Source organism: Dicentrarchus labrax, unplaced genomic scaffold (assembly GCF_905237075.1).
Source record: "Dicentrarchus labrax unplaced genomic scaffold, dlabrax2021, whole genome shotgun sequence".
Classification (NCBI taxonomy): domain Eukaryota; kingdom Metazoa; phylum Chordata; class Actinopteri; family Moronidae; genus Dicentrarchus; species Dicentrarchus labrax.
Genome location: NW_026136718.1, coordinates 13,793,141 through 13,937,319, shown reverse-complemented (window position 1 = coordinate 13,937,319; position 144,179 = coordinate 13,793,141). Strand labels below are relative to the sequence as shown.

At 40.2% G+C, this 144,179-nt stretch overlaps 5 protein-coding genes across 13 annotated transcripts; 4 read left to right on the top strand and 1 right to left on the bottom strand.

The window, feature by feature from the left end:
- Positions 1–33,009: 33,009 nt before the first annotated feature.
- fam43a (family with sequence similarity 43 member A) lies at positions 33,010–35,031 on the bottom strand. 2 transcript variants are annotated; one of them, XM_051377205.1, is made up of 2 exons: positions 34,958–35,031; positions 33,010–34,840 (listed from the first exon to the last, which is right to left on the bottom strand). In XM_051377205.1, the coding sequence occupies exon 2, from the start codon at positions 34,801–34,803 to the stop codon at positions 33,763–33,765; it is 1,041 nt and encodes a 346-aa protein (XP_051233165.1). In that variant the 5' UTR covers positions 34,804–34,840; positions 34,958–35,031; the 3' UTR covers positions 33,010–33,762. The 2 variants fall into 2 exon arrangements, with proteins under 2 accessions (XP_051233165.1, XP_051233166.1); XM_051377206.1 differs by having other exon boundaries at positions 33,010–34,837.
- Positions 35,032–36,284: 1,253 nt separating this feature from the next.
- On the top strand, positions 36,285–42,745 carry lsg1 (large 60S subunit nuclear export GTPase 1). The gene is made up of 14 exons (XM_051377312.1): positions 36,285–36,519; positions 37,061–37,187; positions 37,555–37,675; positions 37,767–37,853; positions 37,957–38,043; positions 38,155–38,215; positions 38,541–38,717; positions 38,926–39,273; positions 39,566–39,667; positions 39,776–39,919; positions 40,919–41,042; positions 41,378–41,457; positions 41,797–41,967; positions 42,095–42,745. Exons 1-14 carry the CDS (start codon positions 36,418–36,420, stop codon positions 42,272–42,274), a joined length of 1,911 nt encoding a protein of 636 aa, XP_051233272.1. The 5' UTR covers positions 36,285–36,417; the 3' UTR covers positions 42,275–42,745.
- A 1,156-nt stretch (positions 42,746–43,901) lies between these two features.
- On the top strand, positions 43,902–51,602 carry tmem44 (transmembrane protein 44). Of its 2 annotated transcripts, none has more exons than XM_051377670.1 (10): positions 43,902–44,173; positions 44,250–44,376; positions 44,450–44,534; positions 44,755–44,912; positions 45,303–45,389; positions 45,460–45,630; positions 46,094–46,255; positions 46,575–46,643; positions 46,750–46,887; positions 49,922–51,602. In XM_051377670.1, exons 1-10 carry the CDS (start codon positions 43,989–43,991, stop codon positions 50,111–50,113), a joined length of 1,374 nt encoding a protein of 457 aa, XP_051233630.1. In that variant the 5' UTR covers positions 43,902–43,988; the 3' UTR covers positions 50,114–51,602. The 2 variants fall into 2 exon arrangements, with proteins under 2 accessions (XP_051233630.1, XP_051233631.1); XM_051377671.1 differs by having other exon boundaries at positions 44,106–44,173; positions 44,263–44,376.
- A 1,685-nt stretch (positions 51,603–53,287) lies between these two features.
- On the top strand, positions 53,288–89,700 carry atp13a3 (ATPase 13A3). Of its 2 annotated transcripts, XM_051376581.1 has the most exons (34): positions 53,288–53,482; positions 63,364–63,444; positions 66,931–67,017; positions 67,114–67,287; positions 68,121–68,354; positions 69,019–69,089; positions 69,338–69,421; positions 69,650–69,719; positions 70,975–71,109; positions 71,859–71,931; positions 72,606–72,737; positions 72,870–73,052; positions 73,142–73,299; positions 73,940–74,128; positions 74,343–74,404; positions 74,955–75,105; positions 75,360–75,479; positions 75,821–75,838; positions 76,304–76,457; positions 77,163–77,283; positions 77,930–78,054; positions 78,675–78,835; positions 79,513–79,641; positions 79,796–79,875; positions 80,089–80,131; positions 80,239–80,348; positions 80,599–80,695; positions 80,790–80,862; positions 81,005–81,182; positions 81,347–81,525; positions 81,628–81,716; positions 81,937–82,017; positions 82,975–83,067; positions 84,389–89,700. In XM_051376581.1, the coding sequence occupies exons 3-34, from the start codon at positions 66,967–66,969 to the stop codon at positions 84,581–84,583; spliced, it is 3,813 nt and encodes a 1,270-aa protein (XP_051232541.1). In that variant the 5' UTR covers positions 53,288–53,482; positions 63,364–63,444; positions 66,931–66,966; the 3' UTR covers positions 84,584–89,700. The 2 variants fall into 2 exon arrangements, with proteins under 2 accessions (XP_051232541.1, XP_051232542.1); XM_051376582.1 differs by lacking the exon at positions 82,975–83,067.
- A 1,388-nt stretch (positions 89,701–91,088) lies between these two features.
- Positions 91,089–128,094, top strand: opa1 (OPA1 mitochondrial dynamin like GTPase). Of its 6 annotated transcripts, none has more exons than XM_051376598.1 (31): positions 91,089–91,282; positions 92,206–92,530; positions 92,853–92,949; positions 93,100–93,207; positions 94,813–94,866; positions 96,702–96,784; positions 98,574–98,732; positions 100,469–100,522; positions 100,723–100,827; positions 100,995–101,081; positions 101,340–101,453; positions 101,712–101,792; positions 101,896–101,970; positions 102,067–102,138; positions 102,477–102,576; positions 102,695–102,825; positions 103,207–103,279; positions 103,473–103,545; positions 103,631–103,746; positions 104,727–104,791; positions 104,929–105,005; positions 106,127–106,292; positions 106,589–106,741; positions 107,022–107,130; positions 108,440–108,519; positions 108,762–108,902; positions 109,164–109,280; positions 109,395–109,488; positions 110,694–110,804; positions 125,702–125,775; positions 125,946–128,094. In XM_051376598.1, the coding sequence occupies exons 1-30, from the start codon at positions 91,254–91,256 to the stop codon at positions 125,764–125,766; spliced, it is 3,114 nt and encodes a 1,037-aa protein (XP_051232558.1). In that variant the 5' UTR covers positions 91,089–91,253; the 3' UTR covers positions 125,767–125,775; positions 125,946–128,094. The 6 variants fall into 6 exon arrangements, with proteins under 6 accessions (XP_051232558.1, XP_051232559.1, XP_051232561.1 ...); XM_051376599.1 differs by having other exon boundaries at positions 91,090–91,282; positions 98,577–98,732; XM_051376601.1 differs by lacking the exon at positions 94,813–94,866 and having other exon boundaries at positions 91,090–91,282; positions 98,577–98,732.
- The last annotated feature ends 16,085 nt before the right edge of the window (positions 128,095–144,179 follow it).

Here is a 144,179-nt window from a genome sequence, read left to right as displayed (position 1 = left end):
ACACAGATGCATGTTGTGACCTTTCCTACTGTTCTGAAAATTAAAATAGAGCTTTGTTGCATCCTAGTGAACTGTAGCTGTTTGATTTGTGTGTTATGAAGGACTCACATCACAGGAGTATTCTATTTTTCATTAATTATCTTAAATTTGCTGTTGTTTTGTATGTCTCCTAAGCTGGTCTTGGATTTCATGCCTCACCTGCAGAAAACATTCATTTGATTCACTTCCTTTTGTATTTGTGTCCTTGTATCATACGGTCTGTACCTTTTATCTGTTTAGTATCTGTTTTTATCATTTAGCTTTTATATTGTATCACAATCTGCAAACTGTGAACTACAAGCACTGCAAAAAAGCATTCTGAATAGTTCAGGAGACTGGAGATGCAGAGTCTCCTCAGTATTTTGAAACTTTTATGTCTTTCAGCAAAGCAGAACCATTCAGTTGTTCATCTGGTCCTACAAATAAATATTTCATTAATACAGTGCCTTCTTCCTCCAAATTGCAGCTGTGCCACCTTTTTGTTCCTACATCCTGATCTGCTGGGGTTCCTCAGGTGAAATTTGAAGCAAGTTGATTTCAGCAGATTGCATCAGACACTGCCTGTGTGTGTGTGTGTGTGTGTGTGTGTGTGTGTGTGTGTGTGTGTGTGTGTGTGTGTGTGTGTGAGAGAGAGAGAGAGAGAGAGTTGATTTGTATGTACAGTGTGTTGTGTGGATGGCAGGTACATCCCCGGTGGGTCTTCCAGCTCCACCGCGAAGCTAACAGTGTAACATTATGAGACTGTCTGCTAAACAGACATGTTTGAGATTGAATTTGAAAGATCATATTTTAGTTAAATACCACACTGGATGTAAAAATATCTGCACCGCTTTGTCCTACTACACTTGCTTTGTTTGTATCCAAATGATGACAAATCCCATGCACTCCTCGCTCCTTTATTTCGTTTTTTCTGCAGCCAGAACATCCATGTCACATGTTACTATAAACAGAAAAAAAGTAGTCTATGTAGTATCACCAAATAGAGGCAAAGAGGCTACAAACTGTTTTTGTGTGTATGTGTGTATTTCCAGATATATTTATCACATATGCACATGTGTACTCTGTATTTGTGCATATTATGGATCTATTTATGTGTATAATTTTTTCTAAAGGTTTTGACACAAATAATTCATAAATAGAAATGAATGGGGGCATGCAGCAGCTGCTCAAGGACCAAAACATAGTGCTTGATTGTACTCATACATTTGCTGCTCTAACTATTTTATGTTATGTCAGTGGTACGAAAAGTTGGCTTTTAAAAAGCAAGTAATCATGAGCAGTGATTGTCACAAGGGTTCAAAATGTGGTAGTGTGGTAAAAAGACCACAAAGAGCACCACTTAAACTTCAGATAAAAGTACTGCTTTTATATTTGATTTCTATTTTAATTATATTTATTTAATTACAAATTATTATTATTATGTGTTGGTTATTTCAAACTTGAATATTGGAGAAATATTTTTCCAGCACTGGCACAAATTGCACAAAGATATCGATGTGCTTCATGCAACAGCACAGACAGTGAGTGGCTGTTCAGCTCTGCATCTCACAGAAGTGAAATAGACTGAGCTGCAACAAGGCAGTGATGCTTATTTTTGTAGATTTATTTTATTTCCCAGGCACAAAATGCTGAATAAATACCAAAAATACCAAATTGATATTTTAAACATCAGTATTAGTATTGGCCCAGAATTTCCCACTTTGTTCGTCCATAAATAATTGTATTGTGAGTTTATTTGAGCTGTTTCTGTAATCTGTTGCAACATTTATCTGTTTTACCATAAGTCACTGTATTTGGTACTAAAGGTGTACTAAAAAGCTCTGCTCCCAGCCCATTTTATTGCTCTATTTACATCTTTATGTAAACAACTTATTTATTTTTATTGTCACTTATCATCCTTAGCCTTGTACAACTTTTCCAAGTCAGTCTTCTCTCTTATAGCACAGGGTTAGACTAGTTTGTTCACACTAACATTAATGTATCTCTGTCTCTCTCTCTTATGTCTCTGTACTTGTTGTTTATTTATTAGTTATTTTTAGTTGTTTAGTTAGGTCAGTGCACCAGTACATGATGTTTAACCAAATACTTTTTAATCAATTCCAAAAATGTCATCTATTTCTACCCTTTGAGCACGTTGCAGTTGTGACTCACATCCCTTTTCATGATGTCCATCTCAGGGTTTATTCTTGGTGGTGTATATTTATGTCTTGTCATTCACACCCCGAGGAGAACAGCATTATTTTCCTGCTTTGAGAATCTTGTCTGCTCTCTCCACTCTACTGGGTGAGCCAGTCTTAGCACGGACTAGTACAGCAGCTGTTTAAAAGGTGTGAGATGATCAGTGTCACCGAGAAGATAAATACTGATCACCACCCCCCAATTAATGTTACACTTCTCCTACTTCTTTTACCGATGAAATAGGAACAAAAACAACAAGTGTGCTTGGATACACACTCACTGGCACCATAAGGCTATCAGGTTAAAATAGTGGCCTTGGTTTGTGCGTGTGGGTGTAAACGTATACCTGGCTGCGTATTTCTTTTGTTGTCTGGCAGTAAACAGTGTTAGGGGTGGTATGCTAGATTACTGTTGCTGAGGCTATAGGCAGCGCAGTATATAGGACACTGTATATCAGTAGAGAAATGTCTTCCTGGTAACATGGAGCTCAAACAAAAATGAAACCTCTCTCCGCCTCCTCCTGCTTCTTCCTACTGGGAGTGAATTTATGTGTGTGTGTGTTTATGTCGGTTGCAGTTTGTGTATTTTGTCCGTTCACTGTGTGTTACCTTCTCCTGTGTCTGTTCTAGGGTTCAGCATATCCAGTGAACCAAGCAGGTTAAATCTTTTTCTTTTTTTCATAACAACTTTTTTATCTAAACCTGGAGTTGTCTCCCTCCCTCAGGCAACACAACAGAAAAACGCCTGCTGACTGCTCATCAAGTCAGTGAAATAGGTTGGCTTCCGCGAGACATGGGTGATAAAACTTGCCTGGACAGACATTAACAAAGCCTTGTCACTGTAGCTGCCTGTTCCATCCTTACCTGGAATATGAGCTTTCCACTGAACGGCTCAGTGGACCGAGTTGCAGAGCAGTCATTAGTGTGAGTAACCATTATAATATGACCAACAGTGTACTCCAAATAAAATCAATTGTAATGTGTTTTCAAAGGCTCTTGGACCCTTGTTGAACACAGTGCTGCATACAGCTCCTCCTCTTCAGCATCAAACACTCACTCCCCTGCAGACTTGAAAGGTGTAGCTCGCTCCTTTGCAGAGGACAGCATCTATAGTCGGCTTGGTTTCAGTTACAATTGAACACTGACCCACTTTCATGTAGAAAAAAACGTCTTCTCAGACTCTTCCTGCACTATAATCCACTTTTCCAATGTCCATTCCTGTGCTTAGTATGTTCCAATCACTCATATTTTAGTGAAATGTTACTAAATACACAGTTTATGTCTCACACAACCTGCACGTTGACTAAATACAATCCCTTCATTTGAATTATTTTCTGAACTTATATCAGCCTCAATGCTAAATGGATAAAAGGAGGATATTTTGGTCACACAAGTTTAACAATAATAACCCATAATATTAAACTTGAGTTCAGGGTTGAGAGAGTTACTTTGAAAATTGTAATCTGATACAGTTACAAAAAAATGCAAATAAGGACAAGACAAAATAAATATCAATAATAAGACAACATAACAATGTAACCTTACAAAAGAAAATTGACATTTCTTGTGGCTTTTGTTGTTTTTAATTGATAGTGACAGCTGAAGAATGATAGAAAAGGGGGGAGAGAGAGGGGATGACACTCATCAAAGGTCCAGAGGTCAGAGTTCAACCCATGGTCAGTGCAGTAAGGCTTTTGTACATGTGGCTCCAGCTCTACTGGGTGAGCTACCCAGGTTCCCCTGCTCAGTGTATTTCTAAAGAAAAACAGAACTTGCACTGAACTGATGTTGTTCCCCTTTTCTGCTTCAAAGATGAAATAATGTTGCAATTCCACCCAGTGAAAGCATTTTTTCACTAGAGGCCATGATAATAAATAGGATTTTCTATCTGTAACTTAAATGGATTACAGTTATCTTTATTGGTATCCTGATTACATCACCCAGTTACATGTAATCTGTTACTCCCCAAGACTTAAGTTAGTTAGTTAAGTTAGATTAATAAAATTTGGAAAATTGCATGTTAATGTGCCAGATGAGTAAAAAGAGTAGTCACAGTGTTTTACAGCTGCAGTAATTATTTTAGTTGGATATTCTATTTAAAATCAGATTTTTAAAAAAGTAATGATAATAATAAAAACACATATTGATTTTACTTTATTACCATAAGACGTTATATGAAGACTTGATGAAAGCTAATAAGGAATTACTTTTTTTTTTCTTAAACGTTTTGTGTTTGTGCTTGTTACAAACACACACATCACACACTGATAGACACATGACAAATCAATCATTGACAAGTCTTTACTTCTGCAGAGTCTGACACTGTCTCCTTTTGTGCAATTCTAATTATATGGCTCATCTTCACCTGTACATGACACCAGTGCTTGTAAGGCTTGAGGATAAATTGTTGCAAGCCCCATTATATTTCTCCTCGCACAATTACTGCAAGAGTCCTTCAATAAAAGCCCAAGAGAAGAGAGACGCTGTGTTGTTTTCACCTGCTATTACATAACCATAGTTAACAGATGTAGCACTGAATGGACGCTGGCCAGGTAATGCCTTACTTTGATTGTGATTTCTGCTTCCCATTTGGACAAAAGAAGGATTTTCTTTCTAGGAAACCAAGATACGTTTTCACAGACTGTCTCAAAAAGCAAATAAAGTAAGGCTGTCATGTAATTTATGGTACATAACATAGATATTTCAATTATTTGACATCAAAGAAGTTCAGATGTATAATTATCCACAAACACATTTTATTTCAGGGCATAAGCTAGAAATCTAATTATATACTAATAAATATGCAAGCAGCAATTCAGAGAACCAAGCAAATCACGCCAGAGTGCAGTGCACAACAGCACAGAGGACTTCCCTTTGACCAAGTGAAGTGTGACTGGAGAAACCATTGTCGAAATACAGGTCACTTCCTGTTTGTGTCTTTGTTGCCAACTGCGTCGAGTTGTCACATTGTTTGTTATTCACTCACTGCTGAAAGAGATTCAACTGTTTAATTTGGTTTGTACACTGATTTAGAGAGCACAGTTTTAATGAAAGATTTTATATCTGTATACGAGAACCTGAACACTGAAGAATATTGAAAATATGTTTTAACTTGAAGTTCTCAGTGTAGAGTTTAACTGAAAAGTGTCACCCAAATTAAGGCAACTTATTAGACCCTACTGTGACGTCATTTTATTTGAAGGGGTTGTTGAAACCGTAATTAGTATAGGAAACCACCCTGATGGAGGCTAGACACTGGTGGAAGTGTTGAATGCTGAGATTGTGGCCAAGTGTGATTGGTTAACTTGAAAGAAGGAGAGTGAGTTACAGAGAATTGTGAATGAATGCGGAATAAAGGTCTTCCTGATTTAACTTGTGCTGACCTTCACAAGTATGACCATGGGTGTGTGTTCGCAGCCGTGTAGCATAGGGAACTGATACAACATATGATGAACAAAAAGATCTTTAGTGTGCAAATGGCTCCACTGCAGCTCATATAAAAAGTGTTGAGGAGGACAGATTAGATGAGTCCCATGATCCCTACAGACAGTCAGGAGTCAGTGTTTGTGTGTCTGTCAGAGGGAAGATAAGGGTCAGGATGATCCCAAAGAGTTCAGATCTGGTCCTTCAGGCACTGCTACACTCCCTTTATATACAGATTGTATACAGATACTGATTCTAGGTCATTTTAAAAGATCTTTATTCCATTACTATGAACAGTTTGATAGTAAAATATCTGCTATGACATTTCTAAGTTGTTGTTATTGTTGGAAAGTTTCAAGAGTAAGTGCTGTTCAAAACTTTTCCATAATCTGACAGTTTTCTGTGAAACTGCTCTCATCTGGCATCAGGAACATGATTGTGACATTTCTGGGTGCTACTGAAGTCAGAACCACCTGTTCTTACCAGTTTGGTGGTTACAGGAACTGCATGTTTCCTCTTCTTTGATGGGTTTCCCAAAAGTAGTGCCTGAATCATGGTATTTTTTTAAAAACTGAGAAAGGGCTCTGGCTGTGGACCAAAAACTTGATTATGACTGCTTCCAACAATAAAATTCCAAAGATTTTCATGCTGTTTGTGGTGAAAGCAATCATATTATGTGGCAGAGCGTTAAAAACATATTAATTTACCAACTATTTATTCATGTATAAACAAGCAACATAATAAGATCCCTATATGTGCTTAAAACTTTTACTGAAATGTATGTTGGAATCCAGGAATGTAAAGATATATCGCAAGACACTTGAATCGCAATACAAATATGTAAAGATGAACAATGAATTGTGATATCAATTGTGGTATCAAGGCACAAAAACATCAGTTTCCCTTCACAAAAGGAAACTGATGTTAAACAAAAATTGTGAGAAAATCATATTGTGAATTGTACGAGGGATCGAATCATGAGTTGAGTGTGTTGTTACATCCCTCTTGAAAGAAATCCTTATTATATTTTGTTCCAGGTTCCAAGATATTAATAAAAGATGAGCTGCGACTAATGTAAGAACACAAATCATTGAATATTCTAACAGAACAATATTTTTTAAATATAGGTTTCCAAGTATAAATATTTATTTCAGGGTTTACTGACATATTGTGTGCACCATGTACTGAAAATATTCAATGAGGGTGACTAAATCAGTTTACAGGAATCATGTGTCATGAAATGTCACCAGGGCTGATTCTGTAGAAAATGGGGCCAAACTTCCCACTGGACTTTTTTAACTTCAAAATGCAAAAAGGATTAGAGTCAGAGCAAAGGGTGGGACGCTGATGTAAGGGGACATGGGGTTACAAGAACAAGGGGTAAGTTGATGACGTCCTTAAGGCTTGACTACACCACGCTCTGCAGACAAACAGGCGAATGGTAATCTGTACTCTTTCTGTTATTTTGCTGCTTGTAAAGTGAATGTGTGAAACAAGTGGGATCATCGCAAGTGCGGTGAAAGAACAGATGTCGAAATTCTGTTCCCGTATTTGTCACCTGGGCCACACTGGGATTACAGTTCATCCTAGAATAAACACGTTCACACACGCAGCCCAGCAGACATTACACATCAATTTCATAAGAAGAGACCAGCTCATTATCACAAGACAGTGACTCATGGATTTACACAGAAATAAAAATAAAATAAAGTTTTCACTATCAGTTTGAGAAAATACTGGGACACACACAGTCACATGTCTTCTGCAAAGTATGTGTGACTCTATGTGTGACCCATTTTACTGAACTCATGCTCTCAAAATCTAGTGATGAGCTTGTTGTGAGGAATGTATTTACAGCTTCCACTGTCATTGTGCTGCCATCTGTGTGTTACTGTGCGACAAACATGCGGCACCCTGCAAGTCCGGCACAGAATCAAACTGGTCACACTGATTACAGACACGAAAGGTTTCCTTACACTCAGCAGAATGTTCTGGTAGCCAACAGGAGGTGAATACTAACACAGATTTATTCATTTGTGTCAGAAATTCTCATTTTTATAACCCTCACAGCAGCAAGCAGATCATAGTATTAGTATTATTCACTATGCAGACTGCCACATGAGAAGGAATTTGGTAATAAAGATCTCAGGCAGGTCTTTTCAACAAACCCCATGAAGAGACCAGAATCGATACTACTAACAATACCTGTGTGGCCAAAGCCTGATTGAACTAATTCCTCTGAGCCACAGACATCCATTGTTGTTCAAAAACTGTTTACAAGGTGTCGGTGAGCCACACTGTTGCACTGAGTGACATGTTCCTTCATTATGAATGTGGCCACTGTAGTTTATTTTGAGTCAGTCCAACATAAACTGTACTGCTGTGAATACTCGTGTACTAGCGCTCATGTTTGCATCATGTTTGCTAAAAGCTACATTGCTCTGAGGGGTTAATAGAGGCCCTGGGGCTATAGGGGCACTAAATCAGGTTAATCTGGCAATGCTAACATAAACAACAGGCTGTATAGGTGACTTTCTGTTCTGTATATACATGGTACTGTATGTAAATATATGTAAATATAGATATATGATCTATTAATATGTGCTTCTGGTTGCACTCTCAACTACACTCTTCCACGCTACAGGGGCCTAGATAGAATAAAGAAAAAAATATGTTATATAAGTTATAGGCTATATTTGTAATATTTTTATATCAATAAAGTTCTGTTTTGCTGTTTTATATAATGCAATAGTAATTTTATTTTATAGTCAGTTGAGAAAAGCTTTCAAATTGGCTAATCTCAGTGATGTACATCTTTTCCCGAGAAATTCTGGGTGCAAAGAATTGTTTAATGTTTTTCATTTATTTGGGTTAGACAGCAGAAGAACTGGTTAATTGGCATGCACAGGTGTAGACAGAAGATAGAGCTTCACATACAAAAACTAAAAAATTGTGACCATAAATTCAAATAAAAAGCTTTGTCAAGTCAGACATTCAGTGACACAGTGCAAAATGTAGATGGTCAGTTCCTAAAATATGTTTGTAAAATAGTGGCGTGGAATAAAGATGATCTCTTTCCCTGGTGGCTTTTTCAGTCTCACAGAAGACATCAACCATTCTGAATGCGCTCGGGTTCAAATCCGCTCACTGACTTCAGGGGCTTGATGCTTCTAACATCTCTAAAGGTTTAATCTAGGAGTGAAGTCAGGACCCCTGTGATTATCTTTCACTCTTAGTCCTCTACTTAAACCTGGCTGCTGCTAAAAATACCACACGTAAACACCATACACGCTACCAAGAGACACACCCCTCACTTACCACACGCACACATTTCCTTGGAATAAGAGTAGGTTCTGCTAAACATGTTAGTTACTGTGAAGGCCTACCACTAATGACAGCAGCAGAAAGATGTCTGAATGACACAGACATGATGTAATCTGCCAGGGGCAAGGGCAGATCAGGCTTTACAGTTCTGTTCCTCAGAGAAAATATGGGTGGAGACGGTGAGAAAGAAACAACACCTGCTGAAGTGTCCTTGTGACCCTGTGTGACTGTGACTGAGCATGTGAATGTTAAACAGAGCAGATTTACAAAAGACGTTTAGTCAAGGTAAGCACAGTTTCAAATGCAGTGGGAAAACACAGGCAATAAGAGGTTAAAGAGACCTCATCACAGCTTTAACTTTCCATGTAAGTGCAACAAAAAAGATGCTGAGTCTGCTGTACTGCCAACAGCATCACAATGTCCAACATCCGGCAAACATCAATGGCCCTTTGTGTTGAATTTGATCAAAAAGAGCAATCCTTTACTGTCCCAGTTTAAACAAACCTCTGGAGTTCACAACCAGGTTGTTGTCTTCAGAGGCCACGCTGATTTAAACACCTCTGGAGGGTTATTTTCCGGAGTCACTGAGGACACGAGCCAGAGCCAGGAGTAGATAGGAGTCAGGATCCTCTGCTTTCTTTCTTCTTGCTCTGGGCTGCATCCTGAGGCCAGGCGACGGCTGGAAATAGCCCAGACATGCAGGCCAAGTTGGAGCAGAGTGCCGTTGGTGTCGTCTCCTGTAAGGCTTCCTCAACTGTGCCGCTAATCAGCAGAGACAGAGGAGGATGCAGGACAGGAGCCAGACACAGATCAGGGCTCTGCTGGGTGGAGCAGGCGACAGGAGTGTGCATGCGTGGGAGTATGTTTGCCGATACCTGGGTGTGCGTGCATGTTTACCTGTATGCAAATGTGCACGAGTAACCTTGAACATCTGCGTACATGTAGACTGGAGACAAGGGAGTGGCACAATTCAACTTGGATTCTCTTATCTTCCACATACCTTAATCCATGGAGGAATAGTACATTTACATTCACTGTACTGCACTTAAGCACAGTTCTGAGGTACTTGTATGTGGGTTACTTTAACAATGTAATCAGATTCAATTACCTGTTAAATGGAGTCAGTAACCTAATCCAAGTATCACAATATTGAAGTAACGTAACTTGATTACTTTCCATTACTTTTGTTTTACCTCAACACCAGATCAATGTATTAAGACAACAGAACAATGTAACCTTAGTAAAAAAAAGTTTTTATTGAGCAAATTCAGGCAGTAGCCTGACTATTTCCACAGCTGGCAGGCAGAACTTGCACTATGATGTTGTTCCTCTTTTCTGCTTTGATGACAAAATAATGTTCAAATTTCCCCCAGTGAAAGCATTTTCACTAGAGGCCATGATAAGGAATCGGCAAATGTAATTTTAGCTTTGGTTTGACTGAGATCAGAGTGATGTTGAGAGACTTGTGTTGTAGTGTGTGCGAACTGTGAATGTGCATGGTTCTTTATTTGGAAAATGTATTTTAAAACTGTAACCTACTAAATGTAACTGTAATCTGATTGGGTTTTTTTCTGATATTGTAACAGTTACCTTTTTTCTGTATTACGTAACTCTGTTACAAGCTGAAGCCTGCATGTACTTCTAGTTCCCAACCTCTGTTTTTCTCTTGTGACTCATTGGAGGGGGCTCAAACTTTGAACCACTGCACTAAGATACCTGTATAACGTAGATTTACCTTGACCAGCTACAAATGTAAAATGCTGCTCACTACTGAAGCCCTGAGTGGCAAGTGAGAGACAAAAAATTCTGGTGATCTATTTTCTATGTCTGATCTAAATTGTTTTCTCTCCTGTGTTAATGACTTGAGAACAGGTAGAAAAAAGGGTTTATTTTCCTTTTCATTTGTGAAGCAGGCGGAACAAAAAAGTTTTTGGCAGGTGAAATGTTTTTTGTTGGAGTACTCATTTCGACCACAAGAGGCTGAAGTGCACCACTATCCCATAATCTAAATAGGACTAAAAGCATTCATGTTGTCTTCCAGGTGAGGTTTAATTTAGCTTTTACTTAGAACAGAGTATTTTCACATTGTTGTGTTGGTACTTTCACGCAAGTAACGGATCGGATTACTTCTTCCACCACTGCCCTAATCATTGCATTAATTATTTAGGTAAAGCCACCTTAAATTCCGTCCACCTTAAATCTAGACTGCACTCAAATTAAAAGTCATCACAGCAGGCTGCAGCCAGCATGAGCTGACTCTGTCCTATAGTTTTAATCCCTCGTTAATAGCAACCCACAAACATTACTAACACCTACACTATGTACTTTTCCTCTGATGCTCATTAATTGAAATAAGTGTTCAAATTAGACCATCTTGTTTCTCCACCCATACGTATATACAACAAACATTTCCATTAGCAAAGCAGTCAGGCTGATTAGCAGTGGAATAAAGATGCCAGAGAGGGAGTTTGTTTCACTTCAGTTTCACTTCTTCTTTTAACACCTGCAGCCGACACTCGTTAAATGAATCAAAAAGGCTTTAACACATATACAGCTCATTTATCTGCAGTCAATTACAGTGCTGAGCTCGAGAACCGAACTCTGCAGTCTGACCTCCTTTCTTTATTTTTTCAGAAATCTGAAGGCACTGAACATTCACTCTCTATCTTTTTAAAAGTGAAAGTATTTTGAGACAGTCCCTTTCAACAGATGACTGTGTTTTTACTTGTAGCTTTGCCCAAGGAGACATACTTATAAGATATATAAGATATAGATATATCAGGTTCCCAGTCTGTGACAGTTCAATCAGCACTTCCTCAAGACACCCGATGCTTTTGTTTTAGTTGACTGGTTTCTGATTTCAGGAGAGATTTGTTCACGATGATGAATTTCCGGCAAGTGGAACACAATTTGACACTTTCATGGTTTGCAGTTTCCAAACACATGTCTGCTTTTGAAGGCTTGTTGTAAAATCTAAGCATTCATAATGACATAAAATGAAGATTTGTTTTTCTTTTCACTTTTTCAAACTACATTTCTGCTACAGTCTGCTAATCTGACTGATGGAGACATTAAAGGTTCCCTGTGGTGTTTTTGACCTCTAGTAGCACTATTGAGCAGTTTTGGGTCCACGTTTTATTTGTCTCATGCAAGAGGACGTACATGGATGTGACACAATACACATTCCTGCCACTATGCTACTGATCCACAGGTGGCTGTAGAGTGCCAGCAAACGCAGAGAAGAAGAAGGAAGCTATTGTAGTGGATGTGAACAATGCAGGTTTATTTTATTCGATTTATTAGGAAGGAAATACACTTAACACATTGGTTAGCTGTCAAGCATACACACAATCTGTTTTGGTGAGTAACACTGAATATACACAAACTTTTGTTTGTTTACAATTCCACAAAGAATCTTTTAGATAATGAGTCTGTGAGGTCTGAGGGATCTTTTGGGCCCTTTTTGCTTCTCTACCTAGACTTTCGTCTAATTATCCAGTAGCTATTCTAAGAGTATCTGAGTCAGCTGTTATTGTCTTTATTACCTCCTATGCACAAGGCTTCCTCAACTTGTTTGTGTTAGTATATTTCATATCACAGACAACACTAAAGCTGATGGATTGTGGCATTTGAGCATTGTATTACTGATTAGCCCAAGCTTTTGGAGGGCACACTGCATTATCTGTTCATTTGTTTGTCTGCATGTCAGATTCAGTAACAGGACTGGAGCGTATTTCACCGCAGCACTCTTTGTAAATCACTGTGGATAAGACTGTCAGTTAAGTGATTAAAAGTAAACCAGGGAGGCCAGTGTTTGGAGCTCCTCCCCTACTGGCTCCTCTCCAGGATTCTCAGTTCTATTTTTGCATTTGTGTAAATATTTTCAGAGGTGTTCCTTGTAATAGTTCTGAAAATCAGTTAATTATCTCCCCAGAGCCATTGTCTTATCTTGTTGACTATACCAAGTCTGCGCAGCACAATGTGTGAGTGGAAGTTCACTTTTTAAATTTCCGAAGAGTGTGGCGCCACCTCCAGCTGACGCTGCAGTCCAGAGTGTGTGTGAGGTCAGCTGATCCTTTTGGAGAAAAGGGAGGTCAAGACGCACACACACACACACACACACACACACACACACACTCTCAGATACCAACAGACAGTCTGATGGTGCTTCTTTATCTACCCTGAGTGAGTGCAGCGAGTGTGTGAGACATGATGAATGAACTGAGACAGATTGATAAAGAAAGATAGAGGTGGTAGATGACTGGGCAGGGGAAGTTAAACACACACCCGCCCGCTGAAAACACACATAGTTGAAACCTCCGTCTTGCTTCCTGTTTACAGCGTTGAGATGACTATTTTTGTCCTCTGCAATGTATGAAGCGAGGCCTTCGACTTTAACAATAGAGCACGGTGTAAAGTTGAGAGAGCTGCCCTTTGGACTGGAAACACACTTAAGAGACAAACACAACAGTCATTTTTTATCCATTTCCTGTTTGTAAGCTAAAGGGGATCTTTGACCTCAAATCTGTCCCCTTTGTCCAATCGTTGCAATTAAATGTTCCATTCAGCAGATATAGTAATAAACTTTGCTATTATTGATTAATATTTACTTGGGTTTGAAGGAATAGTTGAACGTTTTGGGAAATATGCTTACCGGTATTAGCTTTTACTTTCAAGTGTGCGTTTGTGCAGGTATTGGCTAAGATTAAATGTTTTTTCTCTCTTTTCTCTTTTGTAACAGACGTTGAAAACAGAGGAAAGGAACATGTCTTCACTCTATATTTGGAGGCGGGTCAAAGGTGATGTGGGAGGTTAAAGAGGTCACCGAATCAAGGAAAACATTTCAGTGTAACGGTCTGTTCTGGCCCCACTGCCTTCCGTCATGACGCCTGTTCATCTATCACACTTCCTGTGTGTGTATGTTGGACAGTTTATGTGTGTGTGTGTGTGTGTGTGTGTGTGTGTGTGTGTGTGTGTGTGTGTGTGTCCATTTTTATCTAAACCTTTATGTGTTTGTGCAAACATTGCTCTGTCTCTGTGTCCCCTTCTGCATCTGTTTTTAATGTCCCTGCTTGTTACACACGCACATACAACTCAGCTTTACGAATGTGTCAGTTCAGACCCAGGAGACTGCGCTGTGCAAAAATTTCTGTTGCATAAAGACAAGAACTGAGCACAAACAACCAGGGATGAGGGACACTAATGCACACACACACACACACACACACACACACAGAGAGAGAGAGACACACACATTAAGTCACAGCTGTATCCTTAGACACCTGAGAAAGACAAGACAACAACAGTACACACCAGGCACACACACATATTGTACACCCACAGATGCTTTATATTCACACACAAAATAATTGCTTTATATATATATAATTTACATGATTCTATACACATATCATCCTTTAAACTACAGTTTATGTGATGCAACATTGGATTATTGTGTTTTCTTCTACATGGTCATTTCCAATATTGTATCATACATCACATATAAACGATATAACGTAGATTATATTATTAACATAGAATACCATCATAATACCATTCGTTGTTATTCTTCCTTGTTACACACTGATTCTAAATCTGAAACAAATCGGTGTCAGTGGGTCATGTCATTAAGTGCATTTGACAACTTCCATAAATGTGGAGGTGTGCAGGTTTGCACGTGTTCTGATTAGTTTCTTTTAATCACAGTAAAAGTTTTATACCCACATACTGTATGTTGTTATTTTTAACCTCAACAAAGAGCAAAATACTGACGTTACTGTAATTCAGCAGGGAGGCTGTCACCGATGAAATGACATCTCTGAGTGAAGCTACAGTAATTGTTTGAATTTTGGAAAGTCTGAGGGACTCTTTTTATCCAGATGTTATACAATATGGAATGGGCAGTGAAATCATGTTTATACAGCAAACTGAACCAGCATTGCCAAACTGGACAAAATCTGTTGTGTTTTACAGTTGTTCTGAATAAAAAACAGTATTTGTGTTGCAATCTTTTGAGTTAAATCATGTCACAGTCTGGCTTGGAGCCATGTGTGGTTAACATTTAACTGCCCAATGAAGACAAAAATTATTTTTAAAAAGGTGCAGAATTAGTCAGATATTTTTGTATATGTGAATGCTTACATTGAGGGTGAGAGTGTTAACTTTCAGGCCCATAAAGATTTGGGATCCGGGCTTCATTATCCTTCTCCCAACCACAAGAGCCAAGTGTTGGTGTCAAAGGGAGATTATGCATTTCTATATATTACCTACAGGATTACTATAGAATTATTATCGGATTACTACAACCATAAACTGTTACAGCTCTCTCAACCATAAATCCTAATCTTTCCAATCTCAAAGACACGTGAAAATATTGTTGCTTTTACATAATAATGTTACCAAATAAAGAAAAGTCAGTCTATAAACTTGTAGTCTACTTCACCCTACAACTGTCTGCAGTGTTAAATCACTTTTGTAAACATTGCAGCTGCCTCTTGGGGCGGCTGCTGCTCAGAACAGGTTTTCTATTGATTTTCGTGATTCAAATCCCCGTCTCCTTCTGTCCATATGTGTCCTTGAGCAAAACACTCAACTCCAAATTGTTCCCATGGTAGCTGATTGATTGACTGAATGTTGACTGCTCTTTTTTTAGCATGTATATATTATGCTCTTGTGGTTTACCAGTGAAAGTCATGAGTGTGTAGTGTGTACAGCAGTGACCAGAGATTGCGGATGAGTCAATGCATGTTCGTTACCCCGTGTCAAACACAAGGACAGAGAAAACACCAAGGGGATCACCCTCACGCCCACACAATCTTTATTAAGCTCTTCCAACCACAACCCCCACCCCCTTCTTTTCCCACACAGCAGTCAAAAAGGCAGAAGCTCAGCGACAGGCCGCTTTAGATATCCTGTGTTGGGTATCTATTTTTAACCACATGCTTGTGTATTGGTCCGAGTCAGCCTCGTGTGTTTCTTAGCTCTGAGCCCTGGCTTTTGCAACACAAATGCTGTAAACCCATGTTTCCCATCCAGTCGCAGAGATAAGAGAGTTTCTGTTATTCAGGCCGACAGGCAGCCTCTGCACATCGACAATGAACCCTGCCGGAGACACGCAGAACTCAGACCCATGCAAAACAAACACACACATTCTCACACACATTCTGTCTGTGTGTGCACGTGTACATCTTTGTCTCCCTCCTACGCGCGCACAAACATAAACAAATGACTACACTTAGCAATGTGCATACAATGCTTCGGTTGTTATTTTAGACCGAAACTGCTTATATAGAGTATTTTTAAATCTGACCATTCAGAAAAATGACCTTGATGGTGAATGTTATTACGGTCTGAAAGTTTCTAATTTTAACATTTGCACAACCTTCTTTAATGATAATAATTGTTGAATTTGTTCAGTTTAGGAATCCATAATATGCATATTAAACACACTACAAGGAGTGAAACAGTCTTAGTTTAATACTGATGCCACTATATGACCTACATACTCAACATCAGCAAGGAGATGCCACATGCCTGTAGCTTCACAGAAAAACACACAGAAACACACACTCATACTTGCACACACACTCATGCACTCTATCTCTTTGTCACTTCATTCTTCAGACCCAAAAAACGTTTAATAAAGGTGTGATAAGTGACACTAAACCAGCGACAGCAGCATTAAAAACATTCACTCTCAGGGGAGGACGCCCTTGTAGCTGAGCTGAATCTCATCTCACCAGGTTGTTGTTGCTGCTGCAGCTGTTTTTAACTATGTTAATGCATATGCAACACCTGACATAGGAAGGCTTTTCTGACCTACTTTCATCCTCTGTACTTTCTCATTTTATTCATCCCTGACTCTCCTACGTCTGCCTCTGTTGCTTCCAGGTTGGAAAGAGGGATAAAGGTGGAGACAATACAATGTGAGGAATTTGGCAAGCGACTACATCTGTGAATAACGATTCAGGACATTCCTTGAAAGCCTAATCAAAGTCATGCTGCGTTTGTGCTATTAGGTTGTGTTTCAGTAGGTTCAATTTCAAGCGAGTTGCCCTGACAGCTTGTGGTCCAATGTGCAAAACCGCTGCAGATGTCCTCATTTGCAGAAGTCAAAACATAAGAGCACCATTGTAGTGGAATTTCCGTGTTTTTTATCTATAGCACAATCTGTTTCTTTTATTTGATGCACCACAGCCCTTATCAGCTAAATGCCAGCGTTGCTAATGTAGCTTGTCATGCAGAATGTCTTCAAATGTCACTTTTAAATTGGCATGCTAGTGAATATTTCTTTTACAATTTGCTTTTTAATTATAATTATCAACTGTATCTTTGGAAAGGGCTTGAGAGAAAAAGGTAATAATTTCTTCCGATGAAATCCTCTTAGCTCTGCAATGTACAGATTATATAGGCAGAGGATTATACAAAACCCATTTCAATCATTAGTTTGATTTAAAGCCTCTTGTCCACCATCTACTGTACCTGGTGTGTCTGTAACAAAGCCAATGCATCTAACTGCAGCTTGCAAACACAACACGTTTGACAGCCTCACGTGTTCCATGCTCAGAGAGTCTCACTTTAACTGAAGGGACATTTCACTTTTCTCCTGTTCTGCTCCACGGAAAAGTCACAGGTCACATCACAGGCACAGAACAGCATTCAGTGCTGGTAGGGATGTATATCGAATGGGGATTTGTCAGAAGGGTTGGTTGCTGGGTGACTACTGTTATAGACATAATATGTAACATTTCCGTATTGAAATGTATATAAATGTTATATATTTAGTTGAGTTGTGTACTAACATGTTCTCAAATGTTTCCAACAACATTTAATCCTGGAGAAACATATCATTTTATTCAGGTAATGGTGCGTTTCATTGTTCGCCTGTTGATGTCATATCCCCTTCGCACATGCTTCAGCAATGTGGTCGTCTGCCGGAAGTCATTTTTAACTATATATATTAACCGTATGAAGGATTTGAGTCATCAGACATATGTATGTATGTAAATTATCAAAGAGACACAGATTTTTTAAAGTAAAAGTTCTTCATTCAGTGTTTTTACCAGTCTTAATCACCGGATCAGTTTGTTTTGGAGAGGGGGTGACCTCTGCGAATAATTCGGCTCCCGGTAGAAACCTCCTGAACGATGAACACTGAAGGAACCCTAACCGGCAGAAGCAGACTGCAATGATGACAATGGTGGTGAAGACGACAACTCCTATGATCCCAGGCTACTTCATAACATCATCAAACTTAATCTTTTGTTATTCTTTTGAGGCGAGAGACCCTCTAGCGACAGAAATTACACATTGTACGTTTATTCAAATTTGGCATGCTTTCAAACAGCTGCAAATAAATGCAATATACTCATAAACTGAAAACAAGGTCACAACATGCTGGTTTAACTAAAACAAGTGCAACTTTGATAAAGTAAAATGGACCACAACAAGTGCCAGTGATGACCAATCGCAGACAATGGTAGAGAAATGTAAAATTAACTTAATACCCCTGTATGTGGCTATGTTTATGATGGGATCACAGTGCGGTTTGTGGATTACCTGCAGTAAACGGTACACTGTTGCTAGAAAGACAACCTTCCGCAGTGTGTTTTAAAGGTCATTTTTCAATGTCCGGAGCACAACTAATGAAATTCCAGTCACCTGCATTGTATTGAGGTGGCAAACATATTTCAAAACATCAACAGATAAAACTGAATGTATTTGTATAGCTACATGCCACTGTGAGTGTAACAATATATGTTTTTGTAATCTGGTTTATCTGTAGCACCATAAAAAAAACGCTGTATACAGTGTTTGGTTGACAAAGCTAATCAGGTCAGTTCAAACCAAAGGCATCACAGACAAAGTGACACATTTCACACCAAGTTTATATTTTTCACATGTTTAAATCAAGCACATAACCCCCTAGCGCTGGCATCACACTTAGTTAGCTGCTGCACAATTCATATACACAGACTTCTACACAACCTTTGTTTCCTTCAACCTCTCACTGCTGTAGAAGGTGACGACGTGCAAGAAGTTAATGTAATGTATACTTATGTAAATTAAGAAACCTCATAGCTTCACAAATATATTACACTTCTTTCGCCTCCATATTTACTGTATAGCCCCCAGCAATATGTAGAAATATATTTTATGTGGCTTCAGTTTTTCATTGTCTCATGATTCACATTTATAACCCGTCAGTATTATTTTTATGAACCCCAGGAATAAATGATTTCTGTTGCTGGGCAACAGTGCAACATAATGACACTTTGTGTGTGTCACTTTCTTACAGTAGACTATGTTCAGATTCTTTAACTTATATTTTTCTGTGTATCAGCCTCTTTCACCGCCTCCAGTCACTAACTTGCTCTTTCTTCTCCCTCTCTTTTAACTTCTTCCTCCCTTTTTTTTCTTTCATCTCCCTTCACAGCTTCTCAAGCTATTGGAGGAATGCTCCAGTCTTCAGAGAGGGCAGATATGAGAGGCACTGCATTCCAGTCTGCTCTGCTGTGTCAAGGCGTACAGGTTGGAAACACGGGCGGGGGCACATGACTTTTGTGACAGATGGGAACAAGACCCGGAGGAATCCGCCCCTGCCCCCATAATTCCCGCAAACCCCAGCCTCACCTTGTCTCACTGGGGGATTTCAGTTTCTCATGCTCTCACTTTCTTATTCCCCCTTAATACCTGGTCCTAGCACAGTTTATCCATGTTGTGGTGTTCCGAGCATTTCCACTGCAGGGCATCTGAAGCCTTTATTATGTAGAGAGATGACAAGCGATGAGTGGGAGAAAGATGCAATATGTCCACAGACTCTAACCAGACATGTTGTGGTTCATGGTCACTGTCTAACTCTAAGCAGAAAATCTGTTTTATGTATTGCAGACAAAAATGATGTGCCTTAAGTTTGCTATAATTCTTTTAAATATTAGAGTTTTTACCCTAACCTTGACCAAGTGCTTCGTTGCTTAAACATCACCATAAAAACATGGAAACATTTGAAACACGTTCTCACAGGGTTTTTTTGTTGTTGTTGTTGTCAATATAAACTTATTCTTATTACACTGACCAAAAACATAATGTGGTGTTACATTTTCTTCTAAATGTATTTGCTACTGCACAACTGTAGCATATCTGCAATATGAACATTATTTTTTAGGGGGCAGGGTTGACACATCTCACAAACTGCCATGTTTTAAAGTGATTTAAAGTTGGGTTTTTGGGAACTTGTGCTTTTGAATTCCTAGGAAAAAAAACCCATCAACGAAAAAGCAGAGCTCTCTCACTTCAGGTTTGTTCTTGATTTTTTCAACAACTCATAAACACACACACACACACACACACACACACACACACACACACACACACACACACACACACACACACACACACACCCTTTCACCCTTTGGTTTGTGAAGTATGCATGCACACACACAAACACACACAAAGTACAATCCTATTTAGTCACAAGAATCCTGACTGGGAGCATTCCTGTCGCACAGAGTTAGTACGATTTGCTTATTAGAGCAAACAATGGTATCTGTCAATTTCATTTTCGTAAGCTGAAAGATTACAGAGCGATGTGCTTATCCTCTGTATCCAGTCCAGCGCACTGCAATTCCTCTGCTTTCCCACGTCTGATAGGCACCACGTTGTATGTGAGTTTAGCAAACTGATGAATCAGATGGATTCAAACCCTGCGGATCGTTCCCATGAAGCAGAGACAGACGTGTTTTATTGGCTGCTACATAAACTATTTCCCTACACATGCAACGGAAACGGTTGCATGAATATTATAATACCACAAGGTTAACGTAAAACCACAGAGGAGGGTTTTGTTATTGTTTAAAGGTGCTTTGGTTATTCACCTTTCTCTCTCAGCTGGCCCCTGATGTTAGCATGGTGCCATTATTCACATTAAAGAGCATATCCTCTCAGATATTATTGCTATAGTATTACAAAGGAGCCTCTGTTCAGACCTTCTGACTCCCATTTTAATAACCTGCTGTACCTGAAAGTCTGCATTGCTGTCATTCAGAACTATGTGCTGATTCAGTGTAATGAATCCAGTGACTGCGCCTGAGAAATGATTAATGACACAAAAATATGTAATGATATAAGCATTTGTAAGGTCTCAAGAATACACAAACATAGACACACATGCTTATAATTTCACAAAGTGCAAACAAACACAAAATTGAAATTCTGTTCATTTTACCACAACCCCTTAAAAAAACATACAACACACACGTACACATGCATCACACGCATGCAGGCCTGGGCTGCAAGGCTGGATTACTGTTGCTTTGTTTTTGTGAAAATCCTGTAGATGCACCTGCATTGTGTTTTCTCGCTTTTGTGTGTGTTCAAAAGTGCATGTGCATGAAAAGGATTTTGCCAGCTTGTTTCGTGTGTGTCAAATTCTTTGTGTGTGTGTGTGTGTGTGTTTCCAGGTGGAGGAAAGAGGGGGCAGTTTGCAGCAGAGGACGGGAGAATGAAGTGAAGGAAACGGGAAGGAAATGACGAAGGCTTGCTCTCTCAAAACTGCCACTCTCCCTTTGTCGTCCTGTATGGAAACTTGGACACACACACACACAGCCTGTTGTTGTTGTGACTGTGATGAAAACTTTGGTACACAGGATCTGAGACACAGGATGGAAAACACTGAACTTGGAGAATAGAGAGAGAAAGAGGACAGAAACATATAGGAAAGACAGAATGAGACAGGAAAGCAGAAAAATACAAACCTGACTTTACTGCCGAGGAAAATAGCAAGTTATATAACACAATCTTACTTTGCATTCACAGAGACACTTTCTAAGCAGAATCCTCATAACAGCTGATTACTTCAATAATTTTTCCTTTCATTCAGCCCTCGTTTTTGTCAAAGTCAGCGTCCCATTTTTCAAACGGCTGTCACCTCTTTTTGAAATTTAGCTCACGAAAGAGACATTTTTGAGTGGCAGCAGGTATATCATGCACAAATAAAATGATTATTCCACATTTGTCGGCTGAGCAGCGGCCAAAAAAAGCATTTATGCGCATTGATTTGAAAGCAAGGCAGTGTAGGAAGCCGGTTCTTCCACACAGACAACCTACAGGGCAGTGAGAACGGAGCGGCGACACAAACATGGCTGCTGCCGCCACAACACGACAGGCCCGGATCAAACAGGTCCCGGGAGATGTTTCCTTTTGTTTGTTTTAACCCGCCTGGAATGCCTGATCAGCAGCATTAGTGGCTAAAATGTAAATCACAGAGAAGCTACATTGATTAAAGAATATTTCTCTTCGACCTTAACTTTCAGGTGCTGCAGGGCCAATGTGATTCATCTGCAGACGCCGACATAAAAACAAGAAAGGACTGTCAAAGGAAGGTCAAAGGTCACTGCAAGAATGTCATTGGCATGTTTGTTATCACATATTTGTGTGCAGTGTATGTGTGAGCATACACAGACAACACACACACACACACACACACACACACACACACACACACACTTTTGATGTTCTGAGGAAATCTGGGTTTTTTTTGGAACAATTTCATCTATGAGCCCAACAATGTTGTTTTGATTTAGCTGGTCTGTTCTGTGAAGAAAATGCCTCCAGAATGAGTTTTCTTCACTCCGGTTACAGAGAAAAACAATGTCCCCCCTTGGGCTTGTGAGCATTTCATATTTGATACTGAGGTGTTTCAGTTTGTCTGCGTGTTTTAAGGGAAATGCATGTTTGTGTGTGTCTCTGTGTCCAATTCTGTTGTTGTTGTGTGGGCATACATTTTCTTGTCCATTATTTGCCTTTATGTGTCCTTGAGTCAGACAGTGTGTGTGTTTGTCTGTGTGTGTGTGTGTGTGTGTGTGTGTGTGTGTGTGTGTGTGTGTGTGTGTGTGTGTGTGTGTGTGTGTGTGTGTGTTTCAGGACATAATTATGCCTTTAATCCTCTGGGCGTGGCACAAATCAGACACAGTACACTACATTCTGTGGTGTAATAGCAGTACATGTTGTGCCACCTGGATATTTTGGCACTAAATAAGAACCCAAGACAGATCAACTAAAGCCTTTTTGAATGAGCTACAGAAACTGGCACACTATGTGATATTCCCTACGATAAATGCTGAGTTTGATTTCTAATACAGCAACATAAAATTAGTAATGTTTTATAAAGAGAAATCTGCTAGTTAATACAACACAAAGTCCACCCATTTCACCAAAACCTGCTGGTCTAAGCACACAGCATAAGGTAGCTCTCTCACATGAAAAATCCCCTGGTGAACAGGAAGTGATGTGTTTTATGTTCTTGGCAGCAGCAACAGGGGGATAAAATGAAGAAAAACTTTGTAGTTGGCATGACAAGCAATAGCAACCCAGTCTAAACTCAAACTTGAATAAAGAAGCATGCAATCTGCTGCAAAGAAAAACCATAAAATCTCTGTTTGGTGGCAATAAACACGAATCACAGATCACACTTGTATACTGCCACTTTAAGGTTCACATTCAGGTAAGCCAGGCGACGAGGTGGGCATAGCAACAGCCAAGGCCACTGTGCATTTCCTAGACGGTGTGTGGCTCATGAGACCTGGTGACATGCTAATTCCATGGAAACAGGGTTGTACGAGAGGGGGGGTGAGATTACAGTCTGGCTGTGGAAGTCCTGCAAGGTTGCTCTGTAGTTTCCTGGGGCTCATGGCCTGCGTCTTAAGAGGCTTTAAGAGGCTTGGAAGAGATGAACTACCATCTGGCTAAATCCCGAAGAGCAAGCCACACATGGTTGGTAGTATGTTGACACCACTGATGCGCTGTGACGCAGCACAGGGCTGCTGGTGACTGATTGTGAAGGGAATATGTCTGATATGCAAATGATTTATGTTTGTTTTTTGTCTTTAAAAAAGTAACATCCTGATTAATACTGAGTAAAGAAATTACAAGTCAGCCTCTTCACCTGTTGCTGTGCGGCCTCGGCTGCTTCCATTATTAGTTTGAGTAACATAATCTGAATTTCAAAATTGTGGTGTCAGAGTTCACTGCTCTGTATTGAGTATCACTGTGACACACAGTCTCTGAGACTGACCTGGACAAATTCAGCAGGCAATTGGCTGACATGGACATGGTACTGTTGTCAGCTAATTAAGTGCACCTGGACACTTACGCTATAAAAGCTGGCTCATGTGTTCACTCGCTCTTTCCCTTCCTACAGCTGGCATCCACCATGCGTCACTGTCTTTTGTCTTGTCTTGTGATTTGTGTTAACCTTAATTTAATAAATTACTCTTATTTTTAGTAAATCTCTTGCATGGACGGTCACATTCCTTGAGCCAGCTTGTGACAAATGGGGGCTCGTTCAGGATACAAACCTATTTGGTAGATTAGATTAAATGCAGCCTTAGTGTGACAAAGGTGGGATTGTTGTTTCTGATCAATTATGGTTTGTGAATGCTAAAATTAGTTTAGGTACTTTTTAGAAGAGTAGATTAAAGTGCCTTTAATATTTAGCATTAGGAATAAGATTTTGGGGGATGGGGCATCACAATCACTCAATGTGATTAAAGGGGGTTGCAAACTGAAACAGCTGAAAATGTTTCCATTCTCAACCGTGTCTCCTTGAAAGTTAATTTATGTAAAACTAATTTGAAAATTAGGCTTCTATCTTATCTGCGAAGTTGATACAAAATGTTGATACTGAATTTATCAATAAAATGTTTCCTAATCCCTAAAATATTCCATTTTGCAGAACAATATCTGCTTGTAGAAATTAAAACACTATCGGGGGAAATAGGGAAAGATCAGACTTGCACAAGACTGAGATTACAAACAAATAAAACAAATGTATAAATGTAATTTCACAGACAGAATTGCCCTTCTTCAGCAAAGCTTTTCTGTGCTGTTATGTTTTGTAAACTGGATTTTTAAAATAAAGCAAAATTTGTATGTATTAAGTATTGAGTATGAATAAATATTAAGCAGAATTGCCATGTTGCATCATCTGTTTCATGCACCTCAGCATTGATTTGGTTTTGGCTGTGGGTGTTTACATTTTCACACATCACTTGTGTCCAGAACAGTACAAACCAGCCGGGAAGGAACATACTGGCACACTGCCTTCACCCTACCAGTCTGCTGAGGTTTATCAAAAGTCTTCACAGGCCAATTTGTTTTGTCCTCCTAAAGCTGTTTGATCTGTTAAGCTATAAACATTGAAGCTCTTTTATGTTTAAAATATGTCTAGCTATGTAAAATGGCACCACACTGTCAATCATTGTCCTGTCAGTCCGTCATACAGGCAGTAACTCAATCAAGTTGACTCCTTCAGTGACTCCAGGAGATTCAGTTTAATTACTTGATATTTTTAGATCCCAAGCAGGGAAGTGACATTCAGTCTTTCACACCAGTAAAGTACAGTGTAAACACTGTCAGCTGAGATTCACGCACCTACAGCAAGTTTTTACACGTTCATTCCAGTGATTCTAAGGAGTGGTTCTTAGACAAAGCAACAACTGATAAACATTGCTGGGATTTCTGTGAACAAAAGATCCTGTTTTGTTTGCATTCCCCTTGCAGGGAAACACATGGTTTGGACTGACTGCTTGGAGCGGGGATTCTGACACTGAGTGTTACTTTGCTTTCCGCATCGTTGTTTCCTCTGATGTTCAGTTCTGAAACTATCAGGGAAAAGGCAATCATTTGGAAAGTGCCCGTGAGCAAAGCATGCAGCCCCCCGTAGGGATGCTCTGTGGCAAACAAAAGACGACTGCTGGTGAGCTGCTAAAATGACTTGGCAGAGCGCTGCTGAAAAAGAGCAAAATGTATCTCAGACTCTAAGTAACAAAGTTTTTAAAAATGTGGGTTTTCAGAGAAAAATATGCACAAAAAAGTCTTATACACAAGGAATGATGCACCTGCACAGTATAACACCTTAATTATTGTATCTTACGTGATGCCCAATTGAGGAATAAAGCAATAAATTTCGACAGCAGCGTGAAATGCAGCCTTCAAAATGACCATATAGTTGAATCAAAAAGAGTTACATAAACATTATATCCTTCATGAAGGGGGGATTTGTTGTCCTGAAGTGGTAAACTTTACTAATTTGGTATTCCAAGCAGAGAAAAAAGCCTACAAATTGTTTTAAAAATCATATTAATGCAAAGAAAAAGCCCAGTACAGGACATGTTTTTTATACTACCCGAGGAAGAGCTTGAAACACAATCCAGAGTAGCTGCCAGTCCAAGCTTTTAAGAATAAGCATCTTAAGTTCCCTTCACATTTCTATATTCATTGTCTCCATTCTTTTTTTGCATGTTACTTCTGTAATTAGTCAGCCTTTACCCGCTGTTTTTGGCAAAATATTACATGATCCGGTACTAAAACTAGAAACAAAGACAGATTTGACTTAACATGGACCACCACACAATATACACATAAAGTATGTTGTTTATGAGAAGTAGCAGCAGTAAAATAACATCATGTCGTCTATGTTTAAATGGGTGGAAAAACTGTATTTTCTGGTCTGCCAATAGGACACGTTTTTGTGGATGTCAGCTGCCATGCTGGCAAAATGCTATGAACTGTAGAATCACCCATCAACAGCAGCGACCCTGGTTCCTTCTCACAGCATCAGTCTGTCGATACCAGGCAGCAGCATGCTTGTACACAATGCCCTGCACAGAATTGATCTAAATACAGTGGTCAGAACAAATCTGTCAGTGACAAAGGTCTATCTGTTACAGGTCAAACGGCCAATGGAAAATTGAGATTTGACTAACCTAATCAATGCGCCTAACTTTCTCAGTAAATATGTCAATGTGTTCAAAAGGACCTGATGTATTAGGCAATGAGATTTAATATCAATCAATCTAAAAACATGTACACCCTCAGCACAAAGTGCAGCCTTCATAGTGACAATAAAATGTCATGGGTTAAGATAATGGCCCAGCAGATAAACTTAACTAAGGAATTTTATAGTACTGTAAACATTTACACACGTCAAGGTTTTTTCTCAGGTTGGGGATATATTTGTATTTTGCTCCTCAGATCTAGCACTGGTGTCCTAAGCTTTCCTGTCAGCAGATAAAAGAACGTACAAACACTGATTCACACAGAAACATGTGCATCCTATGGGAGAGGCATAAGACCTCAGGTGTTTGACATTGCATCTGTTTCCTGTCTGTATTTGAAACAGGAAAATTACACATGTGGATTTCACCACAGTTTCCTCACATTTGGACAGATCTGAAAAAGACAAACTAGAGAACAAAGGTGCTCAAAACCTACTCTGAACACTAAGAAAGAAATATCAGTGTTTTGGGGGCATGGATGTATCTCAAGTGTCCCCCAACACAAAATGTGTTGATGGGGTCTCGTTAAAAAGCCTCACAAATCTCATTTTGGATTCTGCATTGTGCTCAGAAAGCAGGGTCACCCCGTGATTTTCTCTCTGTCCTCTGTTATTATTCCATTTCCTCCCCATGAACGGAAAGACCGAAATAACCCTGCTGAAATCTATGGCTCTCCGGGGGCAAAGCTTTTGTGTCAGAACAAGTGGAAAACGAGCAGCAGTGGCTGAATGGGACACTGCAAGATCTAGAGTTTCATGGCCTCACGGGGCTCTGCCCATAGACACAGACACGGCTCATTACACGGGCAGACTATATGGAGACCAACCGAGAAGTGTCAGCATGTATGATTCACAGGGGAAATTGTAGGCTGGACTCTTGTCTGAAGCTGAATGATGGCTGAGTGCACAGTGATGAAATATTCTGTGAGTACTTGCAACTGTGTTGTGAACTCAGGTGGGAGAGGTTATGATCCTGGCTGAGGGAAACTAACACCATGCATCTGTTATTATTTTTGTGTTCTTCGTGGCTCTATTGATGACAATGTTGATTGATCCACCAGACTAAACTCTCATAACAACTATTTATTTCCCCCCACTAGCAGGTCAGTGTTTTAATTCATCCTGTGAAATATTTCAACATCTACCAAACACATTGGTAGAAAATTCAATGTCCCTAGTGAATAGACTCTGTTAACTGTTTTAACAACCATTGGATACGTTGCAAAGACATTCAGACGGCCATGTCTTTCTTTGGATAAATTCTAATAACTTTGCTGACATTGTGATTATTTTATAGCGACATCATTTTTATGACCTAACATCTTCAAAACAAATCGATTATAATTTGTTTTTGCTTTATTGCCTTCCAAACATCAAGAACAGTACATATCATGAATGACAGAGATTGGCGAAAAGGACAAAAGACTCGACCCTCTTTGAAGTTTCAGTTAGCTTTGAACTGAAAAATGTCCTTTAGAGAAACCAAGAGAGTACTTTTTCATTTTTACTTGAATAAAGTCTGTCTTTACTAAAGAGCTCCAGGAGACTTACCTCTTTGTAAAGTACCCAGCAATGAAGTTGCTTCATTTTTAGTGTCCATGGTGTTGAAAGGTACACCTGGTAGTTGTGCTAAGCGCTAAAGGGGGGCAATATTTATTATATTTGAAAATATAGTCACCTTACTTCAGTTTTACATTGGGTTTAGTGCTAACTAGCAAATGATAACACACTGAACCAACTTGGTTAACATGGTACACACAACCTGTTAAGCATCACCATTAGCATTGTCACTGTGAGCATGTTAGCATTTAGCACAGCCACAAAGTTCTTCTAGCATGGCTGTGAGTCTTGTTTTCCCTATGGATTTATTTTTTCAGGTTTATTTTGGATTACATAACCCAACTCGCCAGCCACCAGCACATAAAATCACTGACATCTATCTGAATGTTTTGCAGACACAGTCGCTTTTAATGGATGCACTTTCTCAATAATTTATTAAAGCATTTCTGTCTTTGCCCGTTGATGTATCTGTCCTCCACATCAGCTGGAGGCAGCACCTTAGAGGACGCACCACATGAAAGTTGAGCGTGAAAAAATGACCTGTACCTACACACATACACACACACACACACACACACACACACACATACATACACAACTCCTGGAGGACAGCTGTCAGATTCAAACTAATGAGAGTTGAGACTGGTGGCATTTTTCTCTCTTTCTGTCTCTCACTGTCTGTCAGTCTCTTTCTCACATTCACAGCGTCCTGGTAAAGTCATAGGTGGGCTCTGACACTGTCTGACACTGTCTGCCTGTGAAGGATCAAAATACAACGTCCTCTCAAAAAAGTTCATCACAACTTTGCCTTCAAGGTCTGCTGCACCTCTAATTCTATGTTGTGTGTAGAAATGATCCTCAGCAGCGGTTTCTGTATTGGAAGAGCTTGTTAATTACACACCTTCATGTTACAAATAGTAGTGTCGCATCCATCTCCTCCTCACCTGCCCCAAGTTGAGGTACTGTCTACGTAAAGCATCTAATTATGATTCGAGGGCATGCTGGGACATGCTAGAGTCTATTCCTAGACATTTGTTTATAGGTTTCCATAGCCAAGAGAAGGTCGCCAGCCCTCTGTGCTCTGATTCAACCCCTCTAACATCTTAGTGCTGTTGGTGTAATCAGATCCAGGCCCAGTAACTAACAGCTCTGGTGCTTTCCCTGTTATCCTCATGCATAATAGACGAACAGATTTTCTAGCCTGGTTCAAAGTGAAGCAGTGTGTCTGCCTGGCACCAGTGATGATCTGGTACAGCGATGGCCCACGGCGGCGTTCCACTAGCAGATAATTAGGAAACTCTTCTGCTTCAGTGTCAGACCAGGCAGCTACCGCCAGATTCATTTATTGTTAGTTTAAGGATGGCTAAGTGTACTTAAAATTGTGATTAGAGCAATTCTCTCGTGCATTATAGTGGGATTGATTTTGATGATTGCACTGCTGAGAGTGGCCAGTACCCAGAAAGTACTTAATGTGCATTGAACCCTGCGGTATGCTTATATGCAGCGGTAGAAAGCTCAAGTACTGTAAGTTTTAAGTTGCTTGAGTTACTTGTGCTTTACTTGAGAATTCTGATTTTTGTTACTTTTTATTTCTACTTCTCTACATTTTTTATTTCATTGCATTGCAGAGTTAAGGCGGAGCAGACTGAGGACATCAGAGAGAATAAACCATAAAAAAAAATTCTCCAGTTTCCCCAAAGTCAGTGACCTGACTTTGACCTCTGTGTGACTTAATGCTATAAAGTGTTATGCACTTGTAGCGACCCAGAGCCAGAAGTTACAGTGCAAGAACAGAGTGGGAATGACAGAGGTACCATTCAACTTGTTACAACTCAGTGTAGTATCAAAATTACTTTGAATATATTATTATTTTAAGGTAGAAAAGTTATATAATGTTGATTTAAGTAACATCTTGAATGCAGGACTGGTATTTGAAAAAGTTTATTTTGTGTGAGTCATATAGTATATTTGGTAAAAAGCAAGTTGTTGCTGTCACAGGATAGCTAACAGCAGTAGGGCTGTCCATCAATCAGTTAGTACTGCAACTATTGTGGTGATCAGTTCATCGTTTACGTCCTTTTCAAAGCAAAAATTTCAAACATTTCCTGGTTCCAACAGTAATCAAAATTTGGTGCTTTTCTTTGCCTTATGTGATCGTTAACAGAGGTTTTTTGGGTTTTAGACTCTTTTTTGGACAAAACAAGCAAATTGAAGACATCACCTTAGGCTTTGGAAAATTGTGATGAGCATCTCTTGCTATTTTCCATTATTTTATAGAACATTAATCAGCAGTTTATGCAATTACATAATGATCGTTTGCCACCGCCTTAAACAGCAGTTTTGTTGTTTTTATTATTTTTTTATTCACACTGTTATTATGAATCAGAACCTTTAAAGTCCTAAAACAAAAGATACATACAATCTATAAAATCAATAATTCAGGTTCAGCTCTCACTGAAAAATAAGAATTCTTCTTTCAATTCCTGGAAAATATGTTTACAGCATAAGAGAACCAACAACAACACACTTGGCTTCTGTGACTGATGTTCATGTTGAATGTGTAACCTTTTTCCTTTGACTCACAGATGCCAGACAGTAGGTAAAGCAAGCACCTGAGTATTTGTTCAAGGGAAAAGCGAAAGTGACGTGTGATTATAAAAGAGCTTCTTTTATTCTCTCTTATCAGCCAGGAACTCCACTTTCTCCCTTGGCAGCTTGAAAAGTTCCCTACAACCACTTGTTGACAGCAAACACTTTCAAATCTCTAATTGTGTGAGTGGACTTGCTGCACGTGTGGCCGATATCTAGGTAACCTTGGAAGATTGCGAGACCATGGCCGCTTTTGCAGAGGTGGGACACAAGAGAAGCCGTATGAGAATGTAGGTCAGGAAGAAAAAGTCCAACGATAAACGGCTCAGCAGCTGCAGAAAGCAGGAAGGAAGGACAAATGCCATGCTCATGCTCTGTCTTTATGTTTATGTGGTAAGAGCACTGGTTGTCCACTAATTACATTAAGCTTGGCACACGTTGATGATGTCATTCAGTGAGGGTGCAGCGGTAGACGGGGTATCGCACCACATGAGGAAGAAAAACTAACTGATGTGAGTGTCTGCGCTCTGTTGCCATTTCAACTCACACGCACGATTACCATTTGACAAGCCACAAACATAGCAACAACAGCCTGCATGGAGTGTGTGTGTGTGTGTGTGTGTGTGTGTGTGTGTGTGTGTGTGTGTGTGTGTGTGTGTGTGTGTGTGTGTGTGCCTCCTGAAAGCACATCAATTCATAATGAGCCGCTGTGAAGCTTTTTATAGGACTCACCAACTGCTGGCTGAAATACATTAACCCTCTGTCTCTGGACCTCATTCTAAATCCATGGTGGGAGTGTTTTTTGTTCTCAGTGAATACCTCAGCATGGCCAATGGGATTGTGTCAGCTGCTGAAACAGAGTCTGCCCAGATAACAATCCCCATATACACCTCCTCTGGGTATCAGCAGGTCTGTTTTCTACCTCCTGCATGTCATATTCAGCCCTGTTAGCGTGCAGCATCACCGGCGTTACGGTGAAAATACGCCCAGCTCAGGAGGAGCATCCCTGCATGCTGCGGCCTTTCGGGGTTCCGGCCTCGGGAGGCAGAGGCAAAAAGCTAATGGCTTATGTTACATTGTCAGTACATCAATATCTGCGCGTTGTGGTTGATAGTGTTACATCTGCTTCGGCCAAATGACGAGAACTGCGTCGCAATGTGCGTAGGCCTGTTGCTGTGTGTGTGACAAGGAAGTTACAGTGACAGTGGCAGAAGTGGTGTCACTGCTGCTAAGTTACATCCATCTCTGACTGCAGGTCACGTGCTGGCATGAGAGATGAGTCTGTGTTTTTGCCTATATTAGATATCATGTACTCACGTTTAATAAAAGGAAGTACTCTAATCTTCTATCATTGTCACTTCCGTTTATTAAAATTATTATAAACTTTCCCAAAGTCAAACTGACGCATGACACCACTGATGTAGCTGTTCTGATTTCAGTGTGTGAAAATGTGAATGAAATGTAGGTGCTGGATTCTATACATGTAGTATATATATATATATATATATATAGAAAGTTACACATTTACAGTACTTGCTTTGACCTTTAAGAGATTCTCTCTTATGTCTCACCAAAGGAGGGCAGACGTAATCGGAAATAAAAAACAGTCAGTATGGTGTTAAAAGACCTCTGGTGCTTTTTGCTGCCTTGTCATTAAAGGACCCATGTGATGCTCTAACTGCTTGTGGTGACGTCCTCCTGTGTGGCCTGGCTTCCCTGAGGCCAGTCAGAATGAATGGGCCTTCAGTACCTTAACTCAATAACTTCTACAGCCTGTGCTCCTTAAAGCAATCTGACCAAAAAGAAAAAGTGGGTACAGATCCAGCCAAGGCTATTGACTGAAATACGTTCATACAATAACACGGTGGTAACTTTATGATGGAGGTGAGAAATGTTGTGTCTTTCTCTTGTTTCCCGTCTCCATGTGACTTTTAGTCAGCAGGGCATATCTGACCTCAATTGGAGACCCTGAAGGTAAATCCCCACTCACATTTAAAAAAAAGCAGCAGAGGAAAACATGTCCTACTTGTTTCCAACACAAATCTACACATAAAGTTCAACAACTTTGTATGATTTTCTTTTTTATTGATAATTCTATGAGGTTCACATAACAAACCACATTTGTATTCTTTAAAAAATAACATATTTATACTTAAAACATCTTTACTTTACATCTTAATACATAAAAGGTGTTTTTTTCTTTTGCACAGCAAAGATATGACATTTATGTTTCAGACAACATACCAACAAACATTATGTACATGTAGTCAACATAATACTTGAATTAACTCTACAACAGTGCAAAATAAAATAAATGAACAGGCTGTTACAAAAGCGCCCTGACAGGAAAATTAAGGATTGCCTGTTTAGACCCACTGACCCATGTAGGAAAAACAAAAACAAACAAAAAACGTGCGGAATGTTTTTTTGGAGCTTGGTTTTTCAAGAGAGAAAAACTTAAGGTAAACAAGCTTGAGGCTACAACAAATCCTCTTAAATAAAAGAGACGGAATTAGTGCCGTGCGTCCGGGGGGGTTCCTCGGTCCAACCAGTCATCTCTCAGATGGACATGCATTTGTTTTCCCATAGTTTTTTTTGTGTGTCTTTTTTCACAATCTTAAAATATAATTCAGTAGCCTAATTGTGTGGTTATTGTCCCAAAACCTTAGAGGGATTTTTTTTTCTGGGTCATCTCATTTAGTCATGGAGGCACCGATTAGACAAAACTCTCCAACACAAGGTTGACGACAAAGGAAATGTTTCTTGTGGAGACAACAAAACAATGCGTCAGAGACGCCCAGAAATGCCTACATTTATTCAGGCAATTTCCTGCACCTTTACCTCTTCAAACCCATTAGTGAGCAGAGGGGGCTCCTGGTTGCTCTCTATGGAGGACTCACTGCCCGTGCTCTCTCCAGAGAGAAGTCTGGTAACTCTGAGATCAGCTTTCAGAGTCTGCACGTCGTTTCCTATGCTCATCTCTCCCAAGTCATTAATAATCTGAGTCAACTCCTGTTTGCCGTTGGTCACACAATCATCGTCCGTGTCCAGAATGTCCTCACACTCAAAGTGCATCGCCTTCTCCTCCTCCTCCTCCCCAACCAAGTCCTCTGTGATAGAGCCCAGCTTGGGCGCGCTCCGGCTGCGCTCCACCGGGGGTTTGTAGTAACACTGTCCGTTCAGCAGCTTCCTGAGGGGGACCAACGGGATGGTTTGTTCCCCTATGAGCTGCTGCTGCTGGTGCCTGGCATCGTCCCTCCGTTTTAGTCTTTTGAACTCAGCCAGGGCTGTGGCTGAGGTCTGGTACAGCAGCAGCGCCATGGCTTTTGCCTTCTCCGGCTTGGACACCAGCACTGCGTGGCAGCGCAGCATCACCGCCTTGTGCTTCATCTCGTGCCTGTATATCCAGGCGAAAATCTTGGGTAGTCTCGGGTCCGCGACGCAGTAGGTTATCCGGTGCAGCAAGTACAAGTGTCCCGGCCTCCTGGCCTTGTCGTCCACATGCACCATCCGGATGCCCTGCGAGCTGATGGTCAGCCTCATTTTGGTGCCGTTCTTGCCCATTTCGCTTTTGCCCCAGATCTTGCTCACCGCCACGTCCGTGCAGCCGTCCCCTTTGGACTGGATGGTGGTGGCATTCCCCAGGTAGAGCACCGTGTACGTGGGGTCCTCGCTGGTGATTTTCACCTTTTTCCTCTTTGACTTGAACATGCTGCCCACCCGGTTGAGTGCGCTCTCGGGGCAGGACTTGGCGAAGGAGGTGAGCGCAGAGTAGTTGAGACTCACTGCATAGCCCTTCTGCTTGGACTGCTTGTCTTCCTCAATCAGGTCGAACTTATTCTTCTTCCAAGGCAGCATTTTAAGGGCTGTTTGCAGTCAACAGCAACAAAGTCTACTGAGAGAGAAAGAAAAGAAATAAACTTTGTATTACTACTATGTCCTAGGAGTGTCTATTGGCCTGTCAGGTCATTTGTGAGCTACTCTATGAGAAGTGAACGCAAAGACATCGTACTTCATCTGTTCATCCTCTAAAGTGCTCTTGTCCATTGTAGTGTCCCCGGTCTTCTCTCGGTGTAGGGCTGAATACAGTCTACTGTGGAGAGGCGAGCTTCATGGATTATATAGTGGGAGAAACCATCTGAGTGCGACTGTAGGGGGGAAGGAGGACTGAACCAAGTGATACTAGACCTGTTGGTTCGTGTTGACTGTTTTCATTGATACAAAACAAAACTCTCACGGTTGCCTGCTGTTTCCAAATGGCTGTGGCATAGTTTTGTATACAGTCAATATTAATGATTTCAAAATAAATAAAGAAGTTGAAGGGAGAAACATTGGTTTGATAACTGAATGCAACAATTACACAATGACATGTAGTAGCATAAACCTATTAATATTATGTTAATAACTAACTGGGAATATCATAAATGTGTAAATGTAAATTTCTATGGGCTATTACTACATTGGAAATGTCAAATATACACATATAGATTACTATATCAAAAACTCTCTAGATCTTTATTGGACTGTTACAGTGATTTTACAAGAGATTAAAACATATGAAATATAGATTTAAAACAATAAATACAACTAAAACTAAATCACTACTGAGTGCAAAGTAACTAAGCTCCTATATATTTACACTATATACATTTTTTCCCCCTAATTTTAATGTCTTACGCATAATTAGATTAGTCTACCATGGATTTAAATGTGTTGACATTATCACTCACATCTTTTAATGCCAGACTTAAGATAAATACATTTCTCTTTAATATGTTCACTAAAAATCTAACTTTGAATTTGCAGATTGTTCTCTTCTTAGATGAATATTTCCTATGTCGGTCAGTTCATCAGTTTGGTGCTGCCTATGTGTCAGTGAGGCTGGAGATTCATTCTGGTAGTGCTGTTTCATGCTGCCATCTTTTGGTTCACATCAGAAGTGCGTTTGTCGGAGTTTGTATGTAATAATAGAAGAGGATTTACTTGTTTCTTTGCGCAATGCTAACTTTTATAATCTGAGAATTAAAACCTATTTTAAAAGTACATACATAAAGACTGTATTTATATTTATTTGGCTGTAAAACTAAATGAGGGTAGCCATGAGGAACGAACATTAGTAAAGTCCCATTTTCTTCAGGGCACCTTTGATAGCAGGACAGACAAGTGGACTGTACCACAGCTACATCACTACAGATACTTACAATAAAGGAGATATAATAAGGAGATTTTTAAGGGGATTAATTATTCAGAACTTATATGTGAATTCACACCTACTTAAATTAAACATCTCCAAGTAGTTGAGATAAATTCTTCTGGATATAAAAACTCTATTGGTTTGTCCCATTTCCGGTTTCTACGACAACAACCTAGTGCACATGGGGCACTGTAGCTGAGGCGGAGCTCGTTTTTACAACTCTTTAGCTCTAATATATTACTGTGTTTAGTATAAACTGACGACAAGAAGACGATAGTATGGGGAAGAAGAAGGCGGGTGGGGGCGGCGGAGGACTGGGCAGATCTCTGATAAAGGAGAGACTGCAGGCCGGCCGAGGAAACAAGAGGGGCGACTCATGGGTATGACACATAGCAACAACTAGCTTATATTAAACATGCTTTAACACATCGTAGAGGATAGTTGTCTTGCTGTTAATGGTGTATTATCAAATTCAAGTTAATGTGTGGCCCCGTTTGAACTGCCACTCAACTATTTCACTATGTGCAGGGTTTTGGCAGAGCTGTCACTTTTCTGAAAAGTGTCGTTTGTTAGCTTGCGCCAAACTCCCTTAAGAAAGTGTAATTTTTATCGCTGCTTTTCATATCAGTTAGGTGAAGTACATGAATGAATACCCATTTTAATGACTAGGTTCCCGTGGTAAATTCGGCATAGAGATGAAGTATATTGGAGCATTTGTTTTGCAACACAATCCAAAATGATTAGAATTGGTTCATAGCTACTGTACTTTTCCTATTACTTATGAGAGATATTTTGGCAGATCACAACAGAGTTTCCTCATGACAATAAGTGTGTTTTTTTCTGTAGCACTCACTGTAACCCTAGACTATTGTAGCCTGTTATTCATTCAGGCCTTGTTTGAACCTTTCCTTACATTTGCAGCTCCACACCAGTGAGCTGAATGATGGCTATGACTGGGGACGCCTGAACCTGCAGTCAGTGACAGAACAGAGTTCAATGGATGACTTTCTGGCCACTGCAGAATTAGCGGGAACAGAGTTTGTTGCGGGTAAGTAAAACCTCTCTTAACTTGTGTATGGTGCTTAAGTTTTATGTTCTGCTCGATGTTGTGGCCAAAGATCATCAATGTTTTTAACTTCCCAAGCACATTGAGGTGTATCCATATCCCAATATGTTTGACACGGCTGTCATATGTAAACATCATATCAAACTGATAGGGTAGTTATCTGTTGCTGCTGGGTTGTACCTGTTGTGTTGAATGCGACTCCACTGGGTTTCCACTCTGTAACTTAGAATTTCTGCAGCATCCTTGAGGTTGCTTGAATGTATCTCATCTTAAGTTATGTTGTGTTATGCAAACTTTGTCTTTTGATTCCATTGCTGTCTCTGACTGTTTTCTTTCTTTGTTTTCTTAGAGAAACTCAACATCAAGTTTGTGCCAGCGGAAGCTAGAGCAGGCTTGATAACAGCTGAGGAAAGAATCAGGCTGGCAAAGCTGCATGAAGAAAACAAGCATTTCCTCAGAATTCCTCGTCGGTAAGTAGACTAAATCTAGTTAATTTTATGAAATTGTTGTACTGATGTTTCGCCATTTTAATCTTTATCATATGTCTCTTTTAATTTTAAGCCCCCACTGGGATGAAAGCACGAGTCCAGAGGCACTTCAGCAAGCAGAGAAAGACAGCTTCTTACACTGGAGACGAGAGCTTGCAGAGTGTGTAATAAAAAAAAAGAGTCTAACAGCATTTGTAATATAAGGTTAAATCAGTTTAGGATTTTCAATATCAGCTATATAACAGCATGTGTTACCTCTAAAGGTTAGAAGAGGAGCAGAAGTTAATTCTCACTCCATTTGAGAGGAACCTGGAGTTCTGGAGACAGCTGTGGAGAGTGATTGAGCGGAGGTAAAAAAACTAAAGCTGTATACGGCTGTCAGCTCACGCCTGTCTTTGATGAGAAATGTGTTCTCTTCATGCAATACTTAAAGGCAAAACTGTTTTCGTTTTTTCTTGTAGTGATGTCGTCGTTCAGATTGTTGACGCCAGGAATCCTTTACTGTTCAGATGTCCTGACCTGGTAAGTACATTGGGCAAAGTTGCTTTAGTGGGAAAGGGATGCTGAAGGGTACAATCAGTACGATCCCTGCGTAAGGGTACACATACATATTGTAACAGGTTTTACAGTTTTGATTTCCTTTGTCCTGTTGTCTTTCATCTGTGAGTTTTTTCCTCAAAGATCTGTCTAACATTTGTACTTACTTGCTTTGTAGTTACATTCTAAACAAGTAAAATAATCAAATTAAATGAAAGAATTAAACTGCCAGCAGAAGTATTGTATAAAGGTGAGCTGAACATTGCACTTCTGTTTTATTCTGTATGATTTTTCTGTTGCGTGCTGCCAGGAGTCCTACGTAAAGGAAGTATCAGAGCATAAGGTGAACATGCTGCTGGTGAACAAGGCAGATCTGCTAACCAGGGAGCAGAGGCGAGCCTGGGCCAGACACTTCCAGAAAGACGGACTGAGGGCAGTTTTCTGGTCTGCCCTGGCTGAGAGCGACAGACTGGATGCAGAGGAAAAGGTGAGGATGATTGAGAAGCTGTTCTCTGAACCCGGCATTTATGTGTTAAAATCCTACACACTAGACCTTTTAATAAATGTATTTACATGGGGAAGTGAACGTTATCAGTTTCCAATTTCAGATTGTTTTGGAGAATCATGTGAAATGTCTCTTTAGACTTACTGTTGCCTTTAAACCCTGTACCAAAGTGAAACTTCATCTCTCACAGGGCATGGAAGTGGACGATGCGGAGTGTGTAGAGAGTGACCCAGAAGAAGAAGGACAGCCAGACAATGAAGACGTGACCCAAAAGGGGGCAGATGGAGAGGAGGAGGAGGCAGAAGAGGAGGATGAAGAGAGTGGCACAGAGGAAGAGCAGCGGGAAAAGATTACTGTAAAAGAAGAGGACTGGCACACCTGCTCAGAAGATGAGGGTGAAGGAGAGGAAGCCGGTTCATCCGGCGAATCCTCCTTCCACAACTCCAGCCGACTGCTGCATATGGATGAGCTGCTGGACGTGTTTAAAGCTGTTCACAACGGGCCCAGATGTAAAGAAGGACAGCTGACAGTTGGACTGGTGGGTAAAAAGTTTTACGCTAAATGATCTGCTGCAAAAGAGAGTTTCCTGATTTACTTGTTCATTTGCGCTTAGCATGTACTGTGTAGAGTAAGAATGCTGTAATCCATTGCAAGCTTCACCAGGAATGTTCTTTGCCTTGTTCCTTATGTGGAAAAGTTACTGTGTTTGCTATTTTCAAACGGAAAAATGTTAGAAAACTTAAGGGTCAAATGGGCTTTCCACAAGCACTATAAATTGTTTCGAGTAGTTGTTAAGCAATTAAATATTTCATTTTGTATGAATTCAACAGGTTGGTTATCCGAATGTGGGAAAGAGTTCCACGATCAACACTATTCTGAGGAACAAAAAGGTGTCCGTTTCAGCCACTCCTGGACACACTAAGCACTTTCAGGTACAGGAATACTCTTAAACCTTTCAGTGTGAATTCCAGTCATTTGTTCAATCAATAGAAAGCTTAAGGTGTAATTGTTCTGTTGCCTTTTCTTCACGTGTATCACAGACTCTGTTTGTGGAACCGGGCCTGTGCCTCTGTGACTGCCCCGGTCTGGTCATGCCCTCCTTTGTTTCTACCAAAGCTGAGATGATCTGCTCTGGGATCCTGCCCATTGACCAGATGAGAGATCACGTACCTGCAGTCTCCCTGATATCCTTTACATGCTTTTTGACACAGCTGATTGATGACCACTAAATCACACCAAATCCATCCTGTCTGGTGTGTGCATGTTACTCTGTGTGAGTCTCTCAGGGTGAGCGACTGAAACTGCTATTTTTCTCATCTATGTCGGTGAATTAAGGACTTATTTTGTGATTGTTGGAACAGTGGAAAGACTTTTCTATATACTATACAATGATATCCGATGTAAAATTACCTTTTTAGTCTATGGAGTCTGGTGGTAAGCGATTGTGATATTACTGCTGTTTCTGGTTAAGCAAAAGAAATATCTCTTTTGGGATCATTTCCATAATGTTGTCAGACACTTAGAATAACAATCTGAGCCTGTTAGCTGCAAAAACAAGCACTTTCAGTGGATGCACTTTGATATTGACGTTAGCTTACTTTGCAGCCATTGCAGTCCTTTTCAGGAATATTTTCACCTCTAACTCTGTGAATTAAGAGTTTATTTTGACCAAACCAGTGTTGGTGATAAAGACTAATGAAGACAGTTGCAGTGAGTTGTATTTCGTATCTGACCTGTTTTTTTTTCGTCTGAGATTCTGGTGCTCTAGTGCAACGTCCAGTGGCAAGTGAATTTCACATGTATAACCTTTTAAAAGGATATTTTTGATTTTGGTCAGTGCATTGCTCTGCTTCTCTGTCGAGCTCCTGTCTGTTACTCCAAACTGGGGGCACGCTGACCTCCATCTTCTGCAGGTAATACACTGACTACGGATAAGTACCTCATACAACCCCACTTCAAAAAACCCTAACTAAACTTAACCACCCAATCTTTTCTGTCACTATGACCTCAGTATCAATTGTGGGGTCATTTGTTTACAGTAATGAACTCAAATAACCCCCAAACATTTTACAATGATATGTTGATGTTTAAAATGTTAGTTGGAATCATGAAGCTCACAGTCCCTCCGATGTTAAGAATTTCGTGGATTCTACTCGTAGTTAGGTCCTTAACAGATTTGTCACATATGTCAGACGATCCCTCGGCATGTGTTAGAAGGCACATATGGCATCAACATCATCCGACCACGAGAAGACGACGACCCTGACAGGCACCCCACCTCTGAGGAGATGCTGATGGCTTATGGCTGTGAGACTACCTGACTTTTATAATGTTTCTTTTGAGATGTTTTGTTAGAGAATAACAAATGGGCCAAAAAACTACATACTGTACTCGCCACCATGCAACTCTGTATGGAGATTAGCTGTGGGAGTTATTCATCTAGCTGATCTTATATGAGTTAATGAAATGAAAGTAGGATTTGCCCCCTCCATGTTTGTTTTTCTATCAACTTAGTTTCTCTTGAATGTGTTATTTTTGTCTGTTTGTTTAACTACGTTTTTACTTTTTTTTTAAAGCATTATATAAACTCTAACTTTATAGCAGAGCTGTATAAAGTATATTATTGTTTCCCTCTATTTCAGACATGAGAGGCTTTATGACGACACATGGCCAACCTGATCAGTCCAGATCAGCCCGGTACATCCTGAAGGATTATGTCAACGTAAGTACCAGACCCAGAGTCAGAATTAAAAAAACTACAGTTCCTAGTACATTTTATTGTTGGTTTTGACAACTTATGTAGAGTAGGAAGGTAAGGTTGAAGGGGGGCTGAGACTGAGTCTCTTTAATGTCAACATGCAACACCTCTCTCTGACTAAATAAATAAACAAAATACCACAAGTATGGCACCTGCTTTATATTTACCTAGCATAGCTGCATAGCAGACTGGCTGTTATTGGAAATTTTGACTTTTTTTTTGGTAACATCCATACATTAACTTAAAATATTTGAATCCTGAGTAGAACATACTTTCACTTCTAACAATGTTGACTCCTTACAGGGCAAGCTTCTGTACTGCCATCCTCCGCCACATATTAATGCTGAAGACTTCCAGCCGCAGCACAACAAGTTCCTGAATAGAGACTCTGACTGCTGCGATCTCTCGGCAACAACAAACAAACAGAAAATCAGGAGAATTGAAAATGTGGTTGACAAGAACTTCTTCCATCAGGTATAATACATCTACTGTCTTCTTATTCGTAGGAAAATGCCTGCATAGTAGTTACCTGTTTAAATCCACAATATGAGTAATTGTTTATTGTGAAATAAATGAGTATTGATGGTGTCTCTATCTTCAGGAGAATGTGCGAGCGCTCACCAAAGGGGTTCAGTCCTACATGGGCTACAAACCAGGTAGTGGACCTGTCGGCCCTGGACAAGCTGGATCAGAGGCGGTGGTGGGAAAACCCTGGAAAAAACACGGGAACAGGAACAAGAAAGAGAAAGTACGCCGTCTTACCAAGCACCTGGATGCCTGAAGGATGATCTGAAATCAAAGCGCGTTTAATTACAGATCAGTTCAGCAGAAATGGAAACATACAGTTCACATGTGATTCCAAAGGAGTTGATGCTGAGCAGTATCTGTAGGTAGATTCAGGCCCCTTAATCCTGTGATTATGGAAAGGTCAGACTGTCTTGATACTAACAAATGAGGTGCAAAATCATTTCATGTGCTGCGCTGGTTAGAAGATCATATTGGTGCAATGCATTCCATCAACTGGATCACCAGTTGTACACCAGGTCTCACCACGGTGTTTGGAAATGGACTCGACATCCAGAAGGTGTGAATGTTATAAAGACATTGGAAAAAAACATATTACATTTGTATTTTAAAGCCGTTTCAATAGATTCATTCAAGTCTTTATTCACTAGATAAAAGACTGTATTTTCCATATACAGTTGTGGTTAATGTAACTAAGATGAATTATGAAATAAATTGAATGTTTTCATGTTGGTGTTTCACTTTTTCACTCCACAAGGTTACACAGCTACACAGTGCAGTGGGGGATTATATGTATGTTTATTTGCAAATGTTGTTGATGATGTTCAAATCACATCTTCATACAGTTAATTTATTTAAAGCTTAATTTGCTGCAGTTTAGGAGTTTAGCAATGTTCAATTTTTCTATCATTGAGTAAACTGACAACCCCTGCGTAAGTGAGATATTTTATGGATATTTCGTATTATATAAAAAGCTGTAGAATTAACCCAAATGGTCAACTCAGTAACTGCGAGAAGTTTGTGTAAAATTAGTCATTTGGATGAATTTTGAAATATTAACTGTTTAAGGAACTTTTTATACAATTCTTTGTATTATCAATTTTTTTTATCGTACAAACCTAATAGGCTTCTCTCTGTTTTTTTGACAGATTCAGTGTTTTCTTGTCCCTGGTGCTTGGACATTGTTCTGTTGGACAATTTACTGTACATTTAGTTTTCTTAACAAAAGTCAAACAAATGCTGAGATATAGACCTACTGTGTATATTTATGTTTTCGTACACGCCTTAAAACCAAGGCCTCATGACCAGCCATGAAGCTTTAGCGACCGATGGTGGGGGTTGCGACCCCCGGGTTGGGAACCACTGGAAAATGTCTAAAGACTACTTTTATTTTTTACTAATTTAAGACTAATGTGCCACAATAATGTAATGTTTTTTTTAAGTTACAATGTCTTAATGTTGGGGCTTTTCCCAGGAAATATTGATATTTGCCATTGTTTGTTATTAAATCAGCATATATTTATGCCACACCATGAATATTTCTCTAGATCCGCCGCTGCACCCATGCCTTAGGTGTAAAAAGTAAAAAGAAATTCCTTCATCAGGACCACCTCTGAGGGCCTCATCCTGGGAGGATGCAGCTCCTGGCAGGCGGTCGTGCTCCCGAACATTGGATGCAAATGTCTGTCAAAGCTCAACTTACACACTAGATCATAAAACAGATGCATTAGTTTGTAAATTGGCCCTCAAAAGTGAGACTTCTGTATCCAATTTCCCAAAACACAGTATTTGCCAAGGTGTATCACAGGTGAGCTCCTCCCTAAAATATGCAGGTCCTTCCTTTGCGCTTGTCCGCTTGACGCGCGAGTTTGCGTTTCGGCTGTGTGTGTGTGTGTGTGTGTGTGTGTGCAAGGCTTCTCAAGGCTTTTTTTTCTCTAGTATTACGAAATGTAAACGTATTCACGGATAATATGGAGGGACGTGCATTTATCCTGGACGGTCCAGCAAGAGGAAATCCCAACACTTTCCTGTCCAGTCTGGTTGAATTTTGCGTGGATTCGGTCTCTACCTGTTTCTCCCATGACGCAGACAAACTTTGCGTCCCCATCGGCCTCAGCTTTCTGTCCGCGCTGCTCTTACTGCTCTCATGCTTTCTGTAAGTTGGATTCAGCATTTGTTGTGGTAATGTATTAAAAAGTTGTCTGACACTAAACCGGCGTTAACTGTTCAAGGCTCCTGTGTCAGGGGTGCAAATGTCTGAGACAAAATCCGGGAGAAACAATCACCTTCCTCTACAGCCTCCTCGGTAACCTGTGCAGCACGGTTGGAGCCATTCTGTCCAGGCAGCTGCATATTCAGGTACGTTTGAATCATGGTGCTTTTTAATCTTTTTTTTTGCATGCATCAATAACTTCTGCTCCCTCCACTGTAGGTTTTAATAGGTGCTGTTGCTGCTGCTGTGGATGCTGTGCATTTTATTGCTTGCTTCCCTCTCCTGTGCTGGAACTCAAAGGCAGGTAAGATAAGAAAAATGCCTTATCTCAGTAATGCAAACCTTACCCCTATCCTCCTGAAGGTAAGCACGGGTGTGTTAGTATTCACACCCTGCTGGCCAAAACCTTTTAAGGCAAAACAGTAAGGAGACTTATCAGAGAGGCTGTACAGATAACCAAACAAATGAATAGGGCACATGTTACAACTGTTTCCAACTCTTGTGTGTGTGGTTTTTTTACTCAGAGAGGAGGCTGAGGATGATGAGGGCGCGGAGGAGGCAGCACCTTCTCGCAGTGTGTGTACTGATGGTGGTTGCAGGAGGTTTTCTGAAGTCCAGGGTCACTCACCGCCCAGCTGACGGGCAATTCAGTGGGAGGAGACTGCTGCACGTCACACTCCAAGTACGCACACACCACCACTGTGGCTAGTTGTAGTCCTGAAATGATATGACTTATTGTAGTTCAATAGACAAATACAATCATATTCCATGGGTAGTGATAGGTGGCATGTACTGAAGTAATCTGCCAGTGCAACTATTAAATTTGAGTATGTACATCTACACTTAACTCACACTGAACAGTATTGACCTGTGCTTAATATGTGTTCACTTACTTCTGCCTCGGTGCAAACGTGGTGCTCTGTAGTTTTAAATACTCACCACTTTATATGTTTAAATCAATATCTGCAGTGTTGATGGTTATTAATGCTTTCATTTGAGTCTATTCAGACTAAGTATCCTTACTTTGTATTGAATCTAACAGTATAACAACTTACAACTGTTATTCTAACAGGACAACACTGAAATCCTGGGTTACGTACTTGGCCTCCTTTCCTTTGTCATCGCCTGTACCTCCAGGTTTCCTGCACTCCGCAGAGCTGTAAGTGTTTTGGTGTCAGAATCTCCCAGTGTTAAATCCCAGTGAATGATATTTACTTTTTCCGTTTTAGTACAGAGGACAGATGTTGACCCGGGCCTACATGTTCTCTGGACTGCTGTGCTCACTGGCGGGTGCCCTCTATGCTGCTGCCATACTCCTCTATGACACTCAGCTTGGGTTTCTTTTGAAAGTCATGCCGTGGTTGCTGTCAACAATATGCTGTGTCACCCTGGACCTTCTTGTATCCTTATATAGCATAGCATGACTGCATCTAACTCACTCTGTCAGGCTCAGGGCTTTAAGTCCCCCTAATACAACAATAACACTCCTGCCAGAGCCCTTCACCAGGGCATTGGCCACAGAAGTGGAAATGTTCTCTGGTAGCTTTTATAGCACAGTATGGATTCAGTCTGTGAAAGCTGTTCCGTGATCTAAAGTCTCTGGTAGCTTTTTCCTTTTTTTTTAGATTTATAGAAGCAGCAACAGTGATAAACTGAACAGAAAGCGAAAAAGCAACAAAAAATAGAAACCCAAATGGCATCAATACAACATTCAAGAGAAGAACATCACAATACTACCCACATGTTTAATCTCTGGGAAATAATGTGCAGTTAGATTAGATTTAAATGATGTCTCAAATGCATGTGAATTGTACATATTTTCAACCATATATAACCTGTTAAGCTTTAATACAACATTTTCAGATTCTAGTCATTCATTGGTGCAGAAGAGGAACCAGACAGCAGCTTACCAGTTTTTCTGCAGACACAGAGAGCCTTTTAGGTGGCTCACGCATCCCCACTGAGGATAAGGGTATCATGGAAAGACAGAGAAAGCAGCAAGTTCATTCTTCAGCACAAACAAAAGTAATTTATGTTTTAGGTCATATTTGCTTTTTGCTATTCCATTGACAAGATTAACACTTACATTTCTTTGTGTTAAGTAAGAGATCTTGATCTTAATTAGACTGCCTCAGTAAATAAAATGCTAACTTTCTGATAACATCTGGCGGCATTGGAATTTTACTTACTGTCCTACTTTCTACACTCATTAATTTATGTTTCAGCTTAAATGTGTATAAAAGAAAAGACAGTATGCAGGCATTCCTCAGCAAGATTTGAGTCCTGTTCATAAAATTAATGCAAATACAATTTTTTGTTTGAATATTAAACCTTTATTTCAAAGACAAAAAAAGGCCAGAAGATGACTGAGATGGGCCGTTATATGGATGTCAGTGTTCAACCAGCAAGAAAAGTAAGTATGATATGTTTTGATAGTAGTATGATATATTTTCTTCACCTGAACCAGCAGTCATTCCTAATAAGTATAGGGTTTGGGTTTTTTTTCTGTTTTTTTCAAGATATGCCTTAAGGAGGTGTTGTCCAAGGAGGAGGTGAAGGACCGGCGTCTCAACAGGAATGTGCAAGTGACCAGAGTCGACAGATTCTGCTCCTCAGATACATCCCATGATTCTTCACTAGTCAGCTCCGATCTGGAGGTGGGTTGGACTACTGAAGTAAAACCAAATTTTAGCTATGTTGGTGACCAGTAGGATCAGTATGATATTTTCACATTGTCTTATTTGCATAAGCTAACCAGTCAGAGCAAATATCCAAAAGATATGAATCATTAATACATTCAATGCAAAATACTTACACTGATACTGTAGTCAGCAACTGCACCTTATTTGTTTATCAACAATCCCATTAAGCCCTCTGATTGAAAGTTTAGCCAGTAATAAGCTGGAAGTAATATTTCAGCTGGTTTTAAAATGTCCACTGTCAGATATACATGGATACGTGGATACTGAATCGTGATCTCTCAACAGTGATATCTAACAATAAAGCTATGAAGTGTACTTCTCATAGTGTGCCACTAGGTGGTGACAGCATTTTGACATAATGAGTGCATGGGTGCATGACTGCTGTAAAAGTGTGAATGAATGTTCGACCGCTGTTAGCCTGCGTTATATCACCTTGTGTGAACTGCAGTGATGACTTGAATCTGGTCAATTTATTGCCTTTTTATAGTGGTCTATGGAACAGATTTCCCCTGCACAACACAGCACAGAAGTTCATGGAGAGGTGAAAGTCTAGACTGATACTGACTGATGAATATTTGACTAACTGAATGGATTTGTTGCTTTGACTGTATGAATGTGTTTGAGTGTAGGATGCCCTGAGGTGCCCCGCCGTCTCACAGAGCTAGATTTGATTCTGTGCCTTTATGATAAAAATACACATCTGGCGAGTGTTGAGTTGAAATTGTTGTTTTGGATATACCGGCAGACTTTTGTCTCAATTGCATTGCAATTACTTGAATGAATAACCACCCTACTTAAAGGGTTGAAACAGCGCCGTTTGTTCTTCTGTCCATCTTTGAGCCAAACCTACCACAAGTATGTCTACTCAACTCAACTCCACTTTATTTATATAGCACCTTTCATACAAACATGCAGCCCAAAGTGCTATATACACTATATACCTCTGTATGTACAGCTGTCCCTGAGATTAAATGCGCTCAGAGGAACCAATAAGAAGAAGTAACACTCAGGACAGTGTTTGAACTGCTGCAAACCGAGGGTTGTGCTTTTCACATGTGACTCTGAGGGAAGTAAGTCAGACGGTTGTCAGAAGTTCTTGTAAGACGATTGCAGTCAGCATATTCTGGTAGGATTGATGAGTCAAACTCTATGGAGAGACCCGTGTGTGTGTGCATTGAAGTGTGAGAAGCATGAGTTTGTATTTTAAGTAAAGAGGAATGTGGCTCCAATCTGCAGCGTAGAACTGTGCCCACAATTAAATGTTGGCTACATAGCAAAAAGTAGTCTAGTTTTAGAGGACAATTCACTTTATAATAGCATAGTTTGAGTTGCTGCTTTGAGAGCGAAATTACAAGCTTTTTTTATTTTCAGTCCCTGGCACTCCCTCACTGTGCTGCTGCAGAACGCCAAGCTATGGAGGATGTCATTTAGTCAGAAACAAAGGCAAATGGAGTGCGCACAAACAATTGCAGCTTGATACTGTTCACCAAACAGGAAAAAGCAAATGACGTGAATGCCATTAGCACAGTTAGTGTGTTAGAGAACTCAAAGGGCTTTAACAAAGTATTATGTGTCCTGTGTGTACATATTATATGTGGTAAAGCATACAGCTTTATTTGACTTTGTGAACTCCTCCTCTTCAACTTAATCTTGTTTTAGCTCTCACTGGTTGGTGGAGCCTTGAACACTACAGGAGAATCCAAATATTTTGCTTCCAGTATATTTCCAAGTATTTTTGGGGCAGCTCAGATTAGTCTGTAAACTCCTAATAATAACAGCTGATCTTTGTTGCTCAGTAGCCTACTGAACAAATCTCTTGTCTATCGTATTTCTAACCAAAGACAACAGCAGTTAAATACATAAATAAATCCCTCCCTCTGTGGCACTTTTTCCACTTGCTAGTTAGAATTAACAGACGCTGTTTACTTGGTGATTTAATAGGAATATGATTTCCATATGATTTGACACTGTCACTTTGCACTTGGTTTTTACTTTTTCCACTACAATACACCCAGAGTTTACCCAGCTGTCAAATGTTTCAAAGCAAACTGAAGACAGAAAGTAAAAGATCAGTACTGGTGAACAGTTTTAGATATATTTACATTTCAGTTTTGTCCGCTTTACATGGCATCACCATAATCGCTGATCATGATAAAACCACAAAACATTTTGGAGTGTGCTGCTTGCATAAACTGAGCGGTGAGAGTTCACTGCAGTTCACTGCAGCTTGAATTGTCTATTGTGCTGTGTGTTTCTTGCACATTTCTGCTGAGAGACTGTTCTTCGCTGGGGTGAGACTGAGGTGGAGGTGAGGGGGGGCTGAGGGGTACAGTGAGGGGTGGAATTGTTTGAGATTTGCCTTGTGGCCCAATTGTTCTGCTGTAAAGGATCTTTGATTAAAGACCAGTACTGGGTTGGGTCTGTCTGCCTAGGAAGTAGTGCAAAATGGTTGACTTGTCTATAGGGGGCCAGTGTTACCCTCTGCTATTTTGGGAGATGTTTATGGTCTCTTGTGTGATGCCTGCTGGTCAGGACTTTATTCTGTGTGCGAGCAAGTCGAAACCTTTTGCATTGTTGGTATTTAGCTAATTCTCTTACACAACATGAGTCATAAAAAAGTATAACATTACAAATAATCAGTGCTTAATGGGCTAAAAGGATCAGAGCCTCAGAAAAAGTAATAAATATATCTGTCCTCCAGAAATTATTATGCAAGATGAAGAACTGCTAGAATATATATAGTTGAGGTGGTATGAACAAACTGCAACACCCTAAAACATACCCCTCTTGAGGTTTTAAAATCTTCTTTATAGAACAATGATTTTTAAATTGAATCTCCCAAGACACATAATAGAATAAGCAAATAGCTACAGGGACGATTAATTAGCTACTAAGGTGTGAGGACTCTTATGTAAGCATCCTATAATAAGATGTATTATAATCCATCGGCTTTAATTCTCCATTATATTGACCTGTCCATATTTTCCAGTGGGATTTTGAAGAGGCAACTGCCCAGTGGAGTGAAGCAATGGCAAAACAACAGCACCCTCTACTACAAGGGTGGCCAGCAAACCACACACCCTGTAAGATCTGCATCTGTGCCATGTCTAGACTCTCACAGAAAACTCCATCTGGTACAGAAGAGGGTGAGAGAGTCTTCTCTCCAAGCGTAGCAAAATGACAAATGCATTTTGCTCTCAGTTAATAATGTGATACACATCTGGTGCATTAATTTGAGGGGGGGTAATAAAAGAAAGTGTAAACACTGACCTGTCATCTGTGTTGTCTTACTGCACTGTAACTGCCTGTACTGCCTCGCTCTCATCACTTCAACTGTCCAGTGTTCATACAATGATGGTGAAAATGGTTGATAATGATGGATGTTTTATTCTAGTTGCATTGTGCAGGTTCTAACATTCAACTACAGCTACTGTCACAACTCCTGTCCTGACTGCATTCATCAAGGTTTACAGAAAAGACCTCCCCTAATAAAACAATATTGCGCCCCTGCTGCTTTGCAAGGTTATTGGGTCATATCCTGTATTTTGCAAGTCCACCCGGGTTATCAGGGCTGGACTGGGAAAAGGCCCGACAGAGCAGATAAGCACCAGACTAGACGACCAGGGCTCCTCTGTCCTCTCCATCATCCCTCCAACCTCTGTCCATCCGCCTGCTCCGTGGTTTAGACGATGATGCTGGAGCAACAGAGCTAGGGCATTTTTAACTGAAGGGACTTCCTAAGAACCCGATAACGGAACAATACAGAGATTAGAGCAAAGTTACAAAGCACATTTCCCTCCTCCCTGTTACATTTCCTCAAGTGACATGGCTGTCTGGGACAAATGACTGGGAAACAACTAATGAAGTGGAACAAAGCAATTGCTGATATCAGCAGTAGAAATTAATGTAACTTAACACCTTGTTTGGCCTGTAAACATGACACGATTGGACTGGGAGATAATTCAATAATATTGTTTATTTAATATTAGCAACAACATATTGAGATGATCTTATCTTATTGTTGTACAAATTTATGGCTTGATTTATAATTAAATTAATGATTTTGAGCAAACTGGTTGTTAAAGTTTTTGTTTAACATGTATGAAGAATTAGGTCTCATATATTGTATAACACTGGAAATGAATTGCTTTAACATCTGATTATTTTATGTGTAATTCTGCATATATTTGTCTTTTCACTAAATCTATTAATATTGTGATATATATATATATATATATATTATATACTGTATACTATTGGTATACAGTATACTGATAGTGTAAATACTTGTGGCATGTTTAATGTTTAAGTGTTTCTATATATTTATTTATATAACTGTTTTGTCTTTAATATGTTTTTGATTGAACTAATTAGCCCACAATGAAAAACCATTCAGTGCTTCCAGCTGCTTAAGCCAATCTAATGTTGCTGATGGATAGGAATGTATCCCATGTGTATAGCTTGCTAAAGAGGCCTGAAATCTGAGATGCTGAATAAGTTAAACCATTACAAACATAGTGGCAGTTTAACTGGAGCTCATATTGCAAAATATGTGTCTTCAACGTCACTGTTTATGTTTTTGTAAACCACCATGGAAACAGGTGAAAACAAAAGTTTCTATTTTTCATCTGTATTTCCTAAAAGATCCAATAAACTAAAGAAAAAACCGATGTGTTTGTACTCCATTAATGCCCTCTGGTGTCATGATGAATGCTGAGCTAGCATTGCTTCATCTCTGGGCCTCATCTCTGTCCCTTCTGAGACCGGGCCAAAGGAAAACAAACTGTGTGTCCCATATAAAAAGGTGGAATTCTGTTTGCAGAAGTGATGAAGAGCATGGATTAGCACATCTGAAGCAGCAGTGGGGAACGGGCCCTTTCTGTTTTTCTTGGCCCGCACGTCACTGATCCCTCCACTGCAGAGGACATGTAAGATGCTGGATGATTTGAGCCTAAAGGACATTTTGTTCACCTTGCATATTGGCCCAAAGGGGAGGAGGTAGAGGGGAAATTGTTCAGGAGTAACATAACCTCCTGAATAGTTGCAGTGAATAAGAAAGGAATAAATCAGAAACTGAAAACTGATTAATGAATACTTAGATGTTACTGAATAACTTTGAAAGATTATGTAAGAGTGAGTTGCTTGAGTACTTTGTAAAAGGGAGGCTCCCACTGGTTTGACACATAAAGATCAGCTTCCTTGTCACCGCTGATAACACTCAGAGAGGAAACAGTTGTATAATAAAACCTTTAAAGTATAAAGAAATAACCCTGCATTATGGGAAATGTAGGATCCTTGTTCGTGAAGCTTAACTCACACTATGGACTAATTGTTGGGATATTTTGTATAAGGTATCATTGGAGAGTTTTATGATCTAGCACTTAAGGGTGCACTTAGATGTTTGTAATTGTGTTTAATGACCATGGCTGGATTACCTTTTTGTGAGCCCCAGGGCAACATGTGAGCACAATATTAACTAAAATAATAAAAGGTCTTGAAATTAGGTTTTAGACTCAGGGTCCCTCTACAAGACAGTACCACATTTAAAGTTGATATTGTGCTTAAATTGTGTAAATTTGTAACATTTGTGATAAAGCTGCAATTAACCAAACTACCAAGAACTTCTACGTGTATGAAAGTCTGGGGCCCCAGAGATGTTAACTGCTTAGCCTATTTCATAATCCAGTCATGATAATGACCACTTTCCTAACCAGTACTTCCTTATAATGTGCTATTTTTGTCCTTGCGTCCTACTGAGCTATAACCAAGTATGGATCATTATTATGACCTCACCATCATGTGCCATTTTGTGGTCATTCAAAGCTGCGACACATGAGAGTGAGAGAGCCCTTTATGGCTGTATTAATAACAAGGCTGGCAGGGTTACTTTAAAAATGTAATCCAATACAATTACTACTTACCTGTCAGTATCCATGAATCACAATATTAAAGTAATGTTACTTGATCACTTTCCGTTACTTTTGCATGACCTCAACACCAAATATGTAAATAAAAACACAGAGAAAAGAAATGTCAATCTGAAGTATTGATGCAAGTGTACAAGACAACAGAACAATGTAACCTTTAAAGAGAGAGATCATCATACATGTGTACTTAACTGATTTAAAATTGCAATCCTGCTAAATAAACAATTTCTCTTACATTACAAATTTTTTTTGCATCCTGATTAACTCACTTACTTGTAATCCGTTACTCCCCAAGCCCCGGAATAGTAAAAATAACAATAATAATATTTACTTCACAGTGAGGGGGGGGGAGGGCGCTGTTCACCTTGCGTAGTCCTCCTGTGATGTCACTTCCTGCCATCAGACAGCCAGTTCAGGCCAGTTCACTACTGCTGTAGTACTCAGTCTGTCCCACTGAGCTGTCAACACACAGCAGACACACACTCTTGCCTGTCTGCTTGCGACAACATTTTTCTATTAAACTTAGTCCATTCTTCTCTTCAACGACGTTTTCCTTCAGATAACAGCTGCTCTCGTCTCACTATGACTCGAAGGTGATCTTCAGAGTGTCCAGGTGGTTCTGGGTGAGTGTGTTATTCTGAAATATGTTGCTCTTAACATCGCTGTCATCATCACCCATGTGTCAGTGGCTACCTAGCGCAGCGAAAGCTAACGGTGGCTAGCTGATGGGTGTGTGTGTGTGTGTGTGTGTGTGGCGGGGGGAAAACCGATGCTAGTGAAACATCGTTGCGCTTCAACCGGACCTGAAACCGAAAGCGTGATCACCGGTGAAAGACACATGGACGTTGCTATTAAGCTACTCATCAATTAGCTGGCTAACAATGAAGCTTTGCTAACGTTAGCCAGCTAGCCGTCATCCAGCGACGTCTTCCCGTATTCCCAAATGAAGCACTGCCTGAGGCTTGTAGCCATGATTCATGGTCAGCAATTTGGGGGGGGGGATTTAGAGCTTGCCAATGTAGGGATGTCGTTCATATAAGCTTGTGAACGATGTACCTAACCTAAACCAACGAAAACACCACCTCTATCACAATGTAGACCTTTCAGATTGAAGATCTGTGGTCCATAATTGGCTTAAGACTTACTTTTCTGTCGTTGGGGGTGGTTGCTACCAACCACTGGAGTTACTTTTCATTTAGTGTAGGTAGTCATTTCATTTCGGTAAAGAATACCATAGTTAAAGCTGTAACTGTGTTCAGGCAACACACTGTTAGCTTTTTCCCCTCATTCCTCTTAAAACACCTGTCACTGTGGTCTGCCTCACTGGAGGAAGAACTGAGGGTTTTGTTATTTCAGTGGGAATTCAAGTCAAGTTCAGGTTAATGAAGACACCAATAACTCTGAGTTTCATCATACACGCATTAAAAACAGCTGCCAGAACTTCAGTTGAATGAGAACATTTAGTTGACATACTTTACATAACAAATGTGTCATTCACATGTAAAGACTATGCCTTTTGTGTGATTGTTTTACAACATTAAATCACCTGGATGTTATTAGCTGCTTTGCTACTGTTCATTTAATTCATGAGCATGAATATAACCAGTGTATCCCCGAGAAGCGCATGTCCTTCTCAGACAAAATGTGTTTTCCCCCTGCGCCAATGCTTTTTATCTGCACGTAAGACACCAATACAACATAAATGAAATGTTACAAACAAATTTGAGTTTCTGAAATTGGACCATATACTGAGAAATTATCTTAAAACTGACATAGAAGTAGGGGAAATAAAGCTGGACCTGTTTACTGTGGAGTCAGGTGTGGCTGGCTAGTGTCATTCATTCTTACAATTATTTAAATCTTATAGGACCAGTGTGTATGATTCAGTGGCATCTAGCGGTGAAGTTGCAGATTGAAACTATTTGAATACAGCTCAGCTTTCCAAGTGTGTTGGAGAAACTACGTTGGCCACGACACTCGCAAAAGATGTGTTTGGTTTGTCGGATCTGTGCTACTGTAGAAACTTGGTAGTTCAACATGGCGGCCTCTGTTCTAATTCTTCTAATGTATTGGAAATCTTTTTTCAGGCTATTATACACAAAGGTGTTTGACTTTCAGTCTTTGTTATGTGCTGCGTGAATGTATGTAGAAGTCAAAACTAGTCATCAACAAGAGTAACAGTAATTGGTGAAACAAGGCCCAACGTAGCACCAGTAAACAGTATGAGAACGTTTTTCAATCAGGGAGTGACTGGCTTACCCCTGACTGAACGATCTAGTCACAGTAACCTGTACCTTGTGTTCCTGCTGCTACAGTAAACCTAATGCTCATAATATGAGGAAATTAATTAAGTTAATTGAGGATTAAGAAATATTAATTTGATTGAACCAAATCTTTTCTTTAAAACACAAACTAATTGATTGCACGATTCAGTATTAAGTAGAGCCTCCTTTTGTCTTGTGTACAAGTTTTTGCACATCTTCACTTCACTTTCTGTGTCAAATTGCAGCTGGGACATGAGTGAACAGTCATTTTCAAGTCCTCCACAATTTCTCAATTTAATTGAGGTCTGGACTCTGACTTTACCACTACACTTTATTTCAGAATCTCCCACGAGCCTTCTGGGAAATGAGATATCATGTGAGTTATTTTCAACTGTTCCTGTATCTTTGACTATCTACCCTAAAGCTGGGGCTGGTGAAGCACCAGGGTAGGAGCTGTTGTATGCACAATGTCTATGATCCAGTGGCTCCTTCCTGTCGCTCCATCAGAGGTGCCCTAGGCCTCTTTGTGGACTCCCTCACAAGTGGTCTTCTTACACACCGACACACAATGTTTGAGGGTCTTTGAATGTTAACTGAAGTACGATAAGGCCAATGTTAACAAAATGGAACGGCCAAATGGAATATTGCACAGTGCCTTTTTTGTATTCTTCTGTTAATTGGTACTTTACAATTACCTTTTAGAAGATGTGTTTGTAATATTGCTTTGTCTTCATGAGGTTTTGTTCTCCACTCAGGTCAAACTGAGTCAGGGTGCTGCTAATGTTTGTGTTGGGTCACTGGAAAAGCTCTGCTACACTGAGTTGAATGGAAACTTCATTAGTATCATTGGTAACACCTGTGTTTACCCTACTGTTTTGTGTCAGAATGGCTGCTGTGAAAAAGCTCTATTGACATACCAGGCACAGGTGTCTAAAATCACTCGTCAACCCTTAATTATACACGGATGTCCATTCAACTTTACACAACTTTTTAATTGTCATGGAAAAAGGAATGAATTCTATTGTGAATACTGGTGTATCGTATATGTTGGAGATTTAGATACATCTGTGTTCGTATTGCTTGTGTCTGCACGCTGTCAGCCTGGATGTCATTCATTTTGCCTTCTGGTTGCTATTTATTTACTGGTATTTGTGCCACATCATGGTTGGCATACCCGATCCACAGAAGGTTTCAGTGAACAAAGGATCAGAAAGGGATTGGGCTTTATTTAGCCATACCAGGTCAATTTCAAAATATCCTGAATGTTTTCAAGTTTATTTGTGTAGCACAAATACAGATCATACAGAGCAATATTCATTGTCTATTCACTTTCCTGTTTATACATTAACAGAGACACTGGGAGTCTTCTATGCTGCCACGGTGAGGCTTAGGAGATAATTAGTTTGTGTGGCTTGAATGAGAATTTGAACTTTGAGTTAAGAGGAGTGATATCTACATACACAGTGATCCGTTGTTGTTCTTACAGTCCATGTGAACAAAAGTGTCCCACTCACACCTGGCCTTCAACCACACAATGTAGGACTCAGAGGTGATATGCAGACTTTTCTATATTATTTTAACCCTCATGTTACAAAAGATCAGGATGAGCTGGAACCACTGCCTGAATACAATGCCCCAGTGATGCATTTTGTTATTTTCATGAGTATTACTGGTAAAATGAGTCATTTTCTTAACATAATTTAGCAACATTTGTGATAAATTCAAGACTTGTATGCACAGCAGTCAGAGAGATACCCTACTGGTTAGTCAACAAGTGCTCTCATTTCACAATTTGTGTAAGGAGACTATTTCAGCTTTCACTGACTGGTGTCTTTTTTGAAAGCTTCAGTTAAAACTAGAGTGAGTTGGAAACAGTTGAAAATTAAATCTATGACAATTTTGTTTTAATTATTTTAATTCATTTGTTTACTTTGTTGTCTGCCAAAGCTTCATATACCTATTTTGAAAGATGAGAGCGCATGATAAAACAGCAGCCTGAGAGAAATAGTGATTTGAATGTGTGCCTATTGGGATTATACGTAATTAGGCATGCAAATGAAAAACATATAGATTTGATTTGTAGAAAAAAGTCGGGATTGGTAATTGGCGTGACACACAAGTGTATGTCTTTTAAGCTTAACATGGTTAGTTTTTTTGTTTTTTTTGCTTGAAAAATGACTTAAATGATTAACAGAATAGTTGCTGATTATTTTTCTGTTAATCAGCTAATTGATTAATTGACTAATCATTGCAGCTCTACCACGTACTTTAAGTGGCTACTTCTTCTGTTGGTATTAAGTCAGCTAATAAGAGATTAGCCAGACTGTTTCAAGATCTGTGTCCGTCTGCTTTTTATTATGGTTACTTTGTCCACTAAGTCCGATAAGGCCTGTCCTGGGACCAGGTAGCAGTCTGTGTTTATGCTTTGCTTGCTTTATACTTGAATTAAGACAAATGTAGAAAGTTTGACTTGAAGCTTCTGGATGAGTTTAATTGTTTAAAAAGAACAACCTTTTCACAGTATCTGGCGTCATGTGAGCACCATAAAGAGTTTACCTTGCTTAGTCCATGTTACACATGTGTGCTCATCTGGATTCCCAGAGTTAAGGAATTGAACTTGCCCCTTTCACCTTTGAACTTAACTACTCTCTGTTAGAGAGCTTGAGGTCTTGTCCAAACTGGATTTGGAAGCAGTGTAGTCTCCATTTAAGAAGCGAGGCGCCAATGTTCCACAGACCTTTGAGCCAATGCCTCAGGACTTTTCACAGGTGAGCTTTAAGACAGCAGCCTGTGATGGAAGGCCTGCCAGTGTTGATTCAGAGTGGAGATGAGAAATATCCTGACATGGTAAAAGTCCTCTCAGCAGCCCAGCACTGTTTGGTGTGGGAGCCCCTGAGCAGCGTGATAGAGAAACAGATCTTTCTAGTGCCGATATAGCGGTTTGCCTCCAACAAGACCAGAACTAGGGGCCCGCATCAGTGGAAGTGAAATGAAACACTTCAAATGAAAATAGAAACAACTGTGAAATTTGACACCGTAGCGCAAACCTGAGAATGGAGTTGTGCAATTAGACGAATATATTGGGCATTGCAGATGGACTGAGGTCATTGCTGATTGAAATTCCCTAACTGATTTGAAATCGTAGTATAAGTCGGTACTATCTAGCGTCTCGCATACTAATTTTTTTATGATTTGATTTTAAGCCTTTACTGATAAGGCTTTGCACAGCCAGGTCCCTACCGATTTTATCTTTAAATCTCGTACTGTCTCTTTTCAGTCCGCAGTCCTTGTGCAAGAACATTTTGACTACATCCCTAAAGATGCTGGCGTGTGTTGTCAGGTGCTGTTGGGACATGTACAGAAGTTGTTCACAGGTTTTGTGAGGTGTCCTGCTCTGTTGGCTATAACTCGCCCTTATCAACAGCTGTTTGGAAGATTCAGCATGTTGAATTGCTGTCAGAGGCAGTCTTTGACAGAAAGCTGATGACGGAGCTCTGGATGGGTCCCTCCTTAAAATGTTACTCCTGATGATGATCATGGAGCATTTTTACAGTACTGTTTCAAACACCTGGAAAAAAACTGCAAAACCGATGACACCACAGTTGCCTTTGACACCACTAATCCATCTGGCATTACAGCAATGACCCAGCTAAACATTTGTTGCTTGTAGCATGATATCACACCACCCTACTGTTGTGCCAGGCACTAGTAGTGAAAAGGTATCCTCTGCCTGAAAGCGTCTTAAGTCTGTATCGGGCTACACAGGAACATGAGATATTTCAGGGCCATGTTTGATTGAGATCAGGCACGGAGGACACTGAATTATATTTATTTGCCTCACCTATTACCTTTATATGTGATTGCAATAAATAATTTGTATCTTTCATCTTGGTTTTCCCTACTACAGATAGGACAGTTAAAACTTAATTTTGCTCATGAAATAAACAAACTTTGAACTCTTAAATGTTTTTGTGTTTCTTTAGTCCTCTGAGAGTAAGCTGTCTGTCTCTGGGTTGTGGACAAAACAAGACATTTGAGGATGTTGGAGAGATGATGGAGAGAGAAAAAAGTGAAGGCCAAAGAGGAGAGACAGGCCAGAGAAACCCACAGAAAGTGTCCAAAGTTTGGAGTCATTTCAAGCTGAAACAAAACAAAAACTCTGTGTGACTGTTGTAAAACCAAACTAGCCTACCACAATAGTACAACGCCTATTAAGAGCTAGGCAACTACAAATCAAGAGCAAACAAACGTATTTGGAAGACCTCCTGTTTAGGCTATTTTAATTGTAGCCTGACTGGTAGCTGCTAACTAGCTGACTGAGTTGTTCATAGTCTGACAACATTGCTGTGAAGAGTCCAAAAGGCACTGTGATAACGTTAGATAAACTAGGACTTTTTAATTATTATCTATTAGCAAACACAAGACACAGCCTTTCAGTAACCATTATACCACAACCTGAGCTTATCTACACACTTTATGGCTGACTAAATTAATGCAAACCCCTCACACTCCAGAAAATACTTTGACAACAAACCCGCAGGACTCCACCTTCTTCAGAGGGGAAGGATCGGACTGTAACACACAGGTCCAGTCATGTGGCTGTGCTAACCAGAGATGGAGAAAGGAAAATACTCCATTAGTACGGTGGGGTTACAACAGAAGCCTTTTCCCCCTTCTTCTTCTTCTTCTTCTTTTTCTTCTTCTAGAGGAAACACAAACCAATTAGTTTATTTGTTGTTGTTTTTTCTCTTTTTGTATATTTAAAATTTAAAAAAAGATGTATAGAGTAATCAGTAAGAATACTTGTTCACTAAAATAATGGATAGCTGTAGCCCTAGAGAGAATGATAAATTGACAGATTAATTGAGATTGAAAATAATCGTTATTTGCAGCCCTAAGCTGTTACATCCATATAAAAGCATTTCTAATCCAGGGTCATTATGTACCAATAAACTGCTCAATGAAGTAAAAATGTGTTTTGATCTCTTGCACAGTGGCAGTTTTTTAGTCTGTCAAGAAATGCCAGTCAGTTAATCCAAGAGCATGTGGTTTGACTTAAAACTCAGCACACTTTTGATCTGTTGGATTATTGTTTTTTTTTCCCAGCCCTTTCCCTCCATTTTTCTCCTCATAGGTTTTTCACACGATTGGAGCTCACATACAGACTCAGTCCTTGTAGATCTCTTTTTGTCCTCCTCCACTCTCTTGATCCCATGTTTCGCCTCTGCATTAATCATAGTATAGTCTGTAATGTCAGCACTTCTTGTCACTTGGTAGTGATCCCAAGTGTGTGCGTATGTCATCTCAAAACATACACTGATGCATTTTAAGGCCGATTCTCTGGATTAGAGGTGTGGATGTTTGGGTGCATCGATAGGTGAGTTTGACTAGGTGATGCGTATTTCAAAAATGTTGAACAGAGTTTAACTTTTGAGAGGCAGGAAACTATTCATAACAAACTGTGTATCTGCCCTGTTTGCCTTTTTTATCACTAATTGTGAAACTGGAAGTGGTTATTGCCACATCCTACAGGTTTGTATGCATGAACGTAATTTAAAATAGAAAACATTTTCTCCTGTGGCAAGTTATCTCTTAAAAGTGGCTGAGGAAGAGTTTTTAGCTGTTCAGACAGCAGTGGAAGGGCAGGTGGTCATAGATTTTCAGTGGGGCCGGTGGCCACAGTGATAAACAGCTTGATTGGCCCATGATTGGGAACAAAGCTTGGCTATTATACCCCATGAGTAGGAGGGGAAGTGATAAAGAAAGCACATTGAGTGCAGCTCATGATGGCAACAAAACACTTTTTCCTCCAAATGCTTCCACGAATTATACACTTCTGTCATTAGGTCATGGCTCATTGTTCACTTTTTCCTTTTTGTCTGTGTTGAAGAACAGGACAGAAAGGGAAAGGAGAATATGTCTGGTCTTAGCTTATTTATTTGTATACTTTTGCTTTGCTCATGTTCAGGTTCTTGTGAAATATGTAATGTGTCTTGTGTAAATGGCTTAATTTCACTCAAAGTGACTCAAGTGGTCTTAACTTATTGAGACACTTCTTCCTCCTACCATGCATGTACAGAACCGGAAGCAAGACTGTAAAATTATGCTAAAATTGTCAAACATTTTCTGGATCCAGCATTTCAAATGCCATGGTAGATATATTGTGATGGACATTGTGAAAATAATCACCAGATTAAACAATGAAGAAAATATCTTTGGGTTGTAGCCTTAGTCCCACAGTTGTACAAGCATTACTTCTGTGTATGACATGTTTGTTAAAGGTCCATTTGCTAATGTAAATCAGCGTAGGTTGAAAGCAGTTGATGAATTATGTCAGAGAGCTCACAGCACAGTCAAATAAATGAATGAATTTTGTCTCTGTATATAATCACCACATAATACACATGCCAATGGGTGGTATAAAAGCTATGTTTGATTGTAGAATCAGATCTTGTTTTGGACTCAAATAGCTGTACATGTTTCTACCTGTTGTTGTGGTTTGATAAACATACTCACTGGATTTCTTTTTTGACATCATAAAGTTTCTTTCCAGGAACACTGATGATCGTCATGTTTAATCTTGTAGTTTGAAAAAAAAAAAAAAAAAAGTCAACAGCTTCCTCATTTGTTTTTTTTTCCCAAGCCAGCTTTTGCTTATTAATACAATAGCAGACTAATCAAATCAGAGACAACAATGTGGCTTTAGGCTGGGCTGGAGAAATCTATAAATATCTCTGAAGTCATGCTGGCTCTTAGAGGCCCTAGCAGGGTCGTGTGTTCTCCATTAAAAACACTGGTTTCTTCTGTCATCCTTGTATTCACAACAAGAGGCATAACTCTGTTGTTGCTGTGCAGGTTTTTTGTTTGTTTGTTTGTTTGTTTTGCTACTTTTTTCCAGTGGGAAACAGCCAGCTGTGGGAGCATCTGTAATTAAAAATGGATGTCGTCTCCATTTAATTATCCATAGGTGATTTCTGAAGAGAAATTTAGAAGCTCAAAGTGTGGTGTCTCTGGCCGGCGCCATCTTGGCATTCTTGACTCCGCCGGCTCCCGGCTAATCCAAAAATGGCCGAAGACATACCGCATGGGTGGAGCTGAGGCTGGTTGAACGAAGCCTGGTTACTGAAAACAGCTGACTGTGATGACACCCGCCTTCCCTTAATTATGCATAACTTTAAGCCTTGATATAATTTAAACCGGTGAGTTATATGGAAATTTAAAAAACGTGTTTATTTCTGCTGGAAAGTTGGACATTTTACCATGGGGCCTTATGGAGATCGACCCATTTCTGTAGCCACAGCAAGTGGCCATTTAAGGACCTGCAGTTATGGCACATCCATGTTGGCTTCATTTACACAGAGGTTGCAGCTTGGGTGGGAGATTTATTATATTATGTCATTAGCATTGGGCCGGGACAGGAACACCAAGCCTCATGACTGGATGGGAGTCAGCAGCAGTCATCTGACAGTTCTTTCATATACTGCAACCGTCTCAGCATGAGTTCATGTTTTCTCATAACCTCATGCAATGCTTATCATGTTGATACCTACAGTACTAGGGTCTTCAGTCACTGTTGGAACTAGTTACTTGGAGTGAAGTGTGAATCGTCAGGCACAGGCCACGATTAGTTCACAGGAGTTGGTGGGAAAAGGATCATATAAATCTGAACTTGAGATGATGGGACAACATTTCACTCACCGTCCTGTGTGATATTTTCTAATGCATGAGATCCTAAAATCTGCATTAGTATGGACAAGATCTCAGTATTGATAATCTTGTGGGGTTATCCATTGTGCTGTTGACTTCAAACTGAGCTTCAAACAATTCCCATTTAATTTCTCTTTATCTCTTTTTAAAAAGGAGTTTAAGTAGGGGGATCAGACCAAATGAAATCACTGTCAGTGGTCCGAATGTGGTTGCCCATGGGCAACTTAAATTGAACAGATTTTCATAATTTGTCTCAAACACGTTACCTTGTTCCATCCTTACTCAAAAGAGAGTCCAATCTAGTAAAAATGTACACCAGTGAACACCTTGGTATGTGCTTTTACACATGGGTTTCACAAGTTCTTCTGCTGCAATTCATTAACCGTTATTGTTTTTTCCTTGGAAAGATATGTTACTGTTTTGTGAAACTCTCCCATTTAACCTGCTGTTCGTCATAGTCAATTTGGTGGAAAAACTTGAGGTGCTGGAAAGCTTTATTTGTAATGTGCATATTTTTTTTTAAACCTCCCCAGGGTTCCAGGTTGGTGTGGTGAGAGAGCAAGCTAATTGCGGGGAGGAGGACCGCCTGGGGCAACGTGTCCCTGGCTCTCAAGGTAGGACAACCCCAACCAACTCGAAACTGAGCTTGAACTAATTATGTTTTTTCACCAAAGTGTTCCTCATCCCTGCTCTACACAAGTGCACCTGAATGAAAGTATAACTTAATTTGTCACCAGCCTCAGTTAACATGTAATATATTGGTACTTGCGTGAACAGAGTTAACATGTCTTGCTTCTCAGTAACCAGTTAACTTTGGTCTGTTGTCTGTTTTGGAGCCTGTAATTATGGAACCCTGCATGTTTTTGGTGGTTACAACCCTTATTAACAGATAATTTTATTATAAGCAACTATCTTATTGTTCCAGTGCGTAGGCTTAATACTTCTGAATCTTTTTTGGGTGCTGTTTTCAGTGGTGTGTTATCTGTGAGTCATACCCGGACAGCAATCTTGCAAAAGAGTGTGTCCATGATACACTGGTGTCGGTATTTCCAGTCTTTGCAGAGATTTGGGAGGGAATGTTCTTGTTGCACTGCACCCACAGCCTAGCGCCGGCCAGGGGGCTGCTATTGTAAAATAGTAGGAAGGGCTTGGTCCTAAGCAAAATATCCCGCTGTATGCCAGAGAAAAAGTCCACCCGGGTGCAGCTGGCAGATAAAATCGGAGTGTGGGGGGCAGTAAATACAGGATCAGTGGGCGTTGTAGGGTGGTTGGGGCAATAGCATGGTGGCCCTGTGGGCACCGTTCCCTGACACACCATGCCAGCGCTCCTCAGTGACAGCTGGGGTCATAGTGTTCAAACTTTCCCTGTGTTTACGTCACTTCATGTGGTTTTTGAATATTTTTTTATTTGTGTGTGTGGTCTTTCTGTTTTGTGCCCCCTTTACATTTGATGTAAAAACTTGCTCTGCCAAAGGCATGTCTGTTTTCAGTTCCCCAAGAGGCTCCAGTGATGTCCTGAGTGTGCCTGATTGACCAATTGATTACCAGCTACAGACCTTGAAGCCAGTAGCCTAATTAACCTCTCTGTCATACTACTTACTCAGTTTGACTTTACACACATCCAGCTTCACTGTTTTTCTCTGTAACTCAATACAATACATGTGCAACAGAAAGGCAAATTAACCTGCTGTAGTTGATGTTGACAACAGACAGACTGTCTGCAGCCTAACTCATATTTCCAAGCACCTGTTCATCTTTTGACCTAGGTGCCCCTCTTAGTCAATATCAATGCACCAATCTCACACACACACACACACACACACACACACACACACACACACACACACACAACAAACACACAAACTGACAGCATGCCTTCCTTGGCAGCTGGTTAGTCCTCTGGGACAACTGAGAGGAGGAAATGGGGATGAACTCGATATTGGGTAGCACACATATCTGATGACTCAGTTGGTCAGTGTGTGGGTGTGTGACACTCTTAAGAGATAATCTCAGGTGTTGTGAGGTATAGCAGTTGTCTGGGAAGAGCTGTGCATTCTTGTAGTTGGAGCGTATCACATGTGGTCCCATGAACTACTGACCTCTGTTAGACATCCTGCACTTTGTATCCACAGGCGCTAATATCTTATTATAGCTCTTTACCCACAGACAGTTAAGAGTTCACATTTTGGTTAAACAGGTTTTTACCAGAGTTAAGACAAACATTTTGATCCCTGCCTACTGACTAATATTAACAGCTCAAAAACTGTTGTAAGATTGCATTTCACTCACTGAGCCAATGCTCTTATAAACAGCACAAACAAATCGTGTTTACCGGACATTTTAACCACCAGATCAATTTAGCTGTATTGTTGTTGAGCTGCATTTGGTTGTTATTGTTTTCAATAAAAGACTGCCTGTGATTTTTTTTATGTTTTCTGCTGAGAAACATCTATAAATGGATTAGACAAAACTCAAAATATCATATTTTGGATATTGTAATATTGTCAAATACACAATTGTAAGGCTCCTGCTCCGACAGTCCTATATCTTTGCTGTCAATTGCAGGCAATGAAAAAGTTGGAGATGCACCATTTCAATGATAAGATAGTAAGAAGTAATTTATTAAACAAAAGTAACAAAACATCAGTGTAGGGTGTGCACTGGGGGTAAGAATCGTGTGTGACTGTTTTTAAAATGCATAAAATAAACCAAAGGGAACCAGGGAGGAACTAACACCTCCACATAACCAGAGGAGTGCCTGCAGGGAGGGAGAGAGAGGGAGAGAGAGAATAACAGGGCCTGGATTTTATAGGCTGGGAACGCTGGGCCCAGGTGTTACCAGAAGGCACTGATGACCAACCTGTCAGTAGTGAGGTCAATTATAAGATCACTGCTGAACAGGCAACAGCAAGGGTCGCCACAGCTTATATACTGAATGACAGCACTTTACATATTGAAGTTTTGAGGGTGAAACTTTCTTACTGTTTCTTACTTACTGTTGAATGTAGTGTGAACTACGCTGCAGACTGGAATCTTTACTAACTAGAGACAAGTCTTGCATTATAGCTGGACCATCTCCTCACTCTGACATCTGACTAATATGAACAGGTCAAACGTGGGTTAAATGCACATCAGTAGGTCCGCATTATAGAAATGTTATGTGTAAAAGGACTGTATGATAATCTAGTCCTGGGAAATGTCGCCTCTCTCACCCCCGTTCAGGCGCCCTGTCTCCCCCTTTCTTTTCTTGGGGAGAGGAGGGGAATCAGTCCTCGTTGGTAGAAACGTGTTGTGCAGCAACAAAAACCTTTTTTCATCCATTACAGTTTAGTCACTATGTTACCCCAAACACAAAAAACTGATCTCTTCCAAATTCAGGTATGTTAGTAAAGTATCAAGTCAATGCAATTATTTCCAAAACAAATTTCTTAATATTGAGATTATGAGTACATGACGAATGATTGTTCATTGTTCAGTATCCTCAAATAAGCACATTTAAGCAGTTTGCTCAGAGATGGTGATGTCTTTCTTCTTCATTCAGATTAAAGTTGATTTCGTTATTTAAAATAATGCAGTCTTACATTTTAGATCATTTCAGCGTGTTAGTCTTAAATAACCAGTTTCATGTGTTTGCGGTGGAGGCAAGGCTGGCTAATCCGATTTCAAGGGTTACCAGTGCCACCCAAGTCACTCCCCTCCTTTCCCCCCCAGCACTTTTTCCACTAGATTTTGATACCAGATTACATGGTAATTGGCTGCACAGTAATGGTTCCCAATTCTTTCAGTTTATAAACCCCAACTATGAAGTTATTTGTAGTGCATGCATGAGTTAACTGCATAAAATAAAAACAGTGAATGGTGATGATATGGGTTTCTTTTTTTCCTTTTCAGGTTATTTTGCATCATGACATGTTGCAAATGACAAATACACAGCATTTTCCATACAATGCTCTTTTGAATCATATCCCTAGAAAGCATCTTGTGACCCTGCCTCGGGTGACTGACCCTCTGGTGTTGAGCCACTATTTTGATAGGCTGTTGTGGAGCTGAAATGTTTTCCCACACTGTTCACCCTGACATTTTGTCTGTTGTGTTTGCAGTGACTAAGGGAGGGGCTTGGCAAACTGTTCTGCAGCATGGAGAAGGAAGACCTGAAGGTCCTCAACAAAGGGGAAGAGGAGGAGATGGTATGTCTATTTTTTCGTTTTACATCAGTGCCAGTGTCGGTATTTGTGCTTTCTGACTAATCAGACTGCCCCCTCTTTTCTCCCTCCACCTTTTAGGAGCTGCAGGGCTACCGTCTTTGTCGTTGGCGGCTGGCCCTGGTGGGCCTTGGGGTGCTGTGTACAGGGGGCTTCCTCCTCCTGCTGCTCTACTGGATGCCAGAGTGGTGCGTCAAATCCACCTGCACCCGTACCACAGCCCGTGATGCCGAAGTGGTATTGATGCGCTCCACGGTAGGTTGCAAGTAGAGCTGCAATTATTTATCAATTAGTCGATCAACAGAAAATTGAACTGCTTGGGTATTTGATTAATCTCTTATTTTTTCATTTTCATTTTGTTAAAAATGCTAAATACTCAGTTCAGTGAATGTTTTTTTTCCCCCACATTTTTGGAACATTTTATAGACTAAACAATTAAGATTTTGAAGCCCTTGTAGCAAGCTAAGCTGAGGTTTTACATTTAAACTATTTAAATTGTTTGTTAAAAAGTAGGTCGTTGCCTCAAGCTCATGTGGTTATAAAGCTGTGAGCGAATACAACTGATGTATTGTAGTAGCACAGTAAATACATTGAGACTGACTGATTCATACAGACAGTCACACCAGCAGGAATGTACAGATAATTTACCATGTGTCCAACAATGTGTCTGTAACATTCACTTGTATGTTTGTATGTGTCTGCATTCCTTTCTCTCTCTGTTGGTCTCATGCTCGTGTGCATGTGTTTGCATTCAACCTTGACCGTGTTAGGAACAACCTTCAACTGTAAATATTTAGCCACTTCTTAAAGAGGCTTGTTCAGGAATAAGAGTTTGGTTAGGGTAAGAGTATGGATTAGGTGTGGTAAGGCATGGTCTGCACCTGCCAAGCACCAAATGCAGCTCAGTATTTTAAGGTGGATACGGTATGGTATAAATATTTGACAACAGACCAGATGTCCTGAAAGAAATGTACTAAAGACAGCAGAATAAATGTTGATATGTAGTTAGGAATGGAAGAGGAGTTGTGGAGTTAATGACTGAAGGCCCTTAAAAGTCTAGCATTACAACTGTGTATTTGTTTGGCTAGGATGAGTTCCGGCGCTGGTTCCTGGCCAGGGTGCGAGTGATGCTGGCCCCGGGGAGCAACCCCTTCCACAGCCTGGAGACCCAGACCACCTCCCCCTCCTCCCCTTCCTCTCCCTCCTGCCCCTTCTCCTCCCCCGCCTCTCCCCCTCTGGCCAACGGACATACCTCTCACCCCTCCGATGGCAGCCCCGCTCAGGAGCTCATCAGAAGATATGCCGACTACCAGCCCACACAGGTAGGTGCCCCTCTCCACATTATACTGGATTTACACACACACACGTACACACACACACACACACACACACACACACACACACACACACACACACACACACACACACACACACACACACACCCCATTGATGGCACAAACTAGCTGTGAGACTGGCAACCACCTATCAGTGGATGTGTTTCAAACTTAGTAGATGGGTTGCCATTTTTAAATGTGTAATGAGACTCTATAATTATGTTACGATAGTGATATATAAAAAAAATGTAAAACCTAACACTCCCTTGGCCCTTCTTTTTCTCTGTCTTAGACACATGCACTCATTTGCCTTGCTCCCCTTGGCAGTACTTTTCATTGACCACATTCATTATGTGACACCTTACCCTCACAATAAACAACCACAATACAAATATAATGTCATTTCCTCCACTGATCCATATATTCAAATTTACGTAATTGGCATTTTATATGGTGCAAGTTGTCAAAGTGTTTCACTTGTCATCTGTCATCACCTCTTATTTTTGTTCTTCCTTTTAAATGTACTTTGTTTCCTGCCTTTAAGTGTGTGGACAACAATACAGTAAGGCTGACATGTGTCAAAATCTATTCAACTATATAAAATCTAATCAACTTTGCTTCTTCCCTCTGCCCCTCCCCTAATTTCCCTCAGATTCGCTACTTTACCTTCCATAGCACAAAGTATTACTGGAACGACGAGATGCAGAACTTTGAAGTTTTAAAGTAAGCATTTTTTAATGATCTATCAGTTTTGACTTTCCCTTACAGTAAGCTTAACTGGGGATTAAAGGGTTTTATCTGGCAGTATGTGGACAGTATAACAATTAAATAAGTAAAAGGTGCAAAACAACCCTTTACATTTAAAGCTTTAGTATACATTTAACTTGCATTGCTGGCACTGTTATTTTTAATTAAAAGTCGTAAAAGAAAATTGACTTTGTTCCCTGCTTTGACCTACTTTACCTCTATAGCGGCATGGAGGATCTGCAGGTCAGCTGCTCCACCCTCCACTCGGAGCACAGTGCAGGCCTGACTAGGAACCAGCAGGAGTACAGGTAACATCTCACCTGTCTGAAGGACAGGCAGGAGGAGGGCCATATTATTCTGCTGTATCTAATCAGTGAAATCATCTGGTAATATTGTTTAGAATGAAAAGCTATGTACTTTTAACCTTATTACTACATTGTTGTGTAAGTGTGCGTGTTTGTGTGTGTTTAGATATGAAATATGAAGGTCTGGTTTACAACACTTGACTCATGAATGTCTCTTTCACCTCTTGTCAGGAGACTGTTCTTCGGAGTGAATGAAATTGCAGTGAAAGTGCCTTCTGTTTTCAAGCTGCTTATCAAAGAGGTGGGGACCAGTTTGCATTAACAGAGGCAGCATTTTCTTTAACTCAAGTTTGAATTGTCCTTGAATGAAAGACACCTTGTCAACTTGTGTGCTCATCCCATTTTCTCCCATTCCAGTTTCTTATGCCAACATTAAGCCGATGCCTGTGATATGGCTTTTGGCATACATTTTGTTTGGACAAAGCAAGCAGTTCAAATATTTCATCTTTTTGAAGTTTGAGTAACGATTTTAATTTATTTTCACAATTTTCTGTGATCTTATATATCAAACAATTAAATAATTAATTGGACAAATAATCTTTAGATTAATAGATGATGAAAACAAATTGTTATTTGCAGCCTTACTTCCAAGAAACGGTGCCATCAAAGGGTGTGGAGATAACATGTCAATCTAACTCAGTGTGTCCTGTAGGGCTACAACTAACGATTATTTTATTATTATCAGTTAATCTGTCATCTTATCTGTCATCATTTTCTCGATTAATTGATTAGTTGTTTGTTCACTCTTTCCCAAAGCCCAGGGTGACATCCTCACATGTCTTGTTTTGTCCCCAACTCAAAGATATTTAGTTTACTTTTAGAGAAGACTGAAGAAACCAGAAAATATCACATTTGAGAAGCTGAAATTTGATAATTTGGAATTGTTTTTCTTTAAAATGACTTACTTCATTTAAATAATCAATTAATTGATTATCAAAATAGTTGCCAATTCATTTGATAATTAATAACCAATTGAGTAATCAGATTTTTTTTTTTTTACCATTTCCCAGCTCATAGAGATAGAGACCTTCCCATTTTTGTGCATACTTGTTAAAGGAAAATATTTGGGATATCTACTTACTATATTTCTACAAGAGAAGTGCTGCGTGAGGGTAAATACAACAGCAATGCTCCCTGCAGACAAACACTGTAATGTGGGTCACAACTCACATTGGAATAACTCTTAAGTAGTAACATTACCCAGTGGGCATGTGTATAAAGTACCATTCTGCCTCAAGCACTTTTTATTTTACACTTAATTACATGTAATTTATCATTCCCTTACACCTTAAACACTGCTAAAGCATGTGTACAAAATGTAACAATACTAATAGCTACATTAATAAGTGTACATCTTATAAATTGGGATTATACTGACGTCTTGGTTATACCCTCAAGTAGACACCTGTTTCCTTTTTTCTCTGTTTATTGTTGTATGTTCATTCTCTCACCTCTGCATTTGCCACACTAATCTCTCTCTCTGTCTCCTCCTGCAGGTCCTCAACCCTTTCTACATCTTCCAGCTCTTCAGTGTGATCCTGTGGAGTGCCGATGAGTATTACTACTATGCTGTGGCCATTGTTTTCATGTCGGTCATATCCATAGCTACCTCTCTGTACACCATCAAAAAGGTGAGCGCCACAAAGTATTTATAAATATAATAGACTCTTTTCTCAATCCAGAGCCATTTATCCAACTACATAGTTAGGGCCACATGTTTACACAAGGGCTTTGAGTTCAGCAATTTTGCCCTTTGTATTTCACAATTTGTGAGTTTTGCACGTTTTATTCACATGTTAAGACACATTTATGGTAGCTTGCTGCACCTTTTGGTATGCACTAGCAACAGGTCCTGATGTTGCTAAGGTTGATTTGTCCATATTAGGTCAAAATGTAAGCGTATTAGATATTTCATAATCGAAATGTTATCCATGGAATAAGACTTTGATAAGACAGCATGTGAAGTTGGGCAGATACTGTGTGTTTGTATTAATCTTATAAGTTTTGGTAACTCATACTACAATTTTTAATTAACCTTTCTGCACAACCAGAACCTGCAACTTCTATGTTCAAACTTATACACTGTATATTTAAGACACAGTACTGCAACTACACAATAATCTAACCGATGGACTAACTATATTAATTTGTAATGTTACTGGTACAGCCCCTGTGCTTGGGCAGGTCATGTCAGACACACTCGCCACCCCGCTCGTGTCTAATCCAGGGTTTTTAGGATAGCATAAAGGCTCATCTGCACACGGTCTGCTGCCCCTGGCTTCACAGTTCCCATACTCAGACGAAAACACCCTCACAGTCACACAGGTATCAAGAAACTGTCTTAAGTTTTTCATCTGTTTTCTTTGTTCCTTTTTTCCAGCAATACATCATGCTTCACGATATGGTGGCAGCTCACAGTATTGTCCGTGTGTCTGTATGCCGAGCCAACAATGGTTTGTCAATTTATTTTTATGTTTCTGTGTCTTTTTTTTTTCCTTTTTTTTTTTTTTTTTTTTTTTTGCAGATTGGCTCTGTAGAGTCATTTTAATAGTAGTACACACCATGTATTATTATATTCAGTTCCCTTATTTTCTAAAAGAGTGCTTTACAAACCAAACCTGACAGTAGACATTTTACTGCTTCTGTGCTGGGACAGTCACCCTGCTTTGGCTGTCCTCCAGATGGCTGTTGGGGTGGGACAGGGCAGACTGAGAAAGAGAGAGTATGTCAGACGGGGGCTTGATATTAATTCCATGAGTTGGCCAAAGGACAAAATTTAAATTAAACATTGTTGTGGACGTTGGTACACCACATTTTTGAATATACATTTATGTACTGCACTGGCCCCTGCTTGTGATTCCTCAGCTTTTTTCCTGCTGCCTAGAGAAGCATGAGTAATGAGAGATGTGCTGAACAAGACTCTGGGGCTCTGACACACAAAGTATCTACTTTCTCACCCCCCCAATCCACCATCTGCTACTGTTGGCTCATTTACACACTTTTCACCTTTCTCCACACTCATGATATTCTGTATTTTATTTTGTTACTCACACTGCTCTCTACCTGTCTAAATTTAACACACTCATTTACTTTCTCCACTCCTCCATTGCGCCCCTCTTACTGGAAGAAATCGAAGAAATTTTGTCTACTGACCTGGTGCCCGGTGATGTGATGGTCATCCCCAGCAACGGGACCATCATGCCATGTGACGCCGTGCTGGTCAGCGGCACCTGCATCGTCAATGAAAGCATGCTCACAGGTAAGAGCTGAAATCTGAACATTTCTGTCTGATTACTCAGGAAAGAGAAACCTAACAACAACTGACCACAGGACCAACACAATGCCTTTTCTGTAAATCTTCAGTCTTAACATCAGTCTACCCCTCCATCAGGTGAGAGCGTTCCTGTGACGAAGACCAACCTCCCAAACCCAGTGCCAGGGGAGAGGGGGGAGGAGACTGACAGTGCCTACAACACAGAGGAACATAAGAGACACACCCTCTTCTGTGGCACCAACGTCATCCAGACCCGCTTCTACACTGGCGAACTGGTCAAGGCTGTGGTGGTCCGCACAGGTAGGGCTGTGTGTCCAAGAATATATATTTAAATGTGCTACTGTGTTATCATTTTACCCACAACTTCTCATAAAAATGTCTTTACACAGGTTTCAGCACAGCCAAAGGCCAGCTGGTGCGCTCCATCCTTTACCCAAAACCCACCGACTTCAAGCTGTACCGTGATGCCTACCTCTTCCTGTTGTGTCTGGTGGCTGTGGCTGGAATTGGCTTTGTCTACTCTATCGTCCTCAGCGTCATGAACAAGGTAATCTAAAACTGAACTAAAGAGAATTTTGCCCACTAGGGGGCAGAAACATAACAAAACAAACTCGGTAACATGCATGATCAGTTCATCATATTTTTTTTTTTGATGATGGCAAAGAAGAGCACAACAGCCCACTTGAGTCCTCCTTCTTGTCCTCTGTTAAGTCTGATACTCACTGACTGGTCTTTTAGCCCTCAGTACACCACTGCAAAAGCCTTTCCAACAATAAACAGCATGGTAATACATTTCTGAGTCACTTTGTGCTGTAGACCATGAACAGTTTGAGACATTATTTTTCCGGCCTCTGTAACACTTGTTGTATGATTATAGAGTTGTTTGTAAGATTAGCATCAGACTTAGAGGATCAGCCGTTTTGGGACCTTGCTTTGGGTTTGTTTTTAACATGAACAATCAGAGAGACTTTGCTGTACCACACTGTTCAGTTCAAAAGTGTCTCTCAACAGCTTATGTTGGGAAATGCCACATATTTGACTCTCAAACCTGAATTTTAGCAGCCCTTTTAATAAATAAATGTGAGTGAACTGTGAATCCATACCAGTTAGGAGTTAGGAGAGATTAAAGTTAAGTGATTATCAAACATGCGAAAGTTTCCTGAGTTTTTCTGGTCTATTTGCTGCAGGTGCCAGCTAAGACCATCATCATTGAGTCTCTGGACATCATCACTATCACTGTGCCACCGGCGCTACCAGCCGCCATGACAGCGGGCATTGTATACGCCCAGCGACGCCTCAAACGTATTGGAATTTTCTGTATCAGTCCTCAGAGGATCAATATCTGCGGACAAATAAATCTGGTCTGCTTTGACAAGGTAAGTGCTCGTGGTTGTATGACCGCTGTTTTTGCTCTTCAAGTAGTAGGCACTAACCTTACATATCACTCATATGAGGGAGTAACAACAGATGTTACCCAAAATAGATTGTACCTGCCTCTAGTTGTGAGGCAATAAAGATGTTTTTTAGTTCATTTGATTCGATTCAAACTATTAATTTATTTATTTTATTCTACTTTCTATATACTTGCAGACTGGAACTCTGACAGAAGATGGATTAGACTTATGGGGAGTGCAGAGGGTTGAGAATGGCAGGTAAGCTGGTCTGTTCTCTAATCAACAGGTCAACAATAGCAAACATGGACCTCCCACTTCTTCAGTGCATTTTGACTGCACGTGAAAGAAGCCGTAGAAATCTGAAGTCATTATCTTAGTTTAGCCATTACTGAGCTCATGTTGCTTTTCTGATTATCTGGTCCAAAGGAATTAAAATATACTGGAATATCTTGAATGTATCTAGAGAAGGTCTAATTTCCTTCATTTCAAACCCTTGCAAATGCTGAAATCTCACAGAATCACAACATAATTATCCATATGCCCTAACAGCTCAAGTTAAATTGTTTTGATACCAGAAGACACCAACAAAATCAACCCTTGTTTGCTCAGTAATTCTTACAATTGTTCATCAGATATTTTAAAGTGCAGAAATATTGAGTTATATGATTATTTAATTCCCTAAATCTAGAATAAGTTATTTATTGTGTGGTTAATTATGTTAAGAAAATGATAAAAATGTTATGTAGCAATAATCAATGGTATAAATGTAGCCATAATCATATACCTCCTATTTGTCCTGCCTCTCCAGTTTCCACCTGTCAGAGGAAAATGCCTACAAGGAGAATCTTGTCAAGTCCCAGTTTGTTGCTTGTATGGCCACCTGCCACTCTCTAACCAAAATAGAGGGCCAGCTGTCTGGAGACCCGCTGGACCTCAAAATGTTTGAAGCTACAGGCTGGGTGAGTTGTTATGTATTTATACAAAAGCATAAAGTTGGTCAGGGCAGCACAGTGGAGATCTAATTAGTCAGACCACCCTTAAGAAGGCGTATGGGGACAAATAGCTACTTGGAATCTGTTTTATGTGTAGGCCAATTGAAAGAGGGAATATTTTTTTACTATATCAAATATGTTTAATTCATTAACATATTCTTGATATCGCTTACATTACATTTTTCTAATACTCATTTTCTCTAAAATCTTTGTTTGTCCAGATCCTGGAGGAGGCCACTGAGGAGGAAACATCTCTCCACAACCGTATCATGCCCACTGTGGTTCGACCCCCAAAACAGCTGTTGCCCCCTGAGCCTGCTGCATCAACAGAACAGGACATGGTACGAACAGCGCAGTTGTTAAACTGGAGATCTTTTATCAATACAAAGACTGAAATTTATAAAATAAAATCAATCTGATGATATTAATGAATTATTAAAGCTGCAGTGTGGTCTTGGCCATAGTATTATTCATTCTCTGACTTTTTTTGTAGTCTGCCTACAAGTTGACTTAAGACAAGTTGACAGAATATTGGCTGTAATTAAAACCAGCATATTCTTGTGCCTCAATATAACATTAATAGACACTACCTGCATAACACAACAGCAACATTATTAATACTCTGAATGGTTGGTTTATTTGTTTCTCACGGACTCATCCCACTCTACTTTTCTCATTTTAGGAACTGTATGAACTCTCGGTAAGTAGCCTGCTTTCATTTTGAAAATGTACTCCTAAGATTCCTATTTTTCCTTCCGAAAGAAAAGTTCAGATTTTCAAGAGCAGTAAAATTTAGCACAAATAGTGGCCTTCTAATAATGATGTTGGCCAGTTAATGTATATTTAAATGTTTTAAGTTGACAAACTTGTCAGTGTCTCAGAAAGATGTATTATAAAATTGTAAATACATTTGTTTATAGCTCAGTATCAACATGATGATCTAATCTGTTTATGTGTCAGGATCTTGTTAACTAAGCATTTAAATTACCAATTATCCTTCTAAAAGTAGTAATTTTGTAATTAGTAGCATTTTCCATGTTTTCATTTTTAGCAGTAAACCAAAAACCACATTTTTAGTTTTCATCTTCTCCTGGACATGAACGGTAAAGACTGTCTTTTTTGTGTGTGTGTGTGTGTGTGTGTCTGTGTGGGTGTGCATGAGCAGTCAGCGTATGAGATTGGTATTGTGCGCCAGTTTCCTTTTTCCTCAGCACTCCAGAGGATGACTGTGGTGGCTCGTTTGCTGGGGGAGAAACGTATGGATGCCTACACGAAGGGGGCGCCAGAGGTGGTGGTTAGTCTTTGCAAGAAAGAAACAGGTGAGGTGTCTGATTACTGTAACTGCTATAGTAGCAAACAGCACCTAAGGATATGTTTTACTGGAGTCGATGGCAACAATGCCCCTTATCCATAAGGATAACTTATGGCAGGATCATCACTTTATCATGATCATAGTGATGATGTGACGATGATGGATGATAAGGACAGAGGATTGTTTGGCAGTTTATTGCAGATAAAAATTAAATTTCTTATAGTAAAGCTTTAGGTAACCATTAATTAGTCCTAGAATATGTTATTATCAAAATTATCTGGAACGGAACAGTTACTGTGTCACCAGTGCTAATTTAGCACTTTATGAACACTTGTGAAGCATAAGGTGTTGGAGCAAGCTGTAGAAGTCCCCTGTTTATATAAAAGTTTGTTATATCGTTTATTTTTTTGTTTTTTTTTAAGTATTTTTTGGGGCTTTTATTGCCTTTATGATAGTGACAGCTGTAGACAGACAGGAAAGGGGGGTGGTGAGAGGAGATGACACGCAGCAAAGGGCCGCAGGTCGGAATCGAACCCTGGGCCACTGTGGGAGGGACTCAGCCTCAGTACATGGGTCGCCAGCTCTACCCACTGAGCTAACCAGGCGCCCATCATTTTTAAAAAAAACTTTTTTATATAGAAGTTTGACGTGTCCTATTTAATTGCTGCCCCTCTTTCTTAACTTTACTTATTTCTTCAATGTCTCTTTGTAGTGCCAGAAAACTTTGCAGAGGTTTTGGAGAGCTACACCAAGCAGGGTTTCAGGGTCATAGCTTTGGCTCATCGTCGACTTGAATCCAAACTCAACTGGCACAAAGTCCAGAACATCAGCAGGTATTATACTGTATATTGTTGATATTGTTACTTTTGACCTCCATTTTAAACCTACCTAGAGAACTTCAAGCTGAGGATTGCTGCTGCTTTTTAGCATGCTGCTTCACACTGCTGACGTTGGACCGTCACACCTTCATCCCTCTAGTCTGTGATATATAAATAAGAAAATCAGGTGAAGGGGCTCTTGTGTCAAACAAATGTATGCAAGTCCCCCTTGTATTTTAGTTAAGCTAATATTAGTGGCCAATATTGACCTATTGCAGACATATCGGTATTATATCAGTGTATCTCACATGTGCCAATATGATTTTTTAGCAAAGTTTATCCAAAAGAGTGCAGCTCTCAGCAATGTCAACTAGAACTTGTTGACAGTGTATATGTTCAGTTATTATACATGTTAAGGAATATTTAACTTAACTTTCAAATTCTTTAAAAATGTTATTTGTCTCAGCAGCCTTCTGAGTACCTTTACATAGTCGTATTAGTGCACAATCCATATAGAAAAGCGTCATTTTGATTCCAGCTCTAAAATTCTCTGTATCAGCTGCCATATCTGAAATCTGAATTTTTACCCTCTAAAATTATTATCGGCCTTGGCACGTAAGTATAAACACGTATGTTTTTGGTTTTTTTTCCTTTCAACTAGAGATCATATAGAGGCAAACATGGAATTCCTGGGTCTCATCATCATGCAGAATAAACTGAAGGCAGAAACTCCAGGGGTGCTGCAGGACCTCCACGGAGCACACATCCGAACTGTCATGGTTACTGGTGAGACCATTCACACGTGTGTGTGTGTGCACAAATACTCACACGTGCACATGGGCTTGAATTAAACCAGTGATGGCATCAACAAAGTCACTAAATAGAACAAACACACAGAGATGTGCAAATGAAAACGTACAGTACACATAACACACAATCCTGGTTAAAGCTTGTGTATTGCTGTGACACAGGCAGCATAATGTGTTTGGTAATCTGTGTATTGGCAATCGAAATATTTAATCCCTCTGGTATTTACTCAGCTGTACCTGTAATCTCATTTAATTCCATTTTCTAGGCTGCTCAGTGTAACTGGCACTAACATACTCCAGTATCCACCAGAGGATTATTTTTTATTTCCTTGTCCTACTCCTCCTCCTCATATTTACTCCATATGTTCTTAAAACCCTCTGGATCTGCAGGGTTCCTGTTTCCATTCACTATCACCACCACCCTCACACCCTGCACCCCAGACTAATATAAATGCTTGTTGGGGAATTGACCAGAAAAAATCTCAAGGTTGTAATGCGTGTGTATTTGTGAGAAAGATAGAGAATGAGAGGAAGGAACAGAGTGACTTAAAAGCATAAGAAGCAAAATAATAAATGTGTGCTGTATTCACATTCCAGGTGACAACATGCTGACCGCTATCTCTGTGGCCCGGGACTGTGGAATGATTCCTCCCCAAGACACAGTCATCATTGCTGATGCCCTCCCTCCCCATAATGGACAAGCCGCCAAGATTACCTGGAGATACGCTGACAAGCCGAGCAAGATATCTCGCCTGGAGGTAAGGCGATGGGGCTAACACTGATACCTGCACAGATGCACAGACACAAAACCCACACATAGAGAATGAGCACCTGATGAAAGGGCTTGCACAATCAGACATGCACACAATAAAAGGCTACATCCTCACTTCTGCACAAAGGGATGGAAAGATGATGCTAATCTCTGAAACCCAATAAGTGAAATTGTTGTAGGTCTCTCAGTGACAAAGTGTCCCACACCACCTATGTAGTGGGAGGGAACACAACTTCTCTGCCATTTTCTATTATTGTCTGAAAAGGAAACCTAAAAAATATTTATAGGTAGCTTGATATATACACTAAAGATTATATTGTCTACTTTACTTAAGTGTTGTCTTCAAAGACGAGTCTCATCACTGATACCTATACTAAAGCCCAAACACACAAATTACTTTTGAGTGATATCAGTCATGACGCACTTGTTATACCGGTAATGTACAATAATGTAAGTTACTGTAATATAAATAAAGGATTCTAACATGTGGATGAGAGACAAATGTAAAGTTTCAACCACTAAATACATATATTTAAGCATTCAATAGCTGAACAGTAAAAATGTCCTTTGCTAAACAGAAAAGTAGTAATTATTTAAGACTCCTTTTATTGGTATCTTTTAATGTTTTGGCTCTAATCCATACTAATATCATTACTCTAACAGGAAGTGAACATCAGTCTGGAGGATGTATGTCACGTAGATGAACAGAAAACACAAGAGCTGTACCACTTTGCTATGAACGGAAAATCATTTGCGGTCATCGAGGAGCATTTCCCTGACATGCTTCAAAAGGTACGAGGTTTCTTGAATGAGAATGGACATCACTCAAACCTTTTCTGTAACTGGAGTAGGAAAGTTAAAGGAGAAGTTGCTCCTATGATTCCTTGGGTACAATTACCGCCACGATACCTAATGTTTCGTTATGATCGTGTGTTCTGCCTTGTAGCTTGTGCTGCATGGGACAGTGTTTGCCAGAATGGCCCCAGACCAGAAAACCCAGCTCATTGAGGCGCTGCAGGGCGTAGAGTGAGTATTTAAGTCAAATACATGATATAGCTATGAAGAAGTACTTTGACATGTCATACAACGTTTATAGAAGTATTACATCCACAGTGTAGAGTCTGTTAAATAACCAGCAGCAGTAGAGTAAGCCTTCAGTCAGAGCTTTAAATATGAATACATTTTATTGATTGAAAGAAAGTAGTAACAGAGTCGCTGTTTTTTATGATTTACTTCCAGCTACTTTGTGGGGATGTGCGGAGACGGAGCAAACGACTGTGGGGTACGTACAGCCACTTCAAAGTAATTCTTAGTGTGACAAAAACAGGTTTAAATGGATATTAATTGCATTCTGAACATACCTTGTATTTCTCACTTTCCCTTGACCAGGCTCTGAAGAGGGCTCATGGTGGCATCTCTCTGTCAGAGCTTGAGGCCTCGGTAGCCTCTCCCTTCACCTCTAGGACCCCCAACATCTCCTGTGTCCCCAGCCTCATCAGGTTGGTCTTTCCTCCTTTTTATTTGTGCGCAACACAGTGAATGAATAAATAAATAAATAAATGATAGAGAGTATATAAATGTATTTAGAAGCTAGTTTTCTCCTTAAAATTGCACCGATTTTAGACAAATTCATGGTGCTTTAATTGGCCTTTTTTTTTTATGTCAAGCTGTGTTTTTATAGCTACATGACCTTATGTTACTTCTGAGGTCGATAGAGGGATAACACTGTGTGTTTTCTTGTTTTTACAGGGAGGGGCGTGCTGCCCTCATCACCTCCTTCTGTGTGTTTAAGTTCATGGCCCTTTACAGCATCATCCAGTACATCAGTGTCACTCTCCTCTACTCTGTACGTAATACAGCTCCCGCAGTCAGTTGTAGCTGAGGAATAAGTGAGAAATCCCGTCTCTGATCAGTGCTGTTTTTTTGTTTTTGTTACGTAGATCCTCAGTAACCTTGGGGACTTTCAGTTCCTCTTCATCGATATTGCCATCATCCTCCTTATTGTCTTTACCAGTAAGTATAAGAGAAATAACAAATGGATGTGATTTAAAAAAAAAAAAAATTCTTAACCTAAATCTTTACTGCGCGCCTTCTCTGCTCACCCTCAATATCTGTTTTCTGCCCATCTTTATAATTTCCCCCTGCCCCTCCTCAGTGAGTCTGAATCCAGCGTGGAAAGAACTGGTGTCACGTCGCCCACCGTCAGGTCTGATCTCAGGGCCTCTGCTGTTCTCTGTGCTGACCCAAATCCTCATCTGCTTGGGCTTCCAGACCATTACATTCCTTTGGGTCCGACAGCAGCCCTGGTACACAGTCTGGACACCACTGACAGAGTGTGTACCTGCTATCATTTCCAATGTACCTCAGCAAAACAAAAATAAGATCTTAATTGTTGTTTTTTGGGAATGATTTAATAGCATTTAATCTTTAAAAAAGCTGTCCCACATGCTGAAAATGTTATTGGATTGTTCTTGAATCTGACTCTTTTCTCACCCAGTGTCTGCAACCGTTCATCACACATTAACGTGTCTGACGACAATGACACCGAAGTGGATGACCACAACATCCAAAACTTCGAGAACACCAGCCTCTTCTATGTCTCCTGCTTCCAGTATCTAATTGTTGCCATCGTTTTCTCAAAGGGAAAACCTTTCAGGCAGCCTAGCTACAAGAATTGTAAGAAAATTATTTAATTAAGTCATTTATTAATCTGCTTAATTTAAGTTACTTTTATATGTAATAAATTTGTTTGTGTGTGCTTGCGTGTCCCCTCCTCAGGGCCTTTTGTGCTGTCTGCCATTTGTCTGTATATTTTCCTGCTGTTCATTATGTTCCACCCAGTCGAAGGCATCGATGAGTTTCTAGAGGTAAGAAGACCTCAATCCCGAGAAACATACACCTTTACTCAGCTCTGAAGACTGTAGCTTGCTGAGATCTATACTCTTTTAATATTTTAAAACAATATTAAGGCCCAGTCCATAATTCAATTAATAAGTGAAGTATTGCGGAGCCTTGAAACGAGACTGTTATTCTATAATGTAATATGATAATCAGCGTTGGAGTATCTCTCTCTTTCTCTCCGTACAGATTGTTTGTGTCCCGTTTGAATGGAGAGTAAAACTCTTCCTCATCATCGTAGTCAATGCTGCTGTTTCTGTTTTGGTGGAGGTAAGACACACACACACACACACATACACACTTGAACACATGGTAACAGTAGATGTTTTTCTCATGCTCAGTTTTTGTTTTTTCATGCAGTGTGCTCATCCTTGTCTCATTTAGCAGCAGGATCAGTCTTGTGTTGTGAAAAGAAATTATGTTGTAAAGTGAAAATGTTCTTGTCTACAAAGTAAAGTATGTGTAATATTTAACACAAAGTATGTGACTGTTTTTGGTTAAATGTATGCATTTGTGGGACTGTTGAAGTTCCTCATTGCAGCATACGTTTGTCTTGTCTAATTTTTGGATAGACGGATGTTCTTTTAAGAAAATTATTTATTGCAGTACAACGCATTACTATTGGTAGTTTATGCTGGCCTGCCACTCTCAGTGGAGCAGTATCACTATTCCTCTGCCTTCCCTTTTTAGATAGCTGTCCTTGCATACATGCACTGCTTAGCAGACACCCCTTTGCTATGCTATTTCCAAAACTACCGGTCCAAATCCTTCACCTTTTTTAAGTGAAATTTTCTTTAAAAAATCAACCAAGATGATTTTGCACATAATCAGAAATTATAGCAGAGTTTCCAGTATTTTGAGACAATAGTATCCATGCACTCTTTTCTTACTAATTTGTTAAGTTTAATTTAACCTCACATGTATTAACCAAGGATGTGATTTTTCCGGATTCATCTGGAATTACGGATTTTCTGACATGAAAATGTGACCCATGTGAATCATGCAGATCTATGCTCTGCACTCTGTATATTCTCCTGCTCTTTTGTAATGTGCCAATCACATGCCTGATAAACACACAGCTTAATGGAAGAAAACCTAAAGCTTTGATATATTGTGACTCTGCAAACACGATTGAAGACCTCTATGCAAAAAACAATAACAGACGCTATGTGAAATCAAATTAGCCTCTCTGTAATCCTTTCCCCTGCCCACTGCGCTATTCCATAGACCTTCATCCTTGACATCATCTTATGGAAGCTTGTGTTCAGCCGAGACAAACATGGCAGCTTTGGCGTCACTCCTGCTGCCCCGACACGACAGGTTGGGAATATCTGACACCTTCTTCTTTAGCCCTTTCATTTTCCTCTTGTGTGGTGTTTCCTCTCTCTGTCCCCACTTCTTCTAAAACTACAGACCGCACCTTTCTATTCTAACCTCTAACCAAGACATGCATGTGCGAGATGTCAGTCTCATTCTGATCTGTCCTCTCCTTCTCGTGTCCCCCGATGGGCCTTTTGTTCAGGGGTTTTTAACAGTTGTAGATTTTCTCCAAACTATTCTGTTCTCTGACTCCATTCTGCTCTATAACTGCTCTTAAGAGCAAGTATTTTACTTCATAATGTTCTTGCTGAAGCTGAAAGCTATTTTCAAATTCAGGGCTGCTGGAGGTCACGTTTAAACATGGAGATAAGTGGGTTTATGACTGGGAAGTTTTAATGTCAAGTGAATGAGTAAAGCTCTCTTCTCCTTTAGAAACCGCTATATAGCCACCTTACTAGAGATTCTTACCACCTTTAGCAAGGTTATTGTGGATATTATTATTTTTTCCGAAAATACTTTGACTTGCAAATCAAACTGAAAGAAGCGATGTTGTCCCAAAAAGTCATCCATTCAAATATATACAGTGTATTTTATTATTATTATTATTATTATTATTATTATTATTATTATTATTATTGATTGCTTTTGTCAATTGCTCAAACTGTTTCTAAGCCTTGGATATCTCCCACTGCTTTCCACCTCCTCTCCCTTTGTCTACTGCACCTTTAGTTTCAGCCTATGGGCCCTACAAAGCTTTACTTGCTGTACTTATCTCTTAGTTTCCCTGTTATGTCCTAGATAACTGTCAGTCAACACTGTCAGTGCTCCCTCTAACGTACAGTATATTTAAAATAGAAGCAGGCAAACCTTAAATGTCTTTTCCAATATAAGGTTAATGAGAAAAAATTTACTCATTTATGTTTTTTAATCTGTAAAGACCTGCTGTGGAATCCTTTTGTTTGTTGGATCTTTGACTCCATGAGCTTGTTTTTAAGGAGTGGACTCACTCTTTAAGCAGTCGACTGCCAACTCCTTCAAACAATTATCATGCTGAATTTTGTTTTGAATGACTTTCATGCATGCACACTTGTTGCAATTTACCAGTGTAAAAAAAAAAGCCTGCCTGTTACACAAATGGTTCTTCTCCAGTTATATATTTTGCATGTAACAGTTAAATTAGCATGCCACTGTCTGACTTGCATTTGTCAGTGAAAGCATTTCTAGAAAATCTGAACAATATATGACACAAGTTCATGGAACCCCTTAATTTTGTATTTTTGTTTTATTTATCTGTTTATTTTTGGGGCTGTGCTATTTTCAGGGGGGCATTGACCTGCGGGCGTACAAGTGTCTGTCCCGGCTGTGCTGCCCACGTAAGACACCCAAGGCTCGCTACATGCATCTGGCCCAGGAGCTCAGTGTGGACCCCGACTGGCCACCAAAGCCAACGACCACTACTGAAGCCAAGCCTCGCCCAGAAAATGGCTCCACCTATCAAATCATGATCAACTCCTAGCACCCCCCCGGCCCCAGAATTTAATCTACCCCTTTCATACAGTAAACCTGCATATAACACATGTTCAGTGAATGCAAATTTGATCTATTCAAATGGAATTGTCACAGATACAAGTGCTTGCTATTACCGTTCAGAGACTTGCGTCCAAAACTGTAGTTCCACAGGCGTTACTGCAAAAGCATTACATAAAAGTACCAAATAAAGTTAAGTTTCGGTTCTCTCAGTACTCCTGCTCTCTGGCTCGCCCACTTGCTCGCTCTCAGGTCTCTCTTGCTTGTATTCAAATGTCATTTAACATTAACATTAAATGTAATTCCCATTCCTTATTGCAATGTCTGTTCACTGAAGCTGAGCAGCATTCAACCCAGGCTGGGAGAACGGTTGATAGGCCAGGTCGAATTTGCGCGCTTACGTCTTCAGAAAGTGATGGTTTAATGTACCGTCACTTTGTATGAAAGAGGTATAAAAGAGAGCCAAAGTCCCACTCTGCCATAGAGCTGGTTTCTGACATACGTGTGCTGTCAGAAATGTAATGGAAGGTGTTGAATGCTAGAAAGTAATTACTTTTATACCATTGTTAAAATGATAAGGTCTTCAGATTTTATAAGCAACCACAGCTTTGGCCGTAGAAAGTACGACCCACTCTGACTGAACGGCGAGTGAGAGAATTGCTTGATAAAAAGAGAGTCTGGAAGAGGGCGGAAGAAAGCAGTTTCACTACAAAATTCAATCAGTACAATTTAAGTATACCTTATTTCACATTCTGTAATTAAAAGTGGAAGTACTGGTGGGGTTGAAGGTGCTTGTAGTAATAGATAAATATCACTGGTTGGCTGTACTGACCAACTCTGTGTAATTTATCAGATTCTGTATTATCAGATCATAATCAGCAGCAGGTCTACTCTATGTTCATGTTTCTGAGCAGCCACCACCACATGGTCCTCAAGTCTAACCTGTTGTTGACAGTGCAGGCTCTGATTGCTACTATGTAGTGGTCTTATACAGCTAATGCACATACTGTATGTGTATGTATGTATGTATGTATATATGCATACATACATACATACATAGAGTCATTTGAATGAGCTAGCATTACCACCTGGCTAGCACTCATTAGAAAGCATAGACTCATAACCAAAAAGAAAAGCTTTATAGCTTATGATGGACCCCCAGGGTACTAATTTGACTCATACCCAGGATTCAAATAGTATTTTCTTGAGTTGTAGAAGATTGGGAATCTTGGAATGGCTGCAGTCAACTTGTTCAGTTGCACCCTCGCAGCCAGAAAACACAGTACAATATACATCACAGATAGATTATTGAAATTAAAATTCATTGGCCACATCTTTCATACAAACTCAAAAACATTAAGGCCTGTAAAAAGTAAAGGACTTTAGGTGAACTGTGAGGGAGACAGATCCTCTCTTAACCACAGGCTGGGACCTGTGGCAGGATCTCCATTGTGTTTGTCTGTTTGTCAGAGCTCAACTTTATGTTTTTTAACAGAGATTTTTAGCCATGCTCCCATAGTGGATCAATTAGTCCGTCAGTCCAGACTGAAATATCTCAACAACTATTTGATGTATTGTCATGACAATTGGCATAGACATTCATGGTCCTGATTTTTCATGTCAGGACACCAACGGTAATCAACTCTTCTGTTCATAATAGGATACCTCTGAAACTAATGACTGAATCCTCATCAACCTCAGCTGTACTAATGCATACCATGTTACACTTAAATGATAAGTGTTAGCATACTGTGCTAACAAGTCTGACGGGGAACAACATGGCCTTTCCTCTGGCGATCCCCGCAGGCCTAACTTTTTGCCGCACTAGTGATAAAGATCTGTCAATCAATCGATCAAAAAATGTTCACTAGAGTGAAATGAGCTTTACGCTTTCATGGGCCACCAGTGTGGCTATAAACCTTCTTAATCTTACGTTTTTGCATCTATGAGCCATGTCCTGTCAGCAACTAATGACATCAGACAGGAGACTGAAAGCATACCAAGATTTGCATGAAGCCAGCTCCCTCATCATCATCTAAAATTGTGATGGTTGCAATACTAGAAATATTACCACAATTACAGAATTACTGTAGAATTAAGAAACACATTAACATCTCTGTATTTTGCATGAACTAGCTGTTTATCGTGGACAGTTAATCACATGCATGAGACCGTATAAATCAAACTCGTGTCAGATTGGCTCCAGAAAGCCAGTAGTACTAACTACTTAGGTTTCTTTTTTTTCTTTTTTAAAACTAAATTTCTTCCTATGGAAGACTGATTTAAAAGTGGAATCGTAAAGGCAAGGCATTGTGCGTCTCATCAGCTCACTGCTCTTGGCACATTTAAAACATCCATGCAACAACACACACTGCATAAGATGGATGCTGGTTACCATATATACTCATGTATTACACATAAGGTACCTGCATAGCGAGTTAAGGGCTATATTTTATGTTGACCACTCTTTCTTTGACATTTAAAGTGATGCTCCACAAAATCTATTTCAGTGTCAAACACTCGCTCACTCGCTTCCTGTAAACTTTGAAGGTTGCTGTAAAAGGTTGTAGTTTCCTTCTTAATAACAAAAAAAGTCTATTGAGATAGATTCCAATGTTGGCACTAATAGATGGACAGTGGAGAAGCAGATAAATCATTGTAACTGATTGAATTCAAGCTGACCACAGCTGCTGTAAGAAGAAAACAGACTATTTGCAGCTGCCTTTTAAAGCCACCATAGTGTTTGATTTAGGTTGGAGTGTCACTTTGAAGCAAAGACGCCAACACACAATGTCAGTATAACCGTAAACTCTGCATAGCAGCCTGCCTTTCATGAATTGTATGGTTTTTAAATGGTGTGTGTCCCAAAGTATTTTTAGAGTGCTAAACAGTGGTCATGAGACACCATGTCAAGAGAATGTCAAATTAAATGTAATGTTTCTTCTTCTCCCTGACAAAATTAAGTAAATTCTTCCTCAAACTGCTGGTAACAGCAACGTATTATCACCTAATCATCTATGACACCTGACATCACATTAACTCCATTGATTATCAATAATTTAATTCGTATAGAAACAAATCAGATTTCTTTGATATGAGTAATAAGGGTCTGAAGTTGCTCAGTTCCTAAAAGCCATTGAGATACTTGTAATAATATTACAAATGCATATGAAACATGGGATCCATACTGTTTTTTTAATGAAAAGCTCAAATGTGATATGTGACCATAGTTTCAATGGATACATTGTTTATTAGATTAGAAAAGTTATAGTATTTTGTTATAGTATTTTATGGATAAATTGTCAGTCTGATGATGATATATAGTAGATGAAACTGGTTCACACGACTCAAATGGACTTTCTTGTGCCAATTTTCAGAAAGTTCCTGATATGTAGTCAAAATAGAAAGTCAAAATTACTAATTTCTGTTGAATTTCAACAATGTTGCTGATGTGTCCAAACATGGGCCTTGTGAGTTTATAAGCCTCTGAATATTCAGTGGTATGGGTTTTTTTTCTGTTTGCTTTCAGGGTTTAATTTCTATAGATACCTACTGAGGCTAAAATTGAATGTTGTGTAAAGAACAAATTTTAATGCAAGGCAATACTATGGTTATTGATTCTATTTCCAAAGACTTTTCATCACATCTGTATTGGTTATTTGTAAAAAGAGAACAGACTCAGAAGCAGAAGAGGAATATAATAGGAGGGTGGATTCTATCTGTATATATGAGATGTACATTTCTAGTGTGTGCATAAAAGACAAAAGATTTAGTTATAAAAATGTATGGTTTTTGGATTATCAAAGGGCTGGTGTGTCTTTTTCTACTATTTTGGTACTGTGTTACAATCAGTTGTCTGTCTACTTTTGATTTGTACTGTCTATTGGATTTATTTGTACTTTCTCTTTTTGTTATGGAGTTGCATTAGCTTGGATCTTCCTTATTTGGGCATGAATTGTGGGCATTTATTTCACAGTTTGAATTAGTTTGAGTTAGTTATGATCGGGGAACTTGGATCAATATTTGTTAGTCTTGGGTAAATATAATGCAGCACACAACTACTTGTTAGAGTTTAAAGGAAGTTGAAATTAAACCCTCCTGAGTGGAAAGATTTGTCTCCGCAGGTTCTGCTTCAACTTATCAGCTTTTTCTTTTGCTTCAATTTTGTGTCAATGCTTTGTATGAAACCAAGGATCTGACACAAGAAGGGAATTCAAATGATATGATATTATATATTTGAGGCCTCCTCATTACAAATTTAGAATTTGAGCAACATTTGACAATCTTGTTACTTTTCTGTCCGACATACAAACATATTTTACTTTCTTTGTCAACCTTTTAAAAATTATTTTACCTCTGTAAAATTAAAATGTAATCGGCGAATTGGAATGTGCATTGCTGCTTGATATCACCAGTCTGTTGTAGAAGTGATTTATATTGCTGCTAGGGGCAAAAGTGATTCAGCTGTGTCATAACCGTGCACCTTGATACAGAAAATTCATCAACTTAATGACGTGCAAAGTGTAAATACTATTGCTTTTCTTCTAGGCTACGGTTTTGCCTTTTATTGTGACACAGCTATGTCAAAACAATGGATTTTATGCTGAAACCTCTATGCTCTTATACAGGTACAACATATACCGACTGTTGACAGTTAGCATCTTACTCACATCATGTATTTTAAACAAACCATCGAATGGCATTTAGATTGAGTCAGCCACTGAGTATGTGAAGCCTCACGTGGATTTTGTTTCCTCAGGGAAATGTCTATTTGTAATGAAAAGAGAAAATAATAAAAGTTGACACCCAAACTGAATGAAAATATACTGTTGGTAAAACTTTTTATTATAGTCCATCTTTATGTCAGCTCTTTCAGTAGTTGTTTTTTTTTTTTTTTGGGTTTGTTCTTTTTTGCAGCTCCCACTCCCCAGCAAGAGGCTCATCTGGGGTATATGTATTGTTTTTATTGGCAGAGATGTAAATTTGTTTTTGAACATTTTTGTACTTTATAATTTATTTTTTATTTATTTTCATTTCTTTCCCCTGAGGATTGTATTTCAGATTGATCTTGATTTCTTTCTTTTCAATAAATCTTCTCAAAAATGATGGATGTCTACGAGTAATTTGTTTCCATTGGGGAATTAATGAGAAACCATAAAACTGCAGAAGCTACAGGAAAGTGTAATGATGAGCAGTCCTCAAGTTGCAATATGTTGCAGAAATTATAGTGTTTATAGAATCAACCTGTTTGCAGAAAAGTGCAATTAGTGGTTAATGTAATGAGGTCATGAGGTATTGGCTGACTACCAGTTGGCAGGGATTGCCTAAATGTACATAATGGATTGTGGGATACTGAGAGCTGCAAAGGTAACACATAGACTATGAATTTTTGATTTTGATTAATTCATTGGGTCTTGTGCAGTTCCTCCTCTCTCCCTACAGTACACAAATGTAGCTTAAATACGTGGTTAACACATGCAGGTGAGTAATTGGATCCACTGTGATTCTTTTGAAAATGAAGCTCAAAAGAAAAAGTCAGACACCCACAAATTTTAAATGTGTTGACTTCTAAATGTGTGACATGCTAAATCTTGCAAGGAGAAATTACATCTGTACGGACAGCATTCATCTCAACTCACACAGCTAAGTGCAGACATTTAGTTATCTTATAAAAGTAATCTGAATTTCACTTTGTCCTTAACTAGTCTAGGCTGCACCTGTTTATTCAAATGACCACTTTATCAATCATGTTATCAGTATTGACCATTTAAATGTCCCAACTGACAGGTAGGACTATAGGATGGAGTCTTTTGACCTCCATATGTTCCCTTTACTAACATAAGTCTGCCAGGTTGCAGAACTTGCTTGAGGGAATTACTCACAATTTCATTGCACCAATTCATCCCTCCTCCTAGTACTTATAAAGGATAACTTAAAAACTAATAATGGATGACTTAAAAACTAATAAAGGATAACTAAAAAAAGACATTCTTATGTAAGAAACTTTGCAGGGATGAAAAAGTTATTTTCACAATACGTGTACATTGTATACATCTTAAATTTTAAAATTGTATAAAAAAAAATTTAAGTAAAAATGTATACATATATAAATTCTTGCTGTACAGTAAATTAACATTTTAAGATTAAAAATGTATATATATATATATATATATATATATATATATATATATATAAATTCTTGCTACAGTGTACACATATTAAGAAAATGACTTTCTGTCATCCTTTACAGTTATCCATTATTATTTTTATATATACATATATACACACACATATAACATATATATGTATATATATATATATATATATACATATATACACACACATATATATATATATATATATATATAACGTTATACACACACATAATACAGTACGGATCACAGTGGAGCACGTTGTTGTTGTTGGGTTCATAGGAACGAATTCACTGGTGTGTGTTCTGTCAGGGCCGATTTTGGAGGTTGTACCTTTCACCGGAAATAGACTGTCATTCTGGCTGTGTCCTTGTTAGCTAACGAGCTAAGTGCGTTAGCTGCCATAACAGGCAAGCAAATGTGCACCATTTGGAAAGATGAATTAAACCGTGCCTAAAGAGTGAATTTGAAAGAGATTTGCGTTCGTCCGCTGTTGATAACGGCACCATGTTGCGTGTCGGGAGTAAAGCTGCCTGGTAAGTCCCTCATTTAATAAAGGGAACGACAAACAGAAAGCTAATCGTGTTAGCCGAGGGAAGCACACATAGCCGGTCATTTTGACAGCTGAGGACGGCGAAGCTAGCTAACGTTACCTGCCTCATGTAAAAAGACATATCCTCGATCTCATCCTCCGCTCACTGCCACTGACATTTGTTATAAACGTACCTGAGATTGACTCAGCGTCAGCTAGGTGCGTTTACCCTGAGATTGTGGTTTACTCTTACAGTCTCGACACGGTTGTCAAGTGTTATTAATTAAAAACAAATCGACTTACAGGCTATAATACTCTCTAATACTGTTAAGCTAAGTATATGATAGTAATACAGACAGTACATTTATTTACAAAATGTATTTGACTGTATTTTTCTGACTGGTTATTGATTGTAAGTCAACGTCAGCTGATCTGTTTATCTATTAACTTGAATTTGCCTCCATGTTGTAGCATTGTGGTTGATTCTACCTTCTACTAAAAGGACCACTTATGAAATGTTGTCATAGTATGACAGACTTACACACAGTACCTGTGAGCTCTATTACACTAAGGGAAGTTGCTACTGTTTGTATTCAGGAGGTTCATTAGTTCACTTCTCCATGTCCTGATGATGGAGCCACAGGATGCATATTGTGAAATTTTAGTTTTATTTATATTACTAAAACCCTTCTATTGCTATTCCAACTGTTACAACCACTAATACAAGCTTCCTTTCAAAGTGTCACATTTTTATCCGATAAAATAATTCTCCTGAAACTTTCATTTGATTTAATGTTACTCTTTGGATGGTAGCTGCATCGTCAGACAGCTTCCACTGACATTATATATTCAGGTATTATGGTGTTTATAGGCACATAAGGAAGGTGAGCTTGTGTAGTTTATTGTCCAATTTCTCTGTCATCTCAGCATGGCCTGCAGGAACCTGGTCTCCACCAACATGGGGGTGAGATTTCGGGTACCACTACAGAAGCTGCACCCTCTGTCCCGTGCCATCCATCACCGCTACTCTGGGAACAACAACCCTCAGCGTCCTCCTCATCGCACGGCAGCCCGCTATTTCACCTCCATGTCACGGCTGCCCATGCGGCCTCCCAAGCCTCCCCCAGGGTCGGGCGGCCGTAACTACCAGCAGCAGCGCAATTTCTGGGTGGCCCGCCTCGCTGCCCGGCTGCTAAAGCTCCGATACATTCTGCTGGGCTCGGCAGTGGGAGGAGGGTACACAGCTAAAAAGGTCAGCATTGAGGGTGTCTAATTCAGAATTTCTCAACTATTCCCTACCTCATCTTGCACATGAACTGGTTTTTATTTCTCTGTTACCTCATCATCACAAAGTTAGAGAGATATAAACTGATAAACAGACAAATTTACAAGATTTACCACCAATCATCTTAGTTTTACCCATGCTGTCATGTGTGGCAAAACCTTTCCCATGGCATTTTAAATCGCTGTCTCAAGCCTTTTCTAGCTGAGGTGGCACACTGGTTGCTTATTGAAAACAGTAGTGGAACTTTCATTCATGTAATGATAACATAATCTTGTCATTTTATCTCCAGACGTATGAGGAGTGGAAGGACATGCTGCCTGATTTTAGTGAATACAACTGGGTCATTCCTGATTTTGTCTGGGAACTGAGTGAACAAATTGATTTCGGTAAGTGTTTTCATTTTAATGTAATGATTCAAATGAATGTGCTAATTCCTGGCCTTGTCTTTCCTCGTAAAGGATCCCAGATGTCAGTAAAACAGGGACAAGTTTCATTTCTGTGTACTCCACTTGACATGTTATCTCTCTTGTCCACAGATAAACTGGCCAAAGCTCTACCAGAGATGGAGGAAATAGCAAAACTACTACCTGATCTAGACAAGATAGGAGAGAACTTCACTTTCCTCAAAAGCCTCCTGTCCTCTGGTGAGTGAACAAGACCTCAAATATTTACTATACATATATATATATGTATATATACATATATTAACTAATAAGTTCATCATAGTAAAAATAAAATTAATATTTGCAGACATCAGAGTGTATAGTCCAGAGTCCACATTTTAGATGAAGATAACAGAATTTGTACACAAACTTGCATTCTACATCTGCATTGGTCCCTGCATTTATATATGATATAACTAACAATCCAGTCGGGTGACCTATACCATGCTTAAAGTATGTTATTTGTGTTTTTTCTCCTACCTCTATGTGAGCTGAGAATAATGAGATAACATAGACTCAGAGTTATGAAATAATATGAGAAAGTAGCCTGCTTCATGCTCTAGATTGCTGCTTTTTCTTTAACAACCCCCTCTGTTAATGGTTGTGGTGGCTAAGGGAGTCCTCCTTTACCCCAAATAACATATAACCGATTTGTTTTGGTTAAATTAAACAGCCATTTATTCAGATAGGACCAGGCACCGGTACTGGGTAGATGGTTGTCAAATGTAATATTGTTCATACACAAAAAAAACTGTATCATTTTCGATAAGTCAGTACAAGTCTGTCCCCTGAAAGCTCTTATTACCTTGAATTCATCCCCATACACCGTCTTTTTAAAATCACTTGATAACATTTTGCAGATGCATTGAATAATAAGTTATAAGGAGTTAACTACGGTTAGGCAGAAACTCAAACCACCTTATCAAGAAGAGGAGTAACTTTAAACCATACTGTCAACACAGCTCACATTTCCTGCATCGGGGGTTTTGATTTCATCTGCTCATAGCACACAATGGTGCACATACAGGCTTTTTGTCAACAAGCAAAATGGCTTGTTAGAGGTCAGATTTTACCAGCCACTCTATTGTTTCTACCAGCACCAGTATATCTACCAGCCACTTGAATATTTTATCAGCAGTTTGGCTCGTAAATGGTGCTAAATCTGTGTCAAATGGGACAGCTCACCGTAGAATAACATTATCCTCAACATCCTATAAGTGGAAACTTTGTTGAGATTTTTCAGCAGATTTGAAGCTGATTTCTGTACCTAGATTTCCCAGTCTGCCTGGTAAGAGTAAATACAGTCAAATAAAAACATAATTTAACCACAATATTTCTGTTATAACCTGTTATAGTCCAGGTGTTTTGAAATCATGACTTTAAGTCCAAACAGATTTGACAGGATTTATTCCATCCAGTCAAGGAATTGAAAACATTTAATGTCATAATGCAACATTAACAAATAAATCTGATTCTGCCTACAAATCTCTAGCAAGTAGAGGAAAGGCTTTAAAATTAAGAAACCTTTCGATCGACTGGTAAAGACACAATATTTGACATTTTGTGCTCATTGAGGATCCTGCCCAGTTTGGTTTGTGCTTAATCTCTTTTAACAGTTACTCATTAGGTGGCTACTTCACTTAAAGCTCTGGCACAGCAACGGCTTTGTTTTAATACACATCATTTAGCTGTGTCCCTGCTTTGACCACCATCCCTCTGCTTCTGTCTTTTATGATTTTTATCTTGTGTTGTTCTTCCTTTCTCCTCCTCCCCCTACCCTCCTGTCCTCCTCAACATTCTTCACAGGTGTGAGTTTGGGTAGTGAAGTCAAAGGAGCTTCTGGTCTGCATCTGTTGTTAGGTGTGTAAACCCTGCACTCAGTAGCGCTGCCCACTCCCCCTCTTTTCTCTCTGCTGCTGTTTGACCACCATCTTGCCACGATATTGGTATGGTTGTGGGTTCCTGCTTGCCATGGTTCGGCTCTAAAGGCGGTAGCAGAGCATCTTCCCAGGACGTTGGCTTCCAGTTTGCAGACCAGTGCTGCTGTCAGTGATGGCAGGGTTCATGGTTAACACAGGTTCTGTATTCAGTGAAATGCATGACCTGTCACTAGGATGGTGAAGAGGTCTCATCTTGGATTATTCTGAAGAGTATACTTATTTATGCAGACATCCAATTTGACCAAAATCTGTTTACTAGAATCAGTAAAAAGCCTCTTTAAGTTTCTCTCCCTCTTTCTTTTAAAATCTTTGAGGAACTTGAATGGCTACTATTCCCATGTTCATATCAAAGCAGAAGTACAGAAAAAGAAATAACCTGCCATGATTTTTAATATTACCTTCCTGGTCTGAAAACGTCTTAAATGCAGATCCAGTGTGTTAGCCTTTAGTATGTACCCTTCTTCCCTTTTGACTTTCTTTAACACGACTGTCCTTGGCTGTACCTGTGGTTTTTGCCTCCTTTGACTTCTACCCTCTCTCTCCCCTGGCCTGTATGGGCTGCTTTCTTTAATCACACTAACATTCACTAATCTTTGGGATGATCTCATTCTGCCTTTACTTATATGCTCTCAAATGTTTGGAAAATGCGCACAAAATAAACTTTACATAGAACATCCATTGGATATGTCAAGATGTTGACTTACACAAAATTTGTTTTCTTGATGCCAAATAGTGGTTAAATAATAGATAAACAAATAATACTATAACCCTTAAATGCATTATGTTTATATGCACTAGTATATGGAAAGACCTAATCTTCCAAAGCCTTTTATACGGACACTTGCCATGCCAGACGGGACCACACCTCTGTTGTGAGTCATATAATAAGCAAAGGGGTGTTCCTGGCTCTTTTACTTTAAACTTCACTCCCTGGCTTAAGAAAAATACTTTTTCCATGAGAGCTTCAAGTTGTTCTATTTAAATATTTAGTCTACTGAGATTGTTACATTTGACTATGAACTTGAAATTACTATCTGGTGCCTTTGTAAACACCTGCCTCATTTATATGGCTAAGCAGACTTTGCTTTGTGCATGGCAAGTTGCATAACAGCATGCAAGTTTACATAATAAAAACGTAAGTTGGGCACAAGGTGGATCAGTGAATATTAGGTTTAAGTGTTTTTAACTGTTTAAATCTGTTTAATTGATTTTAGTAAGTTTTGTTTTTGTCTGATGTCATTGTCAGGGTGTCTGATTACATCCGACAGTAACCACTTTTTACTCCTATTGGAGAACTAATAACATAACTACCAATGCATTCTTTAATTTCGGCAGTTTATTGACTAACAAAAACACACTATAGTCCCTGCAAATTAAGTCTGTTACTTGGGTCAATAATTCAATAATTCTAATAATGGACTGCTTTATTCCATAAAGCTAAGTTTGGTAGTTTTTAATTTTGGGTTAGTTGAGGTTTAAGCAAAATTCTAAAATTTGGCTTGTACAGTCTAATTTACACATGTATAAGTGTGTGTATATATATATATGTGTGTACATGTTGTATACGTATATATCAGTGCAAGATTGTCCAAACATTTGAAATTTAATCGCTCTGGTCTTTATTTTGATGGCTTCTTTTTGCTATTGGCCTTATTGTGTATTTGTGTTTTATATATCAGCAGTCAATATTCACAATAGTCAAGGATGCATTTTTATAAGTAACCTCATTCTGTGTTGTTATGTCCCCTCTGGTAGAAACCACAGGCGATCCTCCACTAAAAGCCACAGATTCATCTACTGCGTCACCGCAAGATGGCAGCGACAAACAATACAAAAAGGCAAGTTTATAAAACCTGCTGACACGTCTCAGCTTTGTCCTCTCTGCCACCACTCTGTCTCACTCAGCTCCCGTCTGCAGCTTGGCTACCTTTCACTTCAGTGGCAAGAACTGCAGTGGATTGAATCAAAATCTACCCAAAGAAATGTATATTTGACTTTGTATTGTTCAAGGCATTAAACCATAGTATTTAACGGCCCTGAGGCTCCAAGGGTACTTAGCAGTGGTTCTTCCTTCTTGTTGAAGTTGTTAAAAGTTGCAATTAAAGAAGGTCCTAATTATATAAACGTATGCACAGACAAAGTAGTTTAAATAAAAGTGACCACTAAATGGCATATGTTTCATAATACGTCAAAATGTAATACTTTTGGGTGTGTTTTGAATCAATCGGTTCTACTGAATGTGAATTGTGAGTTCCAGACTGGCCACCAGCCTACAGTATATTCAAGATAAGCTTTTGAGTGTTAATGTTATGGTAGGACAGCTCTTCCCATTTCATGACTGTTGTACAGTAAAGTTATGATTAAAAATGTGGTTAGCTGTCCAGACTTAAGGGAAAGTGTATGGCACTCATTCGACAGAATATAACTTGACAGTTTTTGCACACTGATATTTATCATTGCTTCAAAAGTTGCTTTACTTCTTGACATGATTCTCAACTGTTTTTCCAGAAATATAATTAATAGAGAATATTTTTTATTATACAGCAATGTCTGGCAGAACACTTTATATGCACATTTGTTTCATTTCTGTCCTCTCCTGTTTGATTTGTTGTCCTTTCTTGTTCATTTTGTGTTTATTCTTTTCCAGAGTTTTTGTTTTCATGTTTTTGTGTGTGTTTTTAACACTGTACAGAGTTACAGTTCAAACATAATATGATGTGAAGGGTTGACCAATAATATTAAGAAGTGCATTTAGAAAATAGATAATGGCTTTCCTCTCCTATGCCTTGCTTTTAGTCTGCAATCGTGGTCTCCAACATGAGTGCCTATAACACAACACAACTCTTACAAGTTGATGTTTCACTTCAGATTACATCGAACAGTAATGTGCCTTTCGTAGAGTAGAAAGAAGCAAAAAAAACAGCCCAAAGTTAGCAAAGATGAAGTCATGTTGGAGACCCTTGAACTAAAGCAAATTTCACCTGCTATACAGTACTCTTTGTGCTTCTCCCCTGATAGAGAAACACCCCAGTGCTTGCTTCGCTTATTTAATCATCATCTTCAGCTTCATCAAACCAATTATGCATTTGCAGTACATTAAAACGCTGTGTTCTGAACTTGGTTATTATTTCCAGTAACGCCTGAATTTATTTCCAGTCTCTTACTGTATTTTTTTTATAAGTATAAGTAGGAAAATCAGTTATTGTGTTGTCTGAATCCTCCATACTGTCATTAATCCACTGTGGTGCATGATGGTGAGGAAAGGGAACAGAGGTACTGTTGTTGCAACTCGCTGAGAGGTGCTGGTTGTGGTATTAGTCACCTCCTCTGCCTTCAGTCTGGCAAAGTTTGACATCTCCCCTTTGTCTTTGAGAGAGACTGGCTTTGTTGGGTCGTACTGATGATAGTGGCAAGATTATTAAAGCTAAAGACCTTGATGCTGTTAAACTTGAGCTTTGTATCATGATTCCCCAGCCTGAACAGCACCAATGCCAGTGACTGAGACACAGGTTTCCTCTGTTGTCGCCTTGTTTGGGTGCAGCATTTGCCTGTATGACTGACCAGCGCAGTGGCTGGTTGTTGTCTTTGTTGCTGCTCCTACCTGTCTCTCACTATAACGTACCCCAGCAGGGTCTGCTTGGCGAGCTCATTCTAATTCAGCAGCAGATCCAGCGGCACGAGGAGGAGGTCCGGCGGGCCGCAGCAGCCAATAATGCGCGTCCCCCACCGCCAGAGCCTGCTCCCAGTCCGCCTCCGAACCCCAGCCCCCCTCAACAGAAGCGCAAGGTGAAGGTCCCAACCCACTTAGATCTGCCCTATCCCACCAATGCCTCTAAAAGGTCACAGCTGGAGAGAAGAAACAGAATATATACTTTCTACCAGCCGCCTTGACAAAATAAAAGAGAAATTTAACAGCAGGCTGAAAAGGAGTGTTTTGCTGCCCTTTCTGGTAAAAAGGTGCAGATCTGTTGTGGTTGGATGTGCTTGGAAGTGTGCTCTGTTGCACCTGTAAGCACATTCAACAGTTCTGTTGCATACTTTGGACTACAATTCAGTACTACAACTGCAGCAAATTAAGAAACTAAACCACGTGTCTTTTCAGCTGATGTTAAGTTGCTCTTTAATTTGTAAGAACAGAGCTGCCAGTTTGAATATTAAAACAAGACTCAATTTATAAAAGAATTTAAGGGGATGGAGGACACAACAACATGAACAGCTACAAAATAACTCGTTAACACATTAATACATTCCAGTGCTGTGGCTATGCAATGAATGCAGTGTTTGTTTATGCCGATGTTCAATTTCTCTTGAAATTGAATGTTTATTTTGTTTACCACTTAGACAGCAACATCTTAAAATAGAATGCAACGTAGTACAAATACTTCTTCTGACCAAATGCATTTATTGCATTACTATTGCAGTGGATTGCATTATATTTTACAGGTGTTTGTGTCTATCCTTCTACTTAAAGCCATGGCACTAGTGTTTTTTATTTTCTTTTATCTTAGCCTAGCTTATTTTCATGATATTTGTAATGCAGACAAATTGGCCTGTCGATACTTTAGTCTGTCCCCTACAATACCCAACAGAAACCTCCATGTTTCACCCCATAGTCTGTCAGGCTGTGCTAAAATGTGCTTTACCAGTCAGTCGTGGGGAGAAGGCATGCATGGACCTTCGTAGCCTGGTTCCAGAAGCTCAATGACGTAGCTCAGTCTCACTCTCTCATTCAAATGGATGGACAATCATCAGCAGCCCTCCATTCATGTACGGAAACACTGCATGGAGTGGAGTGTCAACCCGCTGCATGGTGTGAGCTGCACTTTTTTGAAACTACCATGAATGGACACAGCTATATAAAAAAAAAATGAGAGTTGAGTTGTCAACAAGAAGGCAGAAGCATATTAAAAACATCGTCATATACTGCCGCTAGATGGTCATTAATAGCACACTTCTTGTCTGTGTTTGTAGTGTAGAAATAGTTTTTGATAAAGTAGTTTGGTTTGTCTTTCTGTTAGTTACATTCCCTTTCTTCTGCTGCCTATCCCATTTTTTCATGTATGCTGTGTCTCCTGCTTTTATGTCCTGTCTCTCATCCTGACAAACATGTTGTGTATAAGAAATAATCAAATGAGTTTTGCCCAATCATGAAAAATCAAGCTATAATGACTAAATGATTTTGTGATTATATTCAGCTGTATTTTTCAGGGCTCACTCTGTGATTTGTGCCTGTTTGTGAATCAATATCTTGTTGATCGGTGCTGAGTAATACTAGAATGAGTAGTGTCTGCCTAAAATCTAAATTTGTATTCCTCTCTTTGTACATTAACTTGACTCTCAATATTGGTTCTCTTCGTAACAGTGTGCACGTAATCAACCTTCGTGGTGATGATGGGATTTCATGCTTGTGAAGTTGCACAGTGGGAGTAACAGGAAGCCCTTACTTTCAAAACAGAAAGGAAGCATTAACTCAATTTGTTGCTGTTGTTTTTCTATTTTTGTTTTTTTACTTTAACCTCTAGACATCAGACAAAGAAAAGCTAGATCAGCTTCAAGAAGAACTGCTCCGTACACAGGTACAGTTATGTTATTCAATTATTTTAGCGCTTTTATTGTCATATATTGTACAATACTGTATTTCTTATTTCACGGTGAAGTGAAATCAAAATCAAGCAGATTAAATTTCGCCACCAGATGTTGACAAAAATGTTTTCTTTTTACATGCAAAGTGTTATTTATGCAGGTTGTGCATTGTGTTCTACTGTTTATCCCATAGCTAAAATATCAGCGCATGCTGGAGAGACTGGAGAAGGAGAATAAAGAGTTAAGGAAAGTGGTGCTGCAAAAAGATGATAAAGGCATTCACCAAAGGAAAGTGAAGGTGAGTTGTGCATAGAAACACGACACACAACCATATAATTTTCAAATGTTTTCATTGTACAGATGCAGGAATATTCCCTTAAATTATCCAGTGCCTGTAATGCTGCTAGTCTTTGTTGGCTGCTGATACATCGTTAATATAACTTACTACTGTGTCCTCTCATGTAGAAATCCCTTATTGACTTGTATTCTGAAGTTCTGGATATCTTGTCTGACTACGATGCCAACTACAACACCCAGGACCACTTACCCAGGGTAAGGAGCTATCACATGTAGATATCTACTGTTCATGGAAATGGATTATAGTTATATAAAACAGGTTTTGGTTTCTGAGAGAAATAGGGCAATAAACATTATTTCTTGGACCCTGATTACTTATTACCTCCTTTTTTCTTTTCCACTTTGTTCTTGTGCCATTGGCTTCAGCTGTTCTAATTTTCTCCTCTTCTGTCCTCTGTCTGGTTATTTGTGTTTTGTCCAACTCCTCACTCATTTCCTGCTCTTCTGTTTCAGGTGGTTGTGGTCGGGGATCAAAGTGCTGGGAAGACCAGTGTGCTGGAGATGATAGCCCAGGCCAGGATCTTCCCCAGGGGCTCAGGAGAGATGATGACCCGCTCTCCTGTCAAGGTATGTGGGACCAGAATGGCTGATGTTTGTGTAATCTTTCCTTTAAAAGGACAGGAAAAAAAGATTTACACATTTACATTGTATTGTACATTGTTATATTGTCAGAACTCGTCAGAAATGGCAGCATTTACAGCCATTACCAGCCAGAAATGACAATTAAGGTATTTGGGGAATGTACAATGTGTAGGAACCCTGGTCCCCTCGATGGATTTCTGTAATTTATCTGAGTCCTTGACAATACTCATCTTCTTTCTGTAGGTAACATTAAGCGAAGGCCCCCATCACGTCGCCATGTTTAAGGACAGTGGCCGAGAGTTTGATCTTACCAAGGAGGAGGATGTAAGTCACAAAGTCTTTTTATTCCATCCACATAATATGAATTTTAGCACAAACTTTTTTTTTTTTACCTGTTTATATCTGGCTTCTCTTCCTCTTCTTGCAGCTGGCTGCTCTGAGGCATGAAATTGAGCTGAGGATGAGGAAGAGTGTGAAGGAGGGACAGACAGTCAGCTGTGAGGTTGGACACATTGCTTCCATTTCCATTCAAAGCTGCTACTTGCTGTTTTACCTACAGTGTTTCATAGAATAATGATGATTATTTTCTGCTTGTCAGACAATATCCTTGAGTGTCAAAGGCCCTGGTATCCAACGGATGGTGCTTGTTGACTTACCAGGTGTCATCAGTGTGAGTATACGTTCTTAAATTAATAAGGGTGGGAATGTTTACAGTATACTTTGTGTAATTTTTATTTATTTTACTCTTTCATTATCTCTATAAGTTTTCATTATTCTTTACAGGGTGTCTGTTTCAGATAATCAATATTTCTTGTACTGTTTGTGGTAATGGCTCCATATTCGGATTTATTACACATACAAGGAACATTTTATTGATTTATGATCCTGATTTTATGTCGAATTTTCTCTGATGTAAAATTGCTTATGTAAAACCAAAGCCAATGTCCTCACAGATATAGTAATACAAATACAGTCTTTAAAAGGTTTTTTTTAATGTGTTTCTTTCAGACGGTGACGGCAGGTATGGCATCAGATACTAAGGAAACCATCTTCAGCATCAGCAAGGCCTACATGCAGAACCCCAATGCAATCATCCTCTGTATTCAGGGTGAGCCATGAGTGTACTATTCACAGTTGCAACAATCATATATATAAAGGCAGCACTTGTCATAGTGAGCAGGGAGACCATTGTCATATCTCCTGTGATCTTCCTTGTCTCCCTCCAGATGGCAGTGTGGATGCAGAGCGGAGCATTGTAACAGACTTGGTTAGCCAGATGGACCCTCAGGGGAAGAGGACCATCTTTGTCCTTACCAAGGTGGACTTGGCTGAAAAGAACCTGGCCAGCCCGAACAGAGTAAGACAACTAAACTCTCTCAAAAATCCAGTACAATAAAAAATGTTACTTCATATGTAAATTATTGTACTGACTATTAATGCATTGGCACTTATTCACTTATTTTATTACAAGCATGGATCTCTCCACACTATTGATAATCATCAAAAAGGGTTAACCTAAAGCTAAATTTAATTAACAAAACAGCTGCTTTTGCATGTTTCTTCAAACCAGTGAATAAAGTGTCAGCTTCTATGAGTAAAGCTATATGCAGCTGCTCCACAAGAGGGAGCTCAGCACTTTTATTTTAACTTGAGGGTCTCTCAATGAGCCAGTGTTGGGGAAGCTTCTACTACAAAGTGGGCTGGTGTGAGTTCTTTTGTTTTACCTTTTCTCTTTCAGATCCAGCAAATAGTGGAAGGAAAGCTATTTCCGATGAAAGCCCTGGGTTACTTTGCTGTAGTGACTGGAAAAGGTAACATTCTTATAGGAGGACTTTCAGTTCATAATCATGTCCTAATTCACTAACTTGGTTTTATGACACCTCTTGTGGTAACCAAGGATCTAGTTTGAGATTTTTCTTGGTTTTTCCAAATTGTTATTTTAAATCCAGCAGTACATGAATTGTCATTTGCTCACACTTTGTTCTGCTGTCTTCTTGTGTGCAGGGAGCAGCGGTGAAAGCATAGACTCCATTAAAGACTATGAGGAAGACTTCTTCCAGAACTCCAGATTACTGAGGCAAGTTCCACCCGATTCACTAAACTTTAATGCTTCATCAGATTTATTCATTTAAAGTTGACAATGAATGTATGTATGCAACAAGGGATGGCATGCTGAAGGCCCACCAGGTGACCACCAAGAACTTGAGTCTGGCCGTCTCTGACTGCTTCTGGAAGATGGTTAGGGAGTCTGTTGAGCAGCAGGCTGATGTCTTCAAAGGTATGACTGCACAATGTTTATATAAAACACATTTCAGACATCCTTTTACTAGTGTGAATGGACATGATAGTATTTTATTCATTAACTGTACAGGGAACAGGTGCTACTCCTCCTCTTCGTCTAAATCTCCCACCTCCCTGTATAGCCCAACCTGCCACACCTTTCTGTAGTACTGCTCTCCAACTGCAATTAGTCTAGACAATCTCAAGCCCATTGCTAACAGCACAAGAGATTTATGGCTGTGAGACTGCAGTTCCCACAGGCCTATTGTGTGGTGTATCGATCCATATCCCATCAAATCACACACAGCCGGCCTCCATCCTCCATGCTTGGCGCCACCATGGCCCCACAAACCAGCAATTAGCCTAATCTCCACTGTGGATAGGGAGCTGTGGAAAGGGACAGCAGGCTTGGTGTATATATATGTGTGTGTGTGTGTGTGTCTGTGTGTCTGTGTGTCTGTGTCTGTGTCTGTTTCTGTCACTGTGTCTCTGTGTGCATATATGGGAACTAAAACTCTGACTTTTGATAAAGAGTGTGTGATTGGCCCCATCCCCTCTCCTCCTAAGGGACCAGTTAAGAGAGTGAGTGTGTCCTCACTACTTCTATTAAAGAATAGGCACCATTAGCAGTCTGAAAGCTGCCTTTCTATCATACCAAGTTAAAACAATGCAGGCCCTGTCCCTCTATGGTCGTTGCCTGTTGATTATAGAGAATTAGTGTTTGATGGAGTGTAACATCAAAGGTAAAAAAAAAAAAGCAATAGAAACATTGAGGATATGAGTTTCATCTAGGCATGAGACTGACTCCTTGCCAAATGACACATATCAAGGTAAAAAAAATTGATTTCATAATATAACCATTTGATATGCAATCATCATTTGACTTATGTGAAATGGAAACTTCGAGATTGTTCATATTGATGTTGTAAAGGTTTGTTTAAATCAAATATTCATCTTCACTCTCCGTCTTCACCCCAGCATCTCGCTTCAACCTGGAGACTGAATGGAAGAACAACTACCCTCGTCTGAGAGAGCTGGACAGGGTGAGAAACACAAACGGCAATTGCAAATACACAGCGTTTACGTTTTTTTTATTGAAAAATTAGCGCTCCATGAACATTCTCCAAAGAAGAATAGTAACTATACAGATGTGACAGATGTTATTTTGTCTTTTTTGCAGAATGAACTCTATGAAAAGGCCAAAAATGAAATCTTGGATGAAGTCATTAGTTTAAGTCAAGTGACTCCACAACACTGGTAAGTTAATGATGAGTAAATCATTATTTTTAATTGCTATCTTTTAAAATCAAAGCTGTTATCAATGTTTATCTTATATATTATAATATGGGGTAACGATCAGAAAAATAAGGGACAAACCAAACAAATTAGATATTATCTAATTTTCCAAATGCACAGCGATTCCTAGGGTCATATGTTAGTTAGAGTAAATATAGATCATCATTTTACTATCGTTAGTTAATCCTCTCTGTGTAGAATATTGGTCTTAATGAGGTGCCATCTGTGTAAAATTGTCTACCTGATCTTAGCTTAAAGGCAATTAGATCATGTATTTGTACTGTTCAACTACTCAACCAGACCTGAGTGGAAAGCTATTTTTAGAGCAAACAACAGGTCTATCTCTCGGTGCATTTATCTGTGCTTTAATGTATAGTTATACCTGACCCCCAATGAGGAAAACCTTGCTAAATGAGATGTATGCATGGTGTTGTGGCCGTCCCCAGTGTGCATGCCATCAGTTCTCCCAGATCAATACTCTGATGAATGGCCCATGGCTGGGAACAGGGGTGGCCCTGTTAGCCAGCCAGCAGCCAGCCGGCACTATTGGAGATAGCACTTATTGACAGTGAGGAGTGCTAGCTTGAACAAAAGGGGAGCCTAATGAAATATGAGCATGCGTTTATGATAAATGAGAGAGGCACAGCACTGGTCTACTCTAACGGGACTTGGGGAGGGTTTTGTTTCATTGCCACACTGCCATTGAGAGATGGAGTGAGAGTGTGGAGGCTGGTTTCTGCTAACAGGGTCAGACTAGAGCTGTATTGGAATCTGCAGTCAAGTGCAACTGCAGCAGCACTGACTACACCAGTGAAAGCAGCTCAGCCCAGAACGATCCCTCTTCACTCATTGTTTTCTTACCCCACTGGGTCACTTAACTGGGCTGAGCTGGACACCTGGAGGCAACTGTGTTGCAAAGAAACTCTTGCTTGTTAGATCCATCTTAAATCTTAAGAATAATTATTAGAATAAAAAAAAAACCTTCAACATGTTACTAGAAGTCAGAACACAAAGAACAACTAGAGGTGCTAATGAAAACATCTGCTCCAGTTAAGTGTTGGACTTATTGTTTACTCTCTCAGGGAGTCCATCTTGCAAAAGAAGCTGTGGGAACGTGTTTCCACCCATGTGATTGAAAACATCTACCTGCCTGCTGCCCAAACAATGGACTCCGGTACCTTTAACACCACCGTAGACATCAAGCTCAAGCAGTGGACCGACAAGCAGCTACCACACAAAGCACTGGAGGTAACGCAGACTTACTGCAGTCATTATACAACCGTTCATTATGTTATTCAGTAAATCAGATCTTGACCCGCAGCTGAAAAGGAAATTTCCCAAAAAATGATCTGTTGTTTTCAGAAAAAAAACAGGATGTTGCAAAACTCTGTTATTACTGAATTATTTGGCATCTTATTGACAAAATGTAGCATTGCAGTGTACTAATTGGTGCAGATTGCAGAAATGTGAGAAATAATCAATCAGCCAATGGCTTCATGATAAAATGAACCTTCTCTTTTGCTCTATACTTTGCTTCCCTTTAGGTTGCCTGGGAGACACTGCAGGAAGAGTTTGCCCGCTTCATGGCTGAATACAAAGGCAAAGACCAAGACGACATTTTTGACAAGTTGAAGGAGGCCGTGAAGGACGAGAGCATCAAGAGACACAAGTGGAATGAGAGGGCCATGGACAGCCTGGTAAACACACAGTAGATCAACTCACCCTGGGTGCAAGAATCCCCACAACATACGCACTAGTTAAACACACTTCCCAAAGCAGACACAATTTCACGATAATGTGCAATCAACATAAAGAAAATGGTCTCATAGTCTAACAGTGGCACAAATTCCAATTGATGCTAACTACTGGTACCGAACTTAACTGTGTGTCTGGTCTGTGTCTGTGTCTGTGTCTGTGTCTGTGTCTGTGTGTGTGTGTGTGTGTGTGTGTGTGTGTGTGTGTGTGTGTGTGTGTCAGAGGGTGATCCAGCACAATGCCTTGGAAGACCGTTCCATCACAGACAAGCCCCAGTGGGATGCAGCCATCCAGTTCATGGAGGAAACCCTGCACTCACGCCTCAAAGACAGTACGTTGGCCATGATGGCCTCATGCAGTGTCACTTACCCACTAGACTCCATACCCTGTCTTAACCATGTTATAAAACACCTTTGAAATGTTTCAAAGCCTTGTTTAGGTGCGTATCAGTTGGCTAACGGCTGGTTCACACTGCCTGAGAAGTGCGTGTGTGTGGCCGAACATCTTGCTTTTTGTTTCTGCACCCATGTTACCAGATTAGAGCAGTCGTACGTCATATGTTAACAGGGATTTTATTGTATAGTATTTATCAAAGGCAAAGTCAGTAAGAAAGATGGGGCTGGCAGCAGCAGCCACACAGCTGATAAGCTGTCGGTATAAACACTGAGTGCGTGCCAGACACAGCTGTTCCTCCGTCACACGCTGCTTAGGTCGGCAGTGTGAACCAGGCCTAAGAACGGCACTAACGCTGTTCAAAATAATTTATTATTATGTTAAATCGAAAACAAAGATCTCCTCCTGCCTAGCACATTTTATTTTTAAATACAGAGTTTGTCACAGTAGACAAATGTATCATTACAAATGAGATTATAACATTTATACATCATGGGATGTATCATTTACATTATCTGTTCAAATTCAAAAAATATGAGGTGGCACAAGCTCTATGTCACGCACACTTACACACAAAATCAATCTTATAGAGTCAGTGTTGCCAACTTTCTGGCTAGATTTAGTGAATTTTCAGACCTTCTTAGCAACTTCATTTGTAAACAGCGACTGGCAACAAATTTAGCAACTTATCATCATGACCATCAGGGGGAAAAGGTGAAAAATGTATTCCAATATAATATTGTTTATATCTCGCCTCCTGCGCTGTGCAAAGGCAGTCAGTAGGTGTGGCATGCGGGGCACATTTGATCTTATGTCTGACTCTTTCTCTCCGGATGTCTGGATTAGGGTGTTCCTATAGCTTAGCCTATGTGTAAATAGTTAGTTTGAGCTTGTAAATATTTAAATAGTTTGTTTGATTGTCTCCCTTTGTAGGTTGTCGATTTTTACTTCAAATATTCAATGTCCCAGTAGTCAGTTTGTGATTATTTGGCTAAATAAATAATGATGTTCAAAGTGTGTGTATGTAATTTTCCACTGCTGGAAATGAAGTATAGGTCTGCATGTGTGTTGGGAGGAGTAGTCTGCACCAAAATGTAGGTAAATTAATAAATGTGACTCATTCTCAGAGTTAGACGAGGTTTAGTAAAACCAGTGTGGGGAACACTGTAACATACTCACAACACACAGTCATTTATTCTTTTTTCTGTCTTTTCCCCCTGTCTTTCTCCTTTTCTCTCTTCTTGTAGCTGATTCAGTAATCAGAGATATGGTGGGTCCAGACTGGAAGCAGAGGTGGCTGAACTGGAAGAATCGCACCCCAGAACAGGTCAGAGTTTGAGAGGTCTACCCAAATCCCTGGGTATAACTGCTGGTTTTTTAGAGGCCCCACAGAGACTTTAAGGTGGAATTATGTCATTTGACTGGTATATAATGCAGTTGTACCACATTAGTGCAGAGTCCCATGTACTGTACTTGGGAATTGCACAATACATGAAATAATAGTCTACATCTAAACACCCATTTGCCACCATGATGACAGTGCTCACTTCATTTTCTTTGCCCTTGTAGCACATTCGTAATGAAACAAAAAATGAGCTGGAGCGCTTGCTGAAGCTACACGATGACCACACAGCCTACCTGGCCAATGACGAAGTCACCACAGTCAGGAAGAATCTGGAGGGACGGGGGGTTGAAGTTGACCCTGTGCTGGTGAGATTAAAACACCTGTCATGTCTTTGAGCCTCTAAACAAGAGATAGGACAAATATGTTAATGTCCAATGATACCCATTATCTCTCAATTAATTCGTTTTTTCCCAGTTTGAATCATCTTGGTCTTTGCTCATTTAAAACACAAGCTTGCTTTTTTTCAATAAAAATCATAACCACTTGCATACATGCATAGTATATACGCCCTCTTTCATTATTATCTATCATCCATTAACTGCTGAATTACTAACTTACCTTGTCAGATCAAGGACACGTGGCATCAGCTGTATCGCCGACACTTCTTGCAGAACGCACTGTCCCATTGTAACCTCTGCAAGAGAGGTTTCTACTACTACCAGAGACACTTTGTTGACTCTGAGGTAAGGAGAGAGGATGAGTTACCAGCCTGTTGTCTTTCTTTTCTACATTATTCTCAGCTATATGCAAGGTCAGTGTGTGAAAAGCTAAGCTGTGTGTCTGCATGTTTTTAACAGTTGGAGTGCAATGACGTGGTACTGTTCTGGAGGATCCAGAGGATGCTGGTCATTACAGCCAACACTCTCCGACAGCAGCTCACAAACACTGAGGGTAAGGATTTAGGACTTAGTTTAAATGGAAGACAAATTCTAAAATAAGGTAATATGGTGGTAAACTACATTTTGATTATATATCTCTTTATTTTTCGTTAGCCACTCCTATTAGATAATTTATGCAGGGCTGACTAATTGTCATGTAGTTGGGTTTGTCTATTTTGTACCGGTACTTGTGTCTTGTGAGCTGTTCTATAAAGGCCAGGACACACCAACCCAACGGCCGACCGTCGGCAGAAAAGCAGTCGGACTGATCAGTCGGCTCCCGTCTCCCCGAGTCGGTGAAAAAAAGTGCCTCATAATACGTCCCCATAACAGTAGGCGACGCTAATCTGTGTTGTCGCCCCAAAAAAATGAAAACTGGCAATGACGGATCACTCTTGACCTAGTAAACACAGAGCACACTGTCGTCAGTCATTGCTTTCATCAGAGAGTGTTCATAGTAGTCAAGATCGTTATTGTCATTACTCCCTGAACGAAAAATACGATGGCTAATAATAACAAGATACTGGCGTTGGCGTAGTATGTTTACCATCGTCACTTCCGGTTTTCTCGTGATTCGCTAGTCAAGGGCTAGCACTCCACCAATCAGATTGCTCATTGAGGCTGTTGGCCACTGAACCCCGACGCCGACTGACGTCGGCACGGGACACACCAAACCGACTCGAGTCACCGACCTCGCCTGACTGTCCGACGACGTCCGACGGCCGATAATCGGGTTGGTGTGTCCGGGCCTTAAGGTCATCAGTGATATTTTTACGCATTACCTACAATTCTGCATTGTTGCAGTAGCACTTTCACTCATTTAGGAGGGTAATTCAACACTGAGGTCAATGAATGCAGCATATTTTCTTTTTCAATTTGTAAATTTGCAAACACACAAAAATAATATAGTTCAAAGTAGTCCAAATGTAGTTCATTGGGTCAACTGGGGAAACCATTACTGCTAGCCAAGATCCATAAATTGTTATCCAGGTCATCAATAATCATTCAATAATGAAATTAGTTCCACTACCAGTATACTCAAAAACACCTATTGTGAGAATGGACAATTTGTCTCCCAACCTTTTTAATGATGGTAAAATGTGTTTTCATATCATTCAATGGAAACATCAAGACAAAAATCTGAGGCATTGTTGTTGAATTAAATATTGATTGTTGTGCTTTGCTTGTGTGTGTTTGTTCCCCCATTTGTATTTTTAGTGCGCCGGTTGGAGAAAAACGTGAAGGAGGTGCTGGAAGACTTCGGGGAAGACATGGAGAGGAAGACCCACCTCATCACTGGCCGCCGTGTCCAGCTGGCCGAGGATCTCAGTAAGACACACAGACTTACAGCAGAAACTTATGACTGTTAATAAGCTGATGATAAAGACACAAGGCCAAAGTGAAAATGTGAAAAGAGGCAGTTTGTCACTGTCAGCTTGTCCGTTTTCGGTTGTTGTGTGACTTTAGTGGCTTACATACTTCAGCTTGTGGTATCCTGTATTTATTTATTCTTTTACAGCAAGTCTTAAGGTTGTCAGTAGGTGGCAGTAGTGCTTAAGGAAATTGTATTCTGATATAGCAGTATTAATTCAGTTAAACCATCAAACTGATAAAATAACTGACAGATGTTGGTAGTTTGCTTTTTAATCTTAATTTTTAGGGCAGATTCACTGTTGCTCTTTTCTCAGACACCTCAGTAAGTCTTCATATAATCCACAGTAATGCTTCCACATTGTAAACAGGGTTGTGTGCACTGGTATGCACTGGTCTCACAAGGTGGTGGATTGATGTAAATATTTGAAATTAACTTTGTTTTATGGTTCCCACCTGCATTTAAGCCTAAACCCACCATGCTCGTCCCCATATGTGTATACTGTGCTAGTATGGCTTGCCCCATGAGACTAAACACTACACATACCTGTTCCTGGTGACCTCCCTCATCTACACAAATATGCGTTGCTCTTTGAACACAGCACCACTTTGCCAAAATGCCTAAAAGACCACCCTAGGCTTGCGCTCTCTCTCTCTCTCTCTCTCTCTCTCTCTCTCTCTCTCTCTCTCTCTCTCTCTCTCTCTCTCTCTCTGACCATCACATACACACGCACACATCAGGATATGGCTGTTACTTATTCAGCGACAATGCACACTTTATAATCACATCATCTTGGTAACTTGGTAAAAAAAAAGTCTTTAGTCACTTAAAATTGAAAAATGCTAAAAAGAGACTAGTGGGCACCTATATCGGTTGCATCTAAAGTCATGTATACAAAGCACACAAAAATCACACAAAAATTAAGTACTTTTAAAATATAAATAAATAAAGATAAGAAAGATAAACTGTACAGAAAACGGGAGTGCATTAATGTAATGCATATATAAAGGGTGGGTATACATTGACACTGACTCTTATACCCACCTCTTTATTTATTTATTTTTTAAAAGTACTTTATATTTGTGTGATCTTTGTGTGATTTGTATATTTTATGCACCAAGACAAATTCCTCGTAGGTGTAAAAACTTACTTGGCAATAAACCTAATTCAGGCACTGAATAGAATAGTGGAATTGTTTGTTTGTTGGTTCTTCACCACTATTTCTCTGGTCTCTATTTGAGCCTGCTGTTAATGGTGTTAATGGCAACTAGAGACGAATGGACAAGATTTCTTTGTTTTTGGCACAAACGCGCCACAATCTACCCCTCTAGTTGTTGACTATTATTTATCTCTTGGACTGTGCCACCAGTGACATGACCGGACCTGTACGTATTGTGCGGTGTTTCCGTGGATATCTAAATCTTGCTTTATCTACAGGGAGTTGATTGAGGCACACAGACTGCTGGTTAGAACTCCCCTGACAGCAGTTCTTAGAAGTGTTATACTGGAGAATTCATGCCTAATTTTTCCCCTGCTGGTACAGGATTCGATCCAGAAACCCTCTGTGGAGAGGCTATTAAAGCAGGTTACCAATCTCCTCCTTTCCTCCCACCATGATCTGTGGGGAAACGTGTGTGCTCTAGTGCTGTTCCTTATGTGAGAATTTGTATGCAGTAAGCGATTCAGAATCATTCAGTTTACAGCAATTAGTCTTGTGTACATTGGTTAAAAACCTTTTAAGTATGTGCTGTGTGTAGTGTAATGAAACTGTGCACATGTATTATATCTACACTGTTAATATGTTTTGAAAGACTTTTCTTGGGGGCGGACCCCACACATCTGCTAATTTTTACCTGTCTGCCTGCTGAAGGCTCCTATTAACAGCTAGTACAATGAGGGTTGTGTCGTCTCCGGCTTATTCAGCAAAACTCTGCTTGTTAAGCAAAGTCTGCTTTCAGAAAGCGGCACGCTAGGCTTGCTGCCATTTCAGATCTCTCCTACTCTGTATGACACACACAGATAATCATAGTTCCTGTCACCACAAAGTTACCTCAAAATCTTAAGTTGAACACACAACACCATTCTTTCATTTACATCAACAAATCCTTAAAAACCCTGAAAGTGCTTGTCACTTTCTTAAATATTCTTCAGCTGCAAAAACATTAATCTAAACAATGAAGTCAGACTCACATGCATGTACAAGACTTTTATCAGGAAGCCCCTTGTGATGTGTACATTAGCCATATTTCTGACTTTAGCTATGTAGTGACAGGATTGAATTGGCAGTGCTTTGCCCTCTGGCCCTAAGAAATCTTATCCTGCTGTCTACTTCCTGCTGCCAGATATTCTTGGCTTTTATATACAGAATCTAATTGATGGGTGTTGCTGGAGCCTCAGACATTCAAACATTAACCCTGTAAGAGTGTTCTGCATTTATTTAAACTCTTACAAGTGCACACAATCCCCATTGTTTCCCCTTTTTCATATGGGCTTCCTGGCTACTGATAGGGGACTCATGTTGTAAAGGCCCACAGATGAATGACGCAAGATTTTGAGTGGTTGGTCTATCTGTGTGTGTTAAGTTTGATTGACCAAGACTCTGGTATCACCCTGAGAAAACAAACACACACTCCTTAAATGACTTTTCCCCTCCACTACTACTAGTTTAAACATACACGTGTACCCCAGTACACACTGTATTGTACATTTAAGTAGACATGCATCCACAGTCACACATGTACATTTCACCCAGCATACCAGTACATGCAGGAACAGTTAAACTACGTGGAGAGAGACACTTTGTATTTTGCAGGGGACGCTATTTTCACTTCCTCTGCAGTAGAGTCAGGTTTTCTGAGACTCCAGCCTAGAGGGGGGGAGAGAACACACACACTCAGCCCTCTAGCCATTCAACACACTGTCAGGAATGCCCAGACCTGCCTGGCCTTGCAAATCCTATAAGGCAAAGTGATCCCAAACCTTCCCAAACTGGCATGACATTCCCACTTCCCACCACTAAAGACCCTTCTCACTGATAGATGTGGGAATATGGTTGGAATCTGTCATGGGAGCTATAGGGTAGAAACACACCTGTGCATGCACACCATACCCTCTCACAGGCTCACAGGGTCTGACATGGGAATGTGTCTTTGCTTTCTAGTAAATCTCACCTTCACAGTCATTTGAACTTGTATAGCTGTTTTTTAAGAAAGGCTGGTTCACTACCAGTGCATCCAATAATCTGTTTTATGTTTGTCTGTTTTTTACAAGTTCCATTATTTGTGCCACAGAGCAAGCTTTGGGTTGTTTGGGAACACAAGCAGCAAAAGCTTAGAGGGTAGAAGGCTCAGAGCCACAGTGCTCAGGTTTTAGACGTAAAAAAATTAAACGAGCTAAAGAAAAGACGTAGATAAACCTAACACCATGAACCGTAATCTTCCTGGTTTGCGTCTGGCTAGTTACAAGTGTTGCATGTTCTTCCCCATGTCTCTCTCCCCTCATTTCATGTCTGTCTCTACTGTGTGCTCTCTAGTAGATGCATGACATTACATTTTACTAAAAAACACCATTCAATATTCTTCGAATGTACCTCTCAGCATGCCGTAGCCATAATTTTATGGTGATGTCAGATTTTACTTTCCCTCCTACTCAGAAAAATGTATGTTTCAGAGTTTTAGCTTTGTCAATCCGTCAGGTTGAGTTAGTGGGTGAGTGGAGGATCTGGGTCATTAGCTTTCTGACATTTTGCACAGGCCTTTCTGTTTAATGCAGCCTAGACCCGTGTGTGTGGGTGTGGGTATGTGGGTCCATAAGTCTAGACTGAACTGCATGGCTGATGGGCTGACTTGGTGACACGCCTCAAAGCACAAAGTGAGCGAGCTTCTGAGGGTTCAAAAGTCTTTTGAACCACAAAGTTCATACCAAGAAGTTGCATCTACAGAAACTTTTTTAAATTGTTTTAAAAGTTGTGTTTCAGGTTTTTTTTTTTTCTCAATTAGTTTTACATTGGTGTGTCCAGTAATATGATGTTGCGGTTTCCAGAGGATAGCTTTAATAACTCTGATTAATAGTATATTATTAGTCATTGTATTTTACTGAGACACATTTCAGCTGTTGGCAGGTATTGAACCTGTGGCCTGTCAGTCAAAGGAGTGTCTTTACAACTTCAAATCAGGCATTAAGGGCACTGGATGAGAGCTGCACACCTCTTTCAAGACATGCAGTGTTCTACAGGAAAAGGGATTTTGTTTATGTCGATGAAGAAACCTTAGTTGATGCATTCTGAAATCATCATTCCTCAGACATGTTGTTCACCCCTCATTCTTCATCCCTTTAGAAGACAGAAACTCAGATCGCCTCAGGCCCAAACTATGACCTGACCTCACAGGTCAGCTAGCTAATACCACAGGCTATTTGATCCAGCTAGCTTTCTTTTCCACCTCTCCATCTCTCTGGTTCTCTCTGTTTTCACTGCCTCTCTCAAATTCTGTCTGACTGACCCTGTCCCTCTCTCCCTTTACTTTCTCTTGACAGAGGGGGAGAGAAAACAGAGAGGAGCCCCCACATTCACCTGACAACCTGTACTATAGGAAAAAAGGAGGGAAGAGAGGAGGGAAAAAGAGGGACAGATAGGAGGCGGGATAATGGATAAACTTACTTAACAAAAGGAGAAATGTGCTCCCAGGGGCAGTCTGTTGTTAAGCTCTATTTGCCCCTACTTGCGGGCAGGCTCAGAATTGCTCCGGTTACAAATACAGGTCAGGTGTGTGTGCGTCAGTGAGTGAGCGTGAAAGCACCGTTAATGAGTGGTACAAAATACATTGCAAAGAGGTGTGTGTTTGTCAGCGTGTGCCAGACCAGCTGTATGGCACAGTGCCGTCTCTGGAGCAAAGCCCAGGCCTAATGTTCAAGCTCAGGCTTCTTAGGAGACCACTGGGATGTCGCTTGGCTGCTTCATTGCCCCTCATAGAAAGTGTGTTTTGTGTGCATGTGTGTGGTGTACTGGAAAAAGTACAGTGTTGCCCCCTTTGAGAAGGTGTGTTTCCAGAATTACTCGTCTATTATGAAGTGTTGGATGTCATATTTAATATTGTGAGCTTCCAGACACTTCACACTCATGAACATAAATCATGACTGCACCATTTTGCTAAAAGGTTTGTGTCAGCAAATTATCTTATATGGGGACATTTCTCATTTATAACATATAGACCCCCTTTTCAGAGGTGCTGTTGGTGCAGTTTAATGGTTATGTTAACTTCAAGGTTTATGGTATTAAACCACTTTTGTATTCCCACAGTATTAGTTTTGAGTTCACCCCTTATTACCTTGACTGTATGCATACTCTTTATTTCCCTGTCTACCAGTGACCCACAGCCTTTCACTTTGCTTGCAGTGTTGGCAAATTGCCGTGTAAATCGCAGTAATAGATCCTTTCTGTTCCTCCGCTCCACCTCTTCCTCTGTCACATGAAATGGCGACGAAGCAGTTCCCGGCTGTCTCTCCCCTCTTGGTGGCTTTTTATCTGCCTTGTCAGATTGATGAAGAGCTTGTGTACAGTGCACTGGCACGAGCACCTGTAAGCTCACACACACCCATACTCACTATGGCTGCTATTGACACATTATTACATCAGATCTTTTCTTCAGTGTGAAGTTCAGGTCAGTTGTTGAGTTTAAAAGTGTGTGTGTGTTGTGTGTGTGTGTGTGTGTGTGTGTGTGTGTGTGTGTGTGTGTGTGTGTGTGTGTGTGTGTCCTTTTTGTTGCACTCTGATTTTTTTCAAAGTGATGCCAATGTGGTAAGTCTACTTTAGTGATTGAGATCAATTAAGCCTTGGTAGATTATTTTGAATTTTTTAGCACGGCAAGTAGGGCATCAAAGAAGAGTTCTAATTTCTCGTCCATTTCATATTTAGAGTGAGGTTTTATTATAAGTGGTGAGTGAATATAAGTTTTCTTTGTGCTAGTATGGAAACATCGTGGACAGTAGCATTTCACAGTTTTTGCATTTTCAGACACCAAAATCAAATCCATTAGTATCACACTTTCCTAGTTGCTGCCACATTTTGGAAGGGCTGATTTTAAATAAACACCTGGCCACCACATAACCATTTACAATAAGTTCACCATCTTCACTGTAGGCTTGTTGCCACCAGAGAATCTAACAATGTGCAGAAATTTATCAATTTCAGCTTTTGTGTTGAGGCTGCGTTGAGGGTTAAGGAATTAAAGGTGTCAAAGGTGCTCTCAAGAACAGTGATAATGTGTGAAGTGTTTGCATGTTTGCACATGCAGTCACTTTCTCCTTTTCCTTTCCCTTGTGTGGAAGCAGAACACAATAAAGCTCTGGTTGTCTGGGCTTGCTCACCGGAATGCCCTCTCAGCCTCACGCTCACTTCGTTTCCTTTCATCTCCTCCCCCCTCCTCCTTCTTTGAGCGGCTTCCTCCAGAGTGATTAGTGAGGGCTCAATGAGAAGTACTTCTCTGTAAGGGATGACGTATCATCCTAAGGTGTTGTCTGCACATGTGCCTGCTTTCAGAGAGATCGGGGAGCATAGGCTGTCACCACTCTGTTGTTGCTCTTGCACAGACCTTACAGCTGCTTTATGTTTTCTGTTTGGCTTTATAAGGGCGAGTTCTGTTCATAGGTATTAGCTTTAACGAAAAACTAGATTATTGTGACGTTACTGACAGCTGTTTAACTGTCAACTGTCTAAACACTGCTAGCAAGAAATCCAAATGAAAATGAGTTTAATTCGGGCTGTTTTCACATACAAACTGAGTGAATACAGAAAGTTGAGTTCTTAACGATAAAGTTTGTGTTTCTGAAGGTTGACGCACACAAATTAGCCTTTTTGAAAAGTTCTCCATCCAATACAATCCAGTATCTTCATAATCACTATTCACTGTGTCTTTCGAAAAGTCTCATTTTCAGGGGTTGAAAATGTCACCTTATTATGGATGGAAAGTCAAAACAGAGAAATAATGTATCCACATCATTGCCAACATGGCCTGAGTCAACTGGTCTGCATTTTGGAACGTGGGGGTGGTTTTTTGCATCGAGATAGTGGGCAGACTGTCTGCTCTTTGGCACGTTGGGGACTGTTGCCCTTACATGCACTCTTACTTCAATATGACCTCCATGAATTTTAATTACTTCCTCTGTTGTTCTGTTTCTCTATCTACACTTATATCTGTTGTTCTCTCTCTCTCCATATCACTTCCTCTAACACACTGTCTAGCTTCTACAGTTACATCTCTTATTCCCTAGCTCCTGTCTTTTTCTTTACTCCCTCTGTTTTTTTTCCACCTTTCTTGCTCCTTCTGTAATTCTTATTCCCACTCTTCCTGCCATGATCTTTTTTTTGTCTCTAAATTAAATAGACATTAGTTACTCATCAGTGTTTGCTCTGTAAACTAAGGAGGCTTAGTAGTGATACAATATCATTTTGTGTTTTCCCACGGTGGAGGAAACCTCAGGCTGCAGAGTTGCTGCCAAATGATCCATTTTCTCCCCGGAGCATCAAGTACACAAACAGTAGATCCACAGTTGTCATAACACTGGCACAGATGAAGCAGCCCCTCCTGCATTTTATCTAATCTTGTCCTGTTAATGTTGTGTGAAAGCGACTTCCGAATGGAACAGAGTTACTCCTTTTCTATTGCAAAGCACACTAGAACATTTGTAAATGTCTTTTTCCACATTTAATGATGGCTTTCTTTGTACTGTGTCCACTACTAGATTAGTGAAGGTCTGACTCTTGATAGGCAGTATGAAAGACATTTTTGTCCTTGTATCTGGTTTACTACAGTAGGCTTGTTTTCCTTATTCTTTGCTGCTGCCCTTGTATTTATACAGCCCACATATAGGGTCAGAAATGTCAAATCATACTGTCTTTAATATAGTTTTTGAAATGGTGCTCCAATTAACCAACCCTGTATTGCTTTTTTACATAGTCATACTTCCGTCTCTCAACTGTTTCTTTATGCCTCACAATCTCTGACCATCTCTTGTCTTTAACTTTATCCCTCTCCCCTCACAAGACCGATCATAAAAAGCATGACTGATGTTAAGCATGTGGCATCTCTCTTTCATTCTTACACTCGTTCTGCATTCACTTCCACTTTACGACTTTCCCATTATTATAGCCCCCCTGTTTCTCACCGTCACTGTCAATACACTGTCAATATTTTCTAAAACAGCTGTAAAATCCAGGAGTCTCTCCGGCTTGTCTTCCCCTTCCCCCTTCACCTAACTCCATCAAAGCTTACACCAGCCACCTGCCCCCATTTACCAAAGTCATGACCTGAGTCTCTTTCCACTTTCCCATCATCCATCTTTTCCCCCTTATTCCCTCCCCGTTTCTCTTTTTCGCTTCCTCCCTTCACTCCAGTACATTCATCCTTCCTCTCATGTCAACAACAGGACTTTCTCTCCAAGACATTTTGAACAGACATATTGTGTGTAGCTACCCAGCCACTGATTGACAAGCTCTTAATGACACAGCTGTTGATCACTGACCTGGGAAATCAGTTGTTGAAACAAGCTTAGATGAAGCACCTAAAGAATCTTTGTACAGTAGCTTATTTAGAAAAAAACAGTCCTAAAACTGTGTTTAACACAAACTCGATGTTATATTTAAACATCCACCAGATGGCTAATTTTAAATTTATTGATAACATTTGCCAGTTGTTGGAGTGATATTGCTGTAACATCATTTACAGCATATACAGTCAGATTTATCCATCAGTCCTTGTGGACCAAGGAAACAAGGAAAAAGAGCTGTGTGTCCTTTAAATGACAACCAATCAAGAGGCGATAATGGAAGTGGTGATAAAGAAATAAAACCACAAAGGAGAATGTGAAGCCATTTCTCATTCTCCTCAGGGAGAGAGAGAAAGCAAGTGTGGGAAAATAGGAAAGAGAAAGAGGTGTGTAATGGGAGGGGAACTTCAGCGAGGCTTCTGTTCACATGTTTCCAGCACAGTGTGGCCACAAGGGAACCATTCTTACTGATCCTCCTGTCAGTCACACACATGCACACACGCACAAAAACCTGACATCAGATGCTGGTTAGGATGAAGTAATAGGAAAACCATATACTCTCTCTGTGTTTTAGGTGACCACACTGCCCTAGGAGGTTAGTCTAATCCTCTTCCTGACTTATTGTTGTCTAGTTAATACATACATTCTCATTTGGATCTTGTAACATTTCTGTGTTGTTCAAATAGGACAAACTTTGTTTGTAATTAGACTAATTTATATAACAAGAAAACCTATAAAATGTGCTTTCTTTATGCAATTATGAAGGTAATGGAGAGCCTCACTCTTGATTGTTTGCAGCGAAATCATACCAGATTTATTTTAATTACTCTTATATTTTTGCATGAGTGTCTACAAAGAGGTTAACTGGTTCTTAAAATTCTCTAGTTTAGTAATATTGCCTTTATCAGGTACTTTGTCTTCCTCTGCAACCAAAACACCTGCTGTCCAGTGACTCTAGCCTATGGGCCTGAACAGGCCTTTGCAAGAGGAATTCAAAGGAATCCCAGGTGCGTTTGCTGTCTCTTCAGTGTTATATGGATGTGACGGTGTGTGGCAGCTGGAAACTTGTGTTTACCTGAATGGAGCAGGGGGAAGAGGAGAGCTGGCCTGTCTTATCTCTCTCGGTCGACTTGTTTGATCCGCTGGTTTGGGGTCAGCGCTATGTCAAGACTGAGAGAAGGTTATTTAAAAAACGCTGTCTATTTAGGCCCATGTATGAACAGGACTGAATGCATGCATGTATGTGTTTTGTTCTGTGCGCTCACTCTCGAGTTCAGATTTAGTTAACTTGCTCCACACACCTGTGGCTGATTCAGCAGAAGGCGAGTTTCTCTGAGGGATTATGACAGGATATCTGTGTAAACCAGACATGTCAGCCTCTCATCCCCAGGCCCATGTGGCTACTCAAGATTGATTGCCATGTAGCCTCAGCACAGGGCTACATTTGACTACAAAAGGTCTTGGAAAAATTCAGACCCCTGATTTTCTGTGATTTACACCAGGAGTCATAAGTAGACTTATCGTCTCAGACCTGTTTATTTTTAAGAATGGCTATGGGAAGTGACTGTGACTGTTCACTACGGTATTTGGATGATAAGCTCCACTTAGTCTGTTCTCTCTACTGTTATAGTCAAACCCATCAGACCTACAGTCCACATCCAACCCTCATCTTTATGACCCCGTGCACTAAAATCTTCAAAAATGTCTGGCCCTTCAAAGGCATAAGCAGGGCTTCTCATTAAAATCTGCGCCACACAGCTTAACAGTCGTCACCTGGCTCTGTCAAAGTATTTTCCCCTGCATTTTGCTGTTTTTGTTTAGTCTGCCCTCTGGCTGACCCCAGGCTTTGACCTGTTCAGACCTACGTATCTTTTTCCTCAGGTTGGGCTGCTCAGTCCCAGGCATCTGTTTTCTAGATAAGAGCCATGAGTGCGAGGGCTGATTCATTGCCCTGTCACTGACATGGCGTTTGGGCCGTCGACATCCGCGGTCTCCCTCGGCCCATGTCTCCCATGGCCCGGGTTTTTATAGCGTGACAATCCAGATTTAGTGACAAATCAAGCAGCATGCTGAGGAGAAAAGGTTTCTGTTTGTTACATTAAGAGATCGGCTTTCAAAGAAGGAAACAGCAGAGCGTTTAAACGGTCAGTGTCCCCACCTACACTGTGTGACCCTGGCAGACATGAGATATAAAAAGTTTCCTCATGAATGATGACATGTTGGGACAGGAACCAAACCCTCCGCCCCACTCTCTCTAGTGACCATGCTGTGAACTGTTGCTTGGTTGTCCAGTAGAAAATTTTAAGAGCAGCATCCTAAACCTTGGCACCAAACCTCATCCGCTGAAATCTTTCTGTTGCCACTTTTTCATAACAGCCACCCTTTCTTTACAGAAGAGTGGCCATCTCCCATAGTAAGAGGATTAGTTTTTTTTCTATCTCACAGTGAGTTGCAGGCCTCCCTGTCCTCTCTCTCTCCTCTCCCTCTCATCTTTTTCTCTCCTCTGTTCTCCCTCTCCTCTGTGTTGGCTACTTGTCCAGCAGGGCCACGCAGTTTCACAGTCTAATTACAGGTCAATTAAAGGCTTTGGGACTCAGCCCTCCTTCTGCCAGCGCTTCGGCCGTAGCAGGCTTAGGGGACTCTACAGAGTGAGAGTGAATGAGATATCATTTCATGTGGAGATCAGCCGAGAGAAGGCCTTGAAAGAGGGGATTGGGGGAAAAGGCTCCCTTCTCTCTCTCTCTCTCTCTCTCTCTCTCTCTCTCTCTCTCTCTCTCTCTCTCTCTCTCTCTCTCTCTCTCTCTCTCTCTCAATGGGCGGGAGTCCCTCCACCCTCGCCAACCCACACAACACCCAGCATCTTAAAGAAGGGGCCTCTGGGATAGAGGCCAGAGGATTATGGGAATATTCATGACCAGATAAAGGGGTGAGCGGTTGAATGACTGTGTTTTGGGGCTCATCTCTTAGGTAAACAGGGGCCTAAATGGAGTTTTAGATCGCTACTCCCACTGCTGCTCAGCGAGGAACAGGCAATGGTGACTCTGTCCACTGTTTTTTTTTTGTTGCATTTCCACACGGACGGTGAAAAGAAAAGCCTTGTTGTGGCCTCTTGCTGCTGTCTTTTGGTGGCAAACAGATGGTGCTGGGGGAAATAAATATCTGTTTCTCACAGTTTTTATCCACAGAATATTGGCTTTTCTGAAAGACGCCATTCACATTCTCCGGTGGCCTCCTGGGCTCCTAAAAGCTGCTGAGGGCTCATTTTAAAGTCATTAAGCATCCCGCTGGAAGGGAGTGGCTGATGTGTTTTTCTGTTCTGGCAGTTTCTTCTCTGACTCACATTTTGAAACTGATTATACTTGTTCTAATATGTACTTTACTTTTTATTTCTCCAAAATGTAATTATGCTACTGTTACTTCTGCACTGTTGGCCTTCTTGGTTGTCGCTGTAAATTTGACTTGACATTACAAGTGCTGTCCAGTACAATCACAGTTCTGTGCTGTGCTCAACTAAAGCTCTAGATCAGTGATGGGTTTCCGTTGCCTCAGCAGCAGGTGTTAAAGAAAAAAAAGAGTGATTTTCAGCTTCCCACCGTAAGCTTTCCCAGCCAATTTGGCCACGTAAACCTGTGTCTTTTCATATCACAAGCCCTCTAATCTAAGCGCTAGACCACTGCAGCCCCCAGTGATTTAGCAGAGCTCGTTGTCCCTGCCCTGACAGTTGGTAGGATTCCTAATGTTTAACCCGCGTTAAGCGGTCTGCATCTGAAACACTGAGGCTCCACAGACAAACTTATCATCAGCCACATCTAAACCCAGTTAGAAGCTTTGAAGCTTGAGCCAGGGGATTTCCCATCTGACAGTCAGTACCCTCCTTTCCTCACACCAACCAAAACTCCACCCCTTGTACCTCACATCTCTTTTTCTTCAGGTCTGACAGATGTTGGTAATCCTGCTCTGATTGGCTTGGATTGAGTTATGTTGTCCTGTGGTCAGGGCACACAGCCCACGCAGCTACACTCAGTCAGTTGCCTTTGAGCCGTGCCCTGCGGTGGGCTGCGTGTTGGAATGGCGTACCGCAGGGTTATGTTTCATTCAACCCCACACCTGCTGCAGTGACTTGTCAGCATGCCCCTCGACAGGCCCCCTTAATGCCTCCATTAGGTGTTGTAATCTCCACCTAACGCCCTGCCATTTTGCCTGAGTGTGTTAACAGAGTATCAAAGGCTGGGGATTTTTTTTTTTTCGCCACCTGCCAGCGGTGAGTGTGTAGGAAGGTGAAAAAAGGTGGAGGTGGCATGACTGTACAGCTCTTGCTGGTTTTCAAGACATTGGGGTGGTTTGGTCTGTGTGTCTTTCAGGTCAAAGCTTTTCTGGCTGTCAGTTAATTTTTCTGGCTGTCAGTTATTTTTCTGCCTACCTGTGTGTGTGGATAAGCTCCTCTTGTGTTATCCAGCAGTTCTCAGCTCTGCTAGTGTTTCAAGATGTGTGTGGGGGTGTGCCTGCATCTCTCACAGCCGTGTGCTTTTCATCCATCAGGAAAAGGATACCTCAGCAGCCGTGCTACCATCAAAAGGGGGCTGCACACGAGCCCCTGAATACGATATTTAGTTTCACTCCAAAGCACGCACACAGTTATCACCTTTGTGCCGACCTGAAATGGACACTTAGGACACTGTTGCTCTGAGCTCCAAAACCACAATGATTTATCTGCCTGAAAACAGGCAGGTCTTTTTTTTTAAAACTGTGTTTCCATTGGGCCTCCTCGTAGGAAAACAATCGACAATAGGTCGCCTATGGATCTCGTGTGGCTGATTGATAAAGATAGAGCAGAGCTAGTTTGTTCTTCAGAGCCGGTGTTTGAGTTTGTGCTTGGGGGAGATCCAGACAGATTAGTGAGGGTGACAGGGAAGCTGGAGAGCCAGCCAGGCCTGGAGGTGCAGCTGGCATTGCGAGCCACTGCTTCCCTTTTCTCTGTGTGTTGGCCCACAGACTTCCTTCAGCCACTGTTTAATCAGCGATTAAGACTACTTTAGATGGCTCGCTCATCTCGTGTGACAGTACATGTTGGGTGGAGGGATTGCTCGTCTTATGCAGTCTCTGGACAATAGGAGTGTAATCATGAAAAGAAGTGACTGACTGTTTTTTCCAGTAGATACCCTCCCCTCCTCCTTTCATGTAAATGTTGTTGTTATATCTTCTTCTGTCCATTTGCAGCGTGCCCGTGAGGTGCATACCATGAAAAGGGGAGGGTGAGAGCTTTGATGTGGTCTGTGCTAACTGGGAAAGGGTACACAAGTCTTCACCATCAGACGGTGAAGGTGGTCTACCTTGAGGTTTGGCTGTCGCTGTCAGACGGGACCAGCTGGTGTTATGGTGAAAAATGTGGGGGGAATTTCCACCTGCACAAATATACTGTAGGGATGGTAATATTGTTTAATTGTTCTCGGTTTAAAGAGTAGATTTATTACCTGCCACCTATTTTAATGAGCTTTTATTATACGAGTCCAGTATAACAAAAAGTCTTGTTTGCCAGTCTCTCTGTGGTGCAACATAATAACATTAGACACAGTAGGAACGTTTTCAATACAGTTGTTGACAAATAAAATACAAAAACACAATAAGTGAATAAAAGTTCTTGGTACAACAGCCCGCTGGAAGTCCACCTCCTGCCTGTATGCTTTCTCACGCTGTCGCTGTAGTCTCGTTTGCCGATTTGATCATGGAGTTTGTGTTGTAGTGCCGCTCTAGAGCTAGCAAAGCCGCTGTGCCAGTGCGCGCAGCCTTGTTGAAAAAAGGAAGAATGTTGCTTTAGTACTTTTTATGTTTTAGTGACCAGAATCGTTGGTAATGTATTGGGCTGCAACTAATGATTATGTCCATTATCAAGGAACCTGTCAGCTGTTTCCCTGATGATCGAGTAATCATTTGATCTATAATTAAAAAAATCTTGTTTTGTCTGACCATAATCCGAAAAGATCAAGGGTTTACAATGATTTAAAAAACAGAAAATCAACAAATCCTCATATTTGAGAGGCTTTTCTAGTTGTTATTCGTTACTCAGTCACTAAAGTGTTTGCTGATTAATTTTCTGTCAATCAAATAACTAATTATTTCAACTGTACAGATTACTCTCATAGACGAAAAGCAGTAAATCTTTAGCTTAAATATTTAATGAATTACTAAAATTGTTGTTTTGTGTTTGTTTAGTTAATTGACATTGTTTTCAGTGTGTTTGGTTTTTGTCAATATTTTGTGGATTTATCAGAGCTTTGACTAACCAGTCTTGTTTGGTTTGTGTGCTTTTCTGCAGAGAAAGTTCGTGAGATCCAGGAGAAACTTGAAGCCTTCATAGAAGCTCTTCACAAGGAAAAATAAGAGAACCAGGTATTCAGCAGTTACCTGTACTAAAATGATCATCAGCAATGCAGCAAATTAAAATCAATAGAAGTATTATTGGATTGTGAATTGAACAATTTTGAAATAATAGTAAATAACAGTAACTGTGTACTGTACGTGTATCTGATCTGTAGTTCCTTCTCCCCTTTTCTTTACAGAACTATTGAAAGTAAATGTATGGATCACAGCAGAGAAATGCACTGAACAAAGACAACTAAATCTGTAAATGACCGTCATCACCCCCTGGCCCTGCCCCACCACTCACCTGATTTTAATACCCAACGCTTGGCTTCCTGTACCCCTTCGGCTCTGACGGAAAGATGGACCTTGACAGAAGGATAAGATGGAGGAACAGTTGTCAAGCTTTCTGTTTGATTTTCCATTTTCTTTCTTTTGTCTTGTGAACTGTCCTGTTAACTGGGGGACTTCTGCACAGGAGCCCAAACAGTCAGATCAGGAGGAAAATGAGAAGCTTGCACAGTGTTGTCAGACATCTGACTGCTCATTTTCAATAAATGAGGATTGTGTACATGTTTATCTCCCCAGTTTTTTTTTTTTTCTTGGTTTTTTGTGTTTTTCAGCTGATGGTCTCTGTGTATATCTGATTATAAGAGTGTGTGTCTTCACTGAACTCTACAAAGAATCACCATTGTCACTGTTGCTGATGGGTGAAGTAGCCTGGAGTTTCATACATTTATCTCGCTTGGTGCTCCTAAAATACGCCATGATACCTACCTGGTACAAAAGAAGTTTTTTTTTTTTTTAGTTGCACTTAGGATCCAAAGCACTTAAGTCATCCATCCAAGCTGCAGGTGTACTCTACATTAACTCCACATGTACCCTCTAAATGAGATGCGTGTTCTCAACCTCAGCCTTTAGAATCGAGAATAACTACCTGGTTCAATATGCAGCTTCCCTCCAGTCAACACTCTTCATTGTAACACCACAACAACCACAACAAATTAACAGGATCAGCTTTGAAATAGTTGGAAACAATACTATGTATAGACTTAATTCTCATTATTTTGATCTAATGGGGTTTATTTGACAATACTATGTTTATATGTCTGCCAAATGTACTTAACTTACCTTTATGTTTCTGTCTTTGTCTTTCTGTGTGTGTGTGATGTTTGCACCTCCATTATTGTACATTAACATTTCATCTGTACTCTCCCTGTGTTGCAACTGACAGATAATAACAACATCCAACAAATAATAGATAGATGGATTTAAAATGTAATTAAAAATAAAGGCAGAATGTTTGTAGATCATTTAGACACATAAAGCAAAGTGCTGTTTTTAACAGGTTACTCAATAGCCATATTACATCATCAGTTAAAAACATCTTTAACGGTTTAAAAATACATTATCAACCAGTTTAGATGTATATTTAATTTGATTTTGAAAAGCTACGCCACCGTCAGTCAGTCCTCCACTTTGGACCAGGGATTTAGTCTTTCCCAGTTTAATATCCAGTCTGTCTTTACGAGTTGGTCCAGTTACACAGGAGTTGGTGGGTTGTCTTGAAGCGTTTCCAATCTGCACCAGGTTTAATGTCCTTTGTTAATTTGGCACACCAGTTATGTCTCCATACATGTACTCATGCACTTTTTCTCTCCTGTCTGCGATTTAATGGTAGTTAAGATCTTATGTCTCTTGCTACTTCAGAGAATGAGACCAAACACCCAAAAAACTACAGAAATATTTATCTCCCTTTTGCAAATTAACAGGAATTGTCCACATAGTTAAGAAAGAATGAAAATATCCAACATGCTAGTTAATTTAAACTCTTTTAGAAGTCACTGTCCAGGGCCAGATGTTTTCACAATGCTCTCAATCTTGTGCTTCTTCCTCATTTTCCTCTTCAACCGCTTAATTCGCATCGTCTCTCTTTGCACCTCCACCATTTCGACTATTCTGACTCTTTCCATCACCCATGTAGACCCCCACTCACTCTTCCTAGCTATAAAAACAGTCGGATGTTCGACTAAATGAGGAGTGAGAGACTCTGTTAGCCCTGTTCTTTCATGCATTCATGTGTATATGGGTATATATATATAATACGCCGTGCATTCTGTACAGGTACAGTTAATGGGAAGTCATGGAGTCACTATCATGTACAGCACGTGTATGCAGAGTGAGCCACTTGTGTAACAGAAAACCGGTGAGTTGGTTCAAAAAATGTTTTATGTTGTAGAAAGTAATGTTTGCATGGTGTACCCCATCAGATGTGCTTTATTTATTAAATTTGTGTTTAAAAGAAAAAAGTGAAAATAAAATTGACATAAATAAAAATGACCTTTTTTATGACGTGTCAGCTTCTCCAGTCACAGTCAGTTAAACCTATTTGCACATTTTAAAGTCTCCTGCTGTTGAGGTCATTGTCATCCAGTTCAATATTAGAAGTTTTTTGATTGTTGCTTTGAACAATGTCCATTTCCCTGAACCTTTAGTCTGTGAGAGACTTAGATAAAATTATGAAAGCTGACAAAACAATCTCATCTCAAGGTCCATTTAGTAGCGCTTCCATATAAGATCTTCATTCGCAGATTCAGTTTCAGTTATTAGTCAATTAGTTATATCATTGAGCTTGTTAAGGAATTCTCATCCATGTCAGCTTAAAAGGTTGAGGTTCCAAGATCTTTCTTGACCTTGAAAACAGTGAACAAAACAGTAACTGTTTTTTTTTTTTTAACTTCTTAACCAACATAGACATGAAGTTTTTAAATGTACATTATGCAAGATTTTGGTATTTTTGCAATTTGGCCTTACAGTTTTCACTTGCACCAGTGTCATAAAAATGGGCAGCTGTACATGTGCATTTGTTACATTACTTATGATCCTGTGCTCTGAGCTCTCAGTCTGGGTAGTGCTGCTAACTAAGTAACAGCAGCAACAGTTAGCAGCAGTTACCTCAGCAACAAGGAAAGCAAGAATCGCTCCATCAGAAAACTCTTGCTCCATAAAATATGATAAAGTTTCACCAAATTCAGTGACATAGTTAGTGGTGTGTACTAACGGTCAAGTTAGGTGATCACCAATGCTTACACAATTCATCCTCTTGGGATAAAGAATCAGAATTTCAGGGTAATGTGTTTAATAGTTGTTGAGATATTTCAGTTAAATAACAAGCTGGCATGTTAAAAATAATCAATCACCTTTGATGCGTTGCTTCACACTCATCCTTGTAGAGTTGTGTTGCATGTACATAGATAGATATACTTTATTGATCCCAAGCTGGGAAATTGCAGTGTGTTTCCATTACATAGTTTGCTGTTATCCTACAGCTGGTTGCCTCTGGATGCAGTGACCTGTGTGCTGATGTGATGAGGCCTCTGCCCCAGGTCTGGGCAAACCCTCAGAGTATTTAACTCTGCAGGCTGTTATTTAAACCCAGAGCAGGCTGAAGACATGTTGCAGCCTTAAGGCAGCAGCTAGGGAGAGGCAGACAGGCAGCTGAGGGCCTGGCTGATTAATAAGTCAGAGTCCAGAGGTCCTCCACTCCTGGGCATCCTCTCTTCTTTCACAAGAGCCCGGTTGTTACTTCATCTCCACATTGCTCTAAGGGCAGCACAGTGGGGAGGAGGGATGTAGGGGGGAGGCAGGCCTCATCCTCACTACCATCACCTGAGGCTTTACACATGGAGATAACTGCCTCATGTCAACTTTCTGTTTTCTGTGTGGCTATTCTATTCCCCTGTTTTCTTAAAAACAAGGGAAAAGGAGTGAAAAAAGCCTAATGACTTTGTAGCAGCCATGAAAAGAAAGGGGGAAAAGTCAACCTTCAGCTGAAGGCCTTTGTGCTATCAGATAGCCACGTTCTGGGAGGAGGGAGGCCGGCAGGGACACACTATACACCATTAGCATCTGCAAAGACCGTCACGTTGACTAATAGCCAGAGCCACAACGGCACAGTGGTTCAGTTTGTGTTTTCCCCCAATCCCCTTTATGCTGGTGACACAAAAGCAGCCGGGCCAGACCTTTCAAATATGCCACAGCAGCGGACGTGCACAAAGCTTCATTTCTAGTCTTTCTTAAGAAAAAGAAAAGGCCGATCTTGTTTCTTCGTTTTTTTAATCCCCCACCTCATCACACAGACACATTCTGGGTTCTTTTGGCAGGGGGTGTGGCGGGCCGGTATATGATGAAAACGTTGAATAAGTCTTAGAAAAGGGCAATAAATTGTGGGGATGGGCGTTTTTTGGCAGTAGCAGCAGTGTTAGCATTTGTTTGCCTTCTTGTTGGCGATGCTGGCTTTGTTCTCGTCTTTCTGTTCCCTCTGTTATCGAGCTGTCGGTTGAGGTTGTGGGAGAGGCAGAGATTCTGGCAACCAGATTAACGTACATGGCTGTCAACTGATGGGATCCTGACTCAAATTGGCTGTTGGGCACTGCACAGCTGCTTCAAACCATCCTCAGGTGGGCCTTTACCAACTATAGTTATAACTATAGTGGTTTAAGAAGTCCACTTTAGAGATTGTTTAATTCATTGTCTCTTGTTAGTCAGGAAGCTAACAAAGTCATAAACAACACAAAGAGAAAGATATATTCCTGTGTAGTGGAGCAAGTGGAAGTGGAGTATCCTCCCAGAATAAAACAGAATCTGTTAAGCTCTAAAAGTAGTATTTTCAATTTCAGTTTGCTTACTAATTGTCTGTAATTAGATTTTGATAAAAGTGACTGATTAAAGGCCCTAAAAAGATTTTTTAATCAGCTTCTTTACTCTGGGAAATTGAGTCCCACATGAACACGACATTTTCTGGCAAAGTTCAAACTGATTTTCTTAATTCCGTGTTTCCTCTCAGCTCTGGCTGGTGTCGCCTATTTCTGTGCACAAGTCAGTTTATAAATATTATAATATATCAATATTATAATCAAAATATAATTTCTCAGTCATGCTGAAGCAAAATAGTTTTTTAGTGGTACGTTTTTAATATATAATAAACTTTTTTTTTCTTCTAGCTTTTTATTTTGATTGTTGCTTATTTATTAATGAATATTTAATTGTATATAAAAATTATTTATTTTATATAAGAGCTCTTGAGATAAATGTTTTGGGAGCTTTACAATATAACAAAAGTAATATTCTTATATGTTGATTACTGGGATTGTGTCATGGCTTTGATTTTTTTAATTAACCAGATTTGAACAATACTTTCCTGTCTTAATATAATTTTTCATGCATGCACAGTAAATCTATTACCTATTACTGTTATTTTCTCAGTGTCTTTACAACCACTGAAGCACCATGACGCACCAGTTTGTTTAGATTTTTGACAGTAAAAGAAACAATACTTGATCACTGAATGGTCCATTTTGATGCACTGACTATAACACACACTGACATGAGAACCTCTCAGGACACAAGAGACACTGTATAATTTTTGAGGAAACAATATAACACATAAAAGACACTGATTTGGCCTATGAGAGTCACTTATCAGCACTTCAGTCAACAAGTGCAGATAAATACAGTGGATGTAAATCTAACACTTTGCGCCCCGGGAGACAAACTGCCACAGTTGAGTCACCGCTGATGAATCTTATCAGAGGCTTGTTGAAGCAACAGGCTTCCTTCTCTGTTTCAGCCAACAAAACCTTCTACTGTCCCCGGGGCCCGCTGCTTTCTGCCCTGCAGAGAATAGCGTCACAATTGGCCTTTGTGTTCATTATGTTGGAGGCATCTTCCCATTGCGCTGTGGGGTCCATTCCAATGCTGAATTAGGCCCATGGGGATTTTAGCCAAGTCACAAAGGTCAGTGACCCTTCTTGTCACACCCCCAACACACACACACAGACACACACATACACAGAGCCCTGTTCTTGTTCTGTGTGAGCTATAAATTATGGCAGCACTCAGCACTTAAATGTAATGAAATGAAGAAGGCTCGACCGTGTGAATCCTGTGGTGGTCCTGTTTCTGTATATGTGTGTTTCCACAGGGGTGGCCAGGCAGAGGACCACTGCATGTTCTCACCATTCCAGTCTGACGTCCACCCTGAAAGAATCCATAAAATGACCTCATCGTCTCACGGCACGGGACGTCATCAATGAATCAGCCCATTGTGGAGAGAAACAGCCTCCATTAATAAATCCCTGATGGTGGATCTATATTTTCCTACTAATCCCCCAAGATGCAGGGTGTCTGCTCACACAAGGGGTCGCCCAACACAGAAACAGAAAAAAAAATAAAATAAGCTAGACTGTCACTGCTTCTAATATCCCATTAAAGATTTACCATCACATCTGATTAGTGAGGACAACGGAAACCATTTCTACCTGGCCTTTTAAATTAGATCCCAATGTACAGTATATATTTGAGAAATGAATCAGTTAAATGTCCTAGTTCTGAGCTTCAGACACAGATAGTGTGCACAATCCCATACCAATACCAAATACAAGGAAATCTGAATTTATCCTTGATGCCACAGCAATAACTAAATGTGACAACATTCACCTGCAGCAGCTGTCATCTCTGCTGCTAATCCAATGTTAGCATACAGAAATAGCTGATTTGATTATAATTTGGTTAAACTGAAATGTGATGGAAACAATCCAAAAACAGGTAGGTGTTAAAAATGCATTTTGGACATCTGCTAAAATCTGTTCATATTGCTAATCAGATATTGGTTACATCATATTCCACAAACATCAGATATCAACAAGAACTGAGCCTGTAGTGTGAAGGCTATCTTAAAGACTGTGACACTTAAAGGAATTTAGTTTAAGGTGACAGGTAAAGTGTGACTGAGACAGTGGGTATAGAAATGAAAGGGTGTGTGTACGTATGTGTGTGTAACAAGAGAGGGGTGGGAACTTTCCTCCGCAGAATGGAGTTATCCAAAGTTGCCATGGAAAAAGTGATCGTCGCACAAACTGTTTCTTAATCGAGTGGAGGTCTTAGAGAGAGGGAGGGACTCTGAGCTTTTAGCACAAGAAGCGGCTCTGGGTATGCATGGACTTAGTGGGATTATGTGAGCATTCATTGCAACCAGTGAGGCCAGCAGGTGAGGTCTGGGCTCAGCTGCCTTAGCCTTTAGGTAAACACAGAGAAGGGTTGCCAGATCCTGGCTGTGTTGCCAGGCTGAAATTGTATCTGTCCACACAACTTACGTCAGTCAGGCTGATCTGCCTCCTCCTGCAGGGTGGCGCTGACAGGGGGCTGCACTTGTTGCCGGATGGGGGACACTGAGGACCGGCTTTCATCGTCTAAGTGCCACAGTGAGGCCGGACCAAAAACGGTCTGGTGACATTACTTGACTGGCCATCAATAGTATCTTAGCAGGCGCTAAAACCAAAAGCAAACACAGTGAGCCCAAATGTTTGAGGCGATGCTCTGTAGCGTTAGCAGCATCGTGAAATGACAACAGGCCTGGTAAAGTGATCAAGTTTGTGAGCTTTTGTCTCCCTTCAGGAAATCCTGATCTGATTTTCGCTGAGCTTATACTTTAAATTAGATTTGCATCTTCTTACAAGCCTGTTTTACATGTGTTCTTGGAGTTAAACAGTAAAACAGGCTTATCTATATAAATAGTTCAGTGTTTTCCCAGAATACTTCGATTTCAACCTGCCTGACATCACATCAGATTAAGACGAGAGGATTGCCAAGTTACACATTCAGTGTTGTCAGGAATTCATGCACATTTGCTTCACACACAAGAATTTGTTTCTTTCACATGACCTTTGCGCAAATAAGAGTTGAAAATAAGATAAGAAGAGATTTAAGAATGCGTTGAACTGAATGAAGAACGGCTCTGAGAAGGTGAAGTTCGGGAAAATGAACACAATGCCTGTTGTCCAGAGAACATCTTGTCCTGATTTACTGATGTACATAAGTAACACACACAGGGGAGGGAACGTGAACGAACATTGAAACTAAACTGCTGTAGTCATCAGTGTGCAGCTGTCCGGGGATAAACTCTGATCTACTGGCCACACAAAATGTGAGCTTGTAAGCTTTTGTGGGATTGATTGTTCATTCCTACATATTGTAAAACTGATCTTTTAAAGTGAAATACATCTTTGCAGCATCCTATCATGTCATCGTTGTGCTCCTCCTCCGCTTTTGGCACTCTGTTTGTTCACCTGCCGGTCAGTCGTGTCCGGCCTGAAAGGCCACCGCTTCGCCCCACTGACCTCCTGACCTCCTGCAGCCTCCACACGCCTCCTCTCTGGACCAGCAAATATTGAACCAGTCAGTCAAGGTTTCTCTGCTGCCCACTGAGTGTTTGTGACTGTTGCTAGAGAACAGCTTTAGCACCGTTGGACAACAGCAACAGCAGGCCAGGACATTCCTGTGTGAGTGAGTGTGTCTGACACTTTAAGCACAAGAATTAACTATAAAGATGGACTAAACTGTGGTTTATCTTATCACTCTAGTACAAAAAAAACTTAAGACGAGGCTTGTCTTTAACCTTTCTTTCTCTGTTTAGCCTTTAAGATCAGCACCTACTGGTCCAAACTTAATGATAATTTGAACGATGATCATTTGTTCACCCTAGTATGTCACAGTTGCAACTTCAGTTTCAAATAGTTTTCGTAAGTTTGAAATTCAAATCTGGATTTATCGTTTTAAGACCAGTTCAACTAAACTATGTTTAACCTTTATGTGTACTAAATCCAGTTGTCAGTCTGCTGTTAATGACTGTTGTTAACTGTCCAAAAACACAATGCACAAAGGGTAAAGAACTGCTACTCAAAGCAGCAAAAACTTAACATAAATTGTGAATGATGCTCCAGAAATACTGCTTAAAAAACACCAACAAAGAAATTACATCTTTGGAAAAATATTTTCCTCTGTTTTTTCGTTTTGGAGGAGGCGCTGTAAAAATGCAGTTTGATTTATGTCCGTCAGCACACGCATTACACATAATTTCCTGCCAGTACAAAACAATGAAGAACATTACATTCTTGTTAACCATCTGCAAAAGAAACTATGCTGTCTGTGGCACAAGTATATAGTACATACTGTATACTATTACTATTTATGTATGGGATTAGGACACAGTTATTGCCTCCATTATCATCTTCAACCTCTGTCAAGGATGTGCATGTGTGTATGTTTGTGTGTTAATGAGATTGTTTCCTTTAGATTAAAAGGTTGTTTCTCAGACCTATTGCCCAGCTGTATGTATGTGTCCTTCCTCTGCATTGTGTGTGTGTGTGTGTGTGTGTGTGTGTGTGTGTGTGTGTGTGTGTGTGTGTGTGTGTGTGTGTGTGTGTGTGTGTGTGTGTGTGTGTGTGTGTGTGTGTGTTTGATCCTGGGTACTCAGGAATGTTTGCTCTGCCAACACTCAGTGACTGTAGTCGTCGTCTCTCCAGCCTTGAGTGAAACAGACACTGCAGCCTTTTATCAGCCGGACACGGCCCGTCCCTTTGAGAGGAGGAAGGTAAATAATGGCAGGACTTTAATAGGTGGATAATGTTGTCGCAGGGCACAAGACTGACTGTCCCTGAGCAAACAGGACCATTGCAGCCTAGCGCACACACACACACACACACACACACACACCAATAGCTCTCCTAAACCGAAGATATAAAGGACGTAAAGAAGAAGTGTATAAGTTTAGTCCTCCTCTCTCTCTCTCTCTCTCACACACACACACACACACACACACACACACACACACACACACACACACACACACACACACACAACCACACACACACACACACACACACAAGCCTTCCAGCAGCCTTCAGTGCTCTTTAAAGATTTAAGGATCTTAAAACACAACAACCACACACACAAACACTCACTGGGATCCGTTTTTCTGATGCATAGTTTAATTAAATCACTTTGCACTGTACTTTCATATTGTATCATTGAAGGCTTGCTACAAAAGTGAGACAATCTCCGTAAGGCCCCTTATTGAAATGCCCAACTTTACAGTAGAAATAAAAATATTTACATCACGGTATAAAAAAAGGTTTAGGTCTCAATAGCTAATTTAACTGTTGATGACAGCTCTACAGGGGGTGAATTTTTATATCACTCACCAGTTTAAATTATATTAAGGCTTAAAGTTATATTATAAATAAGAGCATGACCACTTTAAGTGACAGGTGGGTGGCATCACATTCAGCTGTTTTCAGTAACCAGGCTTCATTCAGTCCGCCTCAGCTCCACCCACATTCATACACATGTATTTGCCCATTTTTAAAAAAAATCTATGAAACCCATGGGTTACGTCACATAGTCTTCATCAGTCAATGGTTCATCCCAAGCGATACGCCCACAGTTAAAACCCATCACCCATTCATAGTGACAAATAATAAAAGAGTCAAGCTAGTCAGATAGATCACAGGAGACAACATGTGGAAGACAGAACAGCAGTCACACTAACACACACATAAACATGAAATTAAACCTTAAAAATGTACTTAAAAGAATTCATATGAAGATAAACCCTAAACTTTATGACTAACTCCGGTCTCAGAAAACAAACAAACATTACATCCCAAATATATTTCTGTTATTTCCATTTGTTTGTGTTCTTCTCATATCACATCCATAAAGATACAGCATGTTTATCTTCACACACACACAGACATGCACGTACATTTAAACACCCACAGCACACACACATTCCCTCAAGTCTCCAGAGGCCAATTAAGATAGTCTATCTACCTTGGGGCATGTGCACCCACCCTCCTCCTCCCCTCGTCTCCCCCCTGAGTCACTACCACCAACCAACCCCCCCCGCCCCCCATAGACCCTTTGACCCCTGACACACGACCTCTGTGCTGAATGAGTACACACAGGGGCGTCAGAGCGAGACCCCCGGCCATTCCTGCTCCACCATGACACACACACACATTTATTGTAACATACACACCCGCAAACCCTCTGGCTGTGCACACTGAACAGTAAAAGAGGTATGGACCACTGGTCATATACAAGGCGTCTCACTACACACACACACACAACACACACACACACACACACAAAGCTGGGAGGTGAGGGGTTAGTTGTGGGTCGCAGGTTAATACAGTCCAAATGGATAGTACAGCTGCAGGATGCAGGGGGCGCTGCAGTGACAAGGAGCAGCTCAGTTGGTGTTTTAGGTTAATTTTTACAAAAAAGTGGCATTGTTTTATAGCGTGACACAGAGAAATGTCTTGTTCGACCTTTTACCAGTACCAGGATCAGTGTCTAGGATTTTGTGCCATGGCTGCAAATGAGACATGGCGGTTCAAAATGGTGGCCTCTACGCAAGGCGACACATGTATCTGTATATTTAAACATCTCATTCTAAGCAGCAAAAACACAACACATCTTATCTTTTAGGGGATTGTACACAAATTAAAACCTTAGTTATGCATATTATATTCTAATCCTGCAAATAGAACCTCCTAAATGTTACACACAGGACCTTTGAAGCACGCCTCAATATTATAGTTTAATTGAAGGACGTGAGAAGGGAAGGACAATTGAAAAGATCAAGGGAGGGAAAAAGATATGGTGGAAATGAAGGTTTAACCTTTATAACAGAATTGTGTTAATGCATTATACAAGTGAAATAAATATATATGCACACATTTTTACAATTTATCATCAAATCATGGGACACAAAGCAAGAAAGGAAAATGATACGATATGATATAATATTTAACACCGATCATCATCTTGCCTATAAATTGATGACATAGGACACACATACTTTATCATTTATGTTATCCAGTATTATTTTTTGTTACAATTTAGCTGTCAGAAGCCTGCTTACTCGCTCCAGAACAGAAATCACAGATCTGTAATGCACAAACATCCACAAAAATATTGCTCTCTAAAACATGTCGCTGATATAAGAAAAAAATATATTCTTTTATTTAATCCTTGAAGTATTTAGTAAGAGTGTGATTATTATCTTCTATGATTCTGCATTCTATGATTTTGTGTGTAGTTTAAATTTTCTCCCCACTGCCGGCAATGTTGACTTGCTGTGTGCCCTTTCTGGCTTCTGTAAAACACAGCTCCAGCAAGCAGTGTCGCTGTTGGATTGTCAGTCACTGCTAAGGTTAACTCTCTGAGTCGGTAGCCTGTCTAAAATGGTGCAACAAGCAATTCAGCTAGTCCCATCTTCATTGAAGTGAAGCATTTGGGCGCATTTTGGAGTCTCCTGGGGAAGAAAGAGCTTGACATGCAATATGCAAGTTTTTCTTAGCGCACACCAGACTGGAGTAGCTCCTGAAATTAGGACCCCAATGTACTGACTCGAAAGTTTTGATATACTGAAAGATTCACACCCCTAATATTTAGCCATGCAGACAATCTTTCTTTCGTTTCTATATTCCTGGTTTTTGAGATATCAGATTTTTGCCTCCACCCGTAATTTTACTTGTGGCTCTCACATCATGGAAAACATACTTTGAAATCCAGCTGTCTTTCCAGAATCAGTGTCCCAGTTAATCCCACTGTTGGTGTCTGTTTTCACTGGAACTACTTTATACTGAAGAAACAGTCCCAATGAAAACTGTTGACAGGGTGCTCTATGGATCATTGTAACAACCCTAAATCTTTTATTGCAGAATAAACTTTATTTGTTTTGACACGTGTTGATTTATACATTTTTTTAGATGTCCGTATTTTGTTAATGTGACCTTTATAGAAAATAATATAAAGAGGTAAGTTTTTCTCCAATCAACAATGTTTCTGTCACAGTAGGTGCAATTTTTTCACTTCATATTAAGCTTGAATTCCTCAGTTTATAACCGTTTCATCCTTTGTGTTACATATTACCTTTGCGCCAAATCCAACACAATGCGAATTCGAAAATCCGAATTTTAAAAGGGACAAAATGTGAATTGTTGCGATGTGGTGGTCGGTGTGTATGAGGACATCAAAGGGATCAGCTCAGTGGTGGCAACACTGGGAGGAGGATAAGACCGGACCCAGGCAACAAAAGTAAACCCAACCTGAAAGGCAGGCAGGCCCAGTAATACGGGATCATCCCTGGTGTAATTCCTCCCTTCTGGTCCCCAACAAAGAGACCTGGGACAAGAGCTGCACATCTGGGGGAGGGGAGGGGGTTTCAGGGAAGGTCCGGTGGTCCGACAGTCACTGACCAGGTCGCCATGCCAACAAACACACATATATACACACACACAAACAACTGCCTGCGACAGTCCGGAGCCCTCTTGCCCTCTTTCATCCCCTCCATATTCTAATCAGCTGCCTTAGGCCTCGCATTGTGTGTGGACGTGTCCAAACATGGCGGGAGATCAGAGGTCATCCTAGCCGCTGACCTTGGCCCCTAGCAACCTCTTCGGAGGCCCAGTAAGGAGTGGAGAGGGGGTGTTGTTGGATGTGGGTGGTGTCAGGCCTTGGCTCTGTCCCTCTGTGGCAGGTCCGGTTCCTAATCGGCTCAGAGGCCAGTCAGAGGCCGGAGAGCTGTCCGTATTGTCCAGTTGTGTCTGAAAGGCCTGGCGCTGAAAGGCCGGGGCAGGACAAGGTCAGACTGGCCGCAGTGCTCTGTTGCCTTTCAAATGCCATCGATACCCTCCTTCACTCTGTCCAGCGCTGCGTGGCGAGCACCCAGCCATGGACAACGCCTGCCGTGACAGTCACCAAAGGATGACACGGCCCTGGACAAGAGCATCACCTAATCATTTAGGATGTAAAACATCAAAATGTATGCAACCAATTTGATTTGACAAACCTGATATTACAAATCTGGTTACCACTCATCTCCTGTGGTATGTGATTCGAAAAGGATTTCATTTTTCCTGAAGAAGGAAGGAAGAAGGAGACCCTCCTTCTGTCTTTCACTTCCTCCTCCTTTCATTTGTGGCCCAAAAACTGATTTAATTCTTTCATTTTACTGTCCAGCATCATCTTCAAAAACTTTCTTTAGGAAGCTTTGGCCGCTATCTAACAGTTTTAAAGGAATTTGTGATATAATATTTCATATTCAGATACTGTACAACTAAAGCAAATCATAGGGGTCAGGACCCAATGTTTGGCTATTGAACTGATGTATGTCATAATGCCTTTTCAAAGAGCTGTACAACTGTGTTTCCTTGTCTCATTCATTTTCCTTTCTTTGCCATCCATTCCTTTCTAGAGACAAGTGACATCTAGAGAAGACAAGCAAGAACAAATGTGTGTGATTCTTTCCAGTATTTTCTGGATTTAAATCAAGGCCATTTTTTTAAATAGCAAGGAACAGAGACAGCAGCCTAAAGCAGTGGACACTTGTAATGCATCCAATAAAGGAGGAAAATTTATCAAATAACCTCCTTACAAAATGTCTCATATGTATCTGTAAAGACTACAGTAGTTTTCAGTTGCATGAAAAGCATAATTTGTCTTTTATATGTTTGTTTGAAAGAACCAAAAATCCCCCTAAAAACTGATCAAACTAGAGCAAGATTATCCTTTGAGAAGCAAGTTCTACCTTTAAAGAGGTAGAACTACATCCCAAAAATCAGTGGTGTATTGCAGGAGTCCAACATGCTCTCCAGGTTACCCATCTCTCATCCCACCACACACACACGCACACACACGCACACACACACACACACACACACACACACACACACACACACACACACACACACACACACACACACACGCCATACAGCCTTCACTTGTTGACTCAGGACTCAATTAGCTGCTGATAAAAAGACGTTGCCAGACTCCTGATTCACTTCAACTTTCTGCTGATGTCTTCAGGCTGCCCTTAGAGACTGACCCATTGCATGTTAATTCTATTACAACCATCTGCCAGACTAATTTCATCAAGCACCTCTCGCAAACTTACACACACTAATCACATTTTCAGCCAAAATAATACTGATCAATGAGGTGGGCAGAGAGATGAAGTGGTGTGGGAGCGTGCAGGGCTCTGAAGTAACACAAGCCTCTCCTTCAGGCAGATTCCTCAGGAGCAGAGAGTGGATAAAGATTATGAATTTAGTGCTAAATACTCTGTTAAAAGGCTGAGTATATTTAAAAAAAATTTTATGAATGTTTTGGATTTTGGGATAAAGAGGAGCTGATAGAGTTTGTACACAAGGAAATGTGGATTTGAATTTTCATTGATGAACTTAATGGATGTTAAAGCACATTATATGGAATTTCAGGCCATATCAGTTTCTGTTTAAACAGTGAGAGTTTCATATTTGTAATTAAAGGTCCAGTGTGTAACATTTAGGAGGCTCTGTTGGCAGAAATCAAATATAATATTCATAAGTATTTCTTCATTAGTCATTAGTCATGCATTAATCACCTGAAAACTGGAATTGTTATGTTTTTGTTATCGTTTTTCTACAGTAACCAAGAACCGACAAACCAAACAATGGCTGTAGATAGGGGTATTTGTATTTTTCTTTGTGCTTGTAAGGGGAGTTTGAATCTGCAACTACACCATTAGATTCTACTAGATCTCACACACTGGACCTTAAAAAAGTTTTTTTGCGTGATAAGCAATATGACTACTGCTAGTAATGACAACTTAGCACAATCCATCAGTTGAAGACAATGTGATGAAAGATCTGTAAAAGCTAGTATATGATCCTTTAGTTGGGATTATTTTGTTAAACTTGGGTCTTACTTTCTGAGTTTTGGCCATTATTTCTAGCAGTTACAGTACATTTGTATTTGCAAAGTAAATGCTGAGAGCTGGAAACATAGTGACATTGCAACAAAATCTGAGAAAAAGTGAGTGCATCTGAAATGGAGATGATTGTCTAACATTGCACCAGAACATCAGTGAGAACATCACCAAGAAATCATTCTGTAAACTATGTTGGATGTTTGGGAAATAATTGTAATGTTCGTCTGTATTTTCTCTTCCAGGCAATTTTGGCTAGAGAATGGGTTTGTTTAAAACCTGTATAATTCATCTACCTTCTTATGTTCTCGCCCCGTTGGACTTCTTAGCAATGTTGACATATTCCCAAATACTAACAATTAACTTACTGACTACAGTGCTATTATTACCAATAGACACGATGGACAAAACTACACAAAATGAGACCCAAGTTGTTTGAACATGAGTTCCCCTTTAACAAGTAGCCTCACTGTCATCGTCCCTCTCTACTACTGTACCAACTCATCACAGGTTGTCAAGTCTTTGATACAGTCTAAGTTTAATGAAGTGGACTACAACTCCTCTTCAAACACACACTCACAGGACGTGCGACATCCCAGACTCCTCAGCTCTCATCGCCTCACAGGCTAATGGGACCTGCCAATGTAGTCGTCTATTTTCCCTCCTCACAGCCAAGAGAAAGGCGAGCAATTAAATCCAATTGGAGCCTTCAGCAATGCAGGGACCTGGGCCCCAGGAGGCCGCAGAGGCCCGGATGTTTAATCATCATGTGACCTAGTTGCTGGTTCTGATAAATGGGCCTGGGGAGGGAAAGCACTGGCCGGTCATTAATCTACAGTCAGATGGGGACAAGCACACACGGTTGCCGCCAAGTTAATTGGCCACTTATTTTAGCACGAGCGGGAGGCTAAGGCAAGATGGAGATGGATGTTCCTCCGTTGATCCATAATTTGGCCCTCTGGGGTACTAACACAAGCAAAACAAACAGAATAGGACAAGGAGGTGAAGGGGATGAGAGGAGTATGGCGAGGGAGGGTGGGGGTATGTCTCTGAGGAGATCTGAGGGTTTTCCACACTTCCACGGGTCATGAAAATACAGTCTAGGGCAGCTTAGAAGAGGCCAGTTTGACTTGAACTCCAGCGGAGAATTGGCTTCCTGGTTAAATTTGACAGTCTTGACCCCCATTTGGCTCTTTGCAACATTTTTCAGTCATTTATTGAGTAATATGAAAGAATTCTTACTAAACATCATAAAAGGATGATAGCTTTCACTATGTCATTAAGAAAAAATGCTGAATTAGAAGAATGGGCTCAGACTTGTTGTCTATCTTATCTCTTCCACTCCTGTCCAATCAGGTTGTACCGAGGGTCAGCAGTCGTCCAGGTGGCTGCTCACCTGATGGATGATGGGAACAGGAGGGGCTGACCTAGTCGTGATAAGGACCCTATCTTGACAGGGGCTTCCTCTCCAAGCCTGAGCTCAACCACAAAGTGTCGACAGAGAGAGATGGATGTGCGGTTAGATGGATGGATGAGGGGGAGACAGACATGGAGAAGTCTTATGGAACAAGGCCCAACCTGTCCTTGTGTGTTATCATTTCACCTCCTGACCTCTGCACTTTTTTTGCCTTTTCTCTCAATTCAGCCTGAAAACCATGAGGCCTGAAGTGCCTGAGGTGCATGACGAGGGCATGGCTAGCTGAGGTCATTAGTTGTCTAGTTATTGTGTACTCTCATGGTGGTAATGTAGGTCTGTCAGTAGGTCAGTCCACCACTTTGGTCCAGACTGAAATATCTCAACAACTGTGGGTTGGATTGCCATAGAAGTTTGGGCAGACATTCACTGTTCCCATAAGATTCATCTTAACAACTCTGGGGATCCCCTTTTCATTCAGCAGGTTTACATTTGTGGTTCTGAGTGAAATGTCTTGACAACTGTTGGGTAGATTCCCATGAAATTTGGTACACACATAAAAGTCCTCCTCAGGAAGAATCTCAATCTCTTTGTTGATCCCCTGACTTTCCCCCTTGTGTCATCATCAAGACAAATTTTTTTCTTTGGTTCTGATCAAACACAACTAATAACATACCCACCAGCCTCAGCTTCACTTTGTGTTTAGTGCCAATTAGAGATAATGAAAACTAAATCTAAACTAAATCAGCATGTTAGCATTGTCAACATGTTGGCATGTCGATGTGCCTAAGACTAATTACAACCTTACACAGACCAGTGTGGATATAGACTCTTAGTCTTGTTTATTAATTACTGCGAGTAACATCACACTGGTAATAGTTGCAACTAAGCTACAACAGAGAGCAGAAAACCTTTAATTTATCTAAACAGCTAATATAACCCTATGGTCTATTCAAACATTATGGTGTCATTTTAGAGCTGGGATTTTCCACCAATATGTCAAATCATCATACAGGCAGAAAAACAATATTAGATTTCTCCACTGACTGAAGTCTGACCAAAGTGTAATAATATGAGGCGAAAAGCTTTGTTAAGCTGTGAGTCTGACTTTTCAGGAGAACCTCTTGTTTTGATGCATAAAATACACAGCATGCAATATTGTCCTGAGAAAAAATCTACACATACAAACAGCACATTGAGGTGTGAGACAACAAACAGGTAGATGAGCCAACCAGTCTCATCCATCACCCTGAGAGATCAGAGACCTGACCCTACATGCTGCCTCAGTCCTCATGGGGATCTGTGTTAGTGTGTAAATGTCGATCTGTTTTTTTTTACATGTAAATGCACCATCCACATCCTATTGTGGCGTGTGTGCGAGTATGTGTGAGATATGTTTGCGTGTGTAATGTTAAGGGGAATCAC

Excerpts from the sequence above, each read along its gene's own strand:
- fam43a (XM_051377205.1), bottom strand. The coding sequence starts at position 34,803 with ATGCTGCCTTGGAAGAAGAATAAGTTCGACCTGATTGAGGAAGACAAG.
- atp13a3 (XM_051376581.1), top strand. The coding sequence starts at position 66,967 with ATGGAGAAGGAAGACCTGAAGGTCCTCAACAAAGGGGAAGAGGAGGAG. Across the intron at positions 68,355-69,018 it reads CCGACTACCAGCCCACACAG|ATTCGCTACTTTACCTTCCA; the intron begins GTAGGTGCCCCT and ends AATTTCCCTCAG. Across the intron at positions 73,053-73,141 it reads GGCTGTGGTGGTCCGCACAG|GTTTCAGCACAGCCAAAGGC; the intron begins GTAGGGCTGTGT and ends GTCTTTACACAG.
- tmem44 (XM_051377670.1), top strand. The coding sequence starts at position 43,989 with ATGGAGGGACGTGCATTTATCCTGGACGGTCCAGCAAGAGGAAATCCC. Across the intron at positions 44,913-45,302 it reads TGCTGCACGTCACACTCCAA|GACAACACTGAAATCCTGGG; the intron begins GTACGCACACAC and ends TTATTCTAACAG. Across the intron at positions 46,888-49,921 it reads TAGTCAGCTCCGATCTGGAG|TGGGATTTTGAAGAGGCAAC; the intron begins GTGGGTTGGACT and ends CATATTTTCCAG.
- opa1 (XM_051376598.1), top strand. The coding sequence starts at position 91,254 with ATGTTGCGTGTCGGGAGTAAAGCTGCCTG. Across the intron at positions 91,283-92,205 it reads GTCGGGAGTAAAGCTGCCTG|CATGGCCTGCAGGAACCTGG; the intron begins GTAAGTCCCTCA and ends CTGTCATCTCAG. Across the intron at positions 106,742-107,021 it reads AGAGGGCCATGGACAGCCTG|AGGGTGATCCAGCACAATGC; the intron begins GTAAACACACAG and ends TGTGTGTGTCAG.
- lsg1 (XM_051377312.1), top strand. The coding sequence starts at position 36,418 with ATGGGGAAGAAGAAGGCGGGTGGGGGCGGCGGAGGACTGGGCAGATCT. Across the intron at positions 38,044-38,154 it reads TGGAGAGTGATTGAGCGGAG|TGATGTCGTCGTTCAGATTG; the intron begins GTAAAAAAACTA and ends TTTTTCTTGTAG. Across the intron at positions 41,968-42,094 it reads ACAAGAACTTCTTCCATCAG|GAGAATGTGCGAGCGCTCAC; the intron begins GTATAATACATC and ends CTCTATCTTCAG.